General features: G+C 45.5%; 7 protein-coding genes and 2 long non-coding RNA genes across 11 annotated transcripts; 4 read left to right on the top strand and 5 right to left on the bottom strand.

Annotated features, from left to right (window-relative positions):
- Positions 1-2,281: 2,281 nt before the first annotated feature.
- On the bottom strand, positions 2,282-4,698 carry clec14a (C-type lectin domain containing 14A). Of its 2 annotated transcripts, XM_085258031.1 has the most exons (3): positions 4,510-4,698; positions 4,273-4,379; positions 2,282-3,887 (listed from the first exon to the last, which is right to left on the bottom strand). In XM_085258031.1, the coding sequence occupies exon 3, from the start codon at positions 3,851-3,853 to the stop codon at positions 2,846-2,848; it is 1,008 nt and encodes a 335-aa protein (XP_085114157.1). In that variant the 5' UTR covers positions 3,854-3,887; positions 4,273-4,379; positions 4,510-4,698; the 3' UTR covers positions 2,282-2,845. The 2 variants fall into 2 exon arrangements, with proteins under 2 accessions (XP_085114157.1, XP_085114156.1); XM_085258030.1 differs by lacking the exon at positions 4,273-4,379 and having other exon boundaries at positions 4,510-4,697.
- Positions 4,699-11,630: 6,932 nt separating this feature from the next.
- Positions 11,631-18,051, top strand: foxa1 (forkhead box A1). The gene is made up of 2 exons (XM_085257805.1): positions 11,631-11,809; positions 13,612-18,051. The coding sequence occupies exons 1-2, from the start codon at positions 11,744-11,746 to the stop codon at positions 14,776-14,778; spliced, it is 1,233 nt and encodes a 410-aa protein (XP_085113931.1). The 5' UTR covers positions 11,631-11,743; the 3' UTR covers positions 14,779-18,051.
- Positions 18,052-28,672: 10,621 nt separating this feature from the next.
- LOC146551678 (uncharacterized) lies at positions 28,673-34,135 on the top strand. Its single transcript, XM_085258257.1, has 4 exons — positions 28,673-29,104; positions 29,364-29,705; positions 29,784-30,859; positions 34,012-34,135. The coding sequence occupies exons 1-4, from the start codon at positions 28,700-28,702 to the stop codon at positions 34,133-34,135; spliced, it is 1,947 nt and encodes a 648-aa protein (XP_085114383.1). The 5' UTR covers positions 28,673-28,699.
- A 1,804-nt stretch (positions 34,136-35,939) lies between these two features.
- mipol1 (mirror-image polydactyly 1) lies at positions 35,940-82,025 on the bottom strand. 2 transcript variants are annotated; one of them, XM_085258017.1, is made up of 14 exons: positions 81,893-82,025; positions 74,623-74,714; positions 67,202-67,277; positions 66,775-66,830; positions 66,183-66,462; positions 64,326-64,419; positions 64,057-64,162; positions 63,046-63,172; positions 60,420-60,453; positions 60,166-60,336; positions 48,746-48,787; positions 45,579-45,670; positions 38,490-38,663; positions 35,940-36,223 (listed from the first exon to the last, which is right to left on the bottom strand). In XM_085258017.1, exons 2-14 carry the CDS (start codon positions 74,630-74,632, stop codon positions 36,157-36,159), a joined length of 1,329 nt encoding a protein of 442 aa, XP_085114143.1. In that variant the 5' UTR covers positions 74,633-74,714; positions 81,893-82,025; the 3' UTR covers positions 35,940-36,156. The 2 variants fall into 2 exon arrangements, with proteins under 2 accessions (XP_085114143.1, XP_085114144.1); XM_085258018.1 differs by lacking the exon at positions 81,893-82,025 and adding an exon at positions 76,482-76,734.
- LOC146551677 (uncharacterized) lies at positions 64,794-68,864 on the top strand. The gene is made up of 4 exons (XR_014890032.1): positions 64,794-65,062; positions 66,125-66,473; positions 68,125-68,403; positions 68,519-68,864. It is a non-coding gene; the product is annotated as an uncharacterized LOC146551677 (long non-coding RNA).
- On the top strand, positions 75,387-91,133 carry LOC146551673 (uncharacterized). The gene is made up of 4 exons (XR_014890031.1): positions 75,387-75,608; positions 76,529-76,616; positions 90,054-90,200; positions 91,011-91,133. It is a non-coding gene; the product is annotated as an uncharacterized LOC146551673 (long non-coding RNA).
- lg19h5orf63 (linkage group 19 C5orf63 homolog) lies at positions 76,790-82,026 on the bottom strand. The gene is made up of 4 exons (XM_085258019.1): positions 81,893-82,026; positions 78,332-78,429; positions 77,238-77,294; positions 76,790-76,990 (listed from the first exon to the last, which is right to left on the bottom strand). The coding sequence occupies exons 2-4, from the start codon at positions 78,422-78,424 to the stop codon at positions 76,826-76,828; spliced, it is 315 nt and encodes a 104-aa protein (XP_085114145.1). The 5' UTR covers positions 78,425-78,429; positions 81,893-82,026; the 3' UTR covers positions 76,790-76,825.
- Positions 83,409-91,132, bottom strand: traf3 (TNF receptor-associated factor 3). Its single transcript, XM_085258016.1, has 14 exons — positions 90,994-91,132; positions 87,076-87,226; positions 86,740-86,905; positions 86,585-86,636; positions 86,134-86,238; positions 85,878-86,042; positions 85,713-85,793; positions 85,533-85,607; positions 85,311-85,403; positions 85,088-85,228; positions 84,814-84,991; positions 84,334-84,677; positions 84,069-84,260; positions 83,409-83,973 (listed from the first exon to the last, which is right to left on the bottom strand). The coding sequence occupies exons 2-14, from the start codon at positions 87,221-87,223 to the stop codon at positions 83,938-83,940; spliced, it is 1,776 nt and encodes a 591-aa protein (XP_085114142.1). The 5' UTR covers positions 87,224-87,226; positions 90,994-91,132; the 3' UTR covers positions 83,409-83,937.
- A 13,258-nt stretch (positions 91,134-104,391) lies between the features above and the next one.
- rcor1 (REST corepressor 1) lies at positions 104,392-109,579 on the bottom strand. Its single transcript, XM_085257572.1, has 13 exons — positions 109,003-109,579; positions 108,840-108,899; positions 108,151-108,231; positions 108,000-108,052; positions 107,221-107,382; positions 106,829-106,947; positions 106,677-106,755; positions 106,539-106,589; positions 106,296-106,442; positions 105,962-106,039; positions 105,594-105,651; positions 105,131-105,378; positions 104,392-104,877 (listed from the first exon to the last, which is right to left on the bottom strand). Exons 1-13 carry the CDS (start codon positions 109,163-109,165, stop codon positions 104,833-104,835), a joined length of 1,344 nt encoding a protein of 447 aa, XP_085113698.1. The 5' UTR covers positions 109,166-109,579; the 3' UTR covers positions 104,392-104,832.
- Positions 109,580-121,896: the final 12,317 nt, after the last annotated feature.

Genomic DNA, 121,896 nt, shown 5'->3' with positions numbered 1-121,896 from the left:
CACTCATGCATTGACTCTGTCGGCCATGTTTTGCCATGCATGCTCCCTTTCTTTTGCAGCTGAGGCTGTGTTACTTTTTTTCCGCAAAATTTGCATGTTATCGCCCACCCCCGTGACATCACGCTCCAAAGCCCTATACTGCCATCAGAATTTCGGCCTCAAGCGCTGTAAAATACATTGACCGCGCCTTCTTTCCCTCCGTCTCCATGGTGACTCGCTTAATCTGTGCTCCACTAATCAGGGCTTTATGTATCCTCGTGCGCGCGCTTAACTTGGGGTTAAAGCAACTCCGCGTTGATTGAACTAATTGTTATCAGCCTTTCTGAAACCAAATATTCCGAGTTGGACAGTTCGGGGTTACTCAACCCTGAGTATCGTTTTTCACTCTGAGTTTTCTAAACCGGCTTCCTGAAATAGGGCCCTGGTCCAAACCAAAGAATTGCGGTAGTCCAGTCTGCACGTAATGAAGAGACGAATAACATGTTCAAAGACATTGGCTGGAAGGTGTGGCTTAACCTTGGCCAGCTGTCTTCGATGAATAATGCTGGATTGGACTGCTGCACTCACCTGACTACACAGTTTGAAGGAACCATCGACGTGCACACCAAGGTTTCTAACATTTGTCTTACAGTAGCAGGATAATGGGCCCGGAGCACTGTCACTGTGATTATTAACGAAGTTACCAAAAATGACAACTTCTGTTTTGTTTTCATTTAATTTTAAAACATTTAAAGACATCCAGGCAGCGTAATAATAGCTGAAGTTGGTCTGTCCCTGCTTTTAAAGGCAGATAGATCTGCAAAACAGTGCAATGAAAGGTTGTAGCGTGAGAAAAGCACCTGTGATCTCTGATGAAGGGCTGGGGTTAGCAGAAGCAGCAGGACCGAGTCTTGGAATCAAACTACCAACCAAGATTACAACAAGACTGTGTGAGGTGCGCAGGACTTCAGGTTCAAACTTCAGGCCTAACGCGGCTGTGCCGCACGCAGGTGTGCCTCAGTTTCACAGCAGCCAATCAGGAGCAGGTGGTAAAACAAAGCCCTCCAAAATAAAAGTTTCTAAACACTGGACCGGAGTTCAACTCACGCTCTCACATACTGTTACTATGACAACAGCAGTCCATTACTCATGGCCCCGGCCTCCACATCCTCTGGCTTCCTGACATTCTTCATACACTTCCTCCAGGAAACAGGAAGCATCTGAGTCACCATAACAACAATCAACCCCCAGTGTGTGTGTGTGTGTGTGTGTGTGTGTGCGCGCGCGCTGATCTAAATATCTGAAATAGAGTGGAACTGTTCGTCTCTGCTGACGAGCCGTTTCTGGGCTTGTGATGAGAAGCCGAGTAAAACAACATTGACACAGACTTCCCATGATGCACTTGATTACTGAAGGGGACGACAGATGTGTTGATTGGTTGCACCGACTGAACTAAATGATCCGTTTGTGTCTTTTTAAACAGAAACAAACTAGGTTTAGGGCTGAAATCAGAGCTCCTGTTCACAGGCGTGATTAATCAGATCATCAGTCACATGACCTCCCCCTGGGTCAGGGGTGGGGGCAGTTTCCTGTCTGAACTTTGCTGTTCTTCAGGAAACAGGAAAAGCAGTTTGTAAACACAAAGTGGCTGCTTGCTGTCCTGCAGAAACCCCGGTACATGTGGCCAAAAGTATGTGGACAGCTCACTGTTTCCATCATTGCAGCAGCAATAGGTTGGCCTTCGGGTGTCCACAAACTTATGCCTATAATGATGCACAGGGATGCTTTCCTGTACCAGAAACAGCTAAACATCGTAATTATGATTCACTTTAGACCTTGTGTACTTTGCTGTTAACCTCTCTCCAGAGATCTGGAGTTATCCCAGCAGATGTCCCAATAATTTGGGCCACATCCTGATTAAAAAGAGACAGCAAGTTTCTTGAAGACGTTTCATCTGAGAAGCTTCTTCAGTTCTGAGAGCAACTGGTGGACAGTCCCAGATTTAAGCCCTATGGGAGTTGCTCTTAGAACTGAAAAAGCTTCTCAGATGAAACGTCTTCAAAGACACTTAAAGAAATCTAAAAGAAAGATGCTTTTTTTCAGAGCTCCTTAGATTACGATGACCTGGATGACCGAGAACCTTCACAGACACTAAAATATGTGGACAGCTGTGATACTATAGGATCATAGATGCTGGTGTCCACATACCTTTGGGACGTTTTGGGAAGTGGAAGACTGAAATTTTTGTTTTTGTAAAACATTTTAAAAAAACTTATTGATGAACATGTAAAAGTCCAGCATCATCAGGTAACAAAGTTTAATAAAGTTCTGTTTAATTCAAAGATTACTCAAAAACAGGAAATCAGCAGATTGAAAAACTGATGGTTTGGCTCAAAGTAAACTTAACTTCCATGTCATTCAGCAGTGAAATTACCTTTTTCTTTAAACATTTACAGTGAAGTGAAATGAAGATTAAGTATATTCTGTCCTTAAATAAAGAAGAATATTTAAACAGGTGAATTTAAATGAGCAGTAAAATGAATTTAAAAGTATTTAAACTATTTGTTCTGCTACTAGGCAGAACGAGTGAATTTTATTGGGTCATTTAGATAAAACTGATCAGATGTTAACTCAGTTCTTAATTTATTGATCTTTTCTAAATTAACCAATAATGAATTCAAGAACATCTACCTGTGAACAGTTTGTGACAGAGGTCAGGGGTTATTTTGAGCCTAAGTCCACAGACAGGTAAAAGCCTTCAAAATGTCCAATAATTGAAAAACAATCAACAATTTTGTAACTAAACACAGCCAATCACAGCTCTGTTCCCTCGTATCACTGGCTTCTCATTGGTCAATTAGGCTGTTTAGGCCAATGAGAAGGAATCTTTCCTGTTTTTGCTTTTCATCTCCATCTTCTCCGCCTTCTTTATGGCCCGTTTCTTTGACCGCCTGTTCAGGCAGCATTTCACCGTCACCGCGATGACCACCAGCAGAAAGACCAGCACCCCCGTGGCTATCAGCACAGGGAGCAGGATGGTCGACCACAACACAGAGTCTTCCTCTTTCTGTGTGGCATTGGCACACTCTATTTTGATGGCAGTGATGTTTGCCAGGGCTCCGTTCTCCAATCGCCACACGGTGGGTTCTCCTGAGCAGACCAGGTCAAAGCTAATGGAGGACCAGCACTGCACCTGGATCTTCATGTTACCCGAGAGCATTTTGAGTGAGCGAGCCTCAGGGATAGAGGGGCGCTGGCATGAACGCAGCTCTGCGGAATGAGAGTCATTAATAAATCCAGGTTCACGCTTTGGTTTTGATGGTTTTATAGGTGTGTCCTCAGGTGGAGGTGGTTCTGATCCTAGCTTGATGGTGGTGTCCCCATCCTTCACTTTGCAGATAAAAGCGTTTTTGTCCTTATGGCAGTTTAAAGGAATCAGACCCCAGGTCACATTCGACCCATCAAACTGTCCCTTCAGCGCCGCACACCGGTCTGTGGTACAGGTATGTTCTGGGTCCTCCGCCCATTGGCTCACCTCTGACTCCTCGCTGTTGTTCTCTAACCACTTGAATCCCCTCAGTGGCTTGGACCTGTCTATACACTCTGAGCTGGTGATTCTCAGCCCGACCCAGAAGGTGAACTCGTTTTGAAACGGCTCTGATTTGAAGATGAGCTTGAGGATTTCATCCACTTCCTGTTGGGTGGCAATAGTGGTGAGGACACTGCTGCCGGGACACTTCTTAGCGGCATTGTTGAAGCTGAGTTTGTTGTGGTTCAGGGTGTATTGTGAAGACTGGGCAGAGGAAATATTTCTTAGCAGGAAGACAAAGATGCAAAGATGCAAAGTCCAACAGCTGCAGAGCTGAAACGCCATATCCTCTAGCTCCACCCCTCTGGTGATGGTGTCACTATGTCCAGAGATCAGAAAATCAGTTTGTTATTTTTAAATTAACATAGTCATAGACAGGATTTGACCTACTCTAAAGCTAACCTAAGCTGAACTTAACCCAATCTAGACTCTGTCTAAACCTGACCTAAACTCAGTCTGATCCCAGCTTTCACTCGGGCTGAACCTCTAACTGCCGTGCGAATTGATCATTAACAGTGGCTCATTTGCAGCTTTGCTCCTGGTGTGCAGAGATTCTTCCGAATGTTACAGCAGACGACGACTGAAGCAGCTTTTCGTTGACACACATTAAATCAGCGCTTCACAGTTTTTCGGTGAACACTGCCCCCCCCCCACTGGTGAATATCTGAGTTACATTTGACCGAAGGGGTAATTACAAAAAGTACCTTTAGAGCAGTTTGTCCTGAGAGACGCTGAAAGACCTGAATCTGCAGAAAAACTCTTTTTACAGCTGATCCTGGCAGAGTAACTTTTGTCGTCTTTGTTAAATGTCCTGAGCAGATTTTTAAACAAATAGAAGTTCTCAGCTTCAGCATTGGATTTTCTTCTGTTTTTATTCTATTCAAATCAATAATCAATAATCACGTCTGTTTATTTTACACTTTCTAACTTGTCCTCCTCACCAGTCCAGTCGGTTTCTCCTCCTTCCTCCTCCCTCCTGCTCCTCTTCTCTCTGTTCTTTCCTCCTTTTTCTCGCTCTTTCCAGTTTCTCCTCTTCTTGTTTGTCACTCCCGCTTTCTGTCCTCCTTTATCTCTGGTTCTCCTTCAGTCACACTGCCAGCCTCACCCTCGACCACACAGTGCCTCCCCCTCCTCCTCCTCCTCCAGGACAGGATGTGTGTTGTGTCTTGATACGGCGAGCTGGTTTCCTCCAGAGAAATTCTGCAGCCCAACTTCAGGTTTCAGATCAGAGCACAGATAAGGAACACAAGTGCTATGGACGTCATCGCAGCTCTTTTACTCAAAAGAAACTAAGACCATGGAAAGCAGAACGTACCGAGATCAATGCACAGCAGCGTGAGCGGTGGGAGGAAAAGTCAACACAAATAAAATGTTCATTTTTTTAAAATGGACTCTGGTTCAAAGCCATTAAAGGCAGATCATGTTTAGAGTCATTCTCTGTCTTCAATGTAGGAACATGTGAACATTCAGTGGAGGATAGAGAAAAAAGGTCCAGCTTTAAAATTTAAAACATGCGTTTATCTACCAACCTGAATTACTTTTATTTTGAAAATCCCACAAACACGAATCTTCAGCTTGTACAGACGCGCTCCTGCGACACATGCACACGTGTTATGATGCTGATGCTTAGCGATGCTGAGCTCCATTTGGTCTTAGACAAATAAGTAAATTCAGATTATGCAGTCAGGTGCAGACTGTGTCTATGAATCCTCTTCAGAGAGCTCTGCCACTCGTAGTGCTGTAATAAGCTTATTTTATATCATTAATCAAGTCAAGTTGGCTTTATTGTCACTTCAACCATATACAGTTAGTACACAGTGAAGCGAAACAACGTTCCTCCAGGACCAAGGTGCTACATGCAACATAAATTTACAACATAAATTAACAGAAAACACTAAACTAGCTAACTAAGAGGCCTAGTTAGCTGGCTAGCAGAGACAAGACAGACTGACCTAACATAAATTACAACATAAATTAACAAAAACTAACTATCTAGGGAAGCCTTTTTTATTTTCTTTTTTATTTATTTATTTTTTGTTAACAGACAGCAGACAACAAAGTGCACGTGCAAATGTGCAAACAAGAGCAGCAAAGTGACAGAATGATAGAAAAACACAACGTAACATAATAATAAGGTTTTGTGATGATGAGTTGAGGTAGTGGAGGAACAGTAAACATTCCTTAGTGTAGCAGCAGAAATTAGGAAGTAAAGAAGTTAGTGCAAAAAGTCCAGTAATAATATTGTGCAACAGAACATTTACAGGTTGGTGTGTGCGATAGATTGGTGGTGTAGGTCAGTGTGTTTGCGCTTGTGTTGATTAGTCAGTCCAGTCTCAATGTTTTGGGGTAGTTGAGTTAAGGTGTGTGTGTGTGTGTGTGTGTGTTTATCAGTCCAGTCCCTTTTTGCTGAGGAGACGGATGGCTTGTGGAAAAAAGCTGTTGCACAGTCTGGATGTGTGTGCCCGAATGCTTCGGTACCTTTTTCCAGATGGCAGGAGTGTGAAGAGTGTGTGAGAGGGGTGTGTCCGATCAGCCACAATGCTGGTGGGTTTGCGAATGCAGCGTGTGGTATAGATGTCCTCAATTGAGGGGAGAGAGACCCCGATGACCTTCTCTGCTGTTCCCACTATCCGCTGTAGGGTTTTGCGGTCCGATATGGCACAGTTCCCAAATCAGACAGTGATGCAGTCGCTCAGGATGCTCTCGATAGTTCCTCTATAGTTTAATAGTTTAATAGTTTAATTATTTATATAGCACATTTAATTACAACAGGAGCGTTGACCAAAGTGCTGTACAAGAATACAACATACATAATAAAACAACTCTATAGAAGGTGGTCAGGATCGGTGGTGGAAGCTGGGCCTTTCTCAGTCTTCTCAGAAAGAAGAGACGCTGTTGGGCTTTCTTGTGCAGGGAGGAAGCCCAACAGCGTCTCTAATGTGACCTCCGTCTCCTCCTCACAGCCAGGTTCATGAGGAGCAGCCCGTGGAGAAAAGGAGGCCAGATGTTTGGAGATGCTTCTCACAAGAAAGCTGCAACTGTAACTTCAGCAGGTCAGCGCTCAGAAACCACACAGGATGAAGCTCCACCAAAAACAAAAATTACTGATGTTTTTGGTGGAGCCTCCATGAGTGACCTGCTGGATGTGAAGGTGAAGACACCTGAGTCCAGTTTACTCAAAGAAGCTGCACGTTTAAATACAGAGGAAATGACTCCTGCGCACCTGTTCGATGGTCCAGCGTCGGATCACCAGACTGAGTCTGAAGCAGATTCGCCTCTTTAGTGTATCATCGACGTGCCGGCCTGAGAACCTGCGCGCACACACACACTGGACTGATGCCATCTAGTGGACAACAACAGTGTTGTTAAAGTGCTCTAAAATAAAATACTGCTCCAATGGAAACAGAAATGAAGAAACGGTGAGGTCATGTGACTGATGTGATTGGGTGGAAAGTGCAGCTGTGCAATGCAAGCTTTGATGACTGCGCATTAATCATTCGATTTTCTGTGTATGTCTAAAATATCTAATAATCCCATTAAAAATGATCGATCTGGATGGATTGCACAGTCACACCTGGGGGGCTGATGCATGCTCAGGTACACGCTTCATCAGCGTTAACAGCACAGGAAAGTGGTCATGGCTGCTTCCCCGCAGGTTTTACATGTACTGTTTCACACGGCCACCAGAGGGCTCCCTCAGCCTTCAAACAGGTGTTAGCACACGGAGGCTGACGGGGGGGCTTGGGACCTGGGTTGGGCCACCTCGACCTCAAACAGTCACAGCATGGATAAAGTCACTGAGCTGCAACATCAGCGTGACCAACAAAATCTCGCTCTGGCTCCTCAACTTCGGCCCTGACACAGACCTGAACACCAGATCAGACGTCCCTGCATTTATTTCTGCTAACACCGGCGTCACCTGCAAAGAATCACCTGAGCCTGATCGCGGTGAAGTCGTTCACCTGTGCTGGGTCGTCTGCAGGACTCTTTGGTGGATTGTGGGTAATGCAGCCTGATGAGGTTAAACTCAGAGAAAGTTTCCTCGTGCACGGATGTTTTCATAGCTGGGTTACAGGTGGAAACTCCACCAGGTGTGCAGGTCCAGGAGTCCCAACCCAAATCCACCTGAAATTTCAAACTAAACAGCAGGAACAGGAAGCAGCTGCTGAACAGGAAAAGAAGACAGCAGCGCTGCCGTCAAACATCTGTACATGACTTTTTTTCCATGCATAAATGAATAAATACACAATGCAGTCAGTTATTACCAGCACAGAGTCATTGTCGTGGTAACGCCCTTTTCCCCACCAACGCACCTGGAGTCAGTTCCATGCTTATGTCACTTCCTGTGACTCCCTGTGTGTCCAGGATGACCGCCTGTGCACATCTGCACCCTTACACGTGTGAAGTTCCTTTGTGCCTTTATTCTCCTGCGTGTGATTCTTCGTGCACTGGCCTGATCTTGTGGTCTGCAGAGGGCGCCGCACAGACCAGCTGCTATCATAGGTCAAAGGTAACGTGAACAGAAACCTGATGATACCTGCAGCGTGTCAGACTCCAGCTTCTGATTGGCTGTTTTGATTCTGCTCAATCAGAGGAGCGCCAGGAAGATAATTCCACAACACTAAATCTGCTGACAGGAGAGAGAACACCTGTGTGAGAGAGAGTTCAGGTGAGCGTGGAGGTCAGAGGTCACATGGTGTTCATGTGAGCACAACACTGTCTGTTTGACCTGCAGATGAACTCACTTGACATCCTCGGCCATGACTCACAGCCGAGAGATATTTCCCCCACACAGAGAGAAGGAGTTCACAGGAAACCACGGCAACAACAGGGCTTTAATAACAGCCTGTGACACACACACACACAAACACAGTGACACACACACACACACACACACAGTAACACAAACACACACACATACACAGTAATAAACATACACACACACACACACACACACACACAGTAACACACAGTAACACACACACACACACACACACACACGGTAACACACACACAGACACACACACAGACACACACACACCCATGGTAACACACACAAACACACACACACGGTAGCACACACACACAGACACAGTAACACACACACACACACACACAGTAATAAACACACACACACACAGCAACACAAACACACACACAGTAACACAAACACACACACACAGTAACACAAACACACACACACGCACGGTAACACACACACACGCACGGTAACACACACACACACACAAACACACAGTAACACACACACGGTAACACACACACAAACACATGGTAACACACAGACACACACACACAGACACACACACACACACACAGTAACACAAACACACACACACACACACAGTAACACAAACACACAGTAACACAAACACACACACACAGTAACACAAACACACACAGTAACACACACACACACACAGTAACACAAACACACACAGTAACACACACACACACAGTAACACAAACACACACAGTAATAAACACAAACACACACAGTAACACACACACACACACAGTAACACAAACACACACAGTAATACACACACACACACACACACACACACACAGTAACACAAACACACACAGTAATACACACACACACACACACAGTAACACAAACACATACACACAGTAACACACACACAGTAATAAACATACACACACACAAACAGTAACACAAACACAGCAACACACACACACACACACAGCAACACACACACACTCAGCAACACACACACACACACACACACAGACACACACACACGCACACAGTAACAAACACACACGCACACAGTAACACAAACACACACACAGTAACACAAACACACGCGCACACACAATAACACACACACACACACACACAGTAACACAAACACACACGCACACACAGTAACACACACACACACACACACACACACACACACACTCACACAGTAACACTCACACAGTAACACAAACACACACGCACACACAGTAACACACACACACACACACTCACACAGTAAGACATACACAGTAATAAACACACACACACATACACACAGTAACACACAGACTTACTGTTAATGTGTGTGGTCTACAGCAGCCTTCTGATTGGTGGATGTTTGGTGTTAGCCTGATATGAAGATGAAGCTGGAGACCCTCGTCCTCCTCAGTGGGTCCCACAAAGCGGTGAGGTCCGGGTCTTTGGCTCCGCCGCTCCTGGAGCCGCTGTGTCTGTGCGTAGGCGTGCAGGTGACAGGTGAGTCAGTGAGGAGCTTTTAGTGAGATTTACAGCCTCATGAGTCACAACGAAGCCTCCTCGGCGCCGGCCTCCACGCTGTCATCGGCGCCATGTGAAACACAAGGCAGGAGTGAATAAAAAACTGGAAACAGGAGCGAAAGGTGCAGCGTGACATCAGAGGCTGAAAATTCTCTGCATGAAATATTCATACCTCATGTCACACAGGTGTGTTCACAGTTCACACAGCCACGCCGGCAGGTAGGAGGAGGAGCAGGTACTGCGTGAGTCACATGACCCAGTCTGCTACTGCATGAACTTGCTCTGACCCTGAGGGACGCACACACGAAGATGATCTGGTCTCTAAATGCAGGTAAAAGGAGACCCGCTCTCACCTGTCCTGATTATCACACCTGAAGTCAGGTTTACCTGCAGACTGTGACCCCTGACCCCTGCAGTGGGGTAACATCTGGGTGCAGTTTCTATCAGAAGTTAAAGGCGTGCTTTCACCTCTGGAACGTTTCATCTGTGCTTAGTGGCTCTGAAAGCATCACAAAATCTGGCTCTTCCATACAAACAGGTGCTGCACAGGTCTGAGGGTCTTACCTGGACTTCCATCCTCACCTTAGCTGCACCTCAGTGAGGAGGTGTCCTCCCGGGCCTCCCCCTCTGTGTCTCTGCTCAGTGTTTGGTGTAAGTGTCCTTAAATCCAGCAGCTCGTCCTCTTAATCCAGTCCGATAATCTGCCGCTGCGCTCGCTCATTAAAGCTCCATACCGGACCGTCAGCTGGAGCAGAGGCTGATCTGGGACCAGCCAGTATAATAATAATAATAATAATAATAATAATAATAATAATAATAATCACCCTGAATATGTTTCTTTGTGGCTGTCGGGTCTCTTTTGTATGGAGGAGGAGTCCTTTTTAGGGCTTTGCTGTGGGTCTGCCTCTGTGCGTGTGCAGGTCTCATTCACTGACCTGAGTGCAGTCAGACCATCAGCGCTGAAACATCTGGAGCTTCATGAAGCCACAAACCAGCTGTTTAACGCTGATGTGTTTCCTGCATTTCAAACACGTTAAAGATGATTTGTGCTTATTAAACTTTAAACAGCAAGCCTGCCTTCAAGAAACCCAATCAGCTCCCATGGTTTTTCACATTAAAAGCTCGTGCTTATTTTTTAGGGTTTGACTATAATTGAAACTCTTATTGTGAAGGACGATGCCTCTTTTATTTAAACACAATGTGAACTCTTTAACGAGGTGTTCAATGTGAGACTAAAAACTGTTTTTAAAGGGACGTTTGTACAGAAGTGTGAAAGCTTGAGACGGCATTACGTAAAACTCGAACTGTGTTTTGAGGATAATGAGAAATAATGAATCTTTCACCTTAATCCGCGTGTGCAGGATTATTTCATGACGTTTTGAAATAATCCTGCACACGTGATTTAATATCAGTCTTCAGCAGAAATGGAGCGAAAAATCCTTTTTAGACGGACCTTTGTATGCGCGGCGGCGGCACGTGCACTTTTATGTTTGTCTATTGAAATATTTTTAAAATGTTAAAAAAATATAAGATTTAGTTTTTATTATATGGGGAGTTTAAATAAAAACAAAAATCAAACATTTTCAAAAGTTTATAAAGAAACGGGCCCGGCTCCGGTTCGGTGAAGTCGCAGGTGGAGGCTGAGTGGAGGAATGACTGGAGGAGGAGGGGGGGGGAGCAGCGGAGGGCCGGACCTGCACGGGGAGGAGGAGGAGGCTCACATCAGTCCGCAGGTCACCATCACCTCCTCCTCCTCCTCACTAACTCTCGGCTCGGCACGGCACGCTTCCACCTGGAGCAGCGCGCAGACACTCAGACGGGAACAGGACCGGGAGGCCAGGAGACCCGGAGCGGGACCTGCAGGATCCGCGATCCGGCCGCGGGCTCCCGACATGCTGGGCACGGTGAAGATGGAAGGCCACGAAGCTCCGGACTGGAGCGGATACTACAACGAGGAGGTCGGTCACCGCCGCGCCCACGGCGTTAGACCCGGGCCAAGAGCCGGGATAAGAGCCCGGCCGGATTAAAGCGTTTAACGGGAAAACTGCGCGAAAGTTCTCCGGTTAAAGTTCGGGTTCCGGTTTGGTTTTAAAACTGTGTTTTTTTATTTATCTTTTATTTATCAGAAAATCCAAAGCACGTAAAAATGAACTTTATCAGAGAGAAAGCGAGAGATTTAAAAAAATCTGTTTAATCAGCTTTAAATCTTTCTTCAAACACGAGCAGCAAAATCAGAGCGTTTGGTTCCGGATAATATATCTTATATTAACTCTATAATATTTAATATTAAATAAATACACTTAATATAACAGAAAAAAATCTGCGGCGATTTTATTCAAATTAAAATAACAAAGATTTAAAAAAAAGTTTCAGAGTTTCAGAGAAAATCAGAACAAAGAAGCTGAGACTCTAAAATCGGGTCTTTTTCAAACTGACTCTGGCGCAGACACGAATCCGCTCCTTCGCTGCGGGTATTGATCACTGATTATCGGAAATAATAATAATAATAATAATAAGAAGAAGAAGAAGAAGAAGAGCCGCTATTACCGGATAAACCCGAGTTAATTTTCCAAGGATTGTAACAGAAACTATTTGTTAATCTCTCTGATGTGAAAACTTTTATTTAATCATTGATTCATTTCATACGTTTCATTTTTAATTATCTCAGTTCTGTTTCACCGCAGAAAGTCACAATTATATTAAAGAAATATAAACAATAATAATCACAGACAGCAGTAACGTTTTTTATGTTTCAGTGAAATCTAAACAAACTGCGTTTATTTCACCTTCACGACGTGAAAGTTTAAATAAACTCTGATTTATTTTAACTTTATTTAATCGTTACTCCGTCAAGAAAAACAATCAAAATAAACCAGAACAAAAAAAAAACATGAATATTTTAAATTAGATTCTGAATGAGGATGAAAATCTTCCGATAATAAACTGATAATCAATCATTTTATTTAATGGGAAAAACGAAGCTGTGGTTTTATTTTTTATTTTTATTTATTTATTTTAAACCCGTTTAATAAAAAAAATCTGAAAATGAAAATCAAACTGAAGTTGGAACAAAGAGTAGGAGGCCGCTGCTGACCGAGCCTCAGTGAGAAACAATAAAGTTTAATAATCTCAAAATAAACTGCAAATTAAAATTTTTTAATTTAATTTAATTTGTTCTGTTCAGCTAATTAAAACTTTTAAAATGTGAATGTGGAGGAGAAACTCGGACCCTACATACAAGTAAAGTATTATCATTGTTATCAATAATAGGACGCTTTAAGAATGAAAATCAGATCCTGTCACTTCAAACTGTTCATCAAATACACAGAAAACGTTATTTAAATGTTTTTTAAACCAGGTTCCCAGGCATGTATCATTAATGGACTGCTCTTTATTTCTTACCGAGCGCTCACACACATACACTTCAGGATTGGAGGAGCTGGGCATCGCGCCGCTGACTTTTCCTTTGATCGGCGACCCGGTCTTCCTCCTCCTCCGGTCCTGGGCTAAGATCTCTGGACCAGGCTTAACCATCCTCTGCAGACCTGACTGTCCACATGATTCTGGAATAAAATCTGAGGAGACTTAATCAAGTTTCACATTTTTACAGGCAAACAACCAGCAGGGGGCACTGCAAAAGGACAGTCCAACAGAACAAACTGGGTCTTAGACCTGGTTCTGGTTTCAAACTTTTCTGTACTTAGTCCGATTGGTCAGCGTCTTGGTCCTGGTTCTGACTGGTTCTGGTCTCTCTCTGCAGGTGTACTCCCCAATGGCCAGCGCTGGGATGGGTTCTGGTCTGGGGATGGGCTCCATGTCCGGCTACATGTCGAGCACTGGGACCACGTCAGGTTCCTTCAACATGTCCTATAGCAGCACTGGTCTCAGCCCTGCCCCCGTAGGAGCAATGGCGAGCTCTGCTCCGGCGGCCATGACGGGGCTGGGTGGGGGAGTGGCATCGATGGGTGGGGCCTTGAGCCCATCCGGGATGGGTTCGGTGTCGGCCCAGCAGGCCTCGATGGGCCTAAACCCATACGGCCCCATGAGCCCCAGCATGAGTCCCGGCATGGCGTATGGCGGAGGCGGACTAAACCGAGCCCGGGACAACAAAGCGTTCAGACGGAGTTACCCACACGCCAAGCCGCCATACTCCTACATCTCCCTCATCACCATGGCGATCCAGCAGGCGCCCAGTAAGATGCTGACGCTAAGCGAAATCTACCAGTGGATCATGGACCTGTTCCCATACTACCGACAGAACCAGCAGCGTTGGCAGAACTCCATCCGCCACTCGCTGTCCTTCAACGACTGCTTCGTGAAGGTGTCGCGCTCGCCGGACAAACCGGGGAAGGGCTCGTACTGGACCCTGCACCCGGACTCCGGGAACATGTTTGAGAACGGCTGCTACCTACGTCGCCAGAAGAGGTTCAAGTGCGAGAAGAAGATGTCGACCAAGTCAGACGGCAGGAAAGAGCAGGTGGGCAGCAGCGGAGGCGGGGCTGCGTCTCCCGCAGGGGATGCTCTCAAAACTCCGGGACTCCTAGACTCCTCGCTGCCCTCCTCCAGCCAGGCTGCTTCGCCCCCCGGGCTGGACCTGCGGGGAGGCGTGGGCGGGCCATCCGACCTGAAGGTGTCCAGTGCCCAGCTCCTTTCCTCGCTGTCACTGCCCCCCCACTCCATGGCTCACGAGTCGCAGCTCCATATCAAAGGAGACCCGCACTACTCCTTCAACCACCCGTTCTCCATCAACAACCTGATGTCGTCCTCGGAGCAGCAGCACAAGCTGGACCTGAAGGCCTACGAGGCCCTGCAGTATTCCTCCTACAACACCGGGGTGGGGTCCGGCCTCGGGGGGAGGACCATGGAGCCGCTGGAGGCTTCCTACTACCAAGGGGTCTACCCCAGACCACTCCTCAACACCTCATAGTAGCTGCTGCACCTCCTGCTGGACTCTTTGCATGCAGCTGTCATAGACATCCTGTTGGACTGAGACGGACTTCTGAACTCCTGCACTGTGACCGAACCGGGACGCCAACAGACATGATGAGACTGACCCCAGGTCTGTGAGCTGCTTTTACACACGAGTCACAAATGATCTGAGGTACAAAAACAACAACCGGGTCAGACTTGAACCAGAGTCCAGATTGTGATCCACCTGAAGAACCCTGGAAGGTAAACCGCAGGGTTCTGCTAGGAGGTGGAGCCTGGGAGTCCTGGTTCTGAGTCTGATCCTGCTTTGGTTGGGGACACAGAGAAACCCAGTACTGCAAAACCAGTGTCATCGGACCCGTTCAATACTCAGTTCCCACCGGTGTAACCAGACTCCCTTCAGCAATGTCAGTCTGCATGTAGGCAAAGCCATACCAAACTTCATTCAAGTTTTAAGTAATTTAATGTTAGTTTTCATGTAGGCAAATCCGAGACAAGCTCTGTATGTAAGCATGAATATCCGCAGTTAGTGTGGGTACTGCGGCTAGTTTAACATTAGTCTGCATGTAGCATGAGTTGTGACCAAACTCCATTCAAATATCAGTGAATTTAACACACAGACGTGTGGTTTGAATCAGTGGCTGTTGCAGATAAAGCTGCATTAGCTAACTTATAAAACACCAAACAGTTCTGTAAGTTTAAAGTGTGAAGACCTTTAGGTTTCTCTGATCCAGGTCAGAGACTCGGTTCTTTAAGGACTCGGTCAGAACTCTCTGCTGTCTCTGAGATCCTGTCCAGCAGCACACATTAACATTGACCTTTCACCCTCAAGTGTGACCGAGCATGGCTCTTTCGGCTCAGGCATCTGTGAAACTGTTGGTGTCCCTCAGAGGGCCACGAGCCGCAGGTTGAGCCACAGTGGTTTGGAGTCCTGCTTAGAGCAAGGTCAAAGGTCACACTGCAGATATTTACAAACACATTGATGATCAGGACTCGTCTTTCTGATCAGGATTTATTTCTCCCACGACCTTGTCTCCTCCTCTGCTGACCTCTGGCAGGGTCGCGCGGCCTAGCCTGAGAACCTGCCGCTCAGATGAAAGGCTTTTCATTTAAAGGATCATTTCACCCCAAAAACAGTCCCGCTCTGCCATTCTCACCACACGTTCCTCGCCGCCGTTTGGGCTGGAGGAAGCACTCAGTCAGGAAAAGTGTTCAGAATATTGAAGTTAAAGTACTCTGACGTAGCTGTTACTAACAGAGAAAATTAAAATATTTGTAGTCATTAAAAGTTTATAAAGATAAATAAATGTCCTGATACAGCAGCTTCTGTTTTAAAAGAAGCATTCATCTTAACAGGGTCACGGAGCAGGAACAGCACGAGGACATGTCTGATTTTCAAATCGAATGCAAACAAGTTCATTTGACTTCCTGTGAAGCTGAAACTTCGAGATCGCAGAACCAGATTGAGGGTCACACAACATTGACACAACACTCAGCATTCACACAAAACCCACATGACGTTCACTCAGCATTCACACACAGGTGAGGCTGAAGCTGCTTTCAGGGTTTCAGTACTTTTACTCAAGTAACTTCATTCTGAGTACTTTTACTTGACAAACTTCAGACGTTTATATGCTGCTGCAGTTTGTCACTGGAACTTTTTTTTAATTGATCTAACAATTTATAGACGCGCAGCTGAGACGATCGATCAGTGATTTGATGATTTATGTTTTTCACTGAAAAATATTTGCTGCTTTTCTTTTTACGTTTGAGGAACTATTTTAAAAACCAAACAACAGCAGCACTTTAAAACAAGCTCGACAGAAACAAGAAACAAACCCAATGATATATATCAATAATTAGAGAGTATTTTTACTCTGATTACTGTTAGTATTCAGTGTAACTCAAACCGGTTATGATTTTCAGTTATAAAATCAAACGAGTTCGAGCTGAATGAAAAAAATCGAGACAAAAAAGAATCGTTAATGACAGTAAACTTCTTCTCACAGGGTTAAAGCACCTGAGTCACGTGACTGGCAGAAAAGCACCTGATCCATTTTATCCAATCACAAACTAACCACATAAACCTGAATTACATCATAACTCATCATTATTGTTATTTAAAGGTGTGTTTGGGGTGGAATAACCTTTATTAAATTTGAATTCATTGCCAGTTCATCGTCTGTCACTTAGTTTCAAACTGGAGTTAAACTTTCAAAATTAGTTCATTGCAAGAAGCTTCAAAATAGGAGCGTGGAGTGTTGGAGCACTTCCTGCTTCTGAGCATGCTCTGTAGCTCTTTCTTGGCCTGACCTGTGTTTTAGCGCTCCCCCCGACGTGACCGGAGACACGAGGCCGCAGGAAGTCTGCCAACGGTGCCCTCCATGCCAGACTGTGAGGAGAGCAGTTGTAACATCACAGCCTGGGATGAAGGGCGTGGCGTTCTGTCGCTGAGGTGTGCCGGTCACTTCCTGCTCGCGAGTTTAACCACTTGACGGCACCTGCAGCAGAGCATGACTTCACATGACCTCTGACACATAAACAGAGACTCAATAATCAACAACGGATCGAGCGTTGGGTTCATCCTCCCATCAGTCGATCGATGATCTGATCGGTGACTCTGTGTGTAGAAGCAACATCACTTCCTGTCTGTGTATTTAACCCATCACAATTATTAATTATTGATTATTACCATGTGCATGAATGAAGTGGGAGGTCTTCTTCTTCTCCTTCTGTCGCGTCCTCGTCGTGAGTTTGTCCTTCGTTGGTTTTGATGCATGTTTTAACTTATTCTGTCATTTTCAAATAAAAACATGGAACGCTGCAGGCTGAGCGGGTTATTGATTGTTGATCGATTCAGACGTATTTCATTTATCGACCATTTACGTTACTGATTACAAAACAAACAGACCGATGTTGGAATCAGCTGATAACCGATCAATAAATGTCTCTGCTGCCCTGTGAAAACCACGTATCTCGCTCAGAGAACTAATTTATTTATCAGGAGAACAAAATTACTGATCACATGACTAATCAATCACATGCAGCAGTCAGCTGATAACAGCAGAATAATCAGAACTGATCGATCAAGTATCAGTAAATTCATTTATCTTCGATAAGCTGAGGACAAAAGAACATTTTCAATAAAAACATTGAGAAGAACGATCTGATTTTTACTGGTTTTAATTTTGTCTCTTTGATTTCATTTAATCGAGAAAATTGTTTCCAATAATCGTCAATTTCAGCAAAAACAAAGAGCACGAGTGACTCGAAAACTCGTCCGTCACTCGCTGTGATCCTTCAAGACTCACTGAAAAAGTACAATCAAATAAATAGATACATAAAATAAACGATTAAAATAAAATGTGTATTTGTTTTATTTTATTTTTTTGTTAGTTCTGGTGGACAGAAAGCTCGTATCTCCAGGCTTCTCTGTGACCGCGTTTTTGTTTGTTTGTTTGTTTTTAGTGTAAACACCGGAAACAGCTGATTTATTATTTTTTCCGTTTTTATATTTCGTCTCTTTTATTTTGTCCTGTTTTTGTTTCATTTACAGTTTTAATGTTTTTTATTGTTTATTTGTTTGTTGATTTTATCTTCACGTCTTTCTGTCGCCGTGTTTGTGTTTCTTTAATTATTTTTATTTAATTCTCCTTTATTTATTTTTTAATTTTGGTTTTATTCCCGGTTTATTTTCACCGCTTTGTTTTAGTTTCTTTATGTGTTATTATTGTTGTGTCCCCGGTGTTTCGGCTCCGCTCGGCTCGTGTCTCGGGGCTCAGGCCGGCCTCGGTCCGCCTCCCGCGGTCTCGCGGTGCGGATTTCGCGGCTGTTTGCGGGCCGTGAACCTGAACACGAGCCGACAGATTTCACTTTGATCTCAAGCTTTTTCCCCTTTTTGCCGCAAAATGTCTCCAGTGATCCCGGAATTACCCGCCAATTATCCGCAGACATGAACCCGCAGCGGAGACGCGCACAGAGCCCGGACAGTCGAGCTGGGCCGAGAGGAGCCGAAGGCCGCTTCGGAAGGCACAAACAAACAAACGACGAAACAATAAACGTAAGAAATTAGAAATGAAAAGTAGGAATAAATAAAAACAAGAAATAAAAACACAGAGAGGAGGACGCACGTCTTTCAAAATAAAACTTCTAAAAATAATGAAAAACATTTATGTTGAAGGTAAAACAAAATTCAAAATGGTGACAGAGAATTTATCTTATTTTTATTCAGTTTTTATTTTTAATCCACAAACAAATCAAAGCAATTAAATGATTTGAGCTTGTTTACAGAGGAGCTCTTTGATTGTTTCTTTGTTTTTGAGCATCAGAAAAGTCTGACTTCTGATATGAAGAACAGCGCTCTGTGTGTGTGTGTGTGGGGTGGGGGGGGGGGGGGGGCATTTCATTTGCTGCCGTTTTTCAAACACTGACCTTCATGTGTCATGATTTAACACAGAGACTTTTATTGTGGAGGATCAGAGCTGACTGTAGACCAGTTTATATGTTCGTTAACACACACACACACACACACCTGCATGCAGAGACCTGACCTAAAACAAGGACCGGTCCTTGTGTCAGGTCCCTGTCGTGCAGTGGACAGGAGCTGTTGTGTTAACACAGTGATTTACAGAAACAAGAAAGGAAACAAAGGCGGTGAGAGAATGAAGAGAGATGAGACAGAAACACAAACCGTTTAAATTAACGTGTGTTACCTGGAATAAAACACGCATGCTGCGTGGGGATCAAACATAAGAGTTTGAAAAGATAAATTAAAAACGAGTTCATTTTTATGTGATGAAACATTAAAAGTGAAACCTTTTTAAGATTAAAAGCTGGCGGTCACACATCAAATATTAATTATTGATCAGTTACCTGATGGATGAGCTCAGAATCTGATTTATTCAGAAATAAATAAATCAAAGACCTTTGATTCAAAAATCATTGATCATGAATTCTTTAGGCCAAAATAATCAATAACAATTATCTTGAATCCTTTTTTCTGGACTTAATAAAATTAATTTGATCAATCAAACGTGCACCATCAGTTTATAACACGTGATTATTGATTATCGATCGTGTTGAACATCCTCAGCAGGATGATGTGTAAACGTCGTGTGAACGTTTGTTTGTTTTTTCCGTGTTTGTGGCATAAATCAAAAATTATGAGCAAAAGTCGTCCTGCTGATCGTTTCAAACTGAACGATTATCGGCAATAAATCTTTAAACAAACGCGAGCAGCTGTCCTCTGACTGTGACGTGAATATTAATGATTTTAAACATGTTCCAAGCATGTGTGAGTTTAAACAACACGTTGAAAACTCTTGATTTCAAACATGAAAACGGCGAGTGTCGTCTCTGAGGCGACACAGCAAACATTCAGACTGAACATCGGTATTCATCCCCGAGAATCAAACACAATAAAAACACTAAACAAAGATTTATAATAATAATCATGATGATGCAAAATAAGCAGTAAAATTACATTAAATGAAATGAAATGAAATACTAGTGGGTCTTCTGCAGGTATTTCACAGTAAAAGTTTATTTTTCAGAGGTCAGATGTCGGGGCTTTTATTTTCTCGGGCTGATCCTCGGACTGTCCGCTGATGCGACTCTGGCTGAGGACTGTGGGAGGAGGTGATGATGGAGGTGAAGACTGAGGCCGTCGCGTCTCCTGATGGAGCGGAATCCTCGCTGTAATACGGGCCATATGTTCTCGGCAGGGTGGAGGGGGGCCCTCCGGCGGCGGCGGCGGGCCCGGCCCTGAGGCCCCCGGCCTCATTTCTCTAAAGCTCTCGCTCCTTTTCTCTCCACTCACGCCTTATGGAGGGAGATGGCGGCCACAATGCGGCGGCCTTCGGCCCTTTTCTTCCCCTTGCCTTTCATTCGCCCGCTAGAAAAGCGCGAACAGGGGCCCCGGGGCCACTAATGCCTTTTGATGGGGATTAGAATTAATTATCTCCAATAACACAATTGTGCCGGGCCACGAAAAGAGCAAAGAAATCCCCTCCAAAACCATAGAAGAAGAAAGGAGGCGAGGGCGATCAAAGCGGGGAGAGAGAGAGCAGCTGCCTCTCCATTAAAACGATACGGAGGAAGTTTATTAGAGCTTTGAGGGCCTAATATGGATCAGCCGGGAGGTTGGTGGTCCTGCGGGGGGGTTACAGATGATGGAGGGAGGGGGAGGAGGCACGGGGTAATTGGCAGAGATTTCATGGTCGTTCAGCTCAAACCGGATCACTGAGCAGCAAAGTTTCAGCTGCTGAAACATGAGATCAGCTTCCTCTGATCAATCAACAGTAATCTCTATCACTGATTGGAATATTCAAACACTCAGCTGATCGAGCTGTTATTGATCGTGTAAAAACTTCAAACTGCTCGCGAGTCAGTGAGAGGGGGCCGAGGCCCAACCGCCATAAACTAAACATAACAACATGAACATGGTTGTGGATCATCAGGCCAGCAGCAACCAACTATTGATTGGTTATTGATCGATCAGTGGTGAACTGATGATTTCAGTGATTGGACAGTTATATTAGATCAATAAATTTGATCAGTGACACGACTGATGCAGAGACGGCGTCCACAGTCTCACCACACGGAAACTGGCTGATCACAAGTTGCTGCAACCAGCACAGTTGGATGTAAGGCGGTTGCAGAGGTGTGCGGTGGGGGTCCAGCTCAGAGCCAATCACAGACAGAAGCACCTGTGGCAACGGGCTCGTCTGCTTTTATTCTGAAAGAAGAGGTGCATCAGCTCATCGTTGCATCACCATGCTGCTGCAGCAGAGCTGCAGGCCGCTTCAGAGGCGCATGTTGATGCAGGAAGTCACAGACATTTTGTGCTTGTTCCTGACTGGCTGACAGAAATCTTCCTAAAACAGTACCCACCAATCAGAAAACTGCAGGGTGGAAAGTCGAACCTTAAATCTGCAGTTGGGGCGTGGCTTTTTAGACTTCCAGGTGGCTGTGGCTTTGTGCTGCTGGAGCGTTTTCATTTATTTGACCAATAGCATGGCTGCTCTGAGGTTACCGTTCCCAAACATCCAACCAGTCTCTGCTCCAGGTTTAGGGGCTGAAATCAAGGATTTTGATTGGATCCTCCAGATCAGCAGGTGTGTGTGCGATGCAGACATAACGTCACAATGTCTGCGCTTCACCCTCTAGACCAGGGGTGGGCAACTTCAGGCCTCGAGGGCCGGTGTCCTGCAGGTTTTAGATATCACCCAGGGTCAACACACCTGAATCACATGATTCGTTCATTGCCAGGCCTCTGGAGAACTGCAAGACATGTTGAGGAGGTCATTTAGCCATTTAAATCAGCTGTGTTGGATCAAGGACACATCTAAAACCTGCAGGACACCGGCCCTTGAGGCCTGAAGTTGGACACCCCTGCTCTAGACCGACTCAGTAGTGAAGCCTCTGCTGGACGGAGGAGGAACTGCAGATTTGGTGCTTCTCTGCTGCACACCTGTGATGGCTTCACCTGGAGCTCTGCGATTGGTTTCTCCGAGTGAGAGGGTCTCTGTGTGGCGTTTGGCTAACGGTATGTGAACTGCAGTCCTTGAGCTAGAGTGCTGTGGAGTGCTTCCACCCTGCTGTAACCACACCCTCACCTACAAACACTTTGATCAGTCACATCCACCCAGAGTCTCTGCATCAGCACAGAGATGACTAGGCTTCTAATCAAAACTTTACTGACGAGTTCAACTGCAGCACACGCCCAACTTCTACTTGCCGCACAAACAGGAAGGGAGTTTAGAGAGCCAACAGCCAATCAGAGAGCAGGATTCTCTGTGGGAGGTGGACCTCAGAGAACTGAGTTAACACGAGATGAGAGCGATCGAGACCACACACACACGTTTCATGTCTTAGTGAGGACATAGGAAATTGACATAACCCTTTCCCGAGCTGCTTCCCCTAACCATCAAAACTGAATGCCTAACCCTGCCTAAACATAACCATAACCCAACCTTAACCTAACTGTAAACCTGACACTAAAACTACATTTTAATAATCCCTTCAAACTTGTGGGGATGGGACTGTTGTTCCCCACAAGTAGTAAAGTAGTAAAATTAAATTTTTTCACACACATGCACACCCACACCCTCTCTCTCTCTCTCCCGGGTGGCGTCAGAAGTTGGAGCTCCAACAAACTGAGTCTTTCTTCAGAACAAGCAGATTAACGGCCGACGGATTAAAACCACCCAAGACGACCACGAGTGGTCTCCTGTCACTGTGGTAACCAGGCAGTGGTGGGAGGGGGGCCTCCACCCCACACACTGCTGTCAGGTGGGAACCCCGTATCTCCATGTCTGTATTAAAGTTTGTCTGACTCACTTCAGTCTGAACATGTCTTACGATTTAAAATCAACAATTATTTCTGTTATTTCTATTTTGTCATCATCTCCGAGGTCAGATTGGGGTCATGGATCTTTTTGCCAAAGTTTAAAGCTCCTTTTTTAAATTTGTCCCAAATTATTTCCACTTTTCTTCCATGAAACTTGATTTTAATCACACACGTTAAGGTAAATATCATGAATGATCCTCTCTTCTTCCCTGGCCCCTTGGATTCATCCAGCAACCCTCTGAGGGTCATGACCCACTGACTGGAAACCGCTGCATCAAAGTAGTTTCCTCGTTTACAGAAAAGAACATTTGTCTCTTTAAACTTTATTTACAAAAGGATCAGTTGGATTTGTGTGAATAAAATTACAGACTGGTCCTTCACGGGTCCCTCAGACGGCAGGTTTGTCTGACACCTCATACACTAAACATCCAGCAGATCACAGCCCCCACAGAGACAGCGGCCAGGGAAGCAGGAGAACATCACATCCAGAAGGCCCTGAGTAAATGTGTTTATCCAGGAGAGAAGGACAAGTGCTGCCTGAGTGAAAACCCTCAGTGATCCCGTACGTGCCAGCTGAAACACTTTTTCCTCTAAACACCGCGTCTCTGTGGCTTTTAAACCCTAAACAGTTGTCCACCCTAAGGATCAGGTGCCCTGACACAGGCAGAGTAATGTCGGTCTGTAAGACTTACAGACTCACATTTGTGTGTACCACGTTTACATATCTTTGTGAGGACCAAAACTTAAAATTATACTATACTTGTGGGGACCATCAGCACCTATGGGGACAAAATGCTCGTCCCCACGAGTTTGAAGCTCAAAATGTAGGTTCAGTGTCAGGGTTACAGTCAGTTAGGTCAGACCTTCCCAAAGTGTGGGGCCCGCCCCGTAGGGGGGCGCAGAGCCATTGTAGGGGGGAGGGGGGGGGGGCACGGCATGAAAAGGGAAAAAAAAACAACGCTTGGACACTGCTAGCACGGGACGCCCACACAAACGCAAAGCAGGAGATGAAGCATCGTTGAATATGTTTCCAAACCAACTTCATTCTAAGACAAAGACTAGAAAATATGGTGAAGCAAATCTTCCCTTTGGCTTCACCTGCACAAGTGCTGAGGTAGGTCTCCCTGCATGATTGGTTTTCCCTGCGTCAGGAGCAGAGATGGGCAGTAACGCGTTCCAGTAATCTGATTACTTTTTTCAAGTAACGAGTAAAGTAAGGGATTACTATTGCAAAAACGGTAATTAGATTACCGTTACTTTCCCGTAGGAACGCTGCGTTACTGCGTTACTAAAACCATGATTTTTTTGCGAGAATGTCTCATGACAGTGACAACAGCTGTGTGCAGATCAACAATGGATCACATATCGAGTGCGGGAGAGAGTATGAGCGTGCAGCGTTTAAAGCGTGGAAGTACTGACCTTACTTTGAGTTTGATTCCATAAAAAGTGACAAAAACATTAGCGTCCATCGTGCGTGGGAAGAAAACTTCTTTTTACAGCGAAAAAAACCCCTAAACTTCCGAGCAAGCACCGAGTGCGCAACGACGTAATGGGAAACTCACAGAGAAACTCGCGGATTCTTCCACTGACCGCCGCGGCACACCTGCACCAGGGTAAACCTCCGCCTACCTAACTCCTGCTTTACAGGTGAAAATAGAGCAACAGGACCGCTAGTCTTTGATTTTATTTATTTTCTGCTGTGTTTTACTTGCATTTATTTGAAAGACTGAGTGTAAACACACACACACACACAAAATTATGTGCTGGAATGTGCAGAAATTAGGTTTAAATGTTAAACAAATTTCTTCCAGTCAGAGAATGTTGCATATAATTTAATTTTTGCTTGATGCATAAAGTTAAAAGATTAAAACTAATAACACAAGTTTTAAAAAGAGATTTTTCTATTTGATTACATTGTGTATGATGGATTATGCAGAAAAAGTAGAATTGGGCTGAAAGATCTATCGCTTTATCACCTATTCAGGTTGTAAATCGTGTTTTTAAAAAGTAACTAAGTAATTAATTACTTTTAAAAATAAGTCATCAGTAAAGTAACGGGATTACATTTTTGGGGAAGTAATCAGTAATTAGTTACTGATTACTTTTTTCAAGTAACTTGACCAACATTGGTCAGGAGCAGCGCTGGGCTGTTCAAATCACGGACAAACAGGATCCCACATTCTTGATTTTTAGTTCACAAACACTTGTTGTAATGACTAACTACTCCTGACATTTAGCTCTTTATACAGTAAAGTTACAGCAGGTTACAAATAACATCAGGCTGATCCTGCCACGATTTGTTCCCTCTGTCTAAATCACAGACAAACAGGATCCCACAGCTGTTTATGTTTTTAAACCCATTTTGCACAGAGAGGCATTTTTTGAAAAAGGTATTGATGCAATGTTGAATATTATTACACATAAAAAAAACAACTACAGTAAAATAATCACAGCGTGACGCCTCTGCCTTTGTAAATGGCTTAATACATTTAATACATGTAAAACCTTAATACATTTGTAAAACCTGCAGACAGAGACAAAATACTGTTTATCTGCTATTCTGCAATTCCTCTCATGTAAGCAATAACGTGGTGCACAGCTGACGTGAAAAAAGGCACTTGACATTGGGTAATGAACTCTGTATTCCTGGTCCACACGGAAACGCAAAAAATGAGTTTAAAAAAATCTCAGTTTTCGGTGATTCGAAACGCCGTTTACGTGTGGACGACACAGCTGCGTGTTCAAAACTACCCGTGTAGGTGTGGACGCAGCGAGTTAGTAGTTTATTTTCTTACTACCTGCAGATTACTTGTATTTGCTTAATTGTTTACCAAATGTTTGAGGTGTGAAATAAATAAAATAAATATGGGTGTATGTGGTTGGAGGATGTGTTAGTGCGTGCGTGCGTGCGCGCGCGGGGGGGGGGCGCGAACATTTTTCTGTAAAACAAAGGGGGGCCCAGCGAAAAAAGTTGGGAACCACTGGGTTAGGTTATGGTTATGAATTTGTTTTTGATGGTTAGGGTATGTCCATTCGATGTCCTCACTAAGATATGAAAACAACTGTGTGTGTGTGTGTGTGTGGGGGGGGGGGGGGGGCGTTTGCTGTACGTTCACTTTTTCTGTTTCCACCGTTTACAGGAGCCCCCCCCCCCCCCTTCTTACCCTAACCCTAAAGTTTTGATGAGTTCTGCAGAAAGTTTTCCTGCAGGAAACCGGCCCGGGGTGGATTAGCCCCAGGCACACTGCTGCTCTCACTGCTGCCTTCAGGAGGCGCTACACAGCAATGTTTACTGAAACCAGTTTGTCCCCCAACTCTCTGATGAGCGCTGTGGGATAACCCACTCTTATTGGAGCTGAAGTTTACTGTATTGAGTGAGTTGCAGTGAACAATGAATTTATTTATTATTTAAACTGATTTTTTTTTTTAACAGCAAGGTTCCACATGTCACTGTTGTTGTGGGGCATTAATCAATGGGACACCACTAGTGACAATGTTGCATGTGTGGGGCTTCTCAGCCAAAGTTGCATGGACTCCATGTGGGTCAGGCACATTCCCCTGTAACTAAACCATGAGTTTAAATTTGGTGTGTTTGGTTAACTAAGTATTAACTCATGAGTGTAAATGTAAAATAAGGTAAATGATGATTATTATTATTGTTACTGTTATTATAGCAGAATCTGGAACAAACACACAGCAGGGCTCGCAAAATCGCTAGCCTGACGTCCCAGGGCTAGCGATATCTCCGGTCGGGCGGCTTATTAATTTAATAACTGTACAGTACTCTGTTTTTGGTAACTATTGTCCTTGATGTAAATATGTTTAAAAATTGTGTATGTTTCTGTTCTGTGTCCTGTTTGTTTGTATGTGTTTTTCTTGCTGCTGTTACAACCAAATTTCCCCTTGTGGGACAATTAAAGGATTATTCTATTCTATTCTATTCTAAGTCTTCGGACACAGAAGATCACAATCAGAAGACGAGTGCCGCGGGTCTGATGGAAGCAGCTTTTCATTACCTCGTTCTTCATTGCCTGCTGTCAGATTTCATCTGCAGGTCTGCAGACCACCTAAGAGCCTCGTCTCCCACAGCTGTTCAGTCCTGAGTCCAAATCAGAACCTCCTTTTTTATTAAACGCTCCCACATGTATGATTGGTCGTCAGCTCGACTCTGCAGTTACAGAACCAGTCTGACTGACAAACAGCTTCATGCACCGTAGCTCAATAAAAGAAAACATGAGCACAGTAAGAGAAAAACTGCACTCAGTTCAATGTTATTTATATGGCGCCAAATCACAACAGCAGTTGCCTCAAGGCGCTTTATATTGTACAGTAGATCGTATAATAATACATACAGAGAAAAACCCAAGAATCATATGACCCCCTATGAGCAAGCACTTTGGCGACAGTGGGAAGCAAAAACTCCCTTTTAACAGGAAGAAACCTCCGGCAGAACCAGGCTCAGGGAGGGGCGGGGCCATATGCTGCGACCGGTTGGGGTGAGAGAAGGAAGACAGGATAAAGACATGCTGTGGAAGAGAGACAGAGGCTAACAACAGATATGATTCAGCAGAGAGGTCTATTAACACATAGTGAGTGAAGCAGAAACACCCAGTGCATCATGGGAATCCCCAGCAGCCTACGTCTATTGCAGCATAACTAAGGGAGGATTCAGGGTCACCTGGTCCAGCCCTAACTATATGCTTTAGCAAAAAGGAAAGTTTTAAGCCTAATCTTAAAAGTAGAGATAGTGTCTGTCTCCTGAATCCAAACTGGAAGCTGGTTCCACAGAAGAGGGGCCTGAAAACTGAAGGCTCTCCCTCCCATTCTACATTTAAATACTCTAGGAACAACAAGTAGGCCTGCAGTGTGAGAGTGAAGTGCTCTAATAGGGTGACATGGTACTACAAGGTACGATGGGGCCTTCCTCCGAAGGGTGGCTGGCCTCTCCCTTAGGCTACGTTCACACTGCAGGCAAAAGCGCATCCAATCCGACTTTTGTGACCCTCTGCGACCCATATCTGATCATGGTGTGACTGTCATGGTCCTGGGTCGTTGACCCAGCGTTTTGTGTTTTGTGACTATTTCCCTCTGTTCTAGTTATTCTGTGTCCTCCCCCCTTGTGTCCGGTTCGGGTTCTAGATTTCCTGTTTTACTTTGTAGGTCTGTGTCTCGTTATGCCCATTAAGTTCCAGCTGTGTCCCCTCCTGTGTGCCATTTCCTCATTACCTGGTGTGTGTATTTATAGTTGGTGTCTGCCTGTGCTCCTCGTCGGCTCGTCTGCGTTCATCCATGTATCACTGCGTTCCTCCGTGTAGCTCTGCATTCTATGGTGTTTCGTTCCTGTCTCTGCGTCTCTCTGCCCCGCACCCCTTTTGTATGGTCTCAGGTTTGTCTTTAGTTTCTCCCAGTTTAGGTTTGTAATTGCTCATGTTGAGTTGCCTGTTTTTGCCACCACCACCACCTTGTAAATAAACATCACTCTATCATCAGTTCGCTGCATCTTGGGTCCTCCTTTTCCTCCACACCACACGGCTCCCTCCGCCAGCCGTGACAGTACGAGCCGACCAACATGGACCCAGCAGCATTCGCACCTACCCAGGAGTTTCGGGAGGAGGTAACCGACACGGTCGCAAGGTTGGTAAACCTGTGGCTCGAGCAGGAGGAAGAAGAGTTCCACCGCGCTGTAGAAGCCAGGCTACAGCAGCTACTCTCTGCACACTCCTGGCTGCTAGACTCACTTCACCCGCTGGCACGGGACTTCCTCCTTCATGAGCTGTACCTTCGCCCTCCAGCCGCTACCGCTTCCCAACCCAGCCCGGCGGTGAAGATTTTGCCCGGCCCGCCGGAGGTTTTGCCCGGCCCGCCGGAGGTTTTGCCCGGCCCGCCGGAGGTTTCGCCCGGGAGGAAGCGACGATCGCGCCGTCGGCGCGTCGCCCCACAGCCGGAGAGTAGGACTTCGGAACTGCCGGCTGTGGTGAGTGGAAAAGACACTCCGTCTGTTTCGCCAGCTCGAATGACTGTTTATTCCGGGGCTGTGTTTGTTGAGCCAGCTGCCCAGCAGGTAGCTCAGTTAGCCGCCCAGCAGCCACTAGCTCTGTTAGCCACTCAATCGCCACCTCCATTACAGTCACAGCCAGACCTATTAGACACTTGGTTACAATCCATAGCTCAGTCAATAGCTCTGTTGGCAAGAGGACTCATCAGCTTTATTATCAGCTCAGCCACCTATTCAGCCACCATCTTCACCAGCTCCGCCTGTATTACAAGTCGAGTCCATCCAACCGGAAAAGCACTGTATTTCACCTGTTCATGTCAAGCAGAGAGACACACCACATAACGCAGTTGTCAGTCCGCAACAGCTGGCCAGCCCAGAGACTGTGACGCACTCCAGGGCCTCCCCAGAGGCTGGGTCCCAGCCCCCGGCCGACTCTGGACCCCTGGAGATTAAGAAGCCAGCTGAGGACTGTATCCGGCTGTCGCTGCCCGAGCTGGGTCAATGCTCTGTGCAGCTGCAGTCTGCCTTGTGTTTGCCAGAGGCCCGTGTGCCTGCTGGTTCTGACCCGTACCTGCCAGAGGCCCGTGTGCCTACTGGTTCTGAACTGTGCCTGCCAGAGGCCCGTGCGCCTGCTGGTTCTGAACTGTGCCTGCCAGAGGCCCGTGCGCCTACTGGTTCTGACCTGTGTGTTCCAGGGGCCCCGGTGCCCACTGGTCCAGAGACTGTTTTCGCTGGGGGGCCCGAGGAGCCCGTCCAGCCTCCTGCTTCGCCTGCTGGGGGGCCCGAGGAGCCCGTCCAGCCTCCTGTCTCGTCAGCTGGGGGGCCCGAGGAGCCCGTCCAGCCCCAAGACCCATCATCGCCACCAGCTGCAGCCTCTGTGTCTCCATCCTCGCCAGCTGCGGCCTCTGTGTCTTCACCCACGCCTGGCCCAGCCTCTGCTTCTGCTTCAGTCTCGTCTGGTCCAGCCTCTGCTTCTGCTTCATCCTCGCCTGGTCCGGCTCCAGCCTTCGTGTCTTCAGCATCGCCTGGCCCGGCTCCAGCATCCTCGTCAGCATCGCCTGGTCCGGCTTCTGCTTCAGCTTCGCCTGGTCCGGCCTCTGCTTCAGCATCCTCATCAGCTGCCTCGTCTGGTCCAGCCTCTGCTTCGGTCTCGTCTGGTGCTGCGACGGCCACGCCACCTTCGGGTCCCAAACTGCTGCCTCGACATCGGCGGTCATCTGCCAGGCCGCTGGTGGAGCGTCATCGTCACTATGGACGACCTCCTAGACGCCGCCGTTGCTGTCCGCACGGTCGGCCGCCTGAACTGTTTCCTCGTCACCGCCGTTGCTGTCCGCACGGTCGGCCGCCTGAACGGTTTCCTCGTCGCCGCCGCTGCCGTGTGCACGGTCGGCCCCCTGAACTGCCTCCGCTCCGCCACCGCTGCCTTCCACTCGGTCGGCTTTCGGAGCTGTGTCGCCGACGTGGCCGGCCTCAGAAGATAAACTGTCCTGGACTTCTGAGCTGTGAGCCTCTGGGCCGGCCTCCTGAACTGTGTTTTGTCCTAGTACTCCAGCATGTGTGTTTTTGTTTTGGACAATTCCCTCGGTCCGCTGGAGCTTGTTTTGTTCGGTGTTGGTCCCTCCGTCCTGGGCCCCCGCCGCCCGCCCTGGGTTGGTCGTCTGTTTTTGTTTTGGGCTGTCTGGAGCCAGCCCTTGGAGGGGGGGTACTGTCATGGTCCTGGGTCATTGACCCAGCGTTTTGTGTTTTGTGACTATTTCCCTCTGTTCTAGTTATTCTGTGTCCTCCCCCCTTGTGTCCGGTTCGGGTTCTAGATTTCCTGTTTTACTTTGTAGGTCTGTGTCTCGTTATGCCCATTAAGTTCCAGCTGTGTCCCCTCCTGTGTGCCATTTCCTCATTACCTGGTGTGTGTATTTATAGTTGGTGTCTGCCTGTGCTCCTCGTCGGCTCGTCTGCGTTCATCCATGTATCACTGCGTTCCTCCGTGTAGCTCTGCATTCTATGGTGTTTCGTTCCTGTCTCTGCGTCTCTCTGCCCCGCACCCCTTTTGTATGGTCTCAGGTTTGTCTTTAGTTTCTCCCAGTTTAGGTTTGTAATTGCTCATGTTGAGTTGCCTGTTTTTGCCACCACCACCACCTTGTAAATAAACATCACTCTGTCATCAGTTCGCTGCATCTTGGGTCCTCCTTTTCCTCCACACCACACGGCTCCCTCCGCCAGCCGTGACAGTGACAGTGTGAACGGCACAAATCCGATCTGGGTCACTTTCGTGTGTGTTACTGAATCCGATACATATCCGATGTTTTAGAAAGTGACTGCTGTTTGATGGTCATGTCGCATTAAATCTGTCTTTTACGTCACTGACACATGACAGACGCCAATTATCAGCGCCGAAGAAGACATCACGAACGCTTCCTGTCCGTCCAGTACAACTGTTGGGAAGACAACGTTGGAGAAACGTGAACATTTTATTTGTACTGCATAATCTGCAGATTCTGACAGAAATCTGCAACTATCCTTTGAAGCACCGTTGCTCTAAAACAGAATTAAGGATCATTATTAGGTTATTTACATTATTATGTAAATAACAAAATAACTTAAAGCAAAAATTGGGAAACGTAAAGTCCGAAGTCTTTATATTAAGGGCCATCAGTCAAACAATATTGTTTGCTCTGGGTCTAAACAGAGCGCGCTGTGTGTGACGTCTTCTTTTGCGCATGCGGCCGCTTTGAGTGTTCACACTAGAGCACAGAAACAGCTTTAGTGAAGGTTACAAATGATCTTCTTATGGCCTCTGACAGTGGACTCATCTCTGTGCTTGTCCTGCTAGACCTTAGTGCAGCATTTGATACTGTTGACCATAATATCCTATTAGAGCGATTAGAACATGCTGTAGGTATTACAGGTACTGCACTGCAGTGGTTTGTATCATATCTATCTAATAGACTCCAATTTGTGCATGTAAATGGAGAGTCCTCTTCACACACTGAGGTTAATTATGGAGTTCCACAGGGTTCAGTGCTAGGACCAATTCTGTTTACATTATACGTGCTTCCCTTAGGCAGCATCATTAGAAGACATAGCATACATTTTCACTGCTATGCAGATGACACCCAGCTCTATCTGTCCATGAAGCCAGATAACACACACCAATTAGTTAAACTGCAGGAATGTCTTAAAGACAAAGACCTGGATGGCCGCTAACTTTCTGCTTCTTAATTCAGATAAAACTGAGGTTATTGTACTCGGCCCTGAAAATCTTAGAAATATGGTATCTAACCAGATTCTTACTCTGGATGGCATTACCTTGGCCTCCAGTAACACTGTGAGGAACCTTGGAGTCATTTTTGACCAGGACATGTCTTTCAACGCACATATTAAACAAATATGTAAGACTGCGTTCTTCCATTTGCGCAACATCTCTAAAATTAGAAATATCCTGTCTCAGAGTGACGCTGAAAAACTAGTTCATGCATTTATTACTTCCAGGCTGGACTACTGTAATTCATTATTATCAGGATGTCCAAAAAACTCCCTGAAAAGCCTTCAGCTAATCCAAAATGCTGCAGCAAGAGTCCTGACAGGGACTAGAAAGAGAGAGCAGATTTCTCCTGTTTTGGCTTCCCTTCATTGGCTTCCTGTTAAATCCAGAATTGAATTCAAAATCCTGCTCCTCACATACAAGGTCTTAAATAATCAGGGCCCATCTTAGCTTAATGACCTTGTAGTACCATATCACCCTATTAGAGCACTTCGCTCTTGCTCTGCAGGCCTACTTGTTGTTCCTAGAGTATTTAAAAGTAGAATGGGAGGGAGAGCCTTCAGTTTTCAGGCCCCTCTTCTGTGGAACCAGCTTCCAGTTTGGATTCAGGAGACAGACACTATCTCTACTTTTAAGATTAGGCTTAAAACTTTCCTTTTTGCTAAAGCATATAGTTAGGGCTGGACCAGGTGACCCTGAATCCTCCCTTAGTTATGCTGCAATAGACGTAGGTTGCCGGGGGATTCCCATGATGCATTGAGTTTTTCCTTTCCAGTCACCTTTCTCACTCACTATGTATTAACAGACCTCTCTGCATTGAATCATATCTGTTATTAACCTCTGTCTCTCTTCCACAGCATGTCTTTTATCCTGTCTTCCTTCTCTCACCCCAACCGGTCGTAGCAGATGGCCGCCCCTCCCTGAGCCTGGTTCTGCCGGAGGTTTCTTCCTGTTAAAAGGGAGTTTTTCCTTCCCACTGTCGCCAAAGTGCTTGCTCATAGGGGGTCATATGATTCTTGGGTTTTTCTTTATATCTATGAAGCGCCTTGAGGCGACTTATGTTGTGATTTGGCGCTATATAAATAAAATTGAATTGAATTGAATTGAACTAGAGCGCGTTTGCTGTCGCATTTTATTTGTAGTGTGAACGAGCAGACAAAAAAAATCGGATTTGATCAAAAAATCGGAATTGAGCATTAAGACCTGCAGAGTGAACGTAGCCTTAGAGATGGGGTGAGGAGTTCATCCACCCAGGAGGGGCTCAGAGTAGAGCCGCTGCTCCTCCACATACAAAAGAGCCAGCTGAGGTGGTTTGGGCATCTGACAAGGATGCCTCCTGAGGGCCTCCCGGGTGAGGTGCGTACAAGAAAGTGTTTGAACGTGAAAACGATCCAACGCATGAACCTGAACTCAGTATTTGTTCATGTTTGCACGTACACGTTTGTAAAATCGTTTGACATGAGCTCAGACTGCTCACGTGTTTGTGTGTGGATCGGAGCACGCACACGTGCACACAAATCCCTGCACACGTCTGTCAATCAGAGTTTACACTGGTGGATCGTATCGGAACACTATCTCCTGTGCAGCGAGTCCCGTCGTGAAATCTCCTCACTGCTAAATATTCCAGAGTTAGTGAAAGTGACTGGGAACGACAGCAGCTCAGGCACGACGAGCTCGGCCACGTGAAATCAGCAGGTCAGCAGAGGCTGAGGATCACGGTGCTCAGAGGTCTTGACTTTCTGGAGAGTTAATCGCTACAGTCCTCCAAACTTCACGTGGCCTTCAGATTAGCTCAAAAACAGCGTGCAGAGTTTCACGGAATGGGTTTCCACGGCGACCAGCTGCAGCCAAGCCTCACATCAACGCAAGGCACTAGGGATGGGTACCGGTGTCCGGTGCCATGATGGCACCGGTTCTGACATAAACAGTAGTAACCAGACCGAAAAGCAGCGCACATTTCGGTGCTTTATTTCGGTGCTTTTTTTTCCTGAGCTGTGATACACTTCTAGCCAATCATTTTACGTTTCCGAGGATAGTAGGCGGGCCCAGGTATGTACTTTCTTTTAGAGCAGAGCTACAGATTAAAAATGCCCAAGGCGAAGCGGTCAAAAGTCTGGCTGTACTTCACAGCAAAATATGCAAACTCAGCAGCCTGCAACAAGTGCTTTAAGCTGATACTGTGATACTGTCAAAGGAGGTAACACCTTGAATCCGATGAAACACCTGGCGACGCATAGCGATTTTTTTAAAAGCCCAGAAATGCGCCGTATTTGATAGCTTGCTGCGAGACCTCACACCGAGCGCATCTACCGCGGGTGGGTTGCCTGTTATGCAACATCCCCCAAAAACACGAAGAGGAGAGTCCTGGCCCCTAGCCCTGCCAGTGTAGCAGAAATGATGACGGATGATGATGCAGCAGCAGCCGTTCTTCTCTGTGTGAGTAGCTTAATGTTGTTCATGTGTAATTTACATTGAGTAGGCTAACCACGTTATTACATTAATGCATGTAAGGTGAACTAGCAAACATCATCATAGCGACATGCGGCTGTCTTCTTGTTTGATGGCAGATGCTCCCTTCACCCTGGCCCAAAAGGCTAAAATGACCAAAGAAAAAGTGGAAAACAGTTAAACATGAGAGGTTTAGGACAAAGTTTGTGTTTTTTCCATTGTTTAAGCACTGCTTCCAGCCAAGAGTGATACCATAAATCCCCTATAGCTGCAGAAAATGCTAACATTGTTATCTTTTTACAAATAAACAGCTGAACATGAGAGGTTTTTGGACAAAGTTTGTGTTCTCCATTCTTTAAGCACCGGTTTGAGCACCGTTTAAGCACCGGCACAGTTTCAAAAGTACCGATTTGGCACCGGTATCGGATAAAACCTAAACGATACCCATCCCTACAAGGCACACAGCGGAGCAAAGCACGGCGCCACTGTACTCTAGAGCAGTGCTCTCTGGGACGACCGATCAAACTCTGGGTTTGGTGGTTGCCAGGAACGGTACTGGTCCGACTGCACTGTGCCAGGTTTGGTGGAGGCGGGGTGATGGTGCGGGGCGGAGCAGGACGCCTCCTCGGCCAGGAGAGCTCAGAATACTGAAGTAGTGTAATATAATTACTCCTGTGTATAAACCGCCGCCCCTCTTGTAAAGCGGGTGTCTACATGCTTACTGTGGCCGAGCTCTCTGCACTCACCCTTGACTGCTGGTTTATGCACAAAGGGCAAAAAAGAACCTTGAACCTTGATGGCGTGACAGAAGAAGAAGAGCGTGCTCAGGGCGCCATGTGACCGAGCCAGGAAACTTGTCAAAGTTAAATTTTAATTAGAAGTTTTGGGAACACGAAGTCAGAGCGGCTTCATCGCGGTTGTCACGGTGATCCTCAGAAATGAAACCGAGCAGAGATTCAGTTTAAAACAGGCGAATTTAAGAAGAACCTTAAATCAACACAAGAACTAAAAGACACTGATCTCCAATTAAAGACCCTGGGGGAGGGGCGGGGCTCTCTGAAACTCCACAATCAACCAATCGACCAATAAACCATCAGGAAACAGAAGTCACGGCATCACTGTTTTATTAAACAACAAAAAACATTTGATTGATTTTAAAATGTCAGAACAACAAAAACGTTTGATTGAGAGAAAAATTTCATTCATGATTCCGGAAAGTTTGAAGCTTTTTTGGGTTTTAGAGCCGAAGCTAAGACGACGAGAAGGAAACATCATCATCGTCACTGAGCTGCTGCTGTCTTCACTGATCAGGACATCCGGCCGCTCAGATGACAGCGCGGACACTTCCTGTTCCAACTTTCTTCCTCAGCACCTCGACCAGACGCTCCAACCTGAGGAGAAAGATTTCCCGTTAGTGACGCTGAACTCTGATGTTCTGACGAGGTTTGTAAGAGCTCGGTGATGATGATGGCGGTGATCCTCTGTGGCCACTGCTCTGATGCTGTGACCTCAGTTCTCTGACTAACGGAAGGAAATGATGAGGAAAGTGAGAGGAAGATGAAATGTGTGTGTGGGGGGGGAGCGACCTGAATGACTTTCCAGCAGTCGGCGATGCTCGCTCACTCTCACTCTCTCTAAATCAAATTAAACTTCCCTCTGTAATACCCCCCACCCCCACCCAGAGCAAATATTCCTCTCCGCTGTTCAGAAACTTGGGAGGCTCTTCAGCGCCATGCGCCCCCCCGCTGGCAGCCAAATTAGAGCGGAAAGCCACGGGTTTGAGCCCAGGAGGACAGTGCGGGACGCAGACGGACGACTTAAGCTGTTTTCATCATGAATCTCATCCCTTCATCTTCAACTGATGAGCCGCCGCGCCGCAGCAGAAGAAGAAGTCACGTTATCCGGCGTCGGAGCGCCATCCTGCAGGAGCAGGAATCTGACGGATTAATTCTCCTCATCGGCTCGCCGCAGACACTCGCACACCCTCGTCTGCTGAATATGAATCATCACACCAAATCTCCTTAGTCCCACATGCTTAACCGGTCTTTGAACGCCTCCCGGAGTCTGTGAGACTTTCCGAGGCAACTTCACCGATCGGTCACTGTGCTCTCGCCGGACTGTCCAGAGAACCAGCTTATTGATCACCTGCACAAGAGATCAGTGAGCCAATGAACAGGTGACAAGGTTTGCACCTGGATAACATCTGTCAGGAGAAATCAAACATCTGGCTCTCTCTAGGAGTCTCACGGCTGAGTTAGGACCTCGTCTGACCTCTGACCCTCAGGCACAGTTATTTCCCGATCGATCAGCTCGGATCGTCAGCCTGTTTCAGGCTCTCGGCTCAGAGTCACGTGCTCCTGCCGTTGATGAAGAGCAGCGCAGAGATAAAATCTCCTCAGGCTGAAGAACAGCTACTCAGATGTTGCTGCTAATTTAAACCGCAGCGGATTTCAGGGTCCTACGAACTTTTATTTGTGATGTGAACAAGGAGACTCGCCGGGAGCCTGAAAGCGTCATCATTCTTGCCGACCTGTCCCAGCAAGCTCTGAGGGTTCAGTACCTGCCCGTCACACCTGTGGGCCACAAACAGCAGCTCACCTGATGTTTCCTGACAGCTGCGAGGCAGTTCAGTAATCATTATTAATAATACATAAAGCCATGTTTCAGAGCTCACCACTGGCAGGCTGTCCGCACAGTTCTCTGTGACGACATCAAACAAAAGAAAGTTTATTTTGTTTGATGGACATTCTTTAGGTAAACCTTTCCTCTGCGTCAAACGTGATTGACACCGTCAGCTCACCATGAAACGCCACCACTGGAGTCTCCACCCGTCATTTCGAATGATTTTAGAGACACGGTTTCTAAAATCATGAGAAATAAGCCGGGCACGGCTCTGAACGCTCGAGGAGAAGACCTCGCCATCGTCAGAGCTGAGGGACATCTTCATGCAGAAAAACTTCTTCAGGCTTGCCGGGCCGAACCGCAGAGGTCCGAGTTTGGTTCCTGTCATCATAAAAATCCTCTCCCACAGTCTGCAGAGACTCTCAGCCGTTGCAGGTCTTTAAAGCTCGGTTCAGTCTGCAGTAAAATCGGCCCTCTGGACCTGAAACTGGGCTGAAGCTACGCTGCAGATTCTCTCGAGTTTCATTCCTCTGTTTTTGTTCTTCTTCTGAGCAGCAGCGTGTGATTACTGTGCGATGAAGAGGAGGAGTGCTCTAACATTAAGCTACTGTTATGCACCAAATGGGTAAAACTGATGTTCACGTCTCCCAAACCTTAAAAAATCAGATTCGATTAATTTGAAGAACTGTTAGATTCACTCTGATACAGACACAACGACGCGCTGCGTCTGCGGCACGGCGGCAGCTTCATGAGCAGAACCGAAACACCAGTCGCCACAACATTAGGACCACGTACCTAATGTTGTGTGCCCCCACAACGTGGTGGCATGTCACACACGGTGGGGGGGGTGGGTGGGGGTTCTCCCGTTTTCTGTTCTCCTGTAGACTCTGAGCTGATTGATGACTTAGCGTGACATCAGAGTGTTTCTGTTGTCATGGCGATTGCAGCAGAACATACAAAAATATTATACATGGCTTCAGCAGCAGCAGCCAATCAGAACAGAGAACGCAACAAACAGGAAGTGAAGGCTCTGACCTGCGCACTTGCTCAGTGGCCTCTCGCTCTGCCTCCTGGCAGCGCTGAAGCTCCGCCTCCACGCTCTGCTTCTCCTTCATCAGCTGCTGCAGCTTATCCATCAGGGGTGGGGCCTCAGGAGAGACGCTATCAGCTCGCAACGAGGGCTGGGAGGGCGGGGCTAAGTCCTGAGATCTGAGAGGGGAAGAGGAGGACGTTCCTGTTAAACTGACAGTCAGAGTGCATGCTGGGAAAAAATGGGTTTATTATATATTTATTTTATATTTTCAGAAACTTAAAAATATGAAAACGATTCTTTATAATAAATAAATAAAACAAACTGGCTAACAGGTAAAAAAGTGATGAAGAACCAGTGAGCTTCCACACATTCACACATCCAACTGTAAACACTGAGGGAAACAGACGTCGACCAGCAGTTTATTTAAAAAGCACTTAAATAAAAATGATTCAGAGGCGGCAGTGTGACGTGAGCTGCAGCACATCAACAGGTATTATTGATTATTATTGATTATTGAGCTTCAGACGGCTTTAAAGCTGCTGTGATCGTCAGCGCGAAGCAGCTGATAAATAATCGATCGGTGGGATATCGATAGGTGCTAGGTTACTTAAAGGTAAACAGACAGGTCAGAGGCACTGTTGGCCAAGTTACTTTAAGTAATTAATTATAGTTACTAGGTTCTTCTTCAAAAAAGTAACTGAGTTACAAGATTCTAAAGGTATTTAATTACTTGAAAAGTAACTATTGTGTTACTTAAAATAAACGTTTAACCCTCTGAGGTCCAGGGTATAATTGGCCATTTTAACCACTTTGATGTTTCCTCCACATTTCACCTTTAAAAACTGTTTATTTGCCGTGTTTGGTCTCATCCTTTTCAGCACAACCTCACGTGTCTGAATTTACAGTCATGTTTTCATTCTGACAAACTGTATTAACAACATTGATCTAGAATCAGACAAAAAACATAAAATCTGAGTAGAAAAAGTTATTTTTTACTGTAACAACCACAAACATGTTTATTGAATCATATTTCATAACTTTAAATGCAAATATTTGTCAGTTTTAAAATCTATGCACAAGTTTTGCAAACAAAGTTATTTGCAGCCATTTACCTTTTACCCTTTTTTTTTTAACCACTTAAACTGTTTACAGAACAATCAGCTGTTCTGCATTTAATAAGACAAATTATTTGTGCCACTCCAAACACGCTAAACGTCACAAATCTCTCACATCTCGCTCTCTCTTTTTCCACTCTCTCTCTCTCTCTCCGTCACTCCTAAATCTTCCTCCTGTTCCTAAACAACAAACGTCATGTTGCCATATCATTTTTTGATTGGTTGACATGGTGCATTGTTCCACCAACATGAACGGGCTGTTTTTTTGTTTTGTTTGAGCAGAGAGGTCTCGCTGCTGTCCTTAGACAGTAAACATGAAGCTATTCAGGAAAAACAGGCGTATAAATTGTTTATCACGACTCTGGTTTTACTGGCCCATCAACACCGTTTCTAAACTGGTATACGTCACCTTGTTGCTTTGTCATCTTGGTCATGTGATTGTTTACCACAACTACTTTATTCTTCCTCAGTCAAACAGCAGCACTCATGCGATTGTTTTGCCTCCTGAGCTCCAGGTGTTGTGCTAGACAGTGATCGTGATCGCGGTCCGCGGGAGTGCGCAGCTGCTTAAAGCTGCAGCGTCCAGATTACTTACAGCTACTTCCTGCAGCTGATATAAGCTGCAATAAACTGAACACAGCTTCAACCGTCTGTTTGGTGAAAAATAGTAACGCGACCGCATTTTGTTGTTAGTAACGGTAACGGCGTTGTAACGATAGGAATGGTAATTAGATTACTCGTTACTGAAAAAAGTAACGCTGTTATCCCCATCACTGGTCAGAGGTCAAAGTTCAGACCAAATTAGAAACAGAACACTTTAAAAACAGAAGAGAGGAACCAACAGCATCGTCGTCAGGACCTTCAGCAGTTTTCTGATCCTCGTGCTGCATCTGATATTTTCTCACTTCATCACACTCGACCGCTTCAATTCTGCTGAAACGTTTTCCATGTTGGAGCAGGACGTCCTAAAACTTCAATTTGTGGTTCAGCACAGCTCATATAAATCCATAAAACTGAATGAAAGGAAAACAGGAATACAATGCATACTAGGGCTGGGCGATATATCGAGTTTTTTAAAAAATATCGATATATTTTCATACGAGATATAAGATGTGACAATATCGTTTATATCGATATAGTCTATGTTACGTTATAATTATACTTGTGGAGCCGCAGGTTTGCCTCTCTTTCGTCCACTTTTGTCTCTACGCAACGTTACTCGGCCTCGCCTCTCCTTCACTGAACACAACTCCGCCTCCCCCATAACTTCACCTGCAGGCAATGACAAGATGAAAGCGGAAAATCTCCGTTAGCGAGTTACCGCGGATCGCCCCGTGCGTGGGGCTGGACGGCGTCAACGTGTTAGCGAGCTAACCGCGCTAACGACATGCAGCCCGGAGGGGCTGCACGGCCTAAAATCCTTTCATTTTCTCAAAAATCGACATTGCGCCTTATGTATGAATTCTGGTTGTGCTTACTGACCGCGAACCGATTTTATGTGGTACACAGCGCTCAGCAATCTGTCAAAAATGTTTTATTATGACTTTGCTAAGCTACGGAGCTGCACCGCTTGATGGATTGTCGGAGGATTACGGCTACTGGGGAGGAGCCTCGCGGAGTGATACGTACTGTGTGTGTATAAGGACCACAAACGGCACCTGTTCAGAGACGTGGAGCAGCTGTGAAATCTGTCTCTTTGTTATTATGCTCAGCGTCTATTAGTTTACATTTTGACTGCACAATTGTGAGCTTTTTGTTATGCACAAAAACAACATTGTTTTCTTTTATTTATGGAGCATTATTATTTAATAAATGCTGATAATTTATTTTTGAGTAATTTCTTCATGTACATCTACGCTGTATGTAAATAAAAGTGCCCGTGTGACATCTGGGACACAGTGTGACTAAGAACTCTCTTTTTGTTCTTAACTTATGGCTTTAAAAAAAAAATCGAGATATATATCTTATATCGCCATCCAGCTAAAAAATATCAAGATATGAATTTTGGGTCATATCGCCCAGCCCTACTTCACTACTACGGACAGCGCGTCTGTGCCGTCAGGTGACAATCCCCGCTCGGCGTTTACATCTTTGTGCAGAATCTGTTTACCTGCTCTCATTTACTGTTTCAGCTGTTTGTTAATAGAAATAGTTTTTTGAGCTCTAAGCTGACACTCTGCCGTTTCTGATAAAATGCATTTATATTTAAAATTGGTTCAGGAGTTTTTAAACCCACCTCCAGTTTGGGCCATCAGCGAAGAAACCAAGTACACAAACACAGGCCTGACCTTTGACCTGCTGAGATCTGTTTTATCTAACCCGGTCTGCACTGCTGAGGTTAGCGGCGTCTGATCAGGACTAAGAGACTTGAAGCATAAATAACTATGTTTCAGTCTGAGGAAATCAGAAGGAATCACTGTCTGGATATTTTAAATCAGTCTTCACGCTGGGACGCATTTCCTGTGATCTGACAGGATCGCTAACAGCAGGCAACACAACATGAAAGAAATCCAGCTGCTTTTTTTTTACTTCTACACTATAGCACCTCCTCAGAGGTACTAATACGTCAGACTGAACATGCCTGGTTCAGAGGTTGAAGTGCAGCTTTTTGATTGGCTGCAAACTGAACAATAACCAAATATCTCTCCTGTGAGGGCATCAAATCAGCACAGAGACCCTGAGAAAAACCACCAATAATAGAGAATAAACAGAAACTGTAACACAGCAAACACAGAATGTGACCAACACGTCAAAGGTCAATCTTCTTCTGACGTCCTGCTAATCCTGTGGACCAACACACTGATGAAAAACCATCTGACACACATCTGTCAGCCTGCCGGGCTCAGAAATCCAGCTGTGAGCCTTCAGACTGCTCAGGACCAGTACTGAGACCAGCTCCGAGCCCGTGAGAGGAACAAAACGTCCCCACTTTGAGGCTGTAATACCTGAGACCCCACACACACACACACACACACACACACACACACACACACACACACACACACACACACAGGGTTTAATGAAGTAAAATCACAGGAAATTAGTTTTTATTTCCACCAAGAAAACTGAAATCAAACAAAAATCCTGATTCCCCCCCCCGACATCTCAGCAGGCGTCCAGCATCAATCCTGATGATTTATGGAGACTCACAGTTTGGCCAGCGTGGACGCCTCGCTGCTCATCTTTATTCTGACTCAGGCTACTGCGGCGCTTCGCTGTGACTGCCGAGTGGGGCCTCAGCCCGAGTGTTCTTCCTCAGGGCCGGTCCTGAAACCGCGCCCTCTGACCTCTCTGATGCTTTCTGTTGGGTTTCGTTCATGTTGTGCACCGGCTACATAGGGGCTGACAATGTTGTCGCGTCTGTCCTTTTTATCCTCCCTCGCTGGTGTCTGATCTTCTTTTCTGTGCCTCTTTGCTGATTTGATGAAAGCCCAATTAGGATAACCACACATTTTGAGTGCTTCCTTTACATGTGTGTTCCTTCTTTTTCCCTTCAGGCTTAGAGGGAACATGTTCTGCCCGGCGGTGTAGGGTCCTATGTAGCCGGTGTTTCTCTCTCTCATTATAGGTTCACGCCCTCGAAGGAGGAAACACCTGTGCCTCATCAGTGTGGATGGCATTCAAGCCAGGAAGCAACGGCTGTTCTTCGCTGGATCGTTGTGAGAATCACGTCAGTGAAAGTTGAGCGTCTAGCAAGTGTTTTTCCATGTAGTTGTGTGTTTGGAATCTAACGAGCGTTTCTTTGTGTGCAGACCCTCTGGACTGTTTTCCCCGGTGTTCCCTAAGTGACGAGTGTTCGAGTGGATTCGTGTTTGGATTGTTTGGAGAGAGACAAGAGTGTTCACCTGGATTTCCCCCTAAGTAAAGAGAAACGACACTCCATCATTACTTTAAGAACTGAAGGTCAGTCAGTCCGTGGAAATGCTAAAACTTTGAATGTGTCCCCAAGTGCAGTCTCAAAACCAGGTGCTACGATGACACTGGCTCACCTGAGGATGCCCCAGGAAAGGAAGACCAAGAGACCCCTCTGCTGCTGAGGATACATTCATCCGAGTCACCAACCTCAGAAATCCCAAGTTGACAGCACCTCGGAGCAGAGTCCAGATAAATGCCACACAGAGCTCCAGTAGCAGACACATCTCTACATCAACTGTTCAGAGCAGACTGTGTGAATCAGGCCTTTATGGTCAAATAGCTGCTGAGAAACCACGACTAAGGAAAAGCAACAAGAAGAGATTTGTTTGGGCCAAGAAACACAAGAAATGGACGTTAGACCATCTGTGCTTTGGTCTGATCAGTCCAAATTTGAGATCTTTGATTCCACCTGCCATGTCTTTGTGCGACACAGAAAAGGTGAATGGACGGTCTCTACATGGTTCCCACTGTGAAGCATGGAGGAGGAGGTGTGATGGTGTGGGGGTCTTTTACTGGTGACACTGGTGGGGATTCATTCAAAATTGAAGGCACACGGAACCAGCATGGCTACCACAGCATCCTGCAGCGACATGCCATCCCATTAAGGTTGGGTGATATGTAGAAATTTTCCAACCAACAACCATCAGTCCAGTCGCCAACAACAGGTGATATATTCGCACAGGAGCAGACTTTTTGATGGGCGGAGCAATGTAATCATGCATGGACTGATTTGTGCGTTTAGAATTTATAAGTTTTGTTTGGAGGGAATATTTTACCTACTTTTCTTGTTTGTTTCATAACATAGCTACTTTTTGGATTATTTATTTATCTGTTAATTTATTTGAGATGCGCCAAATTGCACAAAACACTTAACTTTTTTAATGCTCACTGGAAGAGACTTTGATTTTCAGCTTACTTTTGGTTTAATTTTGCATTTGTTGTTGGGTCAACTGTGTAAGACAGATAAACACGGTTATAGTGGAAAAAAGAAGCCAGTTTCTCTTTGTTTCCCTCCCACCATTGTAGGTTTTTTAAATAAGGTTTTTGGATTTTTCTGAACATAGGCTACTGCCTTTCTTTCTTTCTGTTATGAGTTTGAGTAAATGAATCGCTGCATTTGGGCGCACTTTGAGGAGGGTGCATTTGCTTGCCGCTGGAAGAGGGTGCCATTAAAACAGTGCTATTATTTTTCCGTTGACTGCTTCTCTTAGCCTCAACCAACATTATCAGCAAACGTACTCATGGACAAATAAATAAATAAATAAATCTCTCTAGTAAAACTGATTGGTGAAAGGCTCAGCCTCAGTGGATATATTCGCCCAATCGCCCAACCTTACATCCCATCATTTATTTTCCAACAGGACAATGACCCCAAACACACCTTGTGTAAGGGCTGCTTGACCGAATGATGGAGTGCTGTGCCAGGTGGCCTGGGCTCCACAGTCACCTTACCTAAACTCAATGGTGATTGATGGTGAGATGGTTTGGGATGAGATGGGCTGCAGGTGAAAACTAGTAATGACTTCATGAACTTCTTCACAAGTAAAATGTTAACAATTAGAGAAAAAATGACTCAAAATCATCCCACAGATGTAATATTATCTACAGCTACTTTCAGTACCATTGATGTTATTAAGTTAGACTCTTTTTCTCCAATCGATCTTTCTGAGTTAACTTCAATAATTACTTCCTCCAAACCATCAACGTGTCTTTTAGATCCCATTCCTACAAAACTGCTCACAGAAGTCCTGCCACTAATTAGAGATGATGAAATCATGGAAAATATTATTATTTTTTATGATTTCACTAACTGAAAGGACATAACCCAGCTGAAATCAGCCGCTCCTAATATTACTCACTGATAAATCCACAGCAGGAAGTGATAAGGGACTTTCACAATAAAACCACAGATTTAAATCAAAGCTCTGACATATTTTAACTGACACCTTAAATCAGCTATTTGGTGTCTCTGAGATCTGGGTCCTTGTTTGGACCGAAACCACAGATTTCTCCACATTCCTGTGGATGAACATCTTTAAGTTCAGACTCGTGTGTGCTGACCTGTGATTGGCTCGTAGGGCCCGAACCTCCGCTCCCAGCCGCCGCCGGTCCTCCAGAGCACCGTCCCTCTCCATCTGCACCTTCTGCAGCTCCTGATTGGATGAAACACGCGTCAGTTACAGGTAATCAGCTGATTTCAGTCTACACCAGCAGCAGAGAGGCACGTTACATCAATCCACCCGAGGCTTCTGGGAGCCGCGCTCTGATTGGCCGACCTAACCATGTGTTTGTGTTTTAACTGCTCGTGCTCACGAAGAGATCAAGCCATGGCTCTCAGCGCTACTTCCTGTTCAAATAAAGGATTAATTAACTAATGGACTAATTAACTCTAACGCGTGTCAACACTGCGCGTAATGAGGAGGGGTTTACAGGTGCATTGTGGGAATCAGAGGGGATTTCTGCGTTTGTCGAGCACCGTAAATTAACGGTAATGATGAGGATTAGATGCGTTAGTAAGGCGCCGGCGAGGCAACGAGAGAGAGAGAGGACGCGTTTTAATCTGCATGGCAAAGGCAACAACACAGGAAGTGACATCATGACCAATCACAGCGTGTTTCAGAGTCTGTATCGTCCAGTTTAGGTTACGGTCGTGGATTAAACCTTAAACGAGGAGGGGGGAGTTCCTCTGGGCTGCGCTGCAGCAGGACCACAGAAGAAGAAAAGGCTGTTTTCATTTTAAAAGCTCTGCCTGTCTTTGTAATGATGTCATACTTCCTGTTTTTATGACCTGCTGAGCCCACAGTGAGGCCAGGCGGCAGTAAAGCAGCAGCAGTGTTTTGTAGTCCATATTCTGGGTGTTGTAGTTTATACATGTCACCGTCACAGAGTCCAGAGTCCTTGTGAACTGTACTTAACGTCACCATGGTTTCCACCGAGGTTGAAGTTTCTGACGAGTCATCAGTGAGCAGAACGCAGACGCCGCCGGAGCGCTGCAGCTGCCAGAAGGACATGGGTGATGCCATCGTGGTGAAGTCAGCAAGTCTGCTGAGAGGATGCAAGGATGTGCTGGACTGAGTGGAGCCATTTTTAATGGGCATGAATGAATATAAAAGGCAGCACGGTGGCACAGAAGGCCCTGGGTCCGAATCCACCGTGTGGGCGGGGCCTTTTATGCTGCATGTTCTCGCCAGCTTCCTCCCACAATCCACACACGTGCAGTTAGTGAATGGTTGTCTCTGTCCCTGTGCTGGCCCTGTGACAGACTGGAGACCAATCCAGGTGTGCCCTGCCCCGCGCCCTATGGTAGCCGCGATAGGCTCCACCCCCGTCACTGTGAGAAGGATAAGGAGAAGAGAATGGATGGAGAGATGTACTTTTTATTTATTATTCGTTGTACTTGTTCTGTATTTTACGAGTGAATGTTGTATTTCTTTAGAGGAGCCGACATCATGATTAATGAATTTCCTTCATGGGAGTTCGGAGGGGGCGGAGCTCGCACTCTGATTTTAATCCCTATAAAGACCGTGTGAAGCGTTTTGTTTTACAAACATGTTTTAAATAAAGTTTATTACTTTTTGTTATTTTATTCCTTTCAAACAGCTGACCACTCCTCCTGTATCTTCCTCCCCTCTTGTCCTCCTCCTCTGCGACTCTGCACAGGGAACTGAATTTGTGGACAACCGCGGCGGGCCACCGCGGCGGGCCGCTGCATCGCGCTTTTGCGTCGGGCTGTGTCTTTGGTCAGACTGTGTGGAAGTCAGCCGCAGCCTGATCCCGACCTACTCCCCTATGCTAATCGAAGCCCTCGAGGTCTGGGAGTTTAAAGCGAGACATCAAAAGAGGAACCAAACCCGGAGAGTCAATATGTGTCTTCTCCAGCCGGGCCGGAGGAGACGCTTCAAAAGAGCTGCCCGACTTATTAATCAGAATAATTTCCAAATGATGTGAGGAGCAGGCGGGAACGACGCCGCGCTGACCTTTAACACGACGAGTTAAGGTCAACCGAAGAGGGAGGACGGGGGAGGAGGTAATAAAAGGAGCCCGCCCGAACCTTTACCACCAAAGAGGGGAGCTGTCTTTAATTAGCATGGAGGAGCAACAGGACAGGAGGTGGAGGTGGAGGTGACAGAGGCACGGGGTGAGGAGGAGGAGGGGGGAGGGGGGTATATGAAAGGAACTACTTTGACCTTTAACATGAGGAGTGTGTGTGTGTGTGTGTGTGGAGGGGGGGGGGGCTCAGGATGTGGAGGTGAGGACGAGAGGAAACTTTAATTATCAGAAGGAGGAGCGCGGCGAGGAGTAAATGAAACGCTCCTCCTCTTCCATTGACCTTCAACATCCACACTGTAACTGTACTGACTGTGGGAGTAACTGAGTACTTTACTCAAGTACTTCAGGATCACTGATATTGGTTTTACTTTTTTGACTGCACAGACCTGACAGACGGAGCCGTCAAAGATCAGTAATCAATAATCAATCAGAGAGATGGAAAGCGGCCTGGATTTATCGAAGGTCTCCGCTGAGTCGATCCAGGTTCACGGATGGAAGCCCAGAGGTCAAGTGTGCAGAGGACGGCTGTGAATGCTGTGTTAACGTGTACGTCTGCGTGGAAACGTTTTGCGTGCGTTGTAACGTCTGGTTTCTGGTGTCGGCTGCGGCGGCTCTCTGGCCGCCTGGCGTTAATTTGCCGGCAGCTGCTGAGTTTGTGTGTGAAATTAAAAAGCTCTCCAGGCTCTAATCCCCACAGAGCCCTCAGCCTAATTAACAGGCTTCAGCAGGAAAAACGATGGCGCTACATTAATAACAAAATTTAATCAGAAGAACAAAACAGACGCAGGCAGAGCAGCAGAAACAGATTCTACCGAGACTCGACTGAAACAGAAACCTCGCATCAACAAACAACAAACTTTAATCAATGAAACTAAAACCCAACGTTTCCATGTTTGTAAAGGACCTCCTAAAAAATCAATAACTGCTCAACTTAAAAATGTAATTTCTTTGATTAAATTTAAAAAAATCAATGATCTAGTTTATTCTGACTGATAAACTTTGATGATGTGTCTTTCCTTGCTTCACACTTTGTCACTTTTAGTGTGAAAGGAGCTAGAAGAAAGAATACTTTAAGAGGTAATGGTACTGAAGTGTTAAAAATAGTGTTATTGTAGGCAAACATCCAAATATTGACCAGGGGTGTGTGTGTGTGTGTGTGTGTGTGTGTGTGTGTTTACCTCGCTTGCCTGCTGCTCTCTCTCTTGTTCCAGGCGTTTCCACTGCACGCAGACAGGGACAGAGTTAATCTGCAGTTACTGATCGGACCAATCTGCAAACGCACATTTTAACTCATATCTATAATCAGTCATTCAGCAATTGATCCTAATCAATGAGCTGAGCTGTGGGCACTCGGCTCTTTCAGCAGTCCGAAGTGTAGAATCATGTTTTTACAGTTTCCTCATATATTGATCCACTGACACGCTGAAAACACGTGATCATTCGAGCTGAACACCTCAGCTTCTGTCTGACTGATGGTGGAGTTTTTCAGCCCTGAATGCTGCCTGCAGACGTTTTAGGACAGAAGCCTTAGGGGTCACAGAGGTCAGAGGTCAGCACTTAGGCCAACCTTAGGCCGCAGCTGTCAGAGCAGCTCTGATTGGTCGTCACGGTTATGTAAGATTCTGGTGTCAGAAAATCAGGAAACAGGTGAGAGGAAGCAGGCGAGACAGACGCCTGAAACTCCGCCTCCAGTTGCAGGCGTTAAACAGAATCACAGACGGGTTTCACCTGTGACTTTTACCACTCAATGAGCGTGGAGCTCATGGAGAGAAAATAAGGCCTTTACCAAAGTGTTTAAATTCCCTCAGGACTGCAACAACATTCAAATGCATTGCACGCTGATGTCACAGCCACAGGATATCACCACGGTTACAATCACATCACCATCACAACCACGATGACCACCACAATCATCATCATTGTTACGACCTGTGGCCATAAAAAGTCTGTGTGAGCTGCTGTGTTTCTCTTTACTGTGTCTCTCTGCAGGTCCTTCCCCTAATGAAGAGCAGAGAGCTACTGATTGGACCGTGGTGACTGCGTTCAAAAACCCGCTCTGACAGCTGCCAGGAGGGAGAGAGAAGCAAGCGAGCAGCTTTGACAGCAGACGCGGACCTGGACTCCAACTTTTTGGGTTACTTTGTATCTGTGTAAGCGTGCTCTGTGAGAGCCGCCACCTGCGGGTATAAACTCAGTGCTTATGCATAAGCACTGAGTTTATACTTATGCATAGGCTGAAGGGGTGAGCTGCTGAAGGGGTGAGCTGCTGAAGGGGTGAGCTGCCTTTTCTTTTGAACTGTTTTGTTAACTCAAAAGACACGACGTCGTACTCTCATTCCCAGCGCTTTATTCGTTCCGCCATTTTACATACAAACAACAACAACACTTCGCGGGCAGGTCACGCATGTAACTATCTAGCCACTTCTGACCACAAACTGTACGTGTACATGCAGTATCAATAATGGCTGACCCCAGTGCCTCAGTCAGCAAGATTTCAGAGTCTGGCTTTAGTGTACAAAGTAGAGATGGACCGATCCGATATTACGTATCGGTATCGGTCCGATACTGACCTAAATTACTGGATCGGATATCGGAGAAAAATAAAAAATGTAATCCGATCCATTAAATATCACGAAAGCACCTCACAAAACTTGCAACGCGCCGTAACTCGCCTCAGAACGTTAGCACGTCGGAGCAGTATGCATCACGTGATAGAGCGGCTGTGGCATGCGGGACCTGTCGGTGGTCTGGATAGCATTTGGAGCTTCGCTAGCAACCCGGCATTTCATCTCCGACAAAGTTATCCCGAGAGAAGTAAAGCAAGTGTGTAAGTCCATCTCTGAATGTTTGTAAAGCATTCCTGCGTTAAGCTTAACAAACGATATATGGAGCGACTGCCTCTTCTTGCTGCTACTTCAATCATGAAACTGCTTAATGATCAGCTGATCGGCTTTTCTGTCGCGAGTCCGTCTCTCTTGTTTGTTTTTGGCCCACTTTGCACCAGAAAGAGGAAACCAGCGGCTGAACAACAGCAGCACGTTTAAGCTTGATCAGCTGTTGTTAGAATGTATTTAATATTACTTTCTACTCGAGGATCTTTTTCTACGTAGCTGACGGCTGGTAACTGTGCAGGGGCGGATCTAGCAAAGTTTAGCCAGGGGGGCCGATAGGGCATTAACAGGGAAAAGGGGGCACAAAGACATACTTTTCTTTCTTATTCTCATTTAAAATGTCTAGCTTTTAATAAATAATTATCTGACACCCAAAGTTTTAATTTGATGCAAAATGAATAGAAGTCAATTACTGTATATAGTAACTATTAAGTCTAATATATATATACCCTAGTAAGCTATAGTACTTTTTACTTTGGGAAGGTACCATCTGTGCAGTCTGCAATTTTGTTGAAGAAAGATGTTGAATCTATTTAATATTTCTTGAAAAATAATTGATTTCTGTGCATTTTTTTTCACACTGCATCAAATTAAGGTTGATTACGTCGATTAAGCATCATGAGGTGGAGCGTGAGGGGTGGTTCCTTATTTTTTATTTATTTCTTTTTGTTGTTGCTGGGAGTTGGAACCCTATTAGTTAGGTTGCTTAATATTTACGCTAAGTACTCTTTAAAATACCAGAATAGGGAGGATGGTGTAGGTCTAAGTTTATTAGATTGATCAGTATTGCTGAACTATGAAATATTTTTTTTTGCATACAGGTATAACAGAATAGCTTTAGTGTAGTTGTTGTTTTAAACTTGAGTATGAACTTATACAAAATGCAGCAAGATATTTAAAAAAACAGTTTTGTTGATTAAAACACACTATATCGGATTCATATCGGTATCGGCAGATATCCAAATTTATGATATCAGTATCGTATCGGACATAAAAAAGTGGTATCGTGCCATCTCTAGTACAAAGTAATGTTACACTCCTCCACTTTCCCATCTTCAGTTAGCTTTACTTGGTCACCATTATGATGAGGACAGTCTTTCGCCCAGTGGTAAGTGCTCTGACAAATAGCACATCTTGTTCGCTTGCCAAACTTGTCAAGTGGGTTGGTACCTTGTAGTGGTTGTCGCTGTCCACTCCGCGACGAAGTACCGTTGTTTCGTTTGTATTTGGGACCTCTTTGTTCCGTAAGGAAAACTGCATCTTGGTTCAGTTGAATTCCGCTGAAAACTCCGGTTACTTTCCCTCCGAAAATCCGTTTCAGTGCAGACTTCATAGACGCAAACGTTAAGTCCGTGCACACTGTCGACTTTCCTCATCAAGACAAGCTGTATCTAGAAGCTTAAATGCTAGCACAGCATCAGGCAGCGTCATGTTGTACTTTTTCATCCGGTTATAACGCTGTTCAAAGTCTATAATGTAGTCTGCCATGGACACGCTGTGGTTCTTTGCAATGCAGTCAAAACACGAGTAGGCTTCATAAGCGCGATCTTTCTCTTCTCTCTGAAACACCGCGTCAAGTTTTGCAAGTCATCTTTGTCCAAATCTTCCGCGTGTATCTCCATGGCCGTTTCTCTGGCTCTTCCCTCGAGCCCCAGTGCCACCGCGAGTGCCTGTTTCTTTTTATCCAGCTCCGTAACTTGTCTCCAGATATTGACTTCATTCTTCCAGCACTCGTATGGCCTGGCTTCATCAAGCTTTGGTGGTACTTTGTAATTTGAAACCATCCTCTGCTACCAATGTTAACTCAAAAGACACAACGTCGTACTCCGATTCCCAGCGCTTTATTCGTTCCGCCATTTTACATACAAACAACAACAACACTTCACGGGCAACAGCACTCTCGCGATATAACAGAAAATAACAAGTTAACATGTTTTCTCCTATTTCTGGGCTAGGAAGCGAGGGATAGTATTAGGGCTACACGATTAATCGTTAGAAAATCGCGATCTCGATTCATACTTATGTGCGATCTCATTTCCAAATGACAACGATTTAAAAAAAAAAAAAAAAAAAAAACGACGACGACTGTACCGCATTTTGATCCGGGACGTACTCTGCATGAAAACAAGCGCTCACTCTTCCTGCTCAACAAATGACAAGGGCAGAGCCTTATACCACGTGATACAGAAGCTGTGCCGCGTGATGCTAAAATTAGCAGGGAAAGAACAACGGAGAGCACGTCAGGGATGACGAGAGAGAGACAGGAGAAAATCCGTCCCGGTCAACCACCCAAACATCAATAACGGGAACCTTATACAGCGCTTCCCTATACCCGTCGAACTCAAAGAAATTACGGAGGCTATCACTTATCACCTGACCAAAGATATGGCTCCCCCATCAACACTGTGCAAAACGAGGGATTTAGGAAAATGATCAACACCCTAGACAAACGCTACACAGTGCTGTCCTATTTTTCTATTGTTGCACTACCTGCTCTATACACGCAGTGTCGAGCAACGGTGGAGACGGAATTTCAAGCAGTACAACATTTAGCGGCGACAACAAAACGTGAGACATTTGTTGTTTTTAATGTTTATTTATTGTTTTTATGTTCGGTCTCAACTGTTACGAAGTTGATGTGCAGTTAATAAGTGCAATAAATATTTATACTGGAAAAGAAAATCGTGAGAGAATCGTGATCTCAATTCTAAGCCAAAAAATCGTGATTCTCATTTTATGCAAAATCGTGCAGCCCTAGATAGTATTGTCATTTGTTTGTTTTGTTTCTTTCTTAGGGTTTAGTTAGTTTTCTCTTAAAAAAATAAAATAAAAATAAAAATAAAGTTCTATCTTATCTTATCTTCTCTGGCGGGACTTAGTTGGTTTTGTTTATTATTTTGGCCTGGGTTCACCCTGGAGCTACGCTTCCTGACATTGAATAAAATCACCTTTTTCACCCATAGCTGGTTTCGGCTGTTTGGTTTGGGAACCAGGGCGGGTGCTTGCTTCTCTCTCCTCCTTCTCTCAACCTTATGTGCTTCTCTACACGCCTAGACTAAAGGCGTAACAACCATCTCAACCACCATCTTCATCACCACCATGACCATCATAATCATCACCGCCATCACCATCATGACCATCACAACCATCATCATCACGACCATCATAATCATCACCATCACAATCACATCACAATCACAACCACCATGACCATCACAATCATCACAATCACATCGCCATCAAAACCACCATGACAATCACAATCGTCACCATCACAATCACATCACCATCACAACCACCATGACCATCACAATTATCACAATCACATCACCATCATCATCACCACTATGACCATCAAAATCATCACCATCATTATCATCACAATCACATCACCATCACAACCACCATGACAATCACAATCGTCACCATCACAATCACATCACCATCATCATCACCACTATGACCATCAAAATCATCACCATCATTATCATCACAATCACAATCGTCACCATCATTATCATCACAATCGTCACCATTAGGGCTGCTCAATTAATCGAATTTTAATCACGATTACGATCTGGGCTTTCAACGATCATTAAAAATGTCTGAGCCGATTATTAGCCCCTCCCTCATTTATCCGCGACACCTTGAAGGCCGGTCCGTGAAAATATTGTCGGGCATAAACCGGTCCGTGGCGCAAAAAAGGTTGGAGACTGCTGAGAGGACCCGAGGGAAGCTCGGAAAGCTAAGCAGAAGTTATTTGGAGAGGAGAGTGACTGCCGTTGGTTGAAAAGAGAGGTAAAAAAAAAACTTCAGTGGTGTTGCACACTATTTGATATTATTTTTTAAAGTCATTGTTAACCCTTTAAAGCCGGTCAGACCAGCACGCTCCGTTTTGTGTAACCTTTTTAAATCCATGTAGAACCTGAACCATGTAAGCTAGCGCAATAATTTGTTTTGCATATGAAACCGGAGGAGTTGTACTTACATCTGATGCCATCAGCTTGTCCTCGGTCACGGTTTCCTTCCACATATAGCTTTGCAAAAATTGCATAAAAAGCGCTTGCAGGAACAAAAACAGAAACAGCTTTGCCGATCCAATCAGCTGTTCATAACACTTCCCACAGTGAAACAGACGTCAGCTCGAACTATCACATGTCCGCCATTTCCTGGCCGAAACCAGAAGTGACGTCATTTTCGCGGAAAATGTAGTTTTTTACTTGTAGGCCTTAAAAGCCGATACTGGTCATGTTTGACTTTTCTGAATAGTTTCTGGGATGTTTGCACTGCTGGAAATAGTTTATTTTGATGCACATGCTGTTTTCTTTGCAAATTTGCATCATAGGATTGTTTTTTCGTTTTTCCTGCAGTATATAAAAATTGCTGTATCTCCAAAATAAAACTATGAAGACACTCAAAATAAATTTCCTGTTGTTGTAAACTATTTTTTGCAACTTTTTTGTATTTAAAGTTTTGAGGGATAAACCTCTTAAATTTCTCCAAGAAGAAATATATGTAAAAAAAACAAAAACGATTTTCAATTTTTTTGTAGTTTATTGCACTTGTTTGCAATTAATGTAGTTACTATGGACTTAATGCATACATATTATTAAAATATGGGCTATAACAGTTGTATAGCAACTTGAAATGCTCCCACAAATGGCACTACAACATGTAAAAAAATAATATAAGCTCTGGCGGACTTGGTTCTATGGTAGGTCTTAAAGGGTTAAATAAATATCGTCATATAATCGAGATCTCAATTTCAGTGAAAATAATCGTGATTATCATTTTTGCCATAATCGAGCAGCCCTAGTCACCATCATTATCATCACAATCACATCACCATCACCGCCATCACCATCATTATCATCACAATCACCATAACAATCACAATCATCACCATCACATAGAGCTGGGCGATAGAACGATAACGATATGTATCGCGATATAACTTTTACTCGATAGAGAAATTAAGCTATCGCGATAGACCTCGCCGCTCTTGTCCTCTTAAAAAAAAAAAAAAAAAAAAAGGTCAGCCAATCCAAATTAAGTAGCGCAGAGCCGAACCAATCACAGCCGCAGCGTCACGTCGCGTGACTTGTTACGTACAGCACAAGTGCCAAGCCACACGTGTGTTTGTTTGGGAAGCAGCCAGCGGGTAATGGAGGAAATGAGTGTGCCGACTAAAAAAATCAACCGAGCGTGACCGAAGAGAAAACAGATGATGGTTCCAATGCCGGAGAGATTGTCGAACGGAAGAGCCATATAAGTTCCGTAGTGTGAAGGTATTTCGGCTATTTCAAGTCTGACAAAAAACAGAGTAGCGTGCACTGTAAATTGTGCCGAAAGCAAGTCTGGAAATACAATAAACTGGTGCATGCGTCACACTGTGCGCCACGTTATTGTTTCGGTGAAATGAATTTCTACAATACTGTTAATTCTACTCTCTGCAGTGTTTAAATGCTTACATATACACACAGTTACTGTCCGTCCACACATACGACTCAGTTCTGCTTCTATGCCCCAGCTTTGTTTACTTTTTCCCACCGAGGCTTCTAGACTTCTGATTGGCCAGTATTTCTGCACGGTTAGGAATCTAGCGCCACCTGCTGCTTTGGCATGTTCATAGCAGCGTTTTCCTTCATTTCTGCCTTTATGTGTGGACGGGATTATTTTTTAAAACGAAAACGGAAAATCTCCGTTTTCAAAAATACCCGTGTACATGTGGACGTAGCCTCAGTCTCTGACTGGAAGCGCTAATTCGTCATTCGGCTTTTGTCAGACTAAACTAACTGTTAAAACTGTTTGAAAAGCTAAGCTATACAACAAGGAGAGATTGAGAATTTCCTTTTAGTTCTCAGTTTATTTGATATTGACAAAAGTTAGTCAGTTTTGTCTGTTCTTCTGTAAAACAAACTAAGATTTATTTTTAGAATTAATATTTTGTTTCTAAGTGGAATTGACAATTTAGTCTGTTTCGTTTGTTCTATTTTGAAACTTAAACGCTTTAGCGGCTGCCTTTTGTGTAGTTTGCAATATTTGCCTTTATTTATCTGAAAAAGTCTCATGTTCCTTAAGTACATCTACCCTGTTGAACTTATTATGGGAAATAAATATTTAAATAAAAACAAGCTGCTGATTATTTCACATTTTACTTGTGAGCAACGGCACATTTAAATCTTACAAATATAGTTATTTGGCTTATATCGTGATAGATATCGTTATCCCCTGAAATGAAAAAAAAACATATCGTGATATGAAAAAATCTCATATCGCCCAGCTCTACCATCACATCACCATCACAACCACCATGACAATCACAATCGTCACCATCACAATGACCATCAGGATGACCATCATCATTGTTTCTATTACATTGAAGTAAAATCAGCCAGTTAAACTCAGATTTGTTGCGTTTGGGTGTAATCCGTCGGGCACAGCTGTCTCCAGCTGTTTCTGTCAGTAAGTGAGGAACGAAGGTCTGCCTGTGGAAATCACACCGCCTCAGTGTATGGCAGCGCCGGCTGAGCTTTAATAATGCTGTAATAATGTTCTAATAATGTTGTAATTACCTGATATTAGCTCAATAAGAAGCTGCAGCTTCCCTCTGAGAGGGAGAGGAGCACACACTGACTGAGCGCGCTCAGGGACAACTCTCTCCTCTCTTCCCCTCCCTCTTTTCTAATATTTCCCAGAAGCCTTGGCTGCAGGGGGAGATAATCCCTGAGAGATGAGTAGAGGGAGCGGTGGCGGGAAGGGGGGGGGGGGGGGGGGGGTTGGGGTGATCCTCCAGCGTGGAGTGCACTCTCTTCTTCTTCTCCTGCAAGGATTACAGCGGCATTTGAAACATATTTCACCGCGACGCAGCAGCAGAATGAGGGCGGGATTATGGTGTTACTGTGGAGGGGTGGTGTTAACGCAGAGGGGCGGGGTGTTAAAAGATGGCGGAGCACTGATATTGTTGGGGGTTAGCGGCAGTAGCCCAGGTGATGCTGAAGTGATGCTGATACGGTGGCAAGTTTGGGGGGGGGGTTAATGGAGGCAGAGTGGAGGTGTGAGAGGCTTAAGATGCGAGGCCGCATGGGGCGGAGCCAGCAGAGGTGAAGGTTTGAAGGAGATCATAAACACTGTGAGCGCAGAGCAGCCAGGAGAGGAAAACATGGAGATGTGCAGGGAGACGTCAGGACCTGCAGTTCCACTAATGTCCACTAGGTGCTCTGACCCAGCCTGTTCACATGTGTAAAAGATTCAAAGAAGAGCATTTAACGTGTCATCACCGCGCTGACATCAGCAATCAGACGTCAGGTGACTCAGTATGCCGTCGTGTTGACAGCAAGTATGAGCAGAGCCAGTGACACAAGTGACACCTGGAGACTGTAAAAGTTACTGCCCCGTCAGGTGAAGCTGTGCTCCTATTGTTGCTGAGTGCTGCACACCTGAACAGGTGCAGAGTTCTGGATCCTGTTAGTACGGACACTTTCCTTCTTCTACTCCAAAATTTGCCACTTCCTTCCATCTTCATCAGGTCTCATCACTCCTCTGCTTTCCTGACGGCAGTTGCCATGGTTACTAGAGCTCAGCTGTGCTGCTGCAGGCCTGTTCCCATGGTGACCACAGTCTGTCAGATGAACAGATAAAGGTTTTTCAGATCTGCGAGCAAATCAGGAGGGGGTGGAGCTTCTGAGCCCGCCACCCGCACGCGGCATGCTGGCAGCGCCGATCCTGCTTTCCGAGCCCCCCTTGGATTGCCCCGTTCTCTCCCCCCCCACAGAGACCGGTTTATGAGTCTGGGTGCATTGTGGGTAATAATTCTCTGTGGGTCCTGTAATAAACTCTGTGAACTGAGCGCCGATAATAATCACAGCCAGAGACCGCAGGAACACCTTTTCAAAGTAAAAGTCCAAACTCTGATGCCCGTAATCAGCCCCCAATCAGTTGTTCTGATTGATTATTTACCAAGTCTGACTCAAACTGGCAAATCTGAAGGGAAGCCTCTGAATGTGATACAACATCATCTACGCACAGGCGGCTCACCGTCAAAGCCAGGTTCAAAGGTCACAGTGAGAAAATACAAACATTTACAGAGATGCTCTGAGTTTCTGTGCTTGCTCTGACATCACGAGAACGATCGTTTAAAGACCCCGCCCCCATTGGGACTGCTTGGTCAATGTCAATAACAGCAGAGATGGCCTGTAAAACAATGTTCCCGCCATTTGGCCACCATGACTTCAGAAGACTGTACACAATGATGGCTGAAGCAGCCAATCAGGAAACGTGACAAAAAATGATCACTAGTTGATGAATGTGTGTGTAAGGCAGTGTGTGTGTGTGTGTACGGGTATTAACATCTTTGTGGGGACCAAAAACTGGAAGATTACCATACCTTGGGGGCAGCAGTCTCCAACCTTTTTTGCGCCACGGACCGGTTTATGCCCGACAATATTTTCACGGACCGGCCTTTAAGGTGTCGCGGATAAATACAACAAAATAAAACTAGTACCGGTACCGAAAAAAAGAAGATTTATTCATAACACACGTGAAAAGACCCAGGAAAACCGAGTTAACGATAAAAACGATAACAAAATAACGCTGAAAACCGATAAAAACCCTGAAAAATATACATTTCACACCTGAGCCTCAACTCTCGCGGCCCGGTACCAAACGACTGATGGACCGGTACTGGTCCGAGGCCCGGGGGTTAGGGACCGCTGCCTTAGGGGACCACAAGGATATAAATACACAAAGGGACAGGGAGTATGACTCTGTCCAGCTGTTGCCTGATGTTAACCTCCACACCAGGAGAAGAGGAGATGTCACCCAGGTGTGAGCAGGAGTGTGTAGTGTGGGGAGGGAACACACCTGCAGTCTACCTGTGTGGCTCATTTTAATATCAGTGTGTCCATCAGAGGTGGTCTGTAAGCCACACACACACACACACACACACACACACACACACACACACAGGTGAGTAAACAGCAGGTGTTCAGCAAACAGCGTGTCGGCTCGTCTCAGTCTGCTGTCAATATTTGTGTCTCTGTTTTCACCGCATTCTAAATATTCTCGTTCACATTCAAACTCAAATATTTGAGGTCTGAGCACCGTAACCCGGGCAACCGGGTTAAACACGCCACTTAGCAACGCTGCTGTCAGAACACGATGACGTAGAGAAACCTGCAGCTCGCGTTTGTCACATGACCACCCAGATTTATGGCACAGGGAGGAGACCCTGCAGGGTCAACATGACTGCTCTTAAGAGTCTGTTCTTATTAATAAGCGGGAATTTCTCGTGAAGACCCTCACGGTGCACTCAGGATCATCACGTCAGTCTGGATGACCTGCCAAACCAGAACTGGGTCCAGTCTGGCCCGAGTCATTAAAATCCTGCGTTGGCTGACTCTGTTGTGGTCACGTGGTTTATTTCAGCAGCTCGAATCGTATAAAACATTCAGCTCGGATTGAGCAGAGGGAAGTAACTCCACTCTGGTCTGTGACACACCTGTAAGAACACACCTGCGCTAACAGAGTCTTACTTTACGTCTGCTTGTGTCCACTCACAGCGGAGGAGTCGATGCTGAGAAATCGTCTGCGAGCTGCCAGACCTTCACCTCTGATCAATAAGTCTGATCGGTGCGCCTCTTTTGTGAACGGATGACAAACACAGGTGTTCGCCCACTCTCTCGGAGCACACAGGTAAACAGACTCACCTTGGCGGTAGAGCTGTCCCTCTCCTCCATCACGGCCTTCATCTCCTGAGCTGTGATGTCACTTCGCCGTTGCCGTGCCAACCAAAGACGCTGGACCAGAACTGAGCCGAACTGCTCGATTTCCTGGACGGAGTCGGCGTCACAGATGTGCCGCAGGAGCTCATCCACATCCTAAAACGCACACGGAAGGAAACCGATCAGAACCTCAGACAACCACGAGAACCTGCGGTCATCAACACGCCGCCAGCGTTTACCTGATCGCCATCGTCCAGGTGGAAGCACTCTGACCTGACAACACACAGATGGACACATGTTAGACTAAGCGGTGCTAAGTCTCAGCGGCAGGTGAAGCCCTGAGCTCCTATGAACAGGTCAGCCCAACATTTTTAGCAGATTTAATTTTAGTTTGAGAGAAAAAAACTGAGCATCAGTGTTTTGGTCTCTCTGGCTGCCATTAGAGTCGAGTCAGAGCTCGCTGATTTCTATCATGATGAGAAAAGTTCATATGTCTCTAAACTCGCCGTCATACAGCAACCGTGAAACTAACGGGTGGAGCAGGAGGAGCAAAGAGTGCCCATCCTCTCAGGTAACGGGTGGAGAGACAGAACCACAGGAAGGCTGGTTGGACTAAAGTGGAGGAGACGGCAGGACAACAACGCTGTCCCAGAACACGGAACATGTGGAAACAGCTGCAGATGATCCTGAACACACTTGTTCATCCTCAGAAGACCACCTGAGTCGCTCAGCTGACTAACTTCATCAGGGTTCGAGGGCATGTGTTCATCCAAGCCACCACCCTAAACCTTAACGAGTAGTTTTAATGTAACACGTGGTTACTTATTTGGTTAATGAGTTAATGATCGCCTTCTACATCTGTTTAGTTTTTAGCTTTTGGTCTCTAAACTGGAAATCTGACCCTGCAGGACAGGGCAGCGTTGGTGGAGAAGCCACAAGATCCAAAGTCTTATTGTGACAGCCGGACTGGTGAGAACCGGCAGAGCTCAATGCTCCTGCAGGGTTAGGGTTAGTTCAGCGGACCCTGGATGTAAGCCTCCTGAAGCTGGATGTTTCTGGCTCTCTGAACACGGAAAGGTTTCAGGGCGCTCTGCCTCCATCTCTGAAACACAATATTTCCTTTTCTCTGCCTCTCTTTATGAAATGTGATTTCGGTGTTCAGGTAGTCCCGAGTTCATTTCTGTGCAGTGAGTCTTAAATAAAACAGCGTGTGAGGAGCAGCTGAGGGGGCTGAAGCGGCCTGTAATCGGGCCCTGTAAGGCTGGCGGCCCCCGTGTTTTCCCGCCGCTGACCAAATTAAAGCCGCCGCAGCCTGTGAGATGACCCGAGCTCCTGCAGCTGGGCAGTAATTTGGTCCTCGCTCCCCAAAGCCCACCTGAAATCTGCTGTCTTCGTTGTGAGGCTGCGAGGGCGTGGGTTGGGCGGAGCTTCGTGCTTGCTCTCAGCCTGACGGTGGACGTGCAGCTGGTAACTAGCTGATCCGCGCTCTCCTCCTGGGAAGCTCTTTCATTTAGCCGGCTGCTGTTTTCTGTAATAAACTGTAATAAGGTGGCCGAGCCGCTCGTTCCGCGGGGAGCAGCAGGTAATGAAAGACCGGCCGCCTCCAATAAAGCTCCTCTAACACCCTGCTTACAGCCCATCGAGCCCGGCTCAGCCCGGCTCGGCTCGCTCCCCGTCATTAACACTCCCACACAGCTCGCCTCGACAGAAACACCCCGCCGCCGCCGCCATTAGTAGGATCAGATGAGAAAGAGAATTTATCACTTCACAGAAAATTTCTGAGAAACATCCCAGACGTCTGAGAGAGGCCTGCTTCGGACCTGAGGGTCAGGACCCGGCGTCCATCTTCATCCACAGGTTCAGGGACCGTGCCTGTTTCACGTCAAATTGATCAGGCGGCGGTCAGGTCGCTGAGCGCCGTCCGAGGCCTCAGCCGAAGCCCATTTCTGTTTGACTGCACCATAATCACATTATTCATGCACACACACACACACACACACACACACACACACACACACACACACACTGAGTCCTGACAGATGGAACATGCTCCTCCATATTCTGTCCCTCATAAAAAGGATTGTGGCCTCCAATATCAATTACCCTCTCATCCTGGGGGGGAGGAGGTGGGGGGCAAGGGAGGACGGGGGAGCAGGATGAGGGGGGATATTATCTCTAATTAGATTTTCTGCTCTATTTGGCTGCTCCTCCAAGACGACGAGAGCTCATTTCACAGCCCTTAACAGGACTGAGGAGGTGCATAATGAGGAGGAGGAGCAGCAGGTTGCTCCTCCGTCAGCACAGCAAACATGTTTCACATGTAAATAAAAGAACAAACAGATTCTCCTCAGAGGAGACGACAGCCGCTCTGTTTATGCAACAAACAGAGCCGACACAAACCTCGCAACATCCACGGTTCCTCTTATTAATCATTACAGAACCCCCGCGTTATTGATCGCTGTGATCAGAACAGCCAGAACTCTGTCTGCCTCCAGCGCCCCAAACATCCCGACATATCCGCTTCAGCACCACCCGAGGTGGAGGCCTCTTATCCACACATGTGGCTTCAGCCAGGGTGTCAGGCCGTCAACAGGGTTCTGCTCTTAGTTCTCAAGAGTTGTACTGTAGTTCTACAGGGTTCTACTATTGGTCTACTGTTGGCCCTAAGAGTTCTACTGTCAGTCCTTTAAGGTTTTATTGTCGGGCCTCAGTGTTCAACTGTTGAACCTCAGAATTAGATTAGAGTTAGAGTTCTACTGTTAGTCCACGGGGTTCTACTGTTGTCCCTTTAACTTTAAAGCTGCTTTAAATTCTTCTCAGGTGATAACGAACTTCAATCAACTGACAGGAAATGATGAAACTTACTCAGCCGCCTGCTGTAGTCGATGCAAACGAAGCAAAGCCTCGTCTCTCTCCTCATTGGCCAGCAGGAGTCGTGACATCACAGCCTGATCTCTGTCCTTCTGAGCTGCCAGCACCTCCTCCAACACCGCTGAGGAGACAGGAGGAGGAGGATAGTTTGAGGATAAATTTCAGTAAAAGCAGAATCTTTTTTCAGTGTCTCTCCAGATTGATGGACCAATGAGAGCAGAGCTCATGATTACCACGCCATGTGTGTGTTCAGGGGTAATAACACAGAGATGACCACAGTACTTCTGAGACTCGGTGCACAGAAAATTAAAGTGGAGACTCTGCTGGTTATTAAAGTGCACCAGTTCTCTGGGTGGGAAACTTTTTACTCTGGACAGGTCAGGTCCCACCTGATCCTTCTCTCTCTGTATTTTTATACTCCATCTCTTTACTGGGAATGATGGGACTACACCATCACCAGAGCGGCTGTAGATCTGCCACACTGCATGCGCCTGACCCTGGGAGCTTCATAACCTCCAGGTGAGCTTTGCTCTGTTAGCTGTTACTCAGGTGTGAAGCACACACGCAGGTCTTTCAGCTGCTGAAAATATACATGACATACAGAACATACAACAGACCGGCGGCCGGACTGTGTGTGACGATTTCACTTAACGGTCAGAGAGGGCGCTGATGAAAAAATGACCAAACAAAAAGTTTCTATTGTGATCTGGTGGAGGGAGCACTGTGTTACTGTGATGATCCTACCAGATGACACACTCAGCTCAGTTAAATCAACATCACACGTGAGTGTGATTGCTGGTTAAACACACACAAACACACACTGTTCTGTTAAACTAACAGCTGCCACGTTAACTGACATCTCATTACCACTGCTGTTGTTTTAATTAGCGCATGCAGTCGTGTGTGTGAGAGAGTGTGCATGGAAAATATTCAAATATTTAAGAAGTCGAGTTTGGATCCGATCTGATTAAGAGGAGAGTAAACTGTGACACTCTCCCTCCTCACCTGCAGGTCTCTCCCAGTCTCGGGCCTCCCTCCGTTTCTCCCTAAGCTCCTCCTCCCCCTCCCTCCTATGCAGCTCCTTCTCCTTCTGAACCAGCTGCTGCTGCAGCTGAAACACAAACACACAAACACCTTCTGCTGCTGCTGGATACCAAACATATGAGGTGACTACAACTCCCATCATGCACTTTAGCAAAAAACCTCCAGTGAGTGAGGTTTAGACCCAGTCAGTAATAATGTAAGGGGTTGGGAACACCTGTGTGTGTATGTACCTTGTTGTTGACCTGTCTCAGGGCGTCGAGCTCCTTCAGTAACAGCGAGATGTTTTTGTCTCGGTCGGTGCTCGGAGGCCGGGCTGATGCAGAGCTGCAGCACAGAGATGATGTCATCAATGACAACCAATCACAGATTAAAGAGCTGTAGGTCCCGGAGATGTTTGTTTCTCTTTAAAGACACGAGTTTACCAAACTCATCTACACACAAAACACACAGTTTAGCTTCCTGTACTGCTGTTAATCTCAGCGTACGTTTCTGTGTGCCTGACTGTGTGTTAACGGTGTCCCCTTCAGCGTGTGGCGTTGGACGACTGAAAGCCTCAGCGGCGCACACAGCGCTCTGAGACATCACTCTCAGGTACCTGCTGTTTCACACCATATTAAAATATCTGTAACGGCACTCGTTAACATGTTTTAAATGTGCTGCACTGAAGGTAAGCTAGTATTTTCCACACTGTGAGAACATTAACTAAAAACAGAGAAGTGTTACACATTTATTGGCAGCATGTCCTCGCTGCGCCCGCAGCGGTGTACATCCAAAACTGACGGCGGCGGCACCTCGCTGCAGTTTTGGTTCAGTGAGATTGAGTGGATTTCGTCACTGCGGCCAGGCCAGCGGCAGGAGCGTATGAGCAGGTCGTCTCTGTGTCGATTAGAGAGAAGATGAGACGCTCTGCGGAGACATCTGCTTCGTTTCCTGTTCCCACTTCCTCTGGACGTCCATCGCAGTGACGGTGAGTGCAGTAACAGTGGGCGGGTAAATAATGCGTCTGTCCTCCCCCTTCAGGTTTGTAATAAAGCAGATCTCCTGCGGATGGATGCTGAGCTCCACCTGAGCCGTCACATTCATCCACAGAGACCACACAGTCTAGAAGGCCATCTCACTTTAAGCGCGCTTAGTGCTGACTCGACGTTGCTCTCGATGGATTGGTGGGCTGCATGTGAGCAGGTACATCTGTGCACCATCGGCTCATCACCTGGAGATCTTTTGGTTTATCTCAAAACTTTTGGTTGTCCGACACCGAGGAGCGCGTTAAACCGAGCGGCTATTTTTTACCGATCTCATGGTCGGAAGTTCCTCAGCAGCTGCTCGCCACTCTGCGAGGCTCTCGTTGGTCAGGGCTCAGCGTTTCATTAGTGTTTCACCTGTGTGTAGTGAGGTCAGGTGTTTTAACGGGAGGTCGCGGCCTCACTTTATCAGATGTGAGGCTGCACGCTGCAGCAGCAGCAGGTTTAATAAGCAGCGGCTGATGTTCGCCTCTAATTCTCTCATATTACCTTAAAGGTCAGGCTGCGTCGTGGCTTCGTAATAAAGCGGGTAAATAAGACGCTGAGTGTGGCTCACTGTGTCTTCTGTAATTGACTGTTTCTGACTTTATAACATCAGCTGCTTCTAATCAAGCCGCTGCTTTTACTATCTTTCTATTTTGGTCTCGCTCCCACTAATCAAATCAAATCTAAATTTAATAGCTCACATTTCAAACAGTGATGCAACTCAAAGTGCTCCACAAATTTATTTCAAAATGCATCAAAAGACAAAAGAAGCAGGAAAAATGACAGAATCTAAAGAAAGCAGAGGAAGTTTAATGAAAAGCAATAAACTTTTTAATAAAGCTCACTGTGTGGGGGCTCTAAACATATCACATTAATCCGTTCAAAAAGCACCGAGAATACGGCAGCATGGAGGCTCCAATATCGGCCACGTTATTACTGACACGTGTAATAATCTATAGCTCGAATACATCTGAACAACTTCTCACAACTCCAGCGCTAAAAACCTGAAACTTTTCCACCAGACTCTCTTCAGAGCAGGGCCCGCTCTAACATCTCATCGTCGGCACTGCTCCCACTCACCTGTCCACAGCGGTCACCAGGTGTCTGCTGAGGGAGGGGCTAGCAGGATCTCCGGGTGCGCCACCTTCATCTGCAGTATCTCCACAGCTCTTTGCCCAAGGAGAAAGACCTCTGCTGGTCGAAAGGTCCACTTCCATCTCTTCTGCACCTCCCAGGCGACTGGAGGATAGCGGGGACACAGACTTCCTGCAGGGCGGAGGTGACAAAGGAGAGGCGGACCTTCTGTAGGATGGAGGTGGAGGGGAGCAGGAGGTCGACGGCTCCTGCAGGTGCTGTGGAACTGACAGACAGGTAAGAGGTCACTTGCAGGTGAATATTTTACATTTCCTGATCAAAGAGTTCAGGAATCAAAGAGCCCAGTGATCATGATCAGTTTGTTGGTCCGACATTCAGCAGCGTCTGCCTCACGTCTTCAAATACGAATGAACCCAGAGCATGACGGGACTTCATGTTGGCTCTAACTCTCCCATCAATAACACACTGTGAAGCCCACATTCATCACACTCCAGTTCAAAATGCATGAAAAGTGTAAAACAAACACTAAACAACGTATCTGAGGTAAAACTGTACCTATGATGGGGGTGGATGTTACCTCGAGGCCAGGTGTGGTGGTCGTAGTTCAGGTTGGGGCTCAGGCTGATCTCTGATCTGTGAACATCAGAAACAACATGAGGTGACTTTCGCTGACCTCTAAACAGCAGCAGCGTGCGCGATACGGACATGATCAATGAGTCATCACAGGGACAGCTCAAAGACAGAGAGACCGAGATGGTGGAGGATTAATGTGGAGGATGAAGGTGGAGCTGCAGACAGGAGAAGCAGAGGAAGAGCTCAGAGGTTCACGAGGAACGTGGATGTTGGAGGAGGACATCCAGAGGGCTGGAGTGACAGAGGAGGATGCTGGGATTGGAGGAGATGGAGGTATATAATCGGCTGTTGGTGAAACTAAACATTCAGCTGCAGCTAACCTCCAACATCACCTCCACCCTCAACCATAGCCTGACAGGTACTGCACTCACCCGTTGGAGCTGATGAGCTGGGTTCTGATAAGTGCAGGAAGACGCTGTCGCAGCTCCACGTTCACTCTGGGATTAGCTGGACAAAAAGGAAGCGACAGCTAAAGCAGACAGACACCAAAGACCCGCCTGTGCGAACACCCGCCTGTGCGAACAACCGACTGTGCGAACAACCGACTGTGCGAACAACCGACTGTGCGAACACCCACCTGTGCGAACAACCGACTGTGCGAACACCCACCTGTGCGAACAACCAACTGTGCGAACAACCGACTGTGCGAACACCCACCTGTGCGAACAACCGACTGTGCGAACACCCACCTGTGCGAACAACCGACTGTGCGAACACCCGCCTGTGCGAACAACCGACTGTGCGAACACCCACCTGTGCGAACAACCGACTGTGCGAACACCCACCTGTGCGAACAACCGACTGTGCGAACAACCGACTGTGCGAACAACCGCCTGTGCGAACAACCGACTGTGCGAACAACCGCCTGTGCGAACAACCGACTGTGCGAACAACCGACTGTGCGAACACCCACCTGTGCGAACAACCGACTGTGCGAACAACCGCCTGTGCGAACAACCGACTGTGCGAACAACCGCCTGTGCGAACACCCACCTGTGCGAACAACCGACTGTGCGAACAACCGACTGTGCGAACGCCGTCTAATGAATTACTCAGAGCTGTAAACACACATTAACATCATGTCCCTCACCCTCTCTCTCTCCCCGCCTGTCATGTCCCTCACCCTCTCTCTCTCCCCGTCTGTCATGTCCCTCACCCTCTCTCTCCGTCTGTCATGTCCCTCACCCTCTCTCTCCGTCTGTCATGTCCCTCACCCTTTCTCTCTCTCCCCGTCTGTCATGTCCCTCACCCTCTCTCTCTGTCATGTCCCTTGCCCTCTCTTTCTCGCCCACAGACCTCTCACGGACCACCTGACCCATCCACGACCCCGTACTGGGAACAAGGAGAAGCAAGAAGCAGTGCGGGAGGATGGTGGCAGGATGTTCTTTCTGTGAGCCTCTGCAGACTGATCAGACTTACAGCAGAACCAAGAAAGGACTGAAGCTTTCCCCTCTGATGGGTGCTGATCAGGCCCTTCGTGACCTCTGACCAACACCACTACTGTCTGCACAGCTCTCACTGTGAGCTTCTCGGGTGGAGGACTGTAATCTTCTCCAGGGGTCGAGGACATCAGGTTACTTCCTTTGAGCCTGAAACTTTTCCCGGAGAGTTTCTTGGTTTTGCCTGCTTTTAGTTGCCTTTTAAACATTTTTCTGACACTTTTTTCTTTTGTGTGTTTGCTCCTGCAGATCTGTGAGTGGCCCGATCAGTAAGGAGGACGATTATCTGCTCCTGAGTGTGAAGCAGCTAAATTTCAGTTATTTCTGAATAATTTGTTCACTTTGAAACTTTTCTCATTTCCTGCCGTCCTCCCCCATCCTCCCCCTCTCTGATCTCCTTGTGGACTCAGAGCTAATTGAGCCGCCGGCTCTCCTTATTATTCATGTACAATTACAGATGTGATAATGTGCTTAAATCCTTCTAAATGACCGTTCATGCCTCGCGCTCGCTTTGAAGTCTCGTCAAAGATGGAAAATCTGCAGAAAAAAGGGAAAAAGCAAAAGCCAATCAGAGCGCCAATCTACATTAACCAATGAGGCGAAGAGGGGGGACACGCCTCCTCCCGCCTCCCCCCCTTTTTCTTCATGTAATATAAACTCAAGTCCATTAATTTTTTAAGCTGTTTTTAATACATTTTGTGCAGAAAGTTTGGAGCGCTGAGTGTCGGCTGCTCCAGCTGACTGCATGAATATTAATGACGGTGTTACGATGATTAAAGAGGCTTCAGCTCAAATCCAACACAATCCGCTTGTGATCCGGCCCGCCGACACCACACCGCCGCCACACCGCACATGAATTTAGATACGGACATTAAGCCGAGGAGACACACGGCGAGCTGGGAACGCTCACGCACACGCGTGCAGAGTAAACATGAAGCCAAACACACTCCGAGATCAATCGATCAGCAGGAAACCTGCTGCTCTTCAACAAACGAGCGATCAATAAAAGTGAGACAAAATCGCTCCTGTCGATCAGAGAGGAAATCGACTGATCAATAACCAGAGAAAATACCTCATGGTCATGTGACCTGATCATGTTTTTCATGAAAATTATTCTTAAAACAGGTACTGCCTTTCACAGTAAACTGAAGGTCTTTTTGTTCTGAGTAAAATCACAGTCCACACCATGCAGGTAGCACACCTGCGCCCTGATCTGTTTCCTGTTACAGGACAGCTGATAGCAGTCACTCGTTCTCAGTTCAGGAAGAAACGGAGCAAATGTCTCAGATTTATTTGGTTAATCTGGTCCAGGCGTCCGTTTCCTCTGACCGCAGCAGGCGTAACATCTGCTTCTCCTACAAACAGAATCCATGTTTCACTCCAGTCGCACTATTTTAATTATTCTGCACTTTTAATTCAAGCAATTTCTTGCTTGAGCTACATAGCACCCGTTTACTTCCGGTTTTCTTGTCTTTGATTTTTAGTCTCCGGCCTCTAAGCGCTGATCAGTAAATGCTCATTATTTGCATTAAATCCTGGACGTCATCTAAATCATCCTGCAGCTCCGTCACAATTGGCTGTTTCCTGTCCTTCATCTTGGAAGCTGCAACACTACGAGTGCAGCAAGAAGCTGGTAATTGATTATTGATTATAGCACACAGGGTTGAAAAGGCCACTTCTACTCAAGAAGTGATGTCATTTAAATATATTTAATGTTTTCATATTTAAGTTGACAGCGATGAACCACTTTTATGTGACTCAAACTGAAATTATCTTCACACACATTTATCATCACCTGAAGATGACTCCAGGTGCAGCTGTACGATCTGCTGACCCCGGCACACACACACACACACACACACACACAGAGAGACACGCTTACACACACATACACACACACACACACACACACACACACACGCAGACACACACAGACAGACACACACACGCACACACACACTATGGTCAGTAGATTTAATTTATTGAGAGAAGAGGAAGACAAAGGCTGAGTGTGGCTGAGAGGGAATGAAGAGCAAGAGGGAGGAGACAGTCGTGTGAACAGTGTTTAATCTGCAGAGTGGGTGGTCCACGGACACACACACGCACACACACACACACTCAGTTTTATTGTTGTTAGATGGGTGGGCTGCAGACTCTGGTTTGTTTGAACAGGCTGAAGTAGCTGCTGCTCTCTGTGCAGGAGTGTCTGTGTGTGTGTCTGTGTGTGTGTGTGTGTGTGTGTGTGTGTGTGTGTGTGTGTGTGTGTGTGTGTGTGTGTACGAGCGCTTGTGTGTTTCTGTGTGTGTGCGTGCATCTGTGTGTCTGTGTGTGTGTGCTCACGCTGGCATTTTATAACATTTGCCTTGTTTAGATCTAAATTGTGATTCCTACTTTGAGCAGAGCTTTTATTTTGACAGTGTGTTGCAGCTTTACCTGTAAAAACACTTCCTACCTGCAGGTGGCGCTCCACATTACAAGCTGCTGAATTAATCGACAAATGATTTATGGAAAACTACTGTTACTGATACAGCTCAGGGGACCAACTAAAGACCAAAGAGCTTGTAAAGCAACAAACGCAAAACAGAGGATATCGCCGCATCCTGACACGCCAAAGACACAGGAAGTAAGACGCCACCAGCGCAGTGTGAAGCCCCAGGCTGATGATGTGATGGAGGGCTTCCTACCACACACACAGGAACAGAAACGGGCCTCAAAATCATCTTCATCTTCTGAAACCTCTGAACAACCAGACGGTTGTCATCTGCTTTCGCCCTTTCCCGCATTCCAGAACTTGGATGTCGAAGTGACATCACTCAGGAGTTAGCGTGTTCCAGAAAAACAATTAAATTTTTTTGCTTGATGCACACTCAAGGATTCAATCCTAGAAAAGAGATTCTGCTCATCTGGACGTCGTGTTTTCAGGGGGAAAACAGTCGCATCCCTCATCAAAGGAACTGAAGAAGTCGCTTGTGGCTTATTTAATGAGTCTCAAACACCAGCGGAAGTACAGGTTCCCAGTTCTAACCTCTACTTCCTGTGGGGCTGCTCCAACTTCCCAAGCGGGAAACCCGAGTTGAGGGGGTGTTTCACAAAAGATTTCCAACTTTCTAGTCTTGTGGAGGAAGGTGCGTCTCCCAGCAGAATAAAGTAACACCTCTACTCCCTGTTTAATGTCTAAATTTGGTGGTATGTTTAAACGTTTTGAACTTTCAGAGCTTTGTTTGGACATCCTTTCACATTTACAGGATTCGTAGCGTTTTGACCATGTGCAGGTAAGTCATCACTTGTTAAACTTCAGGTTCTTCACGCGACCTGAGCTGCAGGATCCAGGTGACCTCTACGTGTGGTTCACAGTAGTAACACCTTCACTGCCTCCTTCATACGTCCTCAGTAACCTTTGAACTCAAACATGTCCTGACTTGAACCAGATGCTCCCTCTGTGCTTCTGCTTCACCTCCACAGCTGTTTTAAACATCTGGAGCTCTTAAACACGAGAGAACTCTGTGAGCAGCTTGCGTCAGATTATTGATCAGTGAGAGGCTGAAGGAGCTGAAATCTAATGTGATGAAGATCAGAGGTGAAGAGGAGGTGTCCATGAGTGTGCAAGTTCAGATGAGAGGATGAAGAAGCAGTTTGGACTCTGTTTTAATAAAAGGAAAAGAAGAAGCTGCCCTCACGCCCTTGTGTTCAGCTCACTGCCGCTCCCTACTGGCTGCCTCCTCCTCCTCTTCTGCAGCTGACCTTCATCACTTTTCTCTACTAAATCACAGAAAATACAATCCCACTTGGGTAATGAAGTCTTCCTTCATTTTAATCCAAACCTCTAAGGTTTAAGTTAATCTGACCCTTTGTTTTCACAATACCTCTAAAATCTGCCCAATCAGAAGACTGAAAAATACAAAAACCAACCAAACTTCACGTTACTGGTGAAAACCTAAAATCTGCCCGCAGCTCCCAAATCCATTATTGGCCTCGACAGGCACCGGCCGCAGACTTTATCATCACAGCATTTTTATTCTCTATTAAAGAAATTCATACATGTAGTCCACATTTCGACTTCAACCCATCTGCTTCTGAACCGCGTTCAGAAGCAGAAAACCTGCCTGATGATACAGCTTCATCATCATCCTCACCATCAATCGTTACACCAATAACATTAATAATAATAATAATAATAATAATAATAATAATAATAATGGATTGCATTTAATACCGCTTTTCAAGGCACCCAAAGCGCTTTACAGTTCCACTATTCATTCACTCTCACATTCACACACAGGTGGAGGCAGCTACGGTTGTAGCCACAGCTGCCCTGGGGCAGAAGCGAGGCTGCCATATCGCGCCATCGGCCCATCTGGCCAACACCAGTAGGCGGCAGGTGAAGTGTCTTGCCCAAGGACACAACGACCAGGACAGAGAGTCCGGGGATCGACAGTAACACTAAGATTCAGCAACATCTTTTCTCATTTTCATTAATCAGCAGCGCCGACTGTTCATCATCATCATCGTCACTGTGTGAGTGAGGCTCCTGGCACCACAGAAGAAGAAGTAAACAGAGACGCATATGGAGGCACCGGGCGACTGAATACTGTGTTTGTTTCCTGCACAACTGTTTCACACGCAGAGTTTGATCTGAGCGAGGACGCCGACAGACGACGGATTATCACCACGGGTGGGGGTGGCGGGGGGTGGGGGTGTTGATGTAAAAAAAAACAAAACTAACTGCAGCTTTTCTTTTTCTTCTCCTTCAATAATTCAAGCACACTCTCTCAGCGCTTTAAAGCATGAGGATAATCCCAAAGACGATTTGGGTTTAAATAAATAAATAAATAAATCAATAACCGATGGAGGGCCAGCGACCCCGGTGTGCCGCTCACAGACTGTAAAGAAAGTCTGGATTTTGCCATGGTGATGTCACCCACTCGCTCGCTCTAAACATGCCTCTTTTTGCTGAAGCGACCTGCCCGCTGCAACGTGAGAAGCGATCACGTCAAACACTTCCTGTCAGTCATGGAGATGAAATGAGTGTTGCCTTGGTAACCAGCGATCACAGCTGTCACTGATCTCCAGCAGGTTTCATCCTCTGTGTTAACACGAGCCTCTCAGCCGATGTCTCACCGCAAACACAAAGTCCAAATATAACATGTCCTCGAGACACATTTACACAGCAGATTACTGAGCGTGCTCAGCAACCACGAGGAGGACGCTCTCAGAGCTCGGAGGACAGCTGATTTTGAACAGGACTCTGTCCCTGTGAGCGGCAGCAGGGCTCTGATGTGAAGGAGAACAGCTCCCCCTGGTGGACATTTGCTGACATCACCTCGGGACCTTGGGCTGCTTCCATCAGGCTTATTGATCATCAGATTTATTGATCTTTGTGTCATTTTTCGGCACATTTTCTGGTTTTATTTCACTTTTAAAAAGACAGACGGGTGTTTCAGACGGGTTGAGCTTCACTAGAATTCGGCCGATTTATTTTATGGGACCAGCAAATTTGCATCAAACTCATTGATTCAAAACTCAAAATCATCAGCATGTGAAACACGAAGCTCAGGAGATGTTGCAGACAGGACGTCAACTTCCTGTCTAAGCGATGGGGCGTGGTCTGATCAACGAGCACGCCTCACTGAACTGATCACAGAGGTAGGTAGGGACCACACAGCACGCAGCAGAGGGCCGCCAATGACCCGCCAGCCACACTCTGAACCACTGGTTACCCTGCTTAGTAGTAGGATTTACAGTAATATTACCTGGGTTCACATATAATATCTGTGGTATTACAAGTAGTATGACCTGTGTAGTATCTCTAGTATTTACAGTAGCATTACCTGTGTACATATATAGTATCAGTAGTATTATGGACGATCCGGGGGTTTCTCTGTGAATGTCACGTTCCCGTGGCAGCGTGCTCGCTGCTCGCTCAGATTTGAAGTTTCATTTGTCGCTGTAGAAGTTTTCTTCCCACGCAGAGTGAACAGCGGACGCTCATGTTTCTGTCACTTTTTACAGAATCCAACTCAAAGTAATGTGATTACTTCCACGCTTTAAACGCTGCATGGTCGTACTTTCTCCATCACTCCATGTTATCCATTGTTGATCTGCACACGTCTGTTACCACGGACGCCGCACGCTCGTACGTCACTCACGAGACACTGACAAACAAAATCACGGTTTAGTAACGCAGTAACACTGCGTGCTCATGGGAAAGTAACAGTAATCTAATTACTTTTTTGCAATAGTAATCCCTTAGTTTTTTCAGGTAACGAGTAAAGTAATTGAATTACGTTAGTACTCATCTTTTATTATAGGTGATATTACCTGTGTAGTATCTGTAGTATGTACAGTAGTATTACCTGTGTACATGTCCACCAGAGAGTCCTGGAGCTCTTTGCTGGGTGTCGTTGTGGGCTGACTGGTCTCTTCTGGACTTTGTGATCTGGTTTCCCTGGAAACACAAATACACACTATCAATCACCGCTGTCATAGTTGCCTGAGGTTGGGGGATGGAGCTAAATGCAGCCAAACAGAGAGCCACAGGGAGCATCACTCAGGGAACCAGAGTGACAGGGAACCCTTTTTCCTTTAGTTTTTGTTTCAATAGAGACACATTTGAACAGCACACCTCAGCACTGGAGAAAAAAACCTGCCCACCACACCTGAAGCCAGGTGACTGTCCACCAACTCAAACATTTATATTGTGACCTGCAGCAGCAATAAAAACTGATTTACAGGTTTGATGGATTTTCTACTGATTTATTGATGTTATTGGCAGTGTTGGGGAGTAACGGAATACATGTACCGCCGTTACGTATTTAAAATACAAAATATGAGTAACTGTATTCCGTTACAGTTACCGTTTTAAAAGGTGGTATTCAGAATACAGTTACTTTGTTGAAATAAATGGATTACACTGCGGTACTTTCCTGTTTCATTTTGTCGCGGGTCAGGACTGTTTGGGTTTTGTTTGACAGCTACTTGCTGTTGTTCCAGGCGGCAGCGTTACGGTTGCCATGGTTACAGGGCGACGCTCTCTCTCTCTCTGCGACTGTGTGTTTCCTGGGTGAGAGAGCGCCTTTTCGTTGTTGTTGTCCTTGTTGTTGTGCTAAGCTAACAGGCAGAATGCTACAAGCATAGCTCTAAAGAATGTAGCATCATGGGCAGTGTAGTCCGTGCTGCAGGGAGAATGGACTGCCATACACGTTATGGGTCTGTGAGCGCGAGGAGGGAGAAAAACGGGAGTGGAAAGGTACGAGTTGTCATCGAGGAAAAACGGGAGCTGGAAGCATGTAAATATAATAATAACCACTTCAGCCAAGAAGAGTGCCTGACGAGCCCAGTTGTAAGTAAGCTATTAAGACTCGACTGTACACCGTGTTCGTGTTTTCCTCCGAAAACAATAAGTTCCGTTGGAGCAGTCTTTCAACGCCTCTCTCTGTCTCTCGCAAGAAAAGTTGACCCACACAACAAAGTAAAGCTATTTTTCGGCTACAAGCCGACAGGGACCCCGCCGCATTAGTCAGAGGTCCCTTTACTACAGTTCGGAGTCGCGGACCTTCAGTAATAGTAATAAATCACACAGCAATAGTACATTCACGTTGTTGTAAAAAGCATGATAATATATTAAGTAATCCAAAGTATTCAGAATACGTTACTGTCATTGAGTAACGTAACGGAATACGTTACAGAATACATTTTGAGGCATGTATTCTGTATTCTGTAATGGAATACATTTTAAAAGTAACCTTCCCAACACTGGTTATTGGTTCATTTCTTAGAGCAGCTCAGAGTGACTCGTGCTTTCTGACCTTTAAACAGGAAGTAAAGTCTGATTAACGGTAACAATGTCAGAGGTAACGAGGTGACCTCCATCAGGTAAAAGAACCTGACTGGTCATTCCTGCGGTGGATTCCCGTGGTAATCAATATTCTCTCCACGTGAATCGTTTCCCTTATCAATACACAGAGCACAGCTAGCCCCTCTCTCCCTGTCAGCAGCTCCAACAGCCAATGAGATGGCTCCTTCATGATCCAAACCTCAAGGCGGCACCGCCAGTCCCTGGAATTATTGATCCAATACAGGTTTAACTTGAATTCAACTTTTACAGTTAGGCGTTCAACTCTGGACCTAATCACTAGATTATCACTTATCAATTACTGATCGATCAGTTCAGCCTGTCTGACAGATTATTGATCACCGATCAGACAGTTCTTACTTGAGTTGGAGCTGCAGCTCATTGATCTTCCTCTTTGCCCTCTGCAGAGCAAACTGAACATCTGCCGCTCTATGCGACGCCATCGCCACAACTTCACCTGCCTGAGAGCATGCCTGAGGTCTCCGTTGTAACCAGGTAACACATCGAGGAGGAGCTGAGCTGTGATTGGCTGACAGTTATGTGAAGGTTAAATATTGATAAGGTCACGGGATCGGGTGACTCGAGAAAAACAGGATCTGTTTCACAGTGATGTCACAGTGAGGCCTGCTCTGATTGGCTGTGTAAAGATGACACAGTGAAGCCACATATTTCTTAATCACTTGTGTTTATTGCTTATTTGTGAGTTATTGGCCTTCGGCATCTTGCAGCAGTTTGTCCAGCAGGGCAGTGTCCACACGGTGCTTCATCACAAACTGACCATTCAGGTGGAACACAGGTATGTCCCACCTGTACCTGTCCCACCACAGCCGGTTCTCTGGGAGGCTGATGTCCACCTGCTGCAGGACCAGCTGACACACACACACACACACGCGCACCCACGCACGCGCACACACACACACACGCACACACAGGTAAAATACGTGGAAAACATACAGACTTTCTTATCAATACTATTGTGAACATGGCAATCAATCACATCCCAGTCTATCAATAACACATCATATATCAGCCTCTCAGTCATCACTGATCAATCAGTAACGTCAGTTCAATTAACTTTAAACTTTATTAACAACAGTTTTATAACAAGCTTCTCACCCGGTGTCTGAACGGCTGCAGCTGCTCTTTGGCTTCATCACACAGAGGACACGGATCCTGCAGAAAAATGTGAACTTTATTGCTATTTTCCCCCCAAAGCGTAGTAATAATACATAATCTGACTGGTATTTAAAGGGTATAATATCTGAATTTGAATTATATTTTGGTTTTAAAAAAATCAAGTCAATGAAAGTAGAAAAATGTTTTAATATATATGAATTTTATAGCATTTTGTAAACATAAACAGGGGGTGGACATTTTTGGCCACGAACAAGCTGAGGGAGTTTTGTTGTTTTTCTGTCACTGCACAAAAAAAACAAAGATGCATAAAACTCATTGATACGTTTAATTATTGCTACGCATCTAACCTCCACCATGGTTAGAAAATAAATCAGTTTGCATGTATTATTTAGAAAAAAATGGGGATTTTATTCCTATTTAATTCATTACAATTATGTGATTTAACTGGTATTTAAAGGGTTAAAATTCTGAATTTGAATAAAATTTAGATTATCATGAACAGCACTGATGCTAATCTAAAAAATTCAAGTCAAAAAAGTGGAATTTTTTCTTAATATATATGAATTTTGTAGCATTTTGTAAATGTAAACAAGGCGTGGCCATTTTTGGCCACGAACAGTTTGAGAGGGAGTTTTTATGTTTTTGCTCTCCCTGCACAAAAATAACAATGCATTATAATCAGTGTTGATGTGAATCAATTACATGCCCCAGACTCTACTATTAATAATACAAGAAATTTCAGTAGCAATGCAATTATATAAAATTGTGAGATTTGAGGTTGTCTTCCAGCTAGTGCAGTGGGCAAATAAACTGGTGTTTAAAGGGTTAAAAAGTAATAATTATTTTATATTTATGAAAAGAACTGAAGTTAGTTAAAAGCTTTATGCAGAAAAAAATTGAAAAAAAAAAACATAAAAATAATAAAAATTACAGACTTAATCTGTTGGTGGCCACTTTTGGCCACGAACAAGCTGAAAGGGTCGTGATTTTGAACAAACCCAGAAGTCCAGACGCTTTTCTTTCCAAGCTCCTGAGACTATGATGTTAATGTATCGAACAGGTGTGGGCGTTACCTTGGTGAAAAGTGTGAGAGTGGGTAAAGTTCTAGTGGAAAACAGTCGGAGCTGCAGGGTTGCAGGTCCACAGAAACTCTTCATCACAAACATTTCATCTGAGAACACCAAGAGAGACACAGTTACTGACCTGCATGCAGCTGGGCCTTCAGAGAGCAAACACGTCCTCACAGAAACCAATCACAGGTTCAGCAGGCAGCGCGTTTGTGCACGCCACTGTCCTCCACGCTTTGGTATCATTTCAGCCAATCGTGCTGCATCTCAATTTTCATGAACGACGCCGCTTACAGCTGCACAGTCACGCCAGTCTTTTGTATCATTTCAGTGATACATCAGTGCCAAGTCTCAGAGTACTGGGGTTACTCAGGTTATTACTCAGATTACTGAGGTTACTCAGATTACTGAGGTTACTCAGGTTATTACTCAGATTACTGAGGTTACTCAGGTTATTACTCAGTTTACTGAAGTTACTGAAGATACTCAGATTACTCAGGTCACCCAGGATCAGAAATGGGCAGTAACGCGTTACAATTAAGGCATTACTGTAATTCGATTATATTTTTTTAAAGTAACCAGTAAACTAAAGGATTGCTATTGCAAAAAAGTAATTAGATTACTGTTACTTTCCCATAAGCACGCAGTGTTACTGCGTTACTAAACCGTGATTTTGTTTGTGAGTGTCTCATGAGTGACGTATGAGCGTGCGGCGTCCGTGGTAACAGACGTGTGCAGATCAACAATGGATCACATGTCGTGATGGAGAGAGTACAACCATGCAGCGTTTAAAGCGTGGAAGTAATCACATTACTTTGAGTTGGATTCTGTAAAAAGTGACAGAAAGACGAGCGTCTAGGGCTGCTCAATTAATCGAATTTTAATCACGATTACGATCTGGGCTTTCAACGTTCATTAAAAATGACTGAGCCGATTATTAGCCCCTCCCTGCCTCGTGCTTTACTCTCGCGCTGCTCCGTGTGGTAAATCGAGCGCACCTCTCTGCATTTCGAACACGCATCACAACAATTAAGAGGACCCGAGGGAAGCTTGGAAAGCTAAGCAGAAGTTATTTGGAGAGGAGAGTGACTGCCGTTGGTTGAAAAGCGAGGTAAAAAGAAAAAAACTTCAGTGGTGTGGAAACATTATGGGTTCGCGTTTATAAACTTTGCTATGGTGTAGTAGCTGCACCACAGAGCAACACTGCAAAGTTCACTAAACATAGATGTTTACATTTTTCATTTATTTCTTATATTGCAAACATTTGCACTGTTATCAGTATTTGCACACTGTTTTATATTATTTTTTAAAGTCATTATTCAATACATTGTTATTGTTAACCCTTTAAAGCCGGTCAGAGCAGCACACTCCGTTTTGTGTAACTATTTTTAAATCCCTGTAGAACCTGAACCTGTAAGCTAGCGCAATAATTTTTTTTGCATATGAAACCAGAGGAGTTGTACTTACATCTGATGCCATCAGCTTGCCCTCGGTCACGGTTTGCTTCCACATATAGCTTTGCAAAAATTGCATAAAAAGCACTTGCGGGAACAAAAACAATATTCCAGACACACGTTTTGCCGATCCGATCAGCTGTTCGTGACACTTCCCACAGTGAAAAAGACGTCAGCGCGAACTATCGCGTTTCCTGCCCAAAACCGGAAGTGACGTCATTTTCGCGGAAAATGTAGTTTTTTACTTGTAGGCTTCAAAAGCCTATACTTGTGTTTTTATAAGCCATGTTTGACTTTTCTGAATAGTTTCTGGGATGTTTGCACTGCTGGAAATAGTTTATTTTGATGCACCTGCTGTTTTCTTTGCAAATTTGCATCATAAGATTGTTTTTTTGTTTTTCCTGCAGTATATAAAAATTGGTGTATCTCCAAAATAAAACTATGAAGACACTCAAAATAAATTTCCTGTTGTTGTAAACTATTTTTTGCAACTTTTTAAAAAGTATTTAAAGTTTTGAGGGATAAACCTCTTAAATTTCTCCAAGAAGAAATATATGTAAAAAACAAAACAAAAACGATTTTCAATTTTTTTGTAGTTTATTGCACTTGTTTGCAATTAATGTAGTTACTATGGACTTAATACATACATATTATTAAAATATGGGCTATAACAGTTGTATTGATGTATAGCAACTTGAAATGCTCCCACAAATGGCACTACAACATGTAAAACAATAATATAAGCTCTGGCGCACTTGGTTCTATGGTAGGTCTTAAAGGGTTAAATAAATATCGTCATATAATCGAGATCTCAATTTCAGTGAAAATAATCTTGATTATCATTTTTACCATAATCGAGCAGCCCTATGAGCGTCTGCTGTTCACTCTGCGTGGGAAGAAAACTACAGCGACAAATGAAACTTCAAATCTGAGCGAGCAGCGAGCACGCTGCCACGGGAATGTGACATTCGCAGAGAAACCCCTGGATCCTCCCACTGACATGACCGCTGTGGGCAAACCTCCACCCGCCCCACTCCTGCTCAACAGCTGACAGTAGATTTAAGAGCTGCTGAGTCTTTGATTTTATTCATTTTCTGCTGTGTTTTACTTGCATCTATTTGAAAGAGTGCAAACACAAAACGTGATTTTATTTTATACGCTGGAATATGCAGAACATAGCTTTAAATGTTAAACATTTCTTCCAGTCAAAGACAGTTGAAATAATTTAATTTGTGCTTGAAGCATAAAGTTAAAAGATTAAATCGATTAAAACAATTTTAAAAAGAGACTTTTTCATTTGATTACATTTTATATGATGGATTATACAGAAAAAATAGAACTGGGCTGAAAGATCTATGACGTTATTACGTATTCAGGTTGTGTATCAAGTTTTAAAAAGTAACTAAGTAATGAAGTAACTAATTACTTTTGAAAATAAGTAATCAGTAAATTAACTGGATTATTTCTGGTGAATTAATCAGCAACTAGTATTTGTTACTTTTTTTCAAGTAAATTGACTCGCACTGCTCAGCATACTCAGGATATTCAGATTACTCTGAATAGTAATATTACAAAGGATACTCAGATGGAAACTCCGCATGAGAACACTTTCCTGAGAATCTCAGCAGTCGTCAGCTTCATCATCTCAGCTCATGATAAAGTTTTTCCACATTATTTTAGTTTGCGCGCGCGCACACACACACACACACACACACACACACACAGCATTACAGACCAATCAGCTGCCAGCGCGTCACACAAACGCCTCACTGACAGTTACACCTGTCTGACAGGTAGAGCCTGTTCCTTCCTGTCAGCTTTTAAACATATTTATTCGTATTTTGTTTTTACTTTGTTGTTTTACTTATATATTTAAACACACACACACGGGGTTTTTTTTGTTTTGTTTTTTTTTACACACAGATCACACACCGTGCCGCTTTTTGTGTTTATTTTTATTTTATTTTTTTCGTGAAATCATTTCTAAAGTAACTCAATCTCTTGTCGCCCTTTCAAAATAAGAGCCTGTTTTCTGGTAACCTTAATGCTATCTGTTAGCCTGTTGGCTCCCCGGGGCTCTACGGTTCTACAGCTAGAACAGAGCTTCACTTACCGGGTCGGGCCTCGCAGCCCCGCTGGGTCCGGGCCGGTGTTCTGGGGTCCTTCGAGTCTTTCAGGTTCGGTTTGAGCCTGAAGTCTGGAGCTGAAGCACAAACTCTTAGCCGCTTCTTTTTCTGCGGATAACGCTCTCTTCTTCTTCTATGGTTAAAAAAAAAAATCAAAAAAAAAATCAACGAGCCGCCGCCGTTTCCTGTGAGCAGCGCCACCTGCCGTCCTCCTTTCCTCCTCTAAAAAAATCAGTTTATCTGGCCTTTTAATGTTTTTGTGCATCACTTCCAGTGAAGACATTTAAATGGATAATCTCGTCATCCTCCTACAATCTGTATTTATCCGTGTGTTGGAGTTGTAGTACTCATCTTGTGCTTCGAGTGGGTAGTGTCTCACACATCACAGACTGTCCACCCCCTCCCTCGACCCCACGGAGGATGCCATCACCCTTCACACAGCGCTGAGCTATCTGGAGAAGAGGAAGATGCTCAACACCAAACTGGACCACCTTCAGATTCCCTGATCCTGGGATCCAGAGAATAACCTGAAGCTGAACATCCTTAAAACCAAAGAACTTATAATGGACCTCAGGAGGCACAGACAGGTCCACTTCCCCCCTCATTATAAACGGAGGACGGGTAGAATCTGTTTCCACCTTCAGGTTTCTGGACACCCACATCTCCCCTGATCTCACCTCCAACCTACAACACCATCGCCGTGGTAAAGGAGGCCCAGCAGTGGCAGCACGTCCTCGGTGTCCTGAGGAAGAAGAACCCCAAGAAAGCCTTCATTTGTCACATGCAAGAGGGAGAAAGTGGGAACGCCTTCATCAAGAGCCAGATGAAGACCTGGACCAGGACCTGCTGCTGCTCCTCAGTGGAGAGCGTGCTCTCCTGCCTGGTGTTTGGTGCTCAGGGGCCACGACTAAGAACAGGAAGGCAGCAGAGAGGGTCATTAACACCACCCAAAAAAGCACTGACTGACACCCCTGGATGGCATCGCCAGATCCTCCTGTCTCAGGTAAACCAGTGAACTGCCCACCGCCCGTTGGACCCTCTGAATTCAATTCAGTCAGGTCGCACACCTCCAGACAAACAGCTTCTTCCCCTGGGGGAAGACTGTTATCAGACTGTTATCCCCCCCGACACACATTGCACCCTGCCCACCAACCAATCTGAGCCATGGTGTGAGTGACCCTCATCACTCAGGTCACTTGCACACAGACTGTTCACACCAAGTTTCTTCTACCTCAGGATATTAAAGTTTCTTGAAACAGATGCTGGAGCCTCTTTTTGCCTCGGTTTGTCTTCACACACATTGGTGACCCACACCTGTGTCGAAGATCGAGTCGCCACTGTGGACCCCGAGACATCAGTGACAGCAGCAACACGCAGCAAAACCGCCAAGTGACATCATGTGGCTACGCTATTATTTCACAGGCAGAGAGTTCCTTTATTGATGACCTCATCAGTGACGATAAAACAGGAAGTCTCCGCAGAAAAACTTCACAATAAAACAAGTTTGTTTTCTGTCAGTTTTATTTTCACACAAACATTCAAAACTTTAAAGTGTGCAAATGAACCGAACGACTCGCACGAATTCTGTCGACGCTCGGAAACCCACCAAGGCCACAGAGCAGCCAGTCCGCACCGCCGGGCTCTACAGGAGTCTGCTCTTTATGTAGTTTCATCCGGTCTGATCAGGTTTTCGGACTCCTCTGTGGCTGTAGTGGATTTCCTAGCATGCCTCTGTAAACGGGTAATAAAAGGAAGTAAAGCTCGATGCACAGCATCAGTAACGAGCAGCAACAACGTCCTCATAGTGGCGGCCATGTTGGCTCTGAGTTCTGTCACCACGGTGACACTGAGTCATTCACCCCCGCGCGCACACACACACACACACACACACACACACACACACACAGTTTTGTAGTCCACCAGTCAATAAAGTTCACTTTGACTGGCTGCTTCCTGTCTCTTCTTCTCCATCTTCCCATCTCTGATCCTTCCCATAGTCCTTTGCTCTGCCAGGTGCGCACCGGTCACACGGTCACAGGTCAGGAAGGTCAGAGGTATCCACGGTAACCTGCCGGTCAAACCAATCACCACAGGTTAATTCACTGATCGCTGAATTTATCAATACATAGGTGGGGTCTGTAACCCGCAGGACACGCCCCTCACCTTGATGAAGATGGTGTCATCTTTAATGTAGGTCCCCGTCTCCAGGACAGTCTGCGACACGAACAGCGGGCAGCCGGACGCGATGTTCATCTCGGCCACCGGACGGCGGAAACTGCTGCTGTTCGGGTCCGGTTTGAAGGCGTCGCCCAGGTGCTTCCTGGAGGGACCCTGGTCCATCAACATCAGGGTCACCTGACAGACACAGACCGCATCAGAACACGCTGTTCACGCTTCTGCGGTTAATCACACAGGAAGTGAGGTGTACCTTTTGTTTGAAGGGCCAGGGCAGCAGGGCATCGTACTCGCCCCTCATCACCACAAAGAACAGCGACAGGTGCGTCCCCTTGCCCATGCCGTCTCCGTTCAGGTAAACTCGAGCACACATCTTGTAACCGAAGTATCCGGTGTAAAACGGCTGCGAGTACAGCGACAGCGTCTTCGCTGCCACCGCGTCCTGTTTCCGCCTTTTGTAGTCGCGGATCTTCCAGATTAGAGTCCCGTTGTAGCTCGCCGTCTCCAGCACCTGGAAACGCAGGTCCATGTCAGCCAATCGGATCTCGTGGACGCTCAGCATGTCGTCATGGCGATTCAGCTGAGTCTCCAGGGATGCTGCAGAGAAGAAGACGTGCACCGGGAGTTATTAATTATCAATCGACAAACAGCCGTAGCGTGCCCTAAACCTCTGGTGTCTGAGACTACAGCCCGTCCCCAGACCCCAACGGCGGTACAGAGAGGCCGTTCTAACCCAGTGTGTGTGTCGTGGATCCGGATCCGCCGCGTCCACCTTGCTCCAGAGCGGCGAGCCTCGTCCGTACGCTCTCCAGCGTTCCTCGCAGGCTCTCCACCTCATCTCTGAGCAGACGGAGAGAATGCAGCTCCAGTTCCACCTCCAGCAACTTCTCTGAGTGAGAGCTCATTAGTTTCTGTGGAGAGAGCACAGATTAACGTGATGAGCGTGTCTGTGGACGGTGGGAGGAGCCCACGCTGTCAAGAAAAAACCACCAGCGAAATGGCGGTACCTGCATGGTGGCGAGTTTCTGCTCCATCTGCCGGTTCTTCTCCCTCAGCTCCTCGTTCTGGTTCTCCAGCTCCGACAGTCGGCTGCTGAGCGCAGGAAGCACCTTGTACCGCTCCATCAGCTCACCTTTCACATCTTCCACCTGGAAGCAGAGAGCGCTCAGGTGAGCGCGCGCCGCACTTTCTGAGGAAGATGTGAAGTGTTTTACGTGCCACCGTGGTTACCTTGTTCTCTAACGACAGGTTCCTGTTTGCCATCATCTTCAGGTGTTCGGCTGCGAAGGTGGACTCGTGCTGCCTCATGTCCTGGTTCAAACCCTGAAACACAGCACACGCAATATTGCAGTACATGCATTATGAAGTATTAATACAGGTGTATAACTGCAGTACTGTGGTACATGAGCCACAGATCTGCCACACGTTTAGTGAGAATGATGATGAAACTACCTTGAACGTGCAGCCGTAGCGGTGGAACTGACAGCTGACCTGAGCTTTGGGACAGTCATGCTGGTGACCCGAGAGCTGAAACAGCACAACATCAATAAATCAATAGATCGATCGATCACTGCGATCGGAAAAGCTGAAAGCTGAAGGGTGCGAGTGATCCGGGAAAAACTGGGTCAGCACCTCGCTCCGGGGCAGGGAGGCGAAAGAGCAGTGGTTTGGACACATCACGGGGAACGCCGGACAAACCGTATCTTTGTGTTTCTGAAAAACGTTTTTAAAAACTTAATTTTTCACAAAAATCACCAAAAAGCAAGAAAAAGAAGCCAAACGCTGCCCGCGGCTCACCTGCAGGTCTGTCAGGGGCATCTTCGTGCTGCAGAACTCGCAGGTGGTTTCTCTGTGTTTGCATTTCCAGCTCAGGTGGTCGGGAATCTCCTTCCTCATCATCCTCTCCTTACACTTTCCCAGCGGGCAGGGAACCTCGAAGAACGGACACACGTTCAGGTGGTCCTGCAGACACACAGGTGAGGCAGGTAAGTGAATTTCTGCTGTATGCAGAGCAGCCAATCAGAAAGCGGGATTTTCAGGTACGTGTGCTCACAGGTATCTGCTGCAGACTCATCTGCTCCTGACAGCCGTTCGCCTCGCTGCGGCAGTAAACCTTTAGCGACATGATCTCCCGGTGGCAGCAAACGTCTTTGAAGATCTGAAACACAAAGCACAGCCTGATCAATCACACAGCCCGACGAGTGATCACAGATTGCTCAGTAACTGATCGGGAATCAATCACAGACCAGTGGGGCTGTCAACATTAACATGCTTTATCCGTCGCCAGGATTAACGCGATTAAAATTTTAACCAAATGAACCCATCGGAAATGCCTCTCTCAGCGTATTTGGGGCAGTTTGTACAAAGTTGGTCCATTCTGCGCTCCAGATGGCTTCATCATGTTAAAACTTTATTCATAAACACAGATTAACAAATGTTAACGTTGACAGTCCTACTGATCAGTCAACAACGTGATCTCTGCTGTGATGTCACTTCCTGCCCACCTTGTCTCTGAACAGTGGCTCCATGTCAGCCGGACACACCGGGTTTGGACGACTGCAGGAGAGAGGACACAAAAGTTAAACGCTGACACCTGCAGGGTCGAGCAGGAACTCAAATCGACGCAGTGTTTCCCCTGAGTGGGAGTGGCCTGTCTCACCTGAGGATGTCGCAGATGCAGCTGTTACAGAAACGGTGTCCACACTCGGTCTGGCGGGGCTGACACAGGACCAGCCTGCACGCCTCGCAGCAGTATTTAGCTTCTGGAGTTTCTACAAAGTGATCTCTGAAGCCGCCATGAAGAGGCAGGAAGCCTGCGGGCACACCTGAACACACACCTGAGGTCAGAGACACACCTTACCGAACCTGTCCTCAAAGAGGATTCACACCCTCCTGGCTTCAAAGGCCTGACTGGGTCTTAAATAACCTTAGCCAATCAGATCAGCCACCGTGTGTGAATCCTACCTAACAAAGATTTTTTTTTGAAACTCGTTACCTTGCTGAGCAGTGGGCTCACTGGAAGGCCACAGATTGGCTGGGCGGTGAGAGGGCGGGGCTGCCGAGAGGGGCGAAATAAGGGAGGGTGCCACCTGCTGGAGGGGAATCTGCACCTCCCTGCCGTCAGCACTCCTCCCCGCGGACATGACCTGAGGAAACATTAAAAGAAACATTAGAACCCAACAACTGAGTCCAGTCTGCACGTGCTCAGTGGAGTCCAGCAAGGGGCGAAGGGGCGTGGCCTATAAATAGGAAAGTTGACAGGTCACATGTTAATTTAATTAGAAAGTGCAGCGAAAACAGGTGAGAACAGGTGAAGGAGAACAGGCAGTGAGCTCAAACATGGGAGTTTCAGCTCCACTGGTTCAGACCAGTAAAACCAGTAAACAATCTGAAAACCTTCATACATGATTTCATGATCCAGCCTGAGATCTTTCCAGAAGGTCTCAGAACTTCCACATCAGTCTTTGTGATGTCACAGGTCAGGTTTAACCATGTACTGCGGTGCGGTGCGGCAGGTCATTGATGACGAGAGAAACGGCGACCTCAGCTCGGACACTCGTGATGTCATGAAGCCCAGTCGCTTTTCTTTCCAAGCTCCTCAGATTAGCATGACCTGGTACCTGAGAACCTTCACAGATATGTCAGAGTGAGTGTCCAAAGATCAGTTGGTCTTCCTCCGAACATCTCAGACTTAGGTAGGTCCTTCAGGTGGACCCTCGGGTGAATCCTGTAGCTTCTGGCTGAATGTCACGGGAACCCCGTCTCCGACCGGTCGGCATTCACAGTTTTTCCTTTCGTGTTTTCGTGGATCCTTTAAAAGGGCCGATGCTACCTGAACCCTCGATGGGTCACCTGATGACCAGGTGGACGTTTGCGATTGAAGAATCACATTTTGGTCATGTTGGAACTCCTCGTGTACAGTGTGATCAGACATTTAAATATTACACTGACCTTTAACCCTCACAGCAGACGTCCGCCATGATGTTTGAGCAGCCCTGGACGTGAGTCCAAATGTTAAATAAAGGAAAAAGGTTCAGATACTGAACCATTAAACTGAGGAATGAATGCATTTCTCTCTCAGTTAAAAACATAAAGAGGATTTCAGAAAATGAACCTGTTACTCTGTTTTCTAAGTTCATGAAGTTGACGGTTGGATAACCGGCTTTAACTCCAGTCAGCTGCTCTGAGCTGACTGACGTGCAGTTTGGGGTTTTTCCTTAAACATGTGATGTTTCAAAAACAGCCACAATGGAAATGACCTCAGTGTTCTGATACTCACTGCAAAAAAGTACTTCAGTACCACAGTATTACACTATTGCTGTATCACAGTACTGCAGTATTCTATTCTATTTTATTTATACAGTGCCAAATCACAACAACAGTCACCTCTGTTCATCTGGACGTTTGACCGCTGCCCCGACAGCACAGACAGCCAAACACGCAGACCGAGAATCCCGGTCACGGATCGGACGCACGATGAGGAACAACCAGACTTTCCGACATTTGTTACAGTAACCTCGGTGTGCACGCGTGGTTTACCATCATTTCCTGCTGTTCGGCTCTGACGGGAAACCCGCCCACTGCAGCCTCACACACCTGACGAGCTACCTAGACGGTAGTTCGTCAGGTGACATGAGATGTGCCTCCTCAGTGAGGCGGTGGCGCTGGCGGGGTTTTGATCAGAAGTATTTACCTAGCTTATGTTATGTTATCAACTCACGAACATTCAAAGAGCCGACGCATTTTCAAAACACAAACAGTGAAATCTGGTAAAAAATGAAAGATTTGAACATTTGAATAAATCCAGAAAGAGGATCCACACACTTCACACAGGAATTCTGGGTAATTTCAGAAGCATCGGGTCAGCTGACACATGAAAACCTGAAGTGAGAGCTTTCATGACCTCACACACAGCTGTGACCTTTAACCTCCACACACACACACACACACACACACACACACACACACACACACACAGAAACAGAAACACACACTTCCTGTCAGGGATGCTGGGGACTTTTCCATTCACTGCATCGTCAACACACACACACACACACAGACACAAACCCATCCCTTTCAAAATAAAAGCCCCAAATGAGTCAGTGGCATTCTAAGGCTTGAGTTAGAGTGAAAGCTCGTCACTGATGTGCAATCTGGATCTGCCAGATGTGTGACATCACACCTACGTGTGTGATGTCATGCCTGTGGTTAACGGGTGCTGCGACATGAAGCAGGTGACTGCAGTCGTGACTGAGCACTTCTCAGAAAGAGAAACTGGAAGAATTCACTTCATCACAGGGGTTTTCCTCAGAGCAGCTGATGGAGGATCAGTAACCTGATGATAGCAGTCTGCGCCCAGCAGGGGGTGCCTGTGGAGGGGCAGGTGTGGACTCACTTGGGTTTATTCATCATCCCTGAAACAGAAACATCTGGATGACAGCAGATGTTTCTGAACCTGCAGATGTGCTTCAGCATTAACAGGACCTTCACACATGTCCCAGTTACCCAGTGCTCACCACCATCATCATTATCACCACAACCAGCATCATCATCATCGCCACTATCGGTACCATTTATTTAGATAGCAGCAAAAACACAACAGCAGCCATGTCAGGTGCTTTAATGGCCCTTTGTGAGCAAGCACTTAGCGACAGAGGGAAAGAAAAACGAGCTTTTAACAGGACGAAACTTTCAGCGGAAAGCGGCTCAGGGAGGGGCGGCCATCTTGGGGTGAAGGGAGGATTCTTATCATCGTCTGCTCAGCTAAACACACCATCACTAACACCCATGATCTTAAATTTTGACACGTATAGTGCTGCACAGCACCTGCCCTGCTGAGCAGCTTTTTCTCATGTCTGTCTGACCTGTACTGGAGCGTTCTGGGTAATGTAGTCAGACCCTCTGGGTGTTTTCTGGATTTTTCTGATGCCCAAATAATGATGATGACATGGTGTTAACATCTGTCTCGTCCAGGTGTTTCCTCAGCGGGATCCCGTCAGGCCGCCGTTAAGACACTTATGGGTGACGATCAGAGGTCAACCTGAGAGCTCCTGCAGGCTCACCCTGGGTCACCTAACAAAACACGCTCCGCCCCGGGGTATGCTCAGTGTCAGGTTACAGGTGAGACCTTTGATTCAGATGTTAAACATCACAGGGTTTTATTCTCTCAGTGTCCCAATCTTCTCAGACCATCAGCGTCACCTGCATGTCCAGGTGTTTTCATCTGAATAATGGTTTGTTCTGTCAGCTGACGATCAGCTGCTCTCTCACAGGTGAGCTAAAGGTGAAACTAACCTGATAACCTGCGTGTCCTCAAATGAGAAACCACCTGGAAACTCCACATCGGAGGTGGTCTGAGGAGTACTCTTAGTACTTTTACTGCCTTACTATCCTGCTTACTCTGACAGTACTTTGGTGTTTACAAATAGTAAACAGTAACTCCAAGTTCACGTGACCTCACACACACCTGTCCTGTTAACCTTCCCATCACATGTTATCGACACACAAGCCATAATCGATACCAGGAACTGATCCGCGGATCAATAAGAACAATAGAAGCAACAGACTGGGCTCGTCCTGTCTGTGCTCGATTCTTCAGGTCTGACTGTTTTTAGCTCTGCTGCTCTGATCAGGGCATCAATCAAGTTACCGATCGAATTATTGATTTTGTTACTGATCCGGTGGGCGCGGGTGTAAACAGACGGAAAGCCGACGCTAGCCGACGTTAGCCTGTTAGCTCGGTGTGATCGGTAACGGGGATTTTAATGTAAACACAGCTAGCTGTAGCATCTCCTCCAGCCCGCTAACACAGCTAACATGTTCCCGCTGCTCACGCCGAGTCTCCTGTCAATACCGCATCTCTGGTATGTCTCTACTGTGTGTCTTTATTCTGTTTCTGCTCTCTCGGACTCACATGAATCTCCTCCGCAGGCCACAGCTCCTCAGGACTCCCCGGGACCTCCTTCTCGGCGGTTCCTCCGCGGACTCTCTGCGGGATTCAAACCGTCAACCTGCCGCTGTGTCGGAGCCTCCGGGCCTGGGACGGACTCCTCATGGTCCGGTTTCGGGTTCAGGTTCTCCGGCTGAGTGGTTTGTGTGAGCAGACGATGCTGGGATCAGTTCAGAGATCCAGCAGCAGGACGGGCTGAACGCTGGAAACCCCCTCCGCTGCTTCCGCCCAGGAAATCCCCCAGCTGCCCGGAGCCTGCAGGGCGGCGGCGGGCCGCAGGGGGCGCTGCTTCCGCCACGTACAGTTTTCTTTATTTGTTTATCAGGCCTGTCGGGGTGAACGAGAAGCTCACAGTGGCGCTGAGATGTTAACAGGTACGAAAGGGCAGGGCAGGAGCATGTTTTAGTTCATTAAGTCAAATAATTTCAGTTTAGTGTTTTCAGCTCATTCTTGCTTCCACTGATGTGGGCTTTGACCTTTGCATTTTTACGATTATGAACAACATAATCATTTAATTTACCAGAAAGTCCAAACTTGTTTCCTCTGTAAGCACTCATTACTGATGCTCTGATTACAGATGCCTGTAAAATTTTCAGGCATCTGTACTTTACTTGAGCAGCCTATTTATTTTTCTAACCCTTTTTACTTTAACTCCCTACATTTTTAAACAAATATTTGTACTTTGTTCTTCTTACATTTTCAGAAAAGAGACTCATTATTTTAGGTTCATCTATAGTTTATACTCAGAGATAACCTGGGCAGGTGAGTGCAGGTGCCGGTACTTCAGCATCTCGCTAGCTCTACAGAAGAGGAGCGAGCATAAAGGGAGTAACGTTTTTAAGTGTCAGGTAATTTGAAATGCAGTGTTTCTATGAGCTCAATAAACATCAGCAAACACACAAACTGTTTGTGTGCAGTTTGTCTCGCAGTGTGTTGCAGCTAAAGGTCCAGCTGACATGTAAATCATCGTGTTTTTAAATCCATACATGTGACATTATGTTTTTCACATTGTGAAACCTGCTGCTAATCAAACTGAGGCAGACAGTTATTTAAAGGCTGCATGAAAATCCTCTGCAGGATAAACAGGTTAATTTGTACTGTGATGGTTTAAAGTAAAGAACAGTGTGTGACTGGTGCACAGTGGCTGTCTAATACAAAGACAGCATGAACAGCAGACTGTCAGTGTAGAGGATGGCCAACTGATGAAACATCTGCTCACATCTGGCTAAATCCAGGTATGTACATCCAGAAAGAGCAGCAGGTCAGCTGATCACAGCCTGCACACTAAGACAATCTGCTGGAATAGAAATGATTGTGAGTTTGATTATTTTCCCCACACTGAGACAAAACAGCTGATTTTAAGTTCCCCACCTGCTGAATCCACTTTAACCCCTGACTGTACACATTTGCTGTTTAGAGGCAAAGTCTCCCTCCACAATGGAGGCAACAGGAAATAGAAACATATTTTTATTTTCCTTCTTTTTCTCTGCTCATGTTCAAAGACTGATTCAAGTTGAGTACATTTATTAGAGTAGAAATAGAAACTGAAGTAAAGTTTGTATTATCATTTGGTAACATTATTTATTATTACATTAATACATATATATCACAAACCCAAAACCCTGGATGACCAGCGAGGTCCGATCACTCCTCAAAGTCCATGACGCCACCTTCAGGTCAGGCGACAGAGCTCTGTACAGGGCTGCTCGAGCTGACCTGAAAAGGGGAATTTAAAAAGCCGAGACAGACCACAAAATAAACATCGAGTCCCAGCTGTCCAGCAACAACACACGGGAGGTGTGGCAGGGCATACAAGACAATACACCACAGCGGCTACACTGTGAAAGCAGAAAACCTGAGTGTGCAGCTGGCAGAGGAAATAAACGGCTTCTTCACCTGCTTTGAAACACCAAAACAGCAGCACTCATCTGCTTCAGCCCTGCTCCCATCCTCATCCTCACCTGGTTCCTGCACCACTCAACTCACTGTAATGGAGCACAATGTCAGACGATTCCTGAGGGTCCTCAGGAGGTACAAGCTGAACTCCAACCTGCTGCTGACCTTCTACCACTCGTCCATTGAGAGCCTGCTAACATACTGTATGACAGCAGCTGCACTAAGGCAGACAGAGTGAGGCTTCAGAGTGTAGTCAAGTCAGCACAGAACATCATTGGCTGCCCTCTCCCCTCCCTGATGGACATTTATTCCTCCCGCTGCCTCAGCAGAGCAACAAACATCATCAAGGACAGCTCCCACCCTGGTTTTAACCTGTTCAGCCTGCTTCCCTCAGGGAAGCGCTGCAGGTGCATCAGCACAAAGACCCACAGACTCAAGAACATTTTCTTCACAAAGGCCACAACCACCCTGAACTCACACATGCACCACCGATAACACAGCCCCACCCCCCATTTCATTTCATTTATATATTTTTCTGTTAATACTGTTCATATTTGTACACACGCATACAAATGTGTGTTTTTAGAGTAAAGCCAGTTTTGGAAAATCATTCAAACTGTTTCCACTGAAAGAAAATCGTCTCCACAGTTTGTCTGTTCTTCACAGCTCCTGCTGTATGGCTTAAAAAAGATCTCTTATTAAGCTGTTGAACTGTCAGCAGTCAGTGCTGGAAAATATTAGAGTCAAAACGTCTTACTGATTTTACCGATTCTATTTCACATTTTGTATTTTACATGCTATATTTACAGATTCTGTTTTATGAATTCTACTTATTGATTGCATCTACTAATTCTAATTATAGTGAGACTGCAACTAAAGATTATTTTGGTGGTCGACTGATCTGCCAATCCTTCTTTGATTAGTTGATTATTCAGCGATTCTGTCAGTAACTCTCATCTGTCCTTCCTGTGGACATAGCTCCTATTCTAGGCTCCAGGACCTCTCCTGCTCAGGTCTGCCCACCTGTGAATATCGCCCCACAGCAAATTAAAATAATGACCCAGGAGACATATGAATTTGAAAAGACTCTCATGTATTTTTAACATTACTCACTTGGACTGTCAGAATAAAATGAAATAAAATATCGGGTGATATAAATTAAAGTGATAGTATTTAGACCAAAAGTAATGTGCGAATAGAAAAGTAAAATTTCAAATAAAGCTTCAAATTAAATCAAGAAGCTTTTATTTTCCAGTCCAAAATAACATGTTTCCAAACGTATGGATGATTTAGTTCTGGCCATTTACCATTTACCATATATCTTTATTATAAGGTGTCTTTAAAGGATATCTAAGATGAGCCTTGTCCTGCTGTCTGATGGTCATTTTCCTCATCTGGTTGGTTGTCATAAATCAGTTCTTCTGCTTTGGTGTTGAAGCTCTTTGGTCCTTCTGCAGTTTGACAGAAACTACAACGCTGGCTCAGAAGATGGAAAAACCTTTTCTGGTCTGATGAGTCTCAATTTCTGCTGCGACATTCAGATGGTAAGGTCAGAGTTTGAAAGCATGGATCCATCCCGCCTCAGACAGTTTTCTTCAACAATGGTGAAATAATTAACTGAGGTTTGGTGTCAAACACAAGCAATGTTTCCTCTAATGTTTCACGTGTCTGAGCGAGCACACAAACTCCCTGAGCGTCCCTTGGACCACTGTGAGCAACAGCAGACATGTGCACTGTGGTCACGCCAGCATCAAATCCATCCAAGTTACATGGTTTAAAAATAATCAAAATACAGCATTTATATTTATGTTACACTACTTTTAATTAACTGCTTTAGCCCACTTACAATGAAAAAAAAAAAAAAAATCTTGTTCATGACCTGTAGCATGTTAACACTATTGGAAGTAAAAATAACTTGAACTCTAATTTTAAAAACACAACTTTATTTTTTCTTCTTTTTTCTTCTTCTATAAAGCTCTGACTTGTATTATGCGTCTGAGGTCTGGGAGAGAGTCTGTAACTCTCTGTCTGCCAAATACAGTAAATAATGACCAATACTGCTGGCAATTCAATCAATCAATCAAAGCTTTATTCGTCACATGCAGGTTGCCCTGCAGTGAAATGGGGACCCCCCCCGACCTTACACACACAACACAGACATTACATGGGAATACAAGTCGGAGAGCGGTAGCGTTACCGAAATGTACACTACAATGGGAAAGTACAAGAGGAAAAAAAGAGACCTCTACTCATGCTGTGCTTCCATGGTAGGACAGCAATTAATTACATACAGTGGCTTGCAAAAGTATTCGGCCCCCTTGAACTTTCCCACATTTTGTCACATTACAGCCACAAACATGAATCAATTTCATTGGAATTCCACGTGAACGACCAACACAACGTGGTGTACACGTGAGAAGTGGAATGAAAATCATACATGATTCCAAACATTTTTTACTAATAAATAACTGCAAAGTGGGGTGTGCGTAATTATTCAGCCCCCTTTGGTCTGAGTGCAGTCAGTTGCCCATAGACATTGCCTGATGAGTGCTAATGACTAAATAGAGTGCACCTGGTTTGTAAAAGTGCTGCAACTTCAGTGGTGTGGAACTGGTTTAGCTTTCGTCCGTCAGATACACAACAAAGCACTATTTTTGGTAGAGCATGCTAGCGGGCCGTCGTTATTACCGTGTTGTTTGGAAAATACGGCAAACTTAAAATCAATCCTTTGATTTTTCTGAAAGTCGACAGTGCCCCTTATAATCCCGTGTGCCTTATGTATGAACTCTGGTTGTGTTTACTGACCTCGAAACGATTTTATGTACACGGCGCTCGAAAATCTGTCAAATGCTTTAGTACGACTTTGCTAAGCTACGAAGCCGCACCACTTGATGGATTGTCGGAGCATTACGGCTATCGTAGGCAGGAGCCTCGCGGAGTGATACGTACTGTGCTTCAACATAATATTACCGTATTGTGTGTGTGTAACCTCTTTAAGTTTTGTGGATATTTAGTGTGAATGCTTGAAAAGCATTCACAGTATTGTTCTTCTAGTCTTTATTATTATTTTTTCACATTCCGTATATTTTTTGGACTATCTCCTTCAAAACCGTTCAACTTAGAAAAACCATTCAAACACCGTTAGATTCCTCTTCTTTTGGACATGTGTGCTTGTATTTTTCTCATTTATATTTTTAAAGTTATTCAACTTTTTTCAACAAAAATTTCCCATGTATTTCAATGGAGAGACCCTTTAAATTTTCATTCAACTTACTCCTCTTTAAACTGTATCTACTTCCACATACATTGACGTAGGGCCTCCATTCAAACTTTAAAACGAAGCCAAGACTATTCAACTTGTATTTATCTTTTCAATATCTATTATACTTTTTCTTCAGTTCCAGTTTAAGTTTCATGCTTTTTTTCAGCCGCTTCAGAGTTTATAATGGGTGTGTATGGGACGGAATGTTGGGGCTAGAGTGAGACAGCTCAACTGCTAGAGTGAGAGGAGGGGGGAATTAATCGTAAAATCTTTTCTTAAAACTGCTGCTGTGTCCGCAGCGTTTGCTCTACAGGTATGATTTTACCCTCAAAACGTAGCCATTGCTGTCTTCTTTCATCCAATGTGTTTATTATTGTAATAGGTGTTATGGTTCTTTCATAAATGTCACCAATGCACAGCCTTCTCCCTCCAACTCTTCCATAGACTCTAATGTTAAAAGGGCTCAGAAACTTTGTCTGAAAATCAGAAGCACAGGCTGTCTTTACACTGTCACCACGTCCATATAATAAATGGTAAATGGCCTGTATTTGTATAGCGCTTTTACTCTTCCCCCCTAGGGACCCCAAGGCGCTTTACACACCCAGTCATCCACCCATTCACACACTGGTGGAGGCAGCTACAGTTGTAGCCACAGCCGCCCTGGGGCAGACTGACAGAAGTGAGGCTGCCATATCGCGCCATCGGCCCTTCTGGCCCACACCAGTAGGTGGTAGGTGAAGTGTCTTGCCCAAGGACACAACGACCGAGACTGTCCGAGCTAGGGCTCGAACCGGCAACCTTCCGATTACCAGGCAAACTCCCAACTCTTGAGCCACGATCGCCCCGAACTCCACAAGCATGAAAACTGAGAATTTGGCAGACTGGACATTGCTGGTGCACACCGTGAAATAATTTTGTCAATACGACTTGTACTTTTCATTTGGGAACGATTTGTTTTGGGCAGAGTTTTCTGTTCATTTTAAGCAGCAGAGTGAGGTGCATGTCTGTGTGCGTGTGTATGGAGCCATTGGGTGCAGTCACTATAGCAACTAGGCTCACACCTGCCTGCTTAACGAGCTCTCTCTCACTCTGCCAAGATTCATCTTAAACACTTCTCTTTCAACTGCTGCTGTGTCCACAGAGTTTGCTCTACAGCCATCATTTTACCCTCAAAACGTTGCCATCGTTGTTCTCTTTCCAACACCGTGTCTTTCAAAGCTCAGAGATGTAAACCTATAAAACTGTGTGGATCCAAGTGGAGGGACCACATTTTAGTCATTCAGTGATTCAAAGAATATGACATTTTAATATTCATTCAGATAAATTTCCTTTTCTCATTTCTTAGGTTTTTCTAATTTACATTTTAAACATTTTCAGCTATTTTCCAACTTCTTCTTTGTGAACATCAACTTTCAAAAGTTCTGCACTTTTGTTTCCAGGTACTCTGTATTTTCCAGCTCATTCAACATTTTTAGCTTAATATTCAGTCATTAATTCATTTCAGTGCATACATTCAGATTCAAGCATTTACACTGCAGTTTCTTCAGAAAATTCACACAGTATACATGGTTATGCTGAGGATATGTCGGCCAGTTTCCACTGGAAATGCCTTTTGGTTAAACTGTCAGCAAGGAATTTGCACTGTTACATTTTTATATAACTTTAATGCACATAAAAAACAGCTGCTTGTTTAAGTGAAAATACATTGATGGGGTTTTTTGCACTAATAAAGTTGTGGAGTTGTAAAGTATTTTGTCTAGTGTCAATTATATCGTTATCGCAAATTTTCAAATATATATCGTGATAAATATTTTTGGTCATATCACCCTGCTCTAGGAGGAACAACACCATGAAGTCCAAAGAACACACCAGACAGGTCAGGGATAAAGTTATTGAAAAATTTAAAGCATGCTTAGGCTACAATAAGATTTCCCAAGCCTTGAACATCCCACGGAGCACTGTTCAAGCCATCATTCAGAAATGGAAGGAGTATGGCACAACTGTAAACCTACCAAGACAAGGCCGTCCACCTAAACTCACAGGCCGAACAAGGAGAACGCTGATCAGAAATGCAGCCAAGAGGCCCATGGTGACTCTGGACGAGCTGTAGAGATCTACAGCTCAGGTGGGGGAATCTGTCCATAGGACAACTATTAGTCGTGCACTGCACAAATTTGGCCTTTATGGAAGAGTGGCAAGAAGAAAGCCATTGTTAACTAGGGCTGCCACAAACGATTATTTTGATAGTCGACTAGTCACCGATTATTTTTGCGATTAGTCGACTAATCAGATCATCATCCATTGGACGTAAAACTACAGCTTATTGCACCAGCAGCATCTGCTCTTATATAGCTATCATTAGCTTACAGCTTTAAGTGTTTAAGGTCTGTGCTAACTAAAAATAAAGACAAGATGATAGTTTATTAAATTTTAATGAAATGCAGATTGTTTTGGTGAAGTTTAATAAACTCCTTGCTATCTAAAATATAACAGGACACCGGAGTAAATTCTGGAGCATCTCACACTTCTGATAATCAGCTGTCTGCTTGACGTTTATTCAGCTGTGTAAAAGCTATAACTTTAACCTCAGCCAAACCGATTTACTCAGGAACAAATAAAACACTGAAAAAAGACAAACAATAACATTTTAAGTTATCTAAGTGACTTAAACCCCGAGGCTTTCATTATTATATCTGGAGACTTTAATCATGCTACACTGGATTCTACTCTGGCTGCTTTTCACCAGTTTGTGAATTGTCCCACAAGGAGCAACAGGACAATTGACCTACTGTATGCCAATGTGAGAGATGCATACAGAGCCACCCCCCACTAGGGAAGTCAGACCACAACCTGGTTTACCTACAGCCACAATACACACCCCTCGTCCAAAGGCAGCCTGTCACAACGCGCTCCATCCGGAGATGGACCCCAGAAAAGGAGGATGCTCTCAGAGACTGCTATGACACCACAGACTGGGATGTGCTTCTGAGCCCACATGGTGAAGACATAGTCTTACAGACTACCTCAACTTTTGTGTGGACACGGTCGCCCCTGCTAAGACGGTACGGTGTTATCCTAATAACAAACCGTGGGTAACACAGGAAGTCAAAGCTGTCCTCAACATGAAGAAGAAGGCTTTCAGGAGCAAAGTGAAGGAGGAGATGAAAGCAGCACAGCAGGAGGTGAAACGCTGCCTGAGGGAAGCAAAGGACACCTACAGGAGGAAGGTGGAGCAGAAGTTGGAGAGGAACAATATGAGGGAGGTCTGGAATGGTGTGAAAACCATCACAGGCCACAACACCAAGAAAAGCACAGTGGGGGGGACTGTGGAGAAGGCAAACGAACTCAACAACTTCTTCAACAGGTTTGACCAGCCCACAACCCCCCCACTCTCACCTTTACTACAGAGTCCTCTCCCCACTCTCCTACCTCCCTCGCTTCCCCCCCTTCCTGACACTAAGACACCCCCCTCCTCCAATCCCTCTCTCAGCAGCAAGACATCTTCTCCACCCCCCTCCTCCCAAACATCTCCCCGTGTCACAGTGGATCAGGTCAGGAGACAACTGAGGAAGCTTCGCCCCAGAAAGGCAGCAGGCCCAGACAAGGTGTGTCCTAGGATGCTAAAGGCATGTGCTGCTGAACTTGGGGAGCCGCTACAACGAGTCTTCAACCTCAGTCTGCGACTGGAGAGAGTGCCCGCCCTATGGAAGACATCCTGCATCGTCCCGGTCCCCAAAAGGAACCGGCCCAATGAGCTGAATGACTTCCGACCGGTGGCACTGACGTCACATCTTATGAAGACTCTAGAGCGGCTCTTCCTCAACCTCCTCCGACCACAGGTACAACATGCCCAGGACCCACTACAGTTTGCATACAAGGCGGGTGTTGGAGTGGAGGATGCCATCCTGTACCTCCTACACAGAGCCCACTCACACCTGGATGGGGGAAAAGGCACGGTCAAGATCCTGTTTCTTGACTTTTCCAGTGCCTTTAATACCATCCGGCCCTGTATGCTTCAGGAAAAACTGAACAGGATGGAGGTGGACCCCTGCCTGGTGGCTTGGATCTCCGACTACCTCACCGACAGGCCACAGTACGTCAGGCTGAAGGACATCACGTCGGACACTGTGGTCAGCAGCACAGGAGCACCACAGGGAACTGTGCTGTCCCCTCTTCTCTTCACCCTGTACACCTCTGACTTCTGCTACAACTCTGAATTATGCCATATTCAGAAGTTTGCACATGACACAGCCATCATGGGGTGTATCTGGGATGATCAGGAAGACGAGTACAGAAGTCTGGTGAGGGACTTTGTCGCATGGAGTCACACAAACCACCTGCAACTCAACACCTCAAAGACTAAGGAACTGGTTGTGGACTTCGGGAGGTCCAGAGAAGGTCCACTGCCGGTTCAGATAGAGGGGGAGGAGGTGGAGGTGGTCAACAAGTACAAGTACCTCGGGCTGTGGGTGGACAATAAACTGGACTGGTCATGCAACACAGAGCACCTGTATAAAAAATCCCAAAGCCGACTGTACTTTCTCAGGAGGCTGAGGTCTTTTAACATCTGCAGGAAGCTCCTGAGGATGTTTTACCAGTCAGTGGTTGCTGGAGTACTTTTCTATGCTGTGGTGTGCTGGGGGAGCAGCACAGCAAAGAAGGACTCATCCAGGCTGGAGAAACTGATCAGGAAGGCTAGCTCTGTGGTCGGCATGAAGCTGGACACTCTGGTGACAGTGGCAGAGAAAAGGACACTAAAAAAACTGATGGACATTATGAACAATGCTGGGCATCCTCTGCACACGGCCATTAACAACCAGAAGAGTCTGTTCAGTGACAGGTTGCTTCTCCCCAAGACAAGAACTAACAGACTTAAAAACTCCTTTGTCCCACACGCCATCAAACTGTTTAACTCCTCTCTGGAGGGGAGAGGGAGGGGAAACAGGAGGACAAAGGAGGGGGGAACAACTAAGCTGTAGTGCCTCTTCACCTCACTGTGCAATACCTTTAGTGCAATACTTTTGTTAATAGTCAATGGTGCAATAGACCTCAATACTTGAAATGTGCAATTCACTTGTATTTTTATTTTTATTCCTATTTATTCTATTTATCCCCTTTGTATATTTTATTTATATTTGTCTCTGTATTTATATATGTGTGTGTATATATATATATAATATTCTGTAACTCTGTAACTTCTGTCGGTGCTGTGCTTTTGGAAACCGAATTTCCCAGAGGAACCCACCCGAGGGATTAATAAAGTTTTATCTTATCTTATCTTATATATCATGTTTAACCTGAGTAGTGAAAGACTGCGGTGGGTTTGAAAACGATTAGCCGGGAGTCCGGTGTTCTCACGGCTCTAGTGAGCCTTGCCCCGGCTCGCTATCAAGCTAGTGGGTAACAGACGTCTCTGAAAAGGTCGGAGCGCTTTTGAAAATATGTGGTGTCTTGATAAACTGAGCAGGTATTTGAGGTTTACACAGCTCACCTGAACATTCTCACCTGAACATATGTTAAACGTTTATTTTGTGACCCAGAAAGAATAATAAGAGTAATATTAAAACTAACTAGCTGCCGCCATTGTTGGAAACTGAGCAGGGCCGCGCTATGAATTCTGGGACACAGCTTCTTCTTCGGGGTTTAATGGCAGCTGGCATCCTTGTACATGCAGTGCTACCATCTTCTGTTTCAGTCCGTTATTACACTCTTAAAACCTACTGCTTATTCCTGCGTCTTTTGGGATCTTACAAAGCTTCAAACGACACGTCGACTGTTAAATCAGTCGTCGACGATTTTGATAGTCGACGTAATCATGACTAGTCGACGAATCGTGGCAGCCCTACTGTTAACAGCAAACCATAAGAAGTCCCATTTGCAGTTTGCCACAAGCCATGTGGGGGACACAGCAAACATGTGGAAGAAGGTGCTCTGGTCAGATGAGACCAAAATGGAACTTTTTGGCCATAATGCAAAATGCTATGTGTGGCAGAAAACTAACACTGCACATCACTCTGAACACACCATCCCCACTGTCAGATATGGGGGTGGCAGCATCATGCTCTGGGGGTGCTTCTCTTCAGCAGGGACAGGGAAGTTGGTCAGAGTTGATGGGAAGATGGATGGAGCCAAATACAGGGCAGTCTTGGAAGAAAACCTCTTGGAGTCTGCAAAAGACTTGAGACTGGGACAGAGCTCACCTTCCAGCAGGACAACGACCCTAAACATAAAGCCAGGGCAACAATGGAATGGTTTAAAACAAAACATATCCATGTGTTAGACTGGCCCAGTCAAAGTCCAGATCTAAATCCAATCGAAAATCTGTGGCAAGATCTGAAAACTGCTGTTCACAAACGCTGTCCATCTAATCTGACTGAGCTGGAGCTGTTTTACAAAGAAGAATGGGCAAAGATTTCAGTCTGTAGATGTGCAAAGCTGGTAGAAACATACACTAAAAGACTGGCAGCTGTAACTGCAGCAAAAGGTGGTTCTACAAAGTATTGACTCAGGGGGCTGAATAATTACGCACACTCCACTTTGCAGTTATTTATTTGTAAAAAATGTTTGGAATCATGTATGATTTTTGTTCCACTTCTCACGTGTGCACCACTTCGTGTTGGTCTTTCACGTGGAATTCCAATAAAATTGATTTTGGCTGTAATGTGACAAAATGTGGGAAAGTTCAAGGGGGCCGAATACTTTTGCAAGCCACTGTAGTTACTTCTTCAAAAAAGTAACTGAGTTATGCAAACAAAGTTTTTTGCAGCTGTTTACCTAAAAATGCAGCCAAGGCGCTTTTTAAAATAAACATTTCAAACGATTTACAGAACAATCAGCTGTTCTGCATCAAATCTGATGCCACACAAATTATTTGTGCCACTCCAAAAAATAATTTCTGTCCACTATGGGATGAAGGAGAACAACAGCCTGATACCTGCAGGCCTGACAACAGCAGATGTATCACTGCTGTAACACCTGTAACATTCAGCAGTCGCCTCATTGTTCTGACACACACAACAAAACTATTGACTACACTACACACTAACTACACAAGATTTGTGCTAAACGTTGCAATTTTTATAAAAACGCCATTTTTACCGTTTCCTCCCGCAGTAAATATAAACAACGACAGTATTCAGGAAGAAAACCAAACATTGCAGATATTTTTATCATAACTCTGGTTTTACGTGGCCGATCAACACAATTTAAAAACTGGTATAAAGTCCACACTTTTCTGTCAATTGTTCCGTCTGTCCTGCTCACATCTCCAATGGTTGTACACGTTGTCATTAACGTGGCTTCACTCCACATCAGCCGCTTTGCTCGCTAAAACACCGGTGTCGGCACATAAGGACGCTGTCATAGCCTGACAACCACGTTGATTAGCTGCGTATATACGAATGTGAATCGCATCATTGGCTGGACTATGGAATAAGGTGGCATCGTTCTGATCCCATACGGGAGCAGCCAGTCACTCACTGACTCACACTGAAGAACAGAATTGTGAACGTATTAATTTTAATTTCAATTCAGGTTAGATTTATTTTTTTGTGCGCAACACAGATTTTCTGTGCGCAGAGACCGTGCCAGCAGTGCGCAATTGCGCACACGCGCCACTTAGAGGGAACATTGAACACAAGGCCCGGGGACCAGAACTGGCCCATCACAGAGTTTTGCAAAGTGTGAGTACAGTAACACATAACCGCAATACAGCAACGCAGTACAAAAGCTGCAGTGTTTATTTTAATTTCCATGTGAGCTTTAAGAGCAGCAGCCTGAACCAAGAAAAGGAAAATGATTAAAGTGTAGTTTCTGATTTAATTTACAGATAAATAGAGTTTGTGTCTGCCCCACTGAGCTGCAGAGCAGACTGGCTCAGGCACACGCGCCGATTTAAATCCTGAGATTATTTTATAAAACTCATTTATGATGCTGCAGATTAATGAAAATTAACTCTGCGTCCTGAGATGTTTTATGATCTGCTGTTACAATAATAATGAAAAGAAACCTCAGTGTTTCCACTGTCTGAGCAGACTGCTGTGACTTATTATGGTGACTCGTTTCTATTTGGCTCATTTTCCATCAGTAGACACAGCTGGTCAGTCTGTCTCTGTAGCACACAAACACAGACAGCAGGGGGCGCCACTTCTCTTAAATCACCTGAGGACTCAGTTTGGTCTCAAAGAAGAAAACATACAAATTACTTTACTGATCAACTTTGGTTTTATTGTCTTTCTAAAAAGTCCTAAAATAATAGAAAAAAAAAAACCCCAAAAAAGATGCCATCAGGTTAGGACACACCTCCTTCCTGAACAAGGTCATCCAACATGGCTGCTTCAGTCTGACACCCTATCCCCAACACACCAAACAGGAAGTAATAAAAACAAAAAACAACCCAAAAAAAGCATGAAAAGCAGAAAATAAGGAACAAAAGCTCCGCCCATTTGGACTGACGGGTCTGATTGGTCCAGAGCGAGCAGTAAATGACAGGTTAATAAAACAAACCCCACACCTGATCTAAAAACGGAGAAAATTAAAGAGAAACACATTATACAATAAAAAAAATTACATTATAAAGCCTGTGGGGCGGGGCCTGAAACTGGAGGGGCAGAGCCCTGAATCTAAAGAGGAAGGGCCAGAAGGTCTCAGGAGGCCAAAGGCTTGTTGGCATTCAGTGGAGAGGACGAATCCTGTAGGAGAAGAAAAACACAGTGAGACTGTCCCACCTGAGCAGGTGAGTGCAGATGTGGCCAGGTGTATGTAATTTGAGTCATGCAGTGTCATTAGTACAACTTCCTTAATGCCTCTAAAATCATCACATCCACTGAGACCAAAATCAGTCACATGAGTAGCATGAGCTGACACGGGAACCGTAAAAAACGGAGGTCACATGACCCAGACAGGTATGTGTGCTGCCAAGCATGCTGGGATTTATGTCCTCACCTCCTTGGTCTGCTTGGCGGTGACCTCATCCTCCTCAGTGGGACACACCTCCATCTTCTCCTCCATCCTGTCGTCCTCGCTCGCTCCTGCCCCCACCTCCATGCCGTGCTCCGCCTCCCACTCCTGCAGCACCTCGTCCAGGTTAAACCTGCGTCTGTAGTTTACTAGGAAGTTCTTCACCTGCACCACCGACTTGTTACCAATCACATCTGAGATGGCTTGGAAGTCCCGCCCATACTTCCTGATGGCTGTGTAGGATTGGACGGGAGGGAGACAGTCATCGACCAATCACTGACTGAGAAGTCTGACAGCAGCCTTCATAGAAGGCTCGAGTTCACATGTCCGCACCTTGATAGGTTATCCAGTTATGATTTTACATGTCTGATCAATCAACCCTGACACTGATAAACAGATGCTTTAAAAAGATGAGAACATCTGTCAGGTGATTTGTTTCAGGTGTTACCTTGGACGGCGAGCAGCTGCTCCTCTGTGGTCCAACGGTTATTGAACTTCTGGTTCACCTGAAACATAAAGAAACATTAGCATCCAGGAACACCAGCAACTGAAAGAGCGCGTGTATCCTCACTGATTTTCTCTGTGATTTCGATGCTCAGTGAGCGCGCTCAGTGACTTTATTAGTTTGAATAAAGTGATCTGAATCGATCGTCGAAATCACAGAGAAAAATCAGTGAGGATACACTCACTGTGCTGTACTGCATTTGTGTGTTTTTGAACTGCATTTGTGTATTTCTATATTGCGGTTATGTGTTACTGTACTGCGTTGCTGTATTGCGCTGCCATGTTGCTGTGTTATCGCGTTGCCGCGGTTACCTCGGGCAGCCTGAACTCGTCCAGCCCCGAGCTGAGTTTCTCCTTCAGCACGCTGTTGGTCTGTTTGATGGTCTGAATCTGAAACAGAGACTGAGGCTCAGAAACAGGAATGTGATCAAGGTGAGTGCAGGTATCCACGCTGTGCAGATGATCAGGCGTGAAGCCGTTTACCTGTTGCAGCTCGTACAGGTGACCTTTTGTTTAGGTTAGGTTTGTTTGTATTGGCGATAAACGCCATTACCTGACCAGCCCTCTGACTATTTTCAGTCCCTCTGTAGATTTCTGGCGATGGTTGCACCTCCCCGTTCTAGCGTTTCTGTGACCATGGACTCACCTGTCTCTTGATGGAGACGAGCTGCGAGTCGAGCTGTCTGATGAGTCCCTGAGGCGTTGAGGACGACAGAGAAACAACGTCCTGATGGTTCAGAAACATCCCTCTGGGGGGGCGCTTCTTCATCCGCTGGGACGCCTTCCCACCTGTCTGCAGGTGAACAGAGAGAGGCAGCCGCCGTCACCCATCTAACAGACAGGTACGAACATACAGGCTACGGTCTGAGGGTTGCTAAGGTGTTCTTACCTTCAGACCAGAAACTGGTTTCACCTCTGACCTCTCTGAACCTGAGCTCACCTGAAAAGAGTCACACGGGTAAACAACAGCAACAAACAGGTAAACAAACAAGCAAACAAACAAACAAGTAAACACTGAACTTTGTACCTCCTTCTTGTCTTCTTTATTTACGTCCAACTCAGAGTCACTCGGAGGATTTCCATTACCGTCCTCGACTTCATCGTCACTGAAACAGACATTTATATTTACACTCATCGGCCAATCGGGTAGCACCCACACCTGCGCAGGTATCTGCTCACCTGTCGTCTCGCTCTCGTTTGTGTTTCCGAGTCTGGCGGTCCATCAGGCTGGTTTTACTGCGACTCTTCTTCCAAGAGTAATAAAACCGAACCAGGCTGGGCATCGACTTATCAGGTAACTACAGACAGACACAACAAGGAGCTACTGGTCAAACTGGGAGCACTGGTCACAGAGGGAGACTACGACTGCGAGCACTGGTCACAGAGGGAGACTACGACTGCGAGCACTGGTCACAGAGGGAGACTACGACTGCGAGCACTGGTCAAAGGGGGGAAAATGACTGGGAGCACTGGGAGCAGAGAGAGACTAGGACTGGGAGCACTGGTCAAAGGGGGGAAAATGACTGGGAGCACTGGGAGCAGAGAGAGACTAGGACTGGGAGCACTGGTACCATCTGCTGAATGCGGTGGAAGCTCTTCCCGTGGAAGCTGAAGGCCTGCTCGAACAACACGCGGTCCTCCACCGTCCACTCATCGGGGAACGGAGTGAAGTTTGGCAGGTCGGCTAGAGACTTCTCGATGTTGTGTTTGTGCCAGAAGAGCATGCCCAGCGCCTGTGACAGGTGAGACAGGTAAAATGTGGACATTGTAAATACTGAAGGACATTTGGTGTGATGATCTATACGGTCCCTGCAAACGCTGAGCACTTCCTGTGTGTTCAGGCCCTCTAACAGCTGAACATGTGATAGTGGCGTGAAGGCAGTGAGTTTAAAAACACAGGAACTTCAGGTCCACCTGTCTGATATTCCTGAGAGAACTTGAACTTTATTTTACCATCCTGAAAGTGAAGCAAAGTTCTGCAGAGCACTTTGAATTAACAAAGAAAAGCAGATCCGACACTCGGGTCACTGAGTGTGACATCGGTTTGTGCACATGCTCAGATAGTCACATGTTCGCTGCTAAAGCAGGCGCCCTGTTAAAGATGTAATTTATACGTTTTTTTCTCCAAGCCCCTCACCAACTGCAGTCCAACGTGGAGAAGGAGCAGGAAGCCAAAGAGGAGAGAGAAAGGGGCAGCACCACATGATTAGCAGCGACTGAACCTCCAAAATAACACTGTGTTCATAAGTACACCTGTTACTGACTGAGGATGGCAGCGTGAACCAACGTCTAAATATGGCGGCACAAGAGGAATTAAAATAAAAAAAGTGACCAAGTTGTGAACAATTACCTGCTCCATGTTGTAGCCATGCTTCTCTTTGGCGATGGCGATGTACTCGTCCACTGCAACAGAGAAAAAAAAAAAAAAAAAAAACACCCACAAAACTCCATCAGACTCTCATCAGTGCACCATGTTCTCAGGTCAATGAGCCATTTCTTACACTGTATTTGATTCAGGCAGCTGTTGGGGATCCAAACCAACATCCCCAGGTTCTCCCGGAGATGAGCCGCCCGGGCTACATCTGGAATCACACACACACGTTAATGAGATTATTAATTAATTAGAATGGTTCTCACATCACATTCAATAACTCGATGAGGGATTCATGCTGTAACGGTGCTGGTAGAACGCTGGAGCTGATCAGAAGTTTATCAATAAACTAACTTTGAAAATGGAGCAGCTCCTTCAGAGCCACCAGCCACACCTGTGCAGGCAGAGCTGCTCACCTGTACGACTTTTCAGGTGGTTGTGTGAAGAAGGGTTCAGACTCAGCATCACTGTGAGGATCAACATGAAGTTTAACTCAGAGCTGTTGCTGTGACCAGTTTTCAGGAATCTGGTCAGATTCTGCAGCGATTATTGATGACTGTTATCTGATTATTGAATATTGTCGGTGTGTGAAGTTTGTGACTAAAGTTGAATGTTCTGACTGTGAGGAGGAGCATCGAGCTGCTTCTGCTAAGGAAACAAAAGCTCCTGAAACACAAACGAACCCAGAACCAGAGCCGGACACACATGTGGAGGTGGAACCGGCACGCGGGGACCGGAACCAGCGCCGCGAACTTTACAGCTGGTATTGTTCGAGGCTACTACTCCGCTGCGAGGCTCCCGAGCCAGCCGCAATCTTACCCGGGTCAAAGTCGGGAACCACGGCCTGGTACTGCGGTCCGACCCGCATCCCTCCTCCACCTGCGCGCACACACACACACACACACACACACACACACACACAGTACTCAGTACAGTACTCAGATTAGTCTCAGCAGCGGCGGCGATGATCGAGGCTACCCACCATGCTCGTCGTCGCTGCTCGAGCCTGAACTTCCTTCTTCCCAGCAGCTGTTGGTACTGGGTCCATTACCGGACAGACTCTTTCCGCCGACGGGCCCTCCTCCCGGGGCTCGGCCTCTCCTCTTGCCCGAAGCCTCTGGGTTCCTCTCCAGCATCGCGGGCATACTAGCAGCTAGCTCAGGCTAACTGTTAGCTTGTTAGCTCAGCCGCTCCACTAACCGAACCGAGCCGCCTGTCGGCCCGGAGCAGAGCGAGAGTCCGGGCCGGGCAGCCGGGGAACGGTTCGGGTTGAAACAGGAACTGTGCTGTGGAAGGTTCCGAGGAAAGAATCGATCCGCTGCAGCTAGGAGAGGCTAACGGCTAACAGCTCACCGAAGAGTCCGAAAAGTTCCGGAACAAAGAGCCCAAACCAGACGAAGCCGGATTAGATCGGAACCGTACAGGGATCCCGACCCGGAGCCGGACCCAGAGCCGAACCCGCTCCGATCAGCTGATACAAACCAACGAGAGCGATCAGAGAGGCGCGTGCAGGCGGCTCGGTGTGTGTGTGTGTGTGTGAGAGAAAGAGAGAGAGAGAGAGCTGCCATCACAGGACATCCGGAACAGCCCTGATCACTGATCAATATTCTGCACAGCTGACCCATAACCGAAAGATCACCGAGCAGTACTCTGGGCAGTATTGATCAGTTTTTAATGATCGCGGTCGATTTCCGCAAGCACCCTGCAATCAGTCAGATGTTTAAATTAAACATTCACAGCAAATCACAGATTGATCAATAATATCCCGTGGGATAATTAAACTCGTTACCACGGAGATTCAATCCACTTGATCTTTCGGATCGTCAATTTAATCCCTTCACTGCTTTAATCCAATTGATTTTTTTTAATCCGTAACAGTTCAGTATCTTATTCAGTATCACGGGAATCTGTCAAAGTTTATCTAGGTGGGAATCCTTTCTTTCTCGGTTCATCGTGACACAAAAACAAACTCAGTTAATTTTAAACTCAAATTCACGATGTTGATTCAAGAAATGTCAAAAAGCCATCAGAGAGGTCAATGAAACAACGATAAAACCTTCAGTCAGAGCTGCTCGATGGTCTGATATTGCCTTCCTGTGCTGTTTATTATTGTGATTATGGTGAGAAACCAAGCAGGCTTTTAGCACACCAACTGAAACCTTCAAAGTATTGATTCCTCTGGCAATCTCGTTTTTAAACCAGTAGCTATTAAAATATTTGTAGAAATGTTTACTCTTCTCTTTATCAGTCTAAATCATTGTCAGAATGACTTTCCTTCAAAATCTTCATATTCCTTCATAGGCTTGATGCACCTCTCAGTCTAGAGCACATTTTCCTTTGAATTAAATCCATGCAAAGTCATGAGGCTCCAGGCCCTGATGGGTTTCCTATTGAGTTATATATATATATATATATATATATATATATATATATATATATATATATATATATATATATATATATATATATATATATATATATATATTATTTATTTATTTATTTATTTTTTTAAATATTTAATAATAACTGCCTCCTCTCTGGAACATGGTTCCCTGCCTCCTACATTAACCCGTCTCCAGGCCCCTCTTCTGTGGAACCAGCTTCCAGTTTGGAATCAGGAGACAGACACTATCTCTACTTTTAAGATTAGGCTTCAAACTTTCCTTTTTGCTAAAGCATATAGTTAGGGCTGGACCAGGTGACCCCGAATCCTCCCTAATGCTGGGCTTATGCTGGGCAGACACTGTGCGATTTTTTCAGTCGCGCGATTCAGCTCCTGCTCAAACTGTACGGTTGACTCGCAGGGGTTAGAAGTTCATAGGTCACGATGCAGGGTCTCACACTATACGACCCGATGCTCTGATGCGACCTGAGTGCTCACACTGTGCGTCCATAAAAATGAAGGTTATAACAGAAATTCTACAAGTGACCTATGAACATCTAACCCCTTCGAGTCAACCGTACAGTTTGAGCAGGAGCTGAATCGCGCGACTGAAAAAAAATCGCACAGTGTCTGCCCAGCATTAGTTATGCTGCAATAGACGTACGCTGCTGGGTCACAGCAGATGGCCCCGCCCCTCCCTGAGCCTGGTTCTGTTGGAGGTTTCTTCCTGTTAAAAGGGAGTTTTTCCTTCCCACTGTCACCAAAGTGCTTGCTCATAGGGGGTCATATGATTGTTGGGTTTTTCTCAATATTATTGTACACTGTAAAATCTAATATTGTGCTTAATTAACAAATATTAAGTAGACTGAAGTAAGTTACCAGTACTATTCATTCAAAAAGCTGTTCAACTCAATTTATTTGATTTGTCTTAAATCGGAAAAACGTAGTAAGCTGGAAATGTTGCTTTTCCGTGGTTGAACTAAGTACATTTACCCTATACTGTACTTAGGGTTAGGTAGCTTACAACTCACAGGTCGCCTGCTTTACTCGAGTGTTTGGATTCTCTTTATGTTACTTTTGGAGTTTTATATATAAAACATACAAATTAGTCACCCAGGTGTGGATATAAGTATAACCGAAATGATTAACTAGTTCCTAAATTTTTGATTTGGTTTTTGTTTTTAGACAAAACAAAGAACTAGATTGAGAGACGGCATCTGAGGTCATACAAATGGCCTGAAAATGTCAATAGCACCAGATGAAATGGTCATTTTATTTTGTTTTTATCTCATTTTGTGTAAGTAAATACAAACAACCACAGTTTGCTCTGCATTTATTCAAATATCCCACAAACTGACTGCACAGTCTATAGTGAAGTCTGCAAGTTTTTGGACAGTGAAATTTTCTTTGCTGCCCAAATTATTCTGTAGATCATCAGAATGAAAAGCTCTATTTATTATAGAGCCTAAACGGCTCTATAATAAATAGGATTTAGGGATTAACATAGTTGCCATGGTTTCCACTCTTATCTTATTTGTTGTGTGTGACAGGAAAATTCTGGAGAAGGGGAAAGTCAACCCCTTGCAGGCCAGAAAGTAATGGGACAACTTAAAAACAAACAAACAAACAAAGTATGTATGTGTGCTATCAAGAAGATAATTCATAAGAACACAGGTTGATAAATGTGCAATTACTAAGAGTTGTTGTGGTGTTTTTACTTGCCTGCTGTCATTTTTGATTTCCTCTGCCTTTAGGATTGCAAGTATCCAGACTCAGGAGAGGGGGTCAGTGGGAAGCCCACTGCTGGGTTAGGGTAACCCTTGCCCTCATGGATGAGGTGATAGGACAGAGGCATTCCATTAAGCCTCCTGTCCTAATTTCCTCTCTCCCTGAGGACACTCCAGGGCCAAGCACAGCAGTGGGTGACTAAAACTAGTGATGGCCAAATGAAGCTTTCCGAAGCACTGAAGCTTGTATTGAAAAACGGTTCATTACTCGAAGCTTTTCAACAGTCCTCTCCGGTGACATCTGGTGGTGAAAATTTTGAAGAGCAGCTTGAATCTGCAAAATAAAACGGACTGCTCAATTATCACTGCTCACTCAAGAGTGGAGTTCTCTCTGATATTGGGCCACCGTTCCGTTGCTTTGAACATGTAATTGGTTTTGTTTTCTCGATTGGGGGGCTGAAAAAAATGTAATGCGTATTTGCGTAATACATTTTGATCAATAAACTTTCCCTATTTAAACATGCACTATGGTGGCCTTTCTTTGCTCATAACTCCTTGATGTTGGTAAATACAATAAGTGAGCAATATATATAATATACATATGAGAATGCACAGCACATTATGGAGTATGCCCCTGCTGTGAAGTCCTGCCTCCATCTACTTGTCGTTTAATCACTGGACAGCTGGACAGGTTCATACAAAATATTAGATTAGGCCAATTGTCCTATACATATTTTTGACCTAGGGGTGGGATTGATTGTGAACTGGAAAGGGAAAATGCTTAGGAAGCTGAGTACGGCTGCATCGTCACTGATTTGTAGAATCATTTTGATTCGATACAGGATCCGATTCAATTTGATTGGAATCTGGAAAGTTTTGCCTCAGTCAGAAATATTACAAGTCTGATCATTTAACAGTATATATCCATAATTTCGTATCTATTAAAAGAAAGCTGACACATGTGAGACTTAATTAGAGATGTAAACAGAGAGTTATGAAACCTGCAGCTGCAGAAGCCAGCGGAAAAAAAAGAGGCAAACACAGCGCGGACCCGCCGACACATCAAAATCTGACTCTGACGCGTCGGGTCCGCGCTCTGTGTTCACGTTTGTATGCAGAATCCGTAAACCTGCTCCCAGTTACTGTTTTAGCTGCATGGTGTTTGACGACATGTTGTGAGGTTTAACCTGAGATGCTGGCGTTTCAGGCATAATAACGTTAATTTACAAATCGACACGGGATTTTAATGAATCAATATCACTTTATTCAATTTAGCATGGATTGTAATCAGAAAAGCGATAATCAAAACCCACCCCTAATCAAGAACTTGCAAAGTAAAAACATGATCTATGTAAGGTAGCCCTTTTGTTATTTACATTTAAAAAGAGGATTAGTGTTACTGTGCGCTGGCTGAGTCTGTTTCTTTTCTTAGAAATAGTTTCTCCTGCCCTGGAGAAAATCCACTTGCATGGAACAGAAGAGGCTGTGGAGTGCAGGAACTACACTGCAAGTTGGTAGATATGCAGGTATTCCTGGGTCCTGCAGACTATCACCTAAAAACAATAAACAAAATGATTTTCTAAACTGTGTAGCAATGTAATGTACGTATAGTGTCAAATACATTTTTGTAGTCTTCATTAGCTTTAATTCACATGGAAGTGTTCCTGAAGTCATATGCTGTAATGATATTTACATTATGAAAACATGATTTTGGACATTTCAAGTTTTTCACTTCGGCAGATAAAATGAATTGAGCAAAATCAACTCAAAATATTCCCACACGCCAGAACGTCCTCTCTTCCTCGCTGGCTCCATATCTGTCAGTGGAATGATCACCTCGTCGCTATCTGTCACCATCAACACACTCCACGAATCCCGTGGATGATTCACTTCCTTATATCTGTTTGAATCAGGTACCGAAGCAGTTACGTGCGTAATGAAGCTTCGGACGTCACTGGTCACGTGACTTTTGCCAAACGAAGCAAGCCTCGACACAGTGCTTCTGAACCAGTGTGTTGTTTTTTTCGACACACGCTCCGGAGCGTCAGCTTCAAGCGGGCCATCACTAACTAAAACGAAAGCAACGAGGAAGAGTGTCAGCCACCCACAACCTTGGCCCACGCACCTGGTTTAATCATCCACCTGCCACAGATCTGCCTGATTGCCTGAGCCACTATTTAACATGGTGGTTCAGTGGACTTCTTGGTTGGATTGTTGAGTAACTCTTGTCAGTACAGCCTGGTTCGCCTCTGGGTCCAGTGTGAAGTACTAGTCTGTTCTAACTGCGTTTCCTTGTCCTCCTGGACCCGTTCCTGTTTCCTGAGTCTGGCAGTGAGGTGTCGAAGAGGACTTGTAAGTGGAGAGTGAGGAGCGGATGTGTGTAGTGTGTTTTGGAGCCGTTCCCCTTCCATCCCTGGAAATCCCAGCCCTATACATTGCATACACTTTCACCTTTGAACCCAATGTGATTGTAAACAAACGTGACTTTCTGAATTCAGCTGGTCTGCGCCCGAGTAAGTTTCATTGTGAGATTATTAAAGTTTAAAATTGTTTAACAAGCAAATACACAATTAATATAATTAATTGTAACGATCTACTATAGTGGGAATAGTTTGTTGTTCAGCAGAACAGTGTCTGGTATGTTGGCTCATATACTTCTTTGCATTTCAAATAGAAGTTGGGCTGATTCTAACTTCAGGAAGTGTTGTTAATTATTCTTTTTGAATCATACTTATAGGGTTTATAGGTCTTGTACTGGAAATATAAGAAAAAACATGTGATTTAGTCACATTTAATTTGTGTGTAAACAAAATTTTAAAAAGTTGGCACCAATTGTTTTCTTAATTTAGTAGAACTTGAAGAGTTTCTTCAGTGGGTAAACAATTAATATATCTCTCAGAAAATTCATGTTATTTGTAGTACTATGCACTTGCAATGAACAAGTTGTCCAACCTTAGTTTACTATGTTCTGGGAACCAGTTAGATGTTACAGTGTAGGGATTTTACCTTACAGCATAAAGCACCTTGAGACAAATGTTGTTGTCATTTGATGCTATATAAATACAATTGAACCGACTTGAACAAAGACAAATATGCTACTACTACTTGTGAAAAAAGACCCTACTTCCTGTACCTGCTATATATAATCGTGGCTAAAGTGTTAGCAGCTCATTTTGAGATGGTTCTTCCTGGACTTCTCTCACAGGAACAAAACTGCTTCATTAAAGGGCTTCATCTGGTTTTCAGTGTTCACACACTGCTGTCCTGTCTGAATTAGTTGTTTCGCTAAAACCAGAGAAAGCATTTGATTGTGTTGAGTGGAATTATCTCTTTGTTGTGTTGAACAGTGTTGAATGAGGTTGTGGGAAGTGGTTTAGCTGTTTCTTTATGCACATGACCTTCTTCTATGTGCATCCCACCAATCGTGTCTCTTTTGTAGAGGTTCGTTTTTTTTTTTTTGTTTTTTTGCTCTGGCTTTAAGATTAATCTCGTCAAAAGCAAACGTGTTCCTGTTAATCCTCGAGCTCTAGCACTCAAACAAAATCATTTCCCTTTCAACCTTCAAACATTTCAAACTTCCCATCCATCCATTCGCTTCCGCTTATCCTTTTCAGGGTCGCGGGGGGCGCTGGAGCCCATCCCAGCTGTCATAGGGCGAGAGGCAGGGTACACCCTGGACAGGTCGCCAGTCTGTCGCAGGGCCAAACAACCATTCACACTCACATTCATTCGCACATTCACACCTAGTGACAATTTGGATTATCCAATTAGCCTATCCCCACAAGCTGCATGTCTTTGGACGGTGGGAGGAAGCCGGAGTACCCGGAGGGAACCCACGCAAACACGGGGAGAACATGCAAACTCCACACAGAAAGACCCCGGCCTGATGGTGGAATTGAACTCAGGACCTTCTTGCTGTGCAGCAACAGTGCTAACCACCGTGCTGCTTCCAACTTCCCGTTCTTTATTTTTCCAGTTTGGTTCCCTTAGTTGCCCAGATCAGAGTGTGTTGTATGGGACAGGTGATTATTTCCTGATAATTTACATTTACAATAATTTACCCAGCAGTGGGGAGTAGACTTCATCACAGTAGATGTCTTTCTGAAAGTGCTGTAACTAATTTAGATTCGAAGACTTTATTTATCCCCGAGGGGCAATTGAGAAGTTTAAGAATATAATCCACCCACTGTTATCATCTTCAATGCCATGTACCAACACAGAGCAGAACAGCTATCTGAACACTACTCCAACAGAGGTCGATCATCTTGTTAATAATTTTACCTCCTCACTACGTACGACTCTGGATACTGTAGCTCCTGTGAAAACTAAGGTCTCTAATCAGAAGTACCTGACTCCGTGGTATAATTCTCAAACACGTACCCTAAAGCAGATGACTCGTAAGCTGGAGAGGAAATGACGTGTCACAAATTTAGAGGATCATCATTTAGCCTGGAGAAATAGTTTGTTGCTTTATAAGAAAGACCTCTACAAAGCCAGAACATCGCCAACTGAACTGCACCAAAGAGCAGCTAGAATCATCCCTCGGACAGAACGGAACAACGCTCGATATTATGTTCTGTTGTGAATAAACATGAATTAATGAGGTTTATGTTTTTTACAAAATTCTTTTTAATTATTTTTTTAATGATTCAGTGATAATAGTTTGCATTGTTTCGCTGATGCACAAACTAACAGAAACGTGCAGGAGATTCTTCACAGCACTAACATCAATGGAATATATGAAGGACGTTTAAGGAAATGATATGAATACTCTGATCTGTCGCTGTGCCTCACACAGTGGAGAAGTACTGAATAGAATAGACTATAAATATCCTTTATTGTCCCTCATTGACAAAGTTCATGGTTAAAACAGCTGCTGGGAGGAAGAACCTGCGACTCTATGTGCACCGTAGATGCACCGTGGTACTTTCCCCACCTTCCCCAGACATGTATCCCATGATGCCACACAACACAACCACCTTAGGAGCCTGGAGCTGATGCCACGCTTCTTCCTGCAGATGTTTTCTCCATCCCTGATCTTCCTTCTTCAGCTCTCGGCTCCTACCTTATTTGATGTAATGGTTCTTTCTTCTCCTTTATTTTAGGGTTGATTCGGGGATTGTTATTGGAGAAACACCATACCTTCAAGAGGGCGCAGTGTTGTCCACACAGAACTTAATGTTGTTTGTGATGCTGTCAGTGTCCTCCCATGACGAGCACAGAGATCTCCCCAGACAGTGGAGCTGAAGCAGTCCCTCAGACCATCTCTGGTTTACCCACAGGCTCGAGATGAACCAGGCTGTGATCTGAGCCCCCCCAAAGTCTCTGGTGTGGTAGGTAATGTGTTGGGTGAAGGTGAGCAGAGTACAGGACTAAGAGATATAATTCAAATCGGCAGATTGGAAAAGGCCTGGGGATGCTGTGTTTGGAGTCTGCTGGTAACATAACATCGCAGCTGTTGCTGCATTTAGCAGAGGGTCGGACATACAAACAGCACGTGCTAGCACGTGGTAGCACGTGGTAGCACGTGGTAGCACGTGGTAGCACGTGGTTCCTGAGCACCTCCAAGGTGCTCAGGAACTTTTACTCGTGCACCATAGAGAGCATCCTGGCGGGAAACATCTTAACCTGGTTCGGGAACAGCACCATGCAGGACAGACGAGCTCTACAGAGGGTTGTGCGGTCAGCTGAGCGCACCATCCGCTCCGAGCTCCCTGACCTGCACTCAATCTACAGCAGGCGGTGCTGGACCAAGGCCAGGAAGATCGTGAAGGACCTCAGCCATCCCAACAACAGACTGTTCTCTCTGTTGAGGTCAGGAAAGCGATTCCGCTCCCTGAAGACCAACACAGAGAGACTGAGGAGGAGCTTCTTCCCGCAGGCGATACGGTCTCTCAATCACACCACCACACAGTACTGACCCACACATACAGTTCTTACACACACTGGACTTTCTGGACTTTGGTTTTGCACAACACTGGTCACTATATTCTTCATTTCCGGTTAATACTTGTACAGCTGCTGTTATTGTGTATATATTTATTTATATTTAGATTTCTTCATACATTCTTATATAGTTCTATATTGTGTATTTTGTTGTACAGTTATTTTATTTTCAACTTTAATTTATATATTTATCTTTATCTTATTCTTCCCAGTTAAATTTACCCTTCATTCTAATTTGTGTTGTACAGTTATTTCATTTTTAACCTTAATTTATATTTTATTCCTTCCTAGTTAAATTTACCCTTTTTAATTTTCATATTTATTTCCTATCTTATTCATAGCCTTTTCCTTTTTTGTTTTCTTTAGGTCACGAGCAGTTGTCCAAGCATTTCACTACATATCGTACTGTGTATGACTGTGTACGTGACAAATAAAATTTGAATTTTTAATACGGCCTCACTCTAACAGCTAGCAGCTCAGTGACGGGTCTGTCCCTTCTCCTTCGGTTTGCTGACGCAGGATCTGCGACTCTTCCTCCTCAGCTCACAGGGAACATCAGACCACTCACTGACATGCAGCACCACAGAGCTACGGAGACCGAACGGCACATCCCTGGTGTAAGTAACAGGAGCGTGGCTGCTCACAGTCTCCAAGCACAAGAACTATTAAAAAAAACCTACGTTGTCCACAAAAAGATCTGCTCCTTGTGTGTGAACGCAAACCGGAAGAAACAGAAACACACAGAACGTCAATGCCACTTGTTCCAAGTTTTCGAGTTTCATGTAGTGTTTAGTCTTCCCGGGCGATCGTGGCTCAAAAGTTGGGAGTTTGTCCTGTAATGGTAAATGGCCTGCATTTGTATAGCGCTTTTCTAGTCCCTAAGGACCCCAAAGCGCTTTACACTACATTCAGTCATTCACCCATTCACACACACATTCACACACTGGTGATAGCAAGCTACATTGTAGCCACAGCTGCCCTGGGGCGCACTGACAGAGGCGAGGCTGCCGGACACTGGCGCCACCGGGCCCTCTGACCACCACCAGTAGGCAAACACGGGGTTAGTATCTTGCCCAAGGATATTTGGCATCCAGGAGGCAGCCTGGGATCGAACCACCGATCTTCTGATTAGTGGCTGACCTGCCCTGCCACCTGAGCTACAGCCACCCCGGAAGGTTGCCGGTTCGAGCCCCGGCTTGGACAGTCTTGGTCGTTGTGTCCTTGGGCAAGACACTTCACCCGTTGCCTACTGGTGGTGGTCAGAGGGCCCGGCGGCGCCAGTGTCCGGCAGCCTCGCCTCTGTCAGTGCGCCCCAGGGTGGCTGTAGTGACTGCCATCACCAGTGTGTGAATGTGTGTGTGAATGGGTGAATGACTGAATGTAGTGTAAAGCGCTTTGGGGTCCTTAGGGACTAGAAAAGCGCTATACAAATACAGGCCATTTACAGTTTACCATTCCCAGTTTAGGTTTTGTTAGCTCTGTGTAGTCGCTCTTTGCTTTTGTTTATTCTTCAGTTCCACCATAATAAAGGTGTCTGCATTTGGGTCTTCATTTTCATCTCCACATGATCTGCCTTTGTAAATCGTGACAGTCATAAAAACTGAGTACTGAGTAGGAGCTGCTCCCTCAAATCCGAGGACTTCATCCTCCATTGGAAAAGGGTGGAGCGCTCAGTCCAGGTCATGGACAAGTTGCTGCCTAAAGTGGAGGAGTTTAAGTACCTCAGGGTCTTGTTCACGAGTGAGGGGAAGGAAGAGCAAGAGATAAAGAGTAACTCTTGATTTACCTGTCATTCTACGTCCCTACCCTCACCTATAGTCTAGGTCAGGGGTCTGCAACCTTTAACACCCAAAGAGCCATTTGGACCCGGTTTCCACGCAAAAGAAAACACTGGGAGCCGCAAATACTTTTTTAAATCTAAAATGAAGATAACACTGTATACGTTGTTTTTTTTACCTTTATGCTTTGTGTGAACAACTAAAGTAAGTAAAGTTTATTTATTAAGCGCTTTTCACAGACAGGCAGTCACAGAGCGCTGTACACAAATATTAAAATAAACAATAGACATACACAATGTAAAAGATCAAATGTAAATAATGTAAAGATTATAAAATGCGTAGATCAACAAAAGGCTTGTTTGAACAGAAAAGTTTTGAACTGCTTTTTAAAAGAATCCACAGAGCAACTAAGGTGTGTTGTTTATGAACTCCATGAAGTGCTACAGAGAAAAGTACATTTATGTAATTAACACATTTTGAACTCTTAAAGAAATATAACAAAAGGAAAGACGCTGAACTAAAATGATCCAGCAAACAAAAACTGTTGTGAGCCTCCACCCTTGTATCGCCTTTGGGCTTTTGGAGCCTTGACCTGACTTTTAAAAAGTAATTGGAAAAAAGCACTATGCTGCTAAAAATGAAAAATAGATATTTACAAAATTCTGCCTAAATATGTATATTACCTGGTTAATGTGTGTGGCGGGGCGTGGTCTGCAGTGCCACTGCATGGGAAGCGGACGCACCTGAGCGGCACCCGCAATCACGCCTCGCCGCCTTAAAGTCTGTGCTCTCTCTGCTGTTGAAGAGCTACAGCCGGCTGTATGCGTACAGCAACCGCGTGTGAAAAGTGGTCAATAAAGAGATGCTGAAAAACGTGTTCATGCAAACATCGTCGGGTCTGCCGTCGTATGTTTACAATGGGACTTCTGCCCCTGAACCTCTGCGCACAGCGTCTGCAGATCGGGGCTTTCATCTTTACGTAGGACTGTCGTGTGAGGCGTAAGTGGTGTTTGTTTTTAACATAGTTCACGGTGGAGAACAGCTGCCGACATAATGTGGATCCGAAGATCCATAACTGGCCTACCTGGGGTTGAAAGTCTCGATAAATGCACAGCGTTTCGGCGGGTACACCGGCTTCCACGAGTGTGACGCTTATTTTGAGCAATGAAAAAATAAAGATATAATTTTATTTTTATATTTCAATATAACAATAATCTTCCAATTTAGAACTACAAGTTAAAAAAAGAACTAAACACAAATAAAATACACTTCAGCAAAATACTTCTAATTTATTTTCCCAAACCACCCGGAGCTGCAAAATAAAGACTAAAGAGCCGCATGCGGCTCGCCGACCCCTGGTCTAGGTAGTGCCCAAAAGAATGAGTTTACGGATACAAGCAGCAGAAATCAGCTTTCTCTGAAGGGTGGCTGGCCTCTTCTGTGGAGATAGGTTGGGCCGCTATTCCTCTGGATCGAAAGTGGCCAGTTGAGAAGGTTGGTTGCACCTGGGTGCCTCCTGGGAGGTGTTTCGAAATGAGGCCCCAGGGCAGATCCAGGATATGCTAGAGAGATGAAATCTCTCAGCTGGCCTGGGAACACCGCACTGACACATACAGCCAATCGGATCCTATCCACATATGAATTACTTTTATAATACATATAACATGGCAATGGGCCCAAACTCCAGATTTACACAGTCAAGGACTCTCTTCCATAAAGGCAGTACCATTAACTTAGCTATGAACTTAGCAATGATGTTAAACTGCAGCAGCTCAGCTGTAAAAATGGGAATATCTGATCTTACACCCAACACTGTGCATCACACACACATTACGGCACGTGTGTTTTCAGCATGTCAGAGGTAAACGGCTCACTATCAGAGCTCCAGGTAACAGGCTCTGAGACGAGTTCCTGGGAGAGGAGGCAGCTTTTGGGGGCAGACGGGCTCCACCTCAACACCTGGGGACGCCGTTTGCTGTCCGCCAATTTGGCATTTGGCGTACAGCACTCCCGCACACGGCCCTGTCATTACCCCAAACCGA

This window comes from Mchenga conophoros, linkage group LG19, assembly GCF_057382185.1.
Source record: "Mchenga conophoros isolate Kocher_MC1m ecotype Shallow Benthic linkage group LG19, M_conophoros_male_GT1.1, whole genome shotgun sequence".
In the NCBI taxonomy this organism is placed as follows: domain Eukaryota; kingdom Metazoa; phylum Chordata; class Actinopteri; order Cichliformes; family Cichlidae; genus Mchenga; species Mchenga conophoros.
Note: the sequence above shows the minus strand (reverse complement) of the source record. Positions and strands in the feature narration are given on the sequence as shown.

What these genes read in the sequence shown, in the direction of transcription:
- clec14a (XM_085258031.1), bottom strand. Translation starts at nt 3,853, where the DNA reads ATGGCGTTTCAGCTCTGCAGCTGTTGGACTTTGCATCTTTGCATCTTT.
- foxa1 (XM_085257805.1), top strand. Translation starts at nt 11,744, where the DNA reads ATGCTGGGCACGGTGAAGATGGAAGGCCACGAAGCTCCGGACTGGAGC. An exon ending in GCGGATACTACAACGAGGAG is followed by an intron (nt 11,810 to 13,611) that starts GTCGGTCACCGC and finishes CTCTCTCTGCAG; the next exon opens with GTGTACTCCCCAATGGCCAG.
- LOC146551678 (XM_085258257.1), top strand. Translation starts at nt 28,700, where the DNA reads ATGGACCCAGCAGCATTCGCACCTACCCAGGAGTTTCGGGAGGAGGTA. An exon ending in CTTCGGAACTGCCGGCTGTG is followed by an intron (nt 29,105 to 29,363) that starts GTGAGTGGAAAA and finishes CCACCTATTCAG; the next exon opens with CCACCATCTTCACCAGCTCC. An exon ending in CTGACCCGTACCTGCCAGAG is followed by an intron (nt 29,706 to 29,783) that starts GCCCGTGTGCCT and finishes TGCCTGCCAGAG; the next exon opens with GCCCGTGCGCCTACTGGTTC.
- mipol1 (XM_085258018.1), bottom strand. Translation starts at nt 76,564, where the DNA reads ATGGCGTCGCATAGAGCGGCAGATGTTCAGTTTGCTCTGCAGAGGGCA. An exon ending in CAGCTCATCAGCTCCAACGG is followed by an intron (nt 66,831 to 67,201) that starts GTGAGTGCAGTA and finishes TGATGTTCACAG; the next exon opens with ATCAGAGATCAGCCTGAGCC. An exon ending in ACCTGGACGATGGCGATCAG is followed by an intron (nt 60,337 to 60,419) that starts GTAAACGCTGGC and finishes TGTGCGTTTTAG; the next exon opens with GATGTGGATGAGCTCCTGCG.
- lg19h5orf63 (XM_085258019.1), bottom strand. Translation starts at nt 78,424, where the DNA reads ATGTTTGTGATGAAGAGTTTCTGTGGACCTGCAACCCTGCAGCTCCGA. An exon ending in CTCTCACACTTTTCACCAAG is followed by an intron (nt 77,295 to 78,331) that starts GTAACGCCCACA and finishes ATTTTTCTGCAG; the next exon opens with GATCCGTGTCCTCTGTGTGA. An exon ending in TGCAGCCGTTCAGACACCGG is followed by an intron (nt 76,991 to 77,237) that starts GTGAGAAGCTTG and finishes TGTGTGTGTCAG; the next exon opens with CTGGTCCTGCAGCAGGTGGA.
- traf3 (XM_085258016.1), bottom strand. Translation starts at nt 87,223, where the DNA reads ATGTCCGCGGGGAGGAGTGCTGACGGCAGGGAGGTGCAGATTCCCCTC. An exon ending in TGCCCCTGACAGACCTGCAG is followed by an intron (nt 85,794 to 85,877) that starts GTGAGCCGCGGG and finishes AACGTTTTTCAG; the next exon opens with AAACACAAAGATACGGTTTG. An exon ending in AGAAACTCGCCACCATGCAG is followed by an intron (nt 84,992 to 85,087) that starts GTACCGCCATTT and finishes CTCTCTCCACAG; the next exon opens with AAACTAATGAGCTCTCACTC.
- rcor1 (XM_085257572.1), bottom strand. Translation starts at nt 109,165, where the DNA reads ATGCCCGCGATGCTGGAGAGGAACCCAGAGGCTTCGGGCAAGAGGAGA. An exon ending in CTGCCTGAATCAAATACAGT is followed by an intron (nt 108,053 to 108,150) that starts GTAAGAAATGGC and finishes TCTCTGTTGCAG; the next exon opens with TGGACGAGTACATCGCCATC. An exon ending in TCGTCTCCATCAAGAGACAG is followed by an intron (nt 106,040 to 106,295) that starts GTGAGTCCATGG and finishes TCTCTGTTTCAG; the next exon opens with ATTCAGACCATCAAACAGAC.